The sequence below is a fragment of the Sprattus sprattus genome (genome assembly GCF_963457725.1).
Source record: "Sprattus sprattus genome assembly, chromosome: 19".
In the NCBI taxonomy this organism is placed as follows: domain Eukaryota; kingdom Metazoa; phylum Chordata; class Actinopteri; order Clupeiformes; family Clupeidae; genus Sprattus; species Sprattus sprattus.
In genome coordinates, this window is record NC_137917.1 from 15,964,338 (window position 1) to 16,095,991 (window position 131,654).

Below are 131,654 nucleotides of genomic sequence, written 5' to 3' on the forward strand. Positions count from 1 at the left end.
GTAAGACGTCTCCAACTTTCTTGGACTGAGACGGAGTGGCCACCACCATGAGCTCAGTCTTGCTGTTATTAAGCTTGAGAAGGTTAGTGGCCATCCAAGACTTTATGTCGTGAAGGCAGTTAACTAATGACAGGGGAGGGAGATGGGTAGATGGTTTCGCGGTGATGTAGATCTGGGTGTCGTCAGCATAGCAGTAGAAACTGAGTCCATGTTGACGGATGATGTGGCCGAGGGGGAGCATATAGATGGTGAACAGCAGGTGAGCTGACTGAGTGAACTTCCTTTACAGCCCGGAAACATAGCAGACTTAGAATCACTGAACGTGACTGAGTGGGTTAAGAGAGCTCTCTCCACAGCGCGAAACAGCAGACTTATAATCACTGATCCTGATTGAGTGGGTGAAGAGAGCATCCCTCCACAGGGCAAAACTGTATTATTTAAATCCCTTCACTTTTGTTCAGATTCATTAGGCTATGTTTCCAATGTAATTCCTGTAAAACAGCACTCTCATCAACTTGTGCCCTACCCTCTCCTGGGGGGAGTGGTGACGTTAAAATCAGTCTGTTTAGGGAGTAAGTCAGAAGAACTCCAGTCAGTGAATGGGTCAAACTACCCATCTCTATGGGAGAGTCTCAGTACAAGGCTTAGACAGGGAGTCTTAACACTTGTCAGATGTGTCAGAAAACAAGCCTGTTCTAACGAATATTTATGGACTCTAACTAATGTGGCATGGAAATCGGAATACCAGAGAAAGAGAAAGTGAGTGAGCAGGACATCAGTTACCAAGTGTTTCTCTCCGACTAGTTTCTGCAGGTTTTGGCCATTGTTTTTCTCTTTTTTGTCTTCCACGAGGAAGAATAATTCTTCTTAGTCGGTGGGATACTGAAAGGAAAACTTTGGAATCTTTGAACATGGGCCCTATTTTTAGTTTGAAAAACCAGCAACAGAAAACCAGAATATACAATGGAATCCTATGAGGCAAACATTTGCATCAAAGTAATCCGCTTGTTATCGTCTCAAACGGGCTCATAACTGTTATTTTAAGGGTCTGACAACATGGAAATGATCCATACACCTGTGTCTGTTTACCTCAATAACTATAAAGAAACTGTAGAAAATGACTGTTTCTGCAGTCTGTGGTTCACCCTTTATGTAGTTCTGGTCTCTGACGTAACGCCCCATTTAGTGCCTGAAGTCGATTATCGCTGTGGGGGGCTGTTTTCTAACATTTACAAAAGAAGTAGTAATCGACTGCAGGCAGTGAATATGTAATGGACATTTAAAACAAAGTTTTGAGAAACTGTTCTGTTTGAATTTATTACGTATTATCCTACAGACCAAATTGAGCTCCTTGTAATAATGACCCTTAAGCCTAGAGTTAAGCTAAAAGAGTTCAGTTAAAAGCACTAATGCTAAACAGCACCTAAGATAATTTAGATAACTGATTCAGTTTAAAGCACTAACGATAAAGAGCACCTATGACCATTTAGACAGCTCGTTAAGTTAAAAGCATGTAAAAGAGCATTTATGACTATTTATAGTATGTCAAAGTGTAAGTGATTCTACTTTGTAGGTTCACAGTTATTATGACACAATGTCAGAAACAGAATGTAAGAACAGTTTCAAATATACTCCCCTCGTAATACTACTATTATTACTATAACTTCTCACAGCGAACAAATTGCAAAAAAAATAAAAAATGGACAAGGTGTTTTTTGGTTTCCCGGACAAGGTGTCCCGGACTTTCCCATTCCTTTCAATCTATTTCCAGTGAAAACCTGCTCTCAAGTAAATAAAAAATACACTGAAGGAAAGAAAGAAAAACTCAAATGAAAAGAGAGAGGTGGATTTTTAAAAGGTAACACAATCTTATATATATAAGAAATCAAGCCGAAAACAAAAGGCAGTTCTAATCATAGAGAAGTTTGTTTCACACGGTTTTCAGTGCCAAGCCCTGGTATTAACCAAAGTGCTTTTGAAATCGAGTATTAAGCGAGTCATGTTTTATTCCCTTTGCAGATCATGTAAACTTCACTGATGTATCGAATTCTTTCTGATGGCAAGGCCTTTGTCTAATCTTTAGCATTCATATTGCCTAATATAACTCAAAATTTTCCGCTTTGCATATCATGTTCCCACCACCCAAGACAGATGGAATTGCAGAAACAAGACGTTTTAGGATAATATTTCCTAAACGTGTTGTGCTTGGCCTGCGTTGTCCAGCAATCATTCAATTCCACGTACTGCTTCCAATTGTCTTGAAGAGCTGTTCATAAAATATTGAGAGTTTTCGGTCCAGGTCTAAGACCTCGTCCAGAGACAAGGCCTGAACATTTAACAGATCTTCAGTGAACACGTTCGACTGTGAGGTTCATTAACTTCACAGTCAGTCATTGGCAAAGTTGTCACACACAATGAACCCACAATAAGAGAATATTAAAGCCCACCTTTTAGGTAAATAATATATTGTACAAATGCCTGTTATAAGCAAAACAGAACAAATATATATGATATGATCTATTTATCTATGTGAAGTGGATGCATGTTTTTACAATGTTGTTTGATCATTACAATGATGTTCAGTAAAACCTTATTAATCCCTTTTATAACCAGAAGTAACCTTCAAACCTCACCCATATGCACCTGTTCTTCAAGGTTATTGGATTTCAGGGGCACGTATATCACTGTTGCCAAGAATGTAGCCATTTATTTGACTTGATCAAGATGTGGGACAGATTTCAGTAAAGACTGCAAGCAATAAATTGCCGTTGATATTAATGACATCAGACAAAATGTTATCGTTTAGTGCTCCTAGTTAGCAGACATATTATCGATCTTTTACTCATTAAAGTAAAAGTGAACCTTCTGTCCAAACATACGTGAGCCAACCGCAGATAATTATTTCACTCACGGCATGGGAATTTGAGAATAACTATGGAGGACTTTTTTTCTCTCTCTGACAAAACTGAAGTTTGTTTGCCAAAACAGTGCAACATCCATATCATGAAGCCTACATGACCTTCCTATCTGTCCAACTTAGGTTTCTAAAGTTGTGAAAAATGAATATTTAGAATGAAATGAAAGATATTTTAATGCAGTTTTAGTGGAAAGATTAGTGATTGTGCCCCTCAACCTCTATCTTGATAGTTTCCACATGTTTGTGAGTTGAGTTTTACATATAAGTTTCTAAACAGTGCTTCCTTATCTTGCAGCTTTACAAGAAACAGCCACAAACCTTATGTCCAGTGTGGAAAAGATGGAAAAGGGGGTCATCATGAAGCCAAACTGGCGGAGGCCTACAAATCCACAAGTGGGGGGCTTGCACGAACTTACAGCAGAGAAAGCACCATACTCAAAAAGAACTGTCATGGTGTGAATGTTTGCGAGTTTTCCTCCACCCCAGCAAAAGATGATGTGCACTTTGATACAGAACCTTTACAAAAAGTGACCACAAGAAGTGATGTAACTGGAGAATAGATAGCAATGAGAATATGTACTAAACTGTATTTTGTTTATCCACCGTACACAATATTGTAATGTTAAGTACTTAAAGAACCATTTATTCCTTGGATGAACCATTTTTAGCCAAACAACCATTTAAAAAGGATTCTTTATTGAACCATTTGGGCCCACAAAGATATGTTTTTAGATAACATTTTCAAAGAAGTTCCTTGAGTTATTCGAGGAACCAAAAATTAGTAAAAAATAAAAAAGGGGGGGGGGGGGGAATGGTTATTCTACGGAATCACTCTGAGAACCATTTTCAGTTCCAGTAAGCACCTTTATCTTTGGTGTGTAGAGAATGCATGATGCGATGTCTTTCTCTGTTTCTCTGGATCTCTTTCTGTGCCAGCCTTATACCTGTACACTTGTACCTTCTTACTTCCAGCCCTGCTTGCAGAGCTTTCTTGCACAGATGGTCTGGACAAAGATGGGGCATTAATCAAATCAAATTCCTGCTTTTTCAATTTGCCCCAGACACCCTGCACACCAGGACCCATTGCTGTGGCTTTCCCATTAAGAAGAGTAATATGATCATTAATGTCTTCTTGTGTCAAACGTTTTTATTGTTCCCTGGGCAAAATTCTCTTAGAATCTCTCTTTTTTTCCCCCGCTGAAAAGAGAGTGTGAAGTCTGTAAACTTACCTCTGGCGTTCATTGTATCCATTTAGCAACAGTGCTTCAACCGCAAGTCTTTTTTTTCCCAGCATAGCAGATTAGAGTAAATTCCGGATCTCCATTGTGCTATTTAAAGTATTCACCACATCATACAATAAAATACCTGACAAAGCCTCAATTCTGCCATAACTGCCAAAGCCATAGTCTACTCCAAAAGACCAAGAGGTGTTGGTAGTCATTAAGAAAGGAAATGAACCATATGTGGCATGGAGCTCTCTAAAGGCCAAAAGGGGAATTGGTAGCAAAGGGTTTGTGTTAAAAAAAAAACATGGCCGTGCATTAAAACATCAGTCTGCATACAGCACAGCTGTATATAGCCACCTGTCATTGTCTATGTCAGGCCGAAGCAGTAACTCCTGATCGAGGACAACCCGGATGGAGGTTGAGATAAATCACTGTCTGTGTTTCCTGAGTTACACTGACTGTTATGTTTTAATTGCCATGCTGATGATGAAGGCTCAGCCACCAAATTAACTCCATATGTTAATTTTTATTGGTGCCTTTCCCATGGTCTAGTAAATCTTGGTTTCATTATAGTTTTCCACCCATTCCCTTTACCAGTCAGACAGTCTGCTCTCTTCAAAATGAGCTGAGGGTTTTTTCTTTTGTGACTGTTAATGCTACTGTTTGCATTTGGTGCTTGTGAAAGCGGCCATGATTCTAATTTTAATACTTCGATATCCCAGTTTGTTGCCGTATAAATAACCTCGTACCACAGTCTGAGAGGAAAATGAAATCACTTGCGCAATGTCTTGGAGCTTTCATGACTCGCATTTATAGAAACTGTTTCCCGCTCGCTGTTATTTTACTTCCTTTCAGCTATTTTAGTTATATTTTTATAGCATCGTGTTCTTGTAACATTATATCATTATTAATCTTTTCTAGAATTTCTTGTTCCTTATTTCGCCATTTGAATTCCTCCAGTCAGATCTGAGATGTGTACTGCTGTGATGTGTTTAAGAATATGTCATGGCCTGAAGCAGGATTACATGACTCCCGTCAAGATGATTGAATTATTCTATCATAAAAGACAGCTTTTGTCCCAGGTTCAACTGGGTTTGGACGCAGGGGCCAGGCTAGCTGAGAACGAATCCGGTGAATAGGAAAACAGGCGGGAGGCAAAAACCTTGCTCCAGAGTAGCGTCACACACACGCACACACACGCACACTCACACGTCCCAGCAGTGCTCGAATCGGGAGCACATTGCCGCTCTGCCTTGCGTGACTCTTGTAAATTGTCTTTAATTACCCCGAGTGCCGGGGTTGCTGGAAGTTGGAATGGCAACCAGAAGCCACAGGCTGACACTCGCCCGGGAGTTTTTTCCTGGAGGCTGCAGAGATGGCCTGATGCTTGTGTGCGAAACCTTTTTGGCTTTTAGGGGTTCATGTGGTCCAGGCTACAGATCAGGTTTTGGATATATAGGAAAACAACCTCAGCCTGAAGTTTGGACCGGTCCTGCTCAGTCCATCCAGATCTTAAAGGGTCCTCAGGGTGACAGAAACACAGCTCTCAAGTAACAAAAACAAAATTCTGAATCACAGTTGTTGATTTATTTATTTCCTGGGCTGCTTGTGGTTACTTCTCGGACAATTATGTAGTGTGTGTATTCTATTACTCTTTGAAAGACTAACTAACAAATAGTCAAAGTTTAATAGATTGAACTTGTATAAAATGTTTATACACTTATGATTCAGCTCTAATAGTAGTCTTTTCAAAGGTCTGATAGGGTCATTTGAATCACCTCACTGACCCACAGTACACCTTCGTGTGCCCTTGGTATCTCTGCACTTGGGGGAGTGGATAACTTGGTCTCACTGATCACTGATAATACGGATGTAAGAGAGCATCTGTTGACGGGTCGCTGTGTTATGTTGTACATCGTTGAATCTGTTACTCATCAGCAACTTTTTGGCACTGTTCATCAATGTGTCATGAAATGTCTGCTCCAGTTGATGGAGCAAGGTGCTGACAACGCCAAGGTCATGAGTTTTATTGCCTGGGCATACACATGGAAATGTATTTCTGTATGGCAAGTCACTTTGGATAAACATGTCTGCCAAATGGGTACATGTAAATGTATGTGTCTTGTCTAAACTTTGCTGGTAAAAAGTTGAGCTCGCAATAATTCTTGGTGGACATTTCTTGATCACAAGATATATTTGTACTATATATATATATTTGTACGCGCTGTTTATCCGTCTCTGGGATGGTGCTTTGAAGTCAATCTGTGCTCCATGTTGCACACATTTGCACCTATCAGCGAACCATTAAAAAGCTGTTGATACTCAAAAAGCCGTCGGGAGCTCCTCCAGTTGAGCGTGCCCTGCGGAGGTTACACAGTCCGCCCCAATCACTGCACGCCAGCACCAGAGCCAGACTTCAAACAGGCCCTAACGATGGCACCTGTTAGCAGATCCAAACACTCAGAAGCTTTGAATTCCCCTTCCCTTCCGCAATGTTTTAAACACACGAGTGCAGATGTTCCCAGTGACTTGGGCAGTGATGCAGTTCATGGCTCACGCTTGTCAAATTAGAAAGACAATCACAGTTCAGAGTTTTGCAAAGATGAGGAAGAAGAGTTTCAGTGTTCAGATTTTCTCTGACGTCCACGCACAGGTTTGTATATGTGCTCTACTTCCTAGCCTTAACTGATTGTGGCTGGAAATAGTGATCTTTTAATATGTAACACTGTTAACAAGGTTGAATGTGACAGTGAACTGTTGTGTCTTGACATGAAGGGATATGTCTTACAAACCTTACAAACACCAACAAGAGGACTGCTGGCACTGATAAAAAGGCTTGCTAGTAGGCTAACTTGTCAGTATAACTTTGGCGGTATAGTTGGGGTGGTCTGACCTGATTCACAGAACTGTATAGTGCATAGCCTAGGTGACTAGCTGGAACGAAAGGTGTGTTTGTATGACCTAAATGTGACCATAAACCATGAAAATGAATTTGAAGATCCTAACAGGTCTATTTTCCTATAAAAATATCCTACAAAAGTGGAAAATTGTTGCATTTTGTCTCTTTAAATAGAGGAAATCTTTGTAATGGTTGGGAACCTCAAGGAATTCACAAAAATGAAAATGCAAGATGACAGCGTTTCCTTGCCATATTCAGGATAGGTACACCCAGTGTAATTATGTTCATTATAGACAAGGACACTGTCATTAGATATAGAAAGTTCATGCAGGGGATTGCACTTCATCCCACATCCCACATTGAAGGGGAAAGCTTGTGCTAACTACGCACCCCGGGATATTTCTGCTGGAGGAGGCTGCATATATCTACCATTTCTCACCAAAACCCTGTCCTCGGATGACTTTAATACTTGGAGCGTGACCTTGCAACAAAAAAAAAAGTAAAAGAAAAACAACACTCTGGGAAAGTAGTGACACACCAAATATGCCCCATTTCATCCGCATCCGCTGCAGTTGGGCGATGCACAGGAACCAGAGCCTGAATCTCCAGCTCTGACATGGCTGTGTGTAAGCAGTCCCAGGAAAGGCAAGCGTGCCAGTGCTCCGGGCTCGGTCGGGGCTTGGCAGCAAAGCCGCACCGCCAGAGCACTTTACAGCTCTGAGGATTTGAAAGAATAAAGGGAGGCAAGAGCGAGAGTTTTGGAAAAAGGCTTTTGTGACTGTCTTCATCACACATTGCTTCTGAGCAAACTGTTGCACGTGAAATGTTGTTTCAGATTCACCAACATAAATAGGATTAACTGTAGGTTTAGGAGCTCAGTTATACATGTGTGGTCAGCTTAGGGTTTGGCAGTGATTAGGGTTACTGGATGGCCAAACTTGTTTACAGCTTGTTTATACTGATTGCATTATTCAGTAAGAAATACTCACCATATATCCATGAAGGAATTCTTTAAGAAATGGATGGATGTGTCATTCCACAGAGTAAAAAACTCAACTCAGTCTGTCATGCTGGTCCACACGCAGCCTATATATATGGCTGGCTGGTGCTTCACTTGTTACTGAGTCATGTGTGAGGGTGAGGTGAAGCCTATCCTCTCAGTGAGGCAGAGAGGTCACTGGTTATTTAGCTACCAAAATGCTACTGGATTCTGCTGTCATTTTCCAATCTTTCAATTCAAATGTCGCTTTTCAAAGTGCACATTGTGCACACTGATATGGCATTAGAGAGAGACTGTTTGTTACGCCATCACGGAAAGATGACATGACGCTTGTTTAAGAGTCTGGCCGGCAATGGAGCGCAGCACACTCCAAGAATCTTCCAGAATATGTGATGACAGGCCTTTGGGCTCCCTGACTTCTAGAAGAAAATGCCACAAAATGAGGGGTCTGCCATCAAGAAAGTATGCTTTTGTGGAATCCATGCATAAATGTATGAACAGTTAAAGGCCGACTTAACAAAACATGATTCGGTTTGGGTTTATAAACAACAGATCATCAGGGGTACGCCAGAGTTTTGTTTGACCTGTTGTCATCATTTCACGCTGCCTTGACAATGTTAGAAAAAAGAAAGAGTCTGTCATCGATTTGTTTTTATCTCAGTACAACACTTAAATTTCAGTCTCAGGGACTCACTCCAGAATGTTCCAGATATCTATTTGACAGGTCTATTAAGGCACCATTCAGTAACACCTTCAAGTAACATTTCAAATTACATTTGGACTCATTTTCATTTATATTTCATGTCTGGTGAAATATTACAGGCCCTTTTTTTTTAGACTTAAAGAGCATTGGATCATTCTTGTGATCACACATATGCACCGCAAATCTGCCATCAATTTTGACAGTGAAAAGCTTCATGGTTTAAGGAGACTGTCCGAATCCACCGAGAATGAACAACATGCTGTCTTCCACACGTATTCAAGATATTTCTCACACAGAACATTGAGAACTGACACACTACCTTAAAGTCCAAAAAGATCCTGGGATATACTGGAGCTGCCATGCTCTAACCTAGAACCACTCAAAGGGGGAGTCCTGCATTGTTTACCCGCTGCTAAATAATTATTTTTAGTCACTGTTAAACTAGCCGGAATCAAATAAAAGGGGTCTTGATTACACAAAACTGACTTAACACATGCAACAGGTTTAAATGAATATGACTTCAGTTTAGGTTTGTGTCTCTAAACTTTAAAGGGTAATGACTACACTAAGTGCCTGAGAGCACTTATTTAGACTTATAAAAGTTAATCTGCTTTGAGCAGGTCACAGACAGCCCTGTATAATGTACCTGGTTATTGGACATACTTGACAACTTGTTAGGATTGGAGAGGCTGTTGAAAAAGTAATCCAAAATAAACACTTTTTTTTTGCAAGTTAAACTTCTTTTTTTTTCTCCTCTGTCTGAACCAGGAACAGATGTCCAACCTGGCTGATGAATCGAAACCATCTGAAACAACTCTCTCAGTCTTAACTCTCTCCAATAAATATACCTTTCAACACTCTACTGTTTGTTAAGAAGGTGGATGAGGCAGGAGTATTGCTGTAACCTGTTGCTAATAATCCTTTATAGCTCCCTTGGACAAATAGCCATAACAAATGAAAATATTCTAGTAGGTGATAATATTTAAACCATTGATGAATTAAAAATAATTAATTAATATTTGTCATTAGCCGTATTGTGATTTTTTTTGTTTAAAAGTAGAGTTAAAGCCTAAAGAAATAACAGACCACTGAATGACTCACATGATCTGTTCGTGTTAAATATTCCACACAGTCATGTAACAGTCATGTAACAAACACACACAATTGACTGGATATTGATTGTACCAGGAAAAACCTTCAGGGGCTCCACATATTCCCTGTTACCTTGCTGACAAACTTTCCTTCTGCCAGAGGGTAGAATTGAAAAACTGAGATAATCTCTTCCTCTTGTTTTGATCCTTCATGACCCTCATTTTAAAACACTGGCATGCCTCACCCAGCCAGGCAATGCAAGAGAAATGTGCCCATGACAGAGGCGGTGGTCGCTGTGAGCAAGGCTCAGGGTGAGGAGCCGACATGTGTGCTCTTCAGTCAGGTTAAACAAGAACTGTTTGAATGGTGCTGCACCAATGTTTTCTTTGGAGTCAGAGCACACTTAGAAAAGCTGATTGTTTCTGTTTGGGGTGATTTCGCATTCACTGACTTTGTTCTTGTTTTCCATTTTTAGACTGAGAGAGTGAGAGAGAGAGTGAGAGAGAGAGAGGGAGGTAAAGAGCTTGAGACAGAGAAAGAGGGAAAAGGAAAGAGAACACGTTGATATGCAAGTGCCAAAAACATTTATTTGTGCCACTTCTCTACTTTAGGAATGTGCACACATTTCTATAGAGCTTGGCCTCACATATTCCATTCTGGTACTTTTACATGTTGTGGTAATATATGTAATTAAAGTCTGCGCTGTCACTTGCCAAGTGTAGAAGACATTGCTACTTTGTGGTAACATATTTGATGAATCATAAGAATGTGTATTTCACACATATTTAATACTGTGATGTTCCAGTGCAGTATAACTGCATTTCGAAAGTAATACAATTTTATACAATTTTGCAGCAATGTGTTTTGAAAACATTATGAGAGGGTCTTACGGCATTTGCTTTTTCTTGAGAATTTTATGCAAGTGCATCGAAGACTGCTGATTTTTTAAACCAATGGTTATGAAACTCTGTCAAGCTTAATTTCACACATGTTAAGTGTTAAGACATGTATTGAGTGCTCATGAAACTTGTGTCATTTCTTGTCCCAAACATCCATGAATATGTCATAATGGGATCCTGGGTAATGGCCATAGCCGTCTGTCTTACTGATTTTAAATGCTATCAGGTGGCTCTTTTCTTCATAAAACCATTTGTCACCACTTGAAGTGATTCGAAATTGATTGTCTTTATGCTTGAGAATAAGGAGCTTGGCGTAGCCGTCTTTCTATCTGTCTGTGCATGAGCAAGAAAGAAAAGAGAGGACAATTAGAAGATTAGTAATCACCAGCACCTTTTGCACAGGAAAACCTGTTTGCTTCTACGTGGAGTAGAAATTGAAATAGAAAGGCCTGACAATAAAGGCTTTTCTATTTCTATTCCTATTTCTACTCCACATCTGCAGAATTCCAACACATGCTCACACACACACACACACACACACATAATATGTACTGAAAATGGGAAATGTGCATGCAATTATCCTGTCACTGTACAATAAACATCATGGGTCAAACCCTCATATTTTAACATCAGCCCCCTCTGCACCATGCCTCTAAGGCTTCCTGTCACACAATTTGATTGGTTGAAAAGGGATCTAACCATGGTATGCCTGTATTATTTCATTTCTATAGGCATCTAGGTTTCAGCGTGTCTGCTTTGTCTTCACCCGCTTGTCTAAACAATGAGTCATTGGTGAGAATGACTGTTATTGAAGAGAAAATTAACAAACTACAAGCATTTGTAAAATGTTAGGATCTCTTGTGTGATTTTATCTCTTTGCTTTGAACTGTTTTTTCCCTCTTTGAATGTACTTCACGAAGAGGGTGACTCAGCAGTTTTTGTGTTTGGTGAGCAATAGTGCAGCAATGCACACACACACACACACACACACACACACACACACACACACACACACACACACACACACACAGACACACACACACACACACACACACACACACACACACACTCTCTCACTCTCTCTCTCACACACACACACACACACTCTCTCTCTCTCTCTCTGCCTCTCTCTCTCTCTCTGTCACACACACACACAGACACACACACACACGCACACACACAGTCTCTCTCTCTCTCTCTCTCACACACACACACACACACACTCATCAATGTACCCTAATCCTGACCTTAGCGAATGTAAAGAGTAAGGTCATCTTTTGGCAGGTGGCCAAGTTGAAAGTAAACACGTATCTTTACACGGTTTCAGTGGTACCTCTGGGTTCTTCTTGGCTGACATTCCCAAGTATTTCATGACTGTTTGGAATGCAGCACAAACACTGCTGGACCACTAGTGAAACAGTAGCTTCCCATTCCAAGACTACAGCTGAATCACTCCAGAGCCTCCCTGGGTAGGGGAATCAGGGGACTATGGTTGAAGACCACACCACCAACAGTGTGGAAAGCAGTGTCCTGCTGCATACGTATGGCACAACAATGACCATAATGTGCATCCTGGAAGCAGAGTCCTACTGACGGAAACTTCATGGAAAAGAAAAGGCCTTTAAAGTCCTTCTGATGTGAACTTTATGTAATCGTAAAAGGCTTTTGAAAGCCCCTTGTCACTAGATTTGGTAGATAGATTTCTCGTATATAATTCTTGAATGGTCAGAATGGTCAAACAATACTTAACTGTGAACAAGTATAAAAAGTCTTCACTGTCCATGTACTGTAGCTACATCATACAAAAAACTGCATTCCGCTCAAATATATAAGTAAGTATCTACATCGGGTTCAACAAGGACATGTGGTACATGACTGCACTCTTACCACAGCCTCATACCAGAACACATGGATTTGCATTAAATGCAACCACAAATATGCTCTTTTGGAAAGGGCGCCTAGCCCTCAATTTTAGTATAGACTCCAGGATTCAGATACATCACGGTCAAGTCCCATGCATACACTGCTGTAGGGCATGCGGGATGCTTCGCTCAGTCTCATACTCCACTGGAAGAGGTCAAATCGCACCCATGCCGGCACACACAGAGCAAAACCAAAGAGGAGGGGGGACCAAGCGTGTCACTGAAAATACAGAGTTTGCACACAACTGGCTGAACGGAGCTATGATCATGTCTTTCTCCTTAAATTCATCACAGCTGTCTGACCCTCTTCTGCTCCTAACCCATGCTGAATTCTCTATTATTTATGTGAATGTAATAGACTGCAAAGACATTATTGCATGCAAGGCCTCGCCGGGCCGTGGTGTGATGACGTGTGCGGCCACAACAAAGTGCGGTCTGTTGGTGGGCTGCCGAGGTCGCTTCAAAGAACCTGCCTCTAAACTAATTGACAGCCATAAACTTTGATTTATTGACCATTATTACTGGTGGAGATGGCCATTACTATAGAGTCTGCAGTGGACACATAAATACTAAATACTGTGTGTGTGTGTGTGTGTGTGTGTGTGTGTGTGTGTGTGTGTGTGTGTGCGTGGTTGCGTGTGCGTGTGCGTGTGCGTGTGTGTGTGTGTGTGTGTGTGTGCGTGCGCGTGCGGGTGCGTGTGCGTGTGCGCATGTGTTGACTATGTGTAGTACTTAAAACAAAAACACGAAATAACGGTAATATGAAGACAAATTAAGAAGTCTATGGCCATGAATACACACAGCAACAACAACAGTGAAACCGAAATCCTTTAAGCACATTAAGTACTGAAAACATAAACATGACAACCGCTTACTGCCATTTGGGTTAGGCAGTCTCATAAACATAATCTCTAACCTCTTCAAATGAGTGCTTTTTCGAAAACAAACAATACGACCAGAATATAAACTACACGCTCTCTAACAGAGGAAAACAAACAATACGACTAGAAAATAAACAACACACTCTCTAACAGGAAACAATACGACTAGAATGTACACTACACACTCTGTTATAGAGGAAAACAAACAATACGACCAGAATATTAACTACACACGCTATAATAGAGGAAAACAAACAATACAACCAGAATATAAACTACACCCTCTCTGACAAAGGAAAACAAACAATACGTTGACAAAATATCTTTGGTTCATGTTGTCAATTCAAACACACACTAATGCTTTCACTCCGGGTTGTAATTCTGTGACAGGTAGTCAACTAATTGTGCAACAAGGTATGGCTAACACAATCTTTATCCTACATGTATAAATGCCATTTAATGTGACATGTTACATCTCACAATCTAGGTGCACTTTTTAGGATTTAGCCAACAAAGCAGAGGAACTTAAAAAAAACACTAAGAGGAGCATAATTGGTAGGACAGGGCATATAGTGGGAGAGGACTCAAGAAAGAAATAAGAATTTGAATGAAGATGTTCTTTAGCTGTGGGCTGAACATTTTGTTGATGTGGAACCATTTTCTCACAAATTATGTGGGAATGATATACACTTCTTAAAGAAGCTAAATGAGAAGAATGTTACTGGATACAGTGACATGTAAGATTATATAGCTATCTATCCCTTGGAATTTCACCACAATAATCTAAACAAAGTAGGGACCATAATAATATCTCCCATTGATCATGCATCATGCTGCGGCATTTGTTCATATATTCAGAAGGAATATATGTAGTTCTAGTTCTGTCTGGATTTACCTAAAAAACATGTTCTTTTGGCAACTGAAAAATGTTCAAGTTCAAGTTCAAGTTCAAGTATTTATTTGTCATATACACAGAAAAACAGAGTCAGACTGGGCATTGAAATTCTTGGGAAAAGACACCGTACAACAACCTACCATAGCATAACATAAAATAACATAACATAACATAACATAACATAACATAACATAACATAACATAACATAACATAACATAACATAACATATAAGTACTCTGAACATAAATTCCACATATAATAAATATACAAAATAAATATAAATATACAATACCATCTGCTAACCATAATACACATATAGTAACCTAAACTAACCTAATATACCTATACTAACCTAAAGACAAATCAAATGTGTATCAAACTCTATCACTGTCCATTTAAAAGCCTGATGGCCCTGGGAAAGAAACTGCTCTCCAATCTACGGGTGCGAGATCGAATACTTCAGTAACGCCTACCAGATGGCAAAGGGGAAAAAAGTTTATAGGATGGATGGTAGCAGTCTTTAAGGATCCTGCCAGCTTTCCTGATGCATTGTGTATGGAAGATGTCCTGCAGGGCTAGGAGCTCCCTGCCTATGATAAACTCCGCAGACCTGACCACACTGCGTAGGGCCTTACGGTCCTTGGCTGTGCAGCTCCCGTACCACACTGTGATGCAACCAGTCAGGATGCTCTCTATAGTACACCTATAAAAGTTAGTGAGGATGACTGATTCCATACCAAACTTCTTCAGTCTCCTGAGAAAGAAAAGGCGTTTCCGGGCCGCTTTCACCACCTTGTTCGCGTGAACAGACCAGGTGAGATCATCGCTGATGTTCACCCCAAGGAACCTGAAGCAACTGACATTTTCCACTACAGATCTATTGATGCATAGGGGCGCATGCTCTTTCTCCTGCCGTCTCCTATAATCCACAATCATCTCTTTTGTTTTACTGATGTTAAGAGAGAGGTTATCAGGGTATTAACCTCCTCTCTGTAGGCTGCCTCATCGTTGTCAGTGATGAGGCCCACAATGGTTGTGTCGTCAGCAAACTTCACAATGAGATTTGAACTGTGCGTAGCCGCACAGTCATGCGTGAACAAGGAGAACAGGAGGGGGCTGAGCACACAGCCCTGGGGGGTGCCTGTGTTGGTGATTACTGTGGATGAGGTGCGGTCACCGATTCTCACCACCTGTGGCCTACCCGTCAGAAAGTCGAAGATCCACCTGCATAGGGAGGTGCTTTGTCCCAGGTCTATGAGCTTGGCGATGAGTCTGGATGGGATGATGGTGTTGAATGCGGAACTATAGTCAATGAAAAGCATTCTTACGTATGTACTCCCTTTGTCCAGGTGGGCGAGGGCGGTGTGCATAGTCAGGGCGATGGCATCGTCAGTAGACCTATTGGACTGGTATGCAAACTGCATTGGGTCCAGGGAGGGAGACAGTGAGGAGCAGATGAAGGATTTAACTAGCCGCTCGAAGCACTTCATTATGACAGAGGTCAGTGCTACAGGGCGATAGTCATTCATGCAGATGGCCTTGGTGTTCTTGGGCACAGGGATGATGGTGGTCCTTTTGAAGCAGGTGGGAAGTACAGACATGCTGAGGGAGAGGTTAAAGATGTCGCTGAAGACCCCTGCTAGCTGGTCAGCGCAACCCCTGAGGGCCCTACCTGATATGCCATCTGGGCCCGGTGCCTTGCGAGGGTTGATCTTTTTGAAGCAGTGCCTCACTTCAGCTACAGTTAATGTAGGCACACCACTGGATAGGCCTTCAGGTAACTCCACTGCAGGGGGGTCACTGTCCCTCTCAAAGCGAGCGTAAAAGGCATTCAGCTCGTCTGGGTGTAGGACAGAAGACTGGGTCTCACTGTAACTCCCCCCTTTATAGTCAGTGATGGCTCTTAGTCCACTCCACATGCGCCTGGGGTCAGAGCCATGGTAACTGGACTCCACTTTAGTTCTGTAATCCCTCTTAGCTGATTTGATGGCCTTCAAAAGATGCATGGGAAAGTGATGTAATCTGCCATCAGGGTCAGACTCAGAGCTAGGACCTTGGGAGAATCTCTGTGTTGAATCCGAAAGAACATGCTGGAAAGGCTATACTTAAACCTGCATCATAAGACTTACACAACCGTGTCATACACGGTCATAAGAGTTATGACAATCAGTGTCCAGTGAGTGAAGTAACAATGTCATGTCCACATAATCAGTACTCGTAACATTGAGATGCTCTTTAGCACATCACAAATAGCTGTTATGACATCTAAAGTTCTGAAACCTGTGATGACAATTACCCATGATGGTCACATGACACTGTTCAATCATTGCACATCAACTGTTATGATAACTGATGACCGGACAGGTCATCTCTTATGCGCTTCAAATAAAGGGTTTCAGAACAGTTTACCCTTCGTCAAGAGAATGCAGTAACTCCACACAACCTGTCAAGTAACCCTCAAAATAATCTGTCCCTGATCCTGATCCACATCCCTGAGACACTCCATTTTGTTGATTCTTTTTCTTCATCGTGGTACACTGAAATAAAGTCAGACCATCCTCTTGATAGAAAATAAGATACACAAATAAACCCGGCTGACTCAGAAGCAATCACCTCTCCACCTCTACTGTCGCTAAATGCTGGGGAGTGTGAGAGTGGGTGTGTGGGTTTGGGAGTCCAGGCCCAGGTGGCAGGTAGCTCAGGGAGGGAACTGGTTCAGCTCCATCTTGGGTGCAGTCCAGACTTGGGGAAGGTTTGTGTTGGCTGGTGTGAGGTCATGAGTGTAGCTACATAAGTGCTAATATCCAGGAGATGAAAACGCCAGTGTGTGTCTCTCTCCTCTCCAGTTCACACAGAGCCTGGGCACGCAACGAGGTGACACAAGATGACCTCAGAGACACACACACACATACACACAGGCACACACACACACAAGGAGTGAGAGAGAGAGAGAGAGAGAGAGAGAGAGAGAGAGAAAAGAGCTGGGGCCTAAATTTATGGGGGGAAGTGCAGCAAGACTTGGCGGTACCAAATGCAGCACAGATGCTGGCCCGGTTAGAAAACACCATCAGCCGGCACCGTCCATCTATCATAGGGAGGGTTGGGGGAAGCGCACTCTTAATTTACTGGTGCTTTGGCCCACAGAACAGGGGTTGTTGCGCTTGGCCAGGGATGACATTGCTGAACAGGGCTGGGGCAGCCCATAACTAAGAGGCCATTTAGTTTTGGGATTTTTTTTGTAACTTTCGGTTAACACACTCATAGACAAGGCTGTGCTGACTGCATGCAGGGCGGTCGGTAGGAAAGGTAAGACCAGGATGAATGTTGATGACAGTGACACTATTTTTGGAATACTTACAGGTGTTGCCTTTAAACTCTGTTAGGGATCACAAAAATAGATTATCGGAAAGGAGAAAACACAGACTCAGTCCCCCAGAGGAGCAATAGTAGCACTCTGTGAACTCTGTGACCTGTGACGCAACCCTCCTCCCTCTCATGGTATAAAGCATATTCCACACAGACTGCTCTCGGCACACACCTATCTCTCCTGGGGACATGGAGACTGAACATGAAGAATTCTAACGCAGTGATCTATCATGCTACACAATATCACTGTCATGACCGATACCAGGCTCGGACTGAATCAACCTCGTCATGTTTTTTTTTTAGCCCACTCTGTACCTGTCCTCCCTGGTGTGGCTGTTGATTTGCTGATTTGTCAAATAGCGTTATATAATCTGGGTTTGGGGGTGAGGTGGTGGTGGTGTGTGCATGTATGTGTGTCTGTCTGTGTGTGGGGGCGGGGGGCTGAACTCTGTGACCCCCCCACCCTGAGAACAGCCGTGTCATGATGAAATTGTTGTGAGGCTTCTTATAGCTTATCCTGTCACACTCAGGGAGGCTTGGATCACTGCTCCAGTTCTGAGGCATGAAGAATTTCCAGCCATGTTTTTATTCTCTCTCTTTTTTGTGTTTTTTTGTGGATGTATGAGGAGTTCAGGCGAGCTGTGCCAAGACAGGTTGTTTATGATGTTTTACATTACGCTCCCTGCCGTCTCAGGGAGCTCTCTACTGCAAGCTCTACAGTTGGGGCGGTGGGTGGGGGTTAGCTCAGGACCTCGCTTTGAAGCGGATAAACTGCTGCTGTCTCACGGAAGAGTCCGTTTTACACCAAAAGAAACCTAAGTCCTTAAGTAATTGCCATCGTAAAAACTGAGAATCTTCACGGAAGATGTGACAGAACGTTTCTGTCGAAATGGAGAATTCACACTTTGAAAGTGGATCTACCCTCTGTTGAAAATCTGTCTTTCCCTTGGGAAACACGACAGGTGAATTAAGAGCAGCAGCAGCAGGGTGGAAGGGTTGTGCATGCTGTATCTCCTATCTCCGACCACCTTCTGGTCCAACTGAGTTGGCGCAGAGCTACTAAGGAAATAAGAGAGGACACTGAAGGAGGGCAGTTGTAGTCTTGATTCTCTTTTTTTCCCCTATTCAATCACGGTGTGTGTGCATACCAAAGGAACACACATCTGGTCTAGAGAGCAAATGCGAGAAAAAGCAGACATCAGGAAGTGGTGCTTAAATGTCCCGTTCATTTTTTCGCTGCACGACAGACCAGGAATAACAAGCCCTGTTATAAATCTTGCTATTTGATCAGCTGGTAGCAGAAGAGACTAACCGAGTAAAGAGGGATCTTAAAATAAATCCCTCCGAAAAAATACTCAGAAGAAATGGGGGGAGGAGAGAGGAGAGGTAAACGGGTGCAAGTTGGTGCGGTATGAGAGGAAGATGTCCCTTTTTCTCTCAGCGCGTCAGCCACTGCTGCCAAGGTCATTAAAGTTATCCAGAGCAGCGGTGGTGGCGGCAGCACCTCGGTCACCTAGACGGCAACAGTGCAAGGTAAACACTACTCCAGGCGACATTTCTGCTCGAGGTCACGTCAGGTGACACATACAGACCGGTGTCTGGAGAGGTTGTATGGAAACAGAACACACTTATGCGCGCACACACACACACACGCAGGAGTGAACGCACACTCATGCACGCACACTCATGCACATCTACACACACAGTCACACACACAAAAAAAACACACACACACACACACACTCACAGCAGTCTCACATACACACACAAATACTCAACTCTTACTGGGGAATGGCTGTGTCTCCCTGTCCTTTAATGGTAAGAACGGGCTCCGTGGTGATGGGCTGTTGCTCTTCAGGCACAAGCGGTTGCGAAGGTCGCCGTTTTTGAGTTAGCATCAGTTGGGAGCAAATGACAGCGGGAGGTCTGATGTGGCAGGAGCCAGCCAGCGCAATCCAGGAAAAGGAGCCTGTGAGTCGGCAAGTTCACAGGTAGCCCACGTTAGACGGATAACAGTGACACACCACACAGCTCTCTAAGAGTCAAAAAGGCAAACAAACTCAAGTTCCAGATTAATAAACAAATTGGATTCAACTCTGCCTCTGTTTTTCTCTTCTCCAAGGCGTGCAAATATGAATGTTCGTTTGAAGAACTTGTTGCTGTGTTACTGTTTGTAATTGTAGTTTTCCTTGCAGGTGGTTAAGTAAAGACTTCATATGGCCTGTCATTTTAAACATTTGTGACATATCGTACCTTGGACAAAATTATCTGACTCAGACATTTCAATTAAGGGTAACTAAGGTCAATTAAGAGCACAATAATATATTAGTGAATTAGGAAGACAACAGAAATGAACTTAGTTGATATGCGTAGTTGATATGCATTCTTGGTATGCAAAACTTTGCCATTCGCCTGTTCCGGTTAAATTAAACTGGCTCACTTTGTTGTCTGAGTACTGGCTGCCTAAACTTTTAGAAATTGCATCATGATTTCATTTTGGATTATAATTCTATGAGGAAAACCCAAACCAACCCAAACATAAAAGATCTCACTCCATATGGGGTTTGTCTGAGATCTCAAGGGCTTTCTTAACTCCCCCCCCCCCCAAAGATATCACATCTGCCCTTTCTTTGCATGGCCATGAGAGTGTGTCTGGATGAAGGAATTCATCAGCTCTCCAGCAGTTTGCTCTCCACGACACCTCTGGACGACACTCTACTTACTAGTTTAATACAACAGACTTACTCTGTATGGTGTTATTAAGACCGTCGGCCTGGCCCCTATTGAAAGCCGTGTGAAAAGTCCTAGAATAGCATGCGTCGTAGAACAGTGCGGTCTCCACAGTTTTGTAGCTACAGTAATTTTTGAAGAGACTGTGGGAACCACAGCAGGCTAGTTCTTCATTTAATAAAGCACAGACTCTCCCAACAGAGGTCCATCAAGTAGCTTTAAGAGAGAAAGAGAGAAAGAAAGAGGCAGGGTAGAGACGGAGAGAGAGGTAGACACAGATAGATGGGCCGGCAGAGAGAAAGAGAGAGAGGGAGAGGAGAGTGAATCCCTTCTGACTGAGGTTTGACCGTCTGCTGCCCTTGCCATGATTGCCTCCCTAAGACAGATGAGATTACCACTCCCTCCAGGCTCTACAGGGCAACCGCCACAGACAGAAGAGCAGACTCATAGAAAAACACAGAAGTGAAAAGGCACAGAGAGAGAGAGAGAGAGAAATAGAGAGAAGACAGGAGCTTAAAAACAGGCTTCTCATATCTCCCCATCCCCAAACTCTCTCCCTGGCTGTAACAGATCAAATCAAAGGCTTGGCCACACCAGTGGAACTACAAAAATATCCTCCAGTCTCTTTCTCCGTCTACGGAAAGGCCCTTTGCTGCCCGCACCACCAGAGCCCTGGTGGATATTCACCCCACTCTGGCTCCTGCTGAAGCTGTAAATCGAGAAAAAGCTGGTGAACTGTTTTATGGAGGATCTTAAAATGATATGGCGTTATATCTTCGTTATTTTATAAATAAATCAGTGTGCCCCCCCCCCACCACCCGAATGTGATTTACTTGATGTGAACATGAGACTGGTGAAATAATATTTAACCAACGTTTAGAAAACACATGATGAATGATTTAAGAGAAGTGAATGGTCATGATTTTTAAGGGGCTCATTCCAAAGAGATTGCTTCACAGTGACTGTTGCAGGTGTGCTGCGACACATTTTGCCAGGACACATCAGCAAACTACAGGAAATGAGGAAACAAATGGCCCTGCCATTTCCAGCAAGCCTCGGGCCCTGCCAATGTCCATCACAGATGGTGGTCTAGCGCTTATCCTTGCCTTCATCCCAACTCCACGGTGGCTTCGTGGCTCAGAGGAAAAAGGGAAATAAATGTTAACTATGAGGTAGATTTTCTAAACGCTGTCTAATTTTCCAAAATACCCATTTCGGACATCTGCATATACTCGACAGGATAGTTCAATTAATGCCCCTTGAAGCATTTTCGACCGCAAACGCTTGCCTCGAATGGCCTCTTTGTGAGTATTTCATGCCAGACCAAGCGAGAACAGAATAAAGCGGGTATCTCCAGTCTCCTGGGCTGGGCCTCGGAGACAGGGGCTGGACCCAATTCTCTCCCTTGGCTCTTGTGTTTGGACTGAGAAGTGAGAGACGCTGGGTGGCTTCCCTTTGATTCCATCTGCAGCGGCGGAGGTAGCCCCCGTTGACGTCATCAGCACGGAGACAACAGGAGCCTGTGTGTGTGTTTGTGTCTCGAAGCATGACCTCAGAGGAAAATAGGGCCTGTTCTATCTGCCCCTATCTTATGTTAAAGGGCAACTGATAGTGGACGGCAGACGGAGTGTCCAGCTCACTCAGCCAAAACCACTGCAAAAACCCCAGGGAAATTACAGAGGCAGGTGACCTTCATTTTATGCTTCCATGCCCCGCCTCTCATTCAGACTATAGTGTGGTAGAAATGAGTTATGTTGTCTTAAAAACATGGAGATTGAGTATGCAGTCTTGAAAATAAAAGGGATGTTCTTGAGGTTCCAGGTTATTCGTCCACCATGTTAATACAGACCAGAAGAAGGCGTGCTTCCCTGACCCACCTGTGTCTGATACAGCTGCTCTGCTGTGAAGAATGGCCTGATGGTCAAAGGGAACAGAGGAGACTGAATCAAGGGAACAGCCTTGATAGCTACCCTATTTTTCTAACGGGTAATCTATAAGTCATGCTTCTCTTCTCATCTTTTCCTTCCCTCTCTCTCTCTCTGTCTCTCTCACTCCCTCTGTCTGCCTGCTCCAGCCACAGGTAGCCCTGTTTTATTTTTAGCCAAACATCCATCCGGAGTGCTTAAACATGTTCCAGTTGTTCATGCTCGATGTTTCAACCGCGTCTGTCTTCTCACGAACACCCCGTACACCCCGTGTCCATTAGCGGGCGGGTGCTGCAGACCAGATGCGTAGACGCGGTGCAGAAGGCGGTCCCAACTCCATGACAGTTCACCGTCTGCCTTCAGAGAGGGGAAAGTGTGTTTTTTTTGGACGGACTATAGACAGACCTGCATCTGCCAGCTTCTCTGAGCAAGTGCTCTGGCAGCAAAAGAATAGCTCGGGAAATCGAGATTGTGGGCAAAGAAGCGTTTTAACGTTTCACTTTAGATAAGCGCTGGGTTTCTGAGAAACCTTTTCCACGCATGTTTTTCTTATCAGAATTTAATTATTTTATTGTTACTTTAAACACCCCAGGATAGCTTGCGTTCTTGCTGTCCACAGGGCATTTGATTTGAAAAAACAGGTACCAGGGAACAGATGAGTATATTTTTGAGTCACGGTAGAAATTCCTGCCGCTAAAGAGAATTATAAAAAGAACCTTTTTTATTTAACACACCACATGAAATCTTTTCTGTTGATACCTTGTCACTATAGGAACCGTGGCAAAACTCTGGTTGTCTGTGTTCAGCTCATGATTTGAACTGATTTTTACTGTCAGAATAGGGCCACTGAAAGTGAGGTTATTTTGATTTCCCGTGCTTACCCTGGGGTAATGGTAGCCACATGTTTCATTAAAGATATCTATCTGATCAGATGAAATCCACAAAAGTGGAAAGCCTGGCCTGAGTAACATAAAAGCAGTAAATAAAAAATAAACGGCATGGGATGACAATTATTTACAATAAACCCCATTACACCAGTTTAATCTGATGAGGGCCTCGTAAATCCTCGTATCCCGTAAAAGTCATTGAAACAAGATGGGTCAAGATTGGGAAGTGAGCGTTAACGACAGGTCTACCTTACTTTTCCTCACAGGTAATTCACTCAACAATTATAATGTGTAGCTAGTCATTCATAGTTGTCATCTGGAGAGGAACAAAGACAATGATAACTAGAATGCGTTTCGTGAACGAACTGCGAGAGTGTGCTTGCTCTGTGACAGAGAGAACAAGTGCCTATGAATTAACATGTATTTACATCTACTCAATCAGTGTAGTGGGGCCTTCTTCCAATATATTTTAGCAAGCAACCAAGCTCAACCATTATATTTTGGCTCCACTGACGTTTAGACATATGAGGGTATCTCAGAGTTTCGTTATACTGGCTTACTGAGCTAAGTGAATTGTTGAAATTGCTATCTTGGTAAAAGGAAACATCTCTGCAACAATATTGGAATGAATGCGGTTACATAGCCAGCTTTACTTAAAGTTTATTGTAAGATAGGCCTATATGTTAGACTTAATGCAGTTAGAGTTAGACTGTAGGTCTAGTATCAAACGTAAGCAACACTTTTACTGTATAGCTAGAGAGCACGTGTATCACATTGGTTTATAGTCTGTCAAATTAGTTCTAGTTATTGGTGTTCGTTGGCATAAAAAGTTAGTCTTCTCTTATAAGCCTATAGTACATCTGATTAGAGCTAGCAACCATGAAAAACCTCTTCTGAAACTAAGAAGGATAACTATGACTAAATGTGACTAAAACTAATATGCATTTTTGTCTTAAGACTGAATCTAAAATAGCTGCCAAAATTAATACATCTCAGTGTTCATTTTGGCAGCTATTTTAGATTCAGCAGCTATTTTAGATTCAGTGCATATTAGTTTTAGTCACATTTAGTCATAGTTATCCTTCTTAGTTTCAGTCTAGTTTTCGAAAACTGAGCACACTACAACAGCTACATCCTCAAACGTTTTTCAGTTAACCTAATGATTCAAGGTCTCTCATGAATCATTACTCCCAGGACACGGGTTAATGTTAACTCACGCTATCGGCCACAACAAGTTAACCATTCTTTCAGTATAAGCAACCTTTGCATAGCCCCGCACAGCTAGGATAGCTAACGTTACCGTAGTAGGAATACAAGCCTTAGCTCACTTGACCACACAACTAAATTCATGAATTACTTCACAGGTTTACTTAACAACTTGAATTAAGGAAAATGATCCCCCGTTACGGCTAGCTGAAACTGCCAGTGGATACTCCCGTTACGTAGTGTTAGTTAGCCTTTAGCCCCGTACTCAGATGTTACAGTTGCTTAACACAGCTAGGATAGCTCTGCTTAACACAGCTAACGTTACCGTAGTGGGAATACAAGCCTTAGTTCACTATATCCACACAACTAAATTCATGAATTACTTCAAAGGTTTACTTCACAACTTGAATTACGGAAAATGTCGTCTCCAACGTTAACGTAACGTTAATTTATATGTTAGCTGCTACGGCTAACTATCAGTTTCCATTAAAATTTCAGTCAGTACACTGAAAATGCTTCCATTCAACTCACCTTAACGAAGTGGAAATACGGTAGCTAGGTTAGAAACTGTAGTTACTCTTATTCTTTCTCAAAGTTGAATTGAGAGGGACAGAGAAATACGGTTCCTCTTATTCTTTTTCAAAGTTGAATTGAGAGGGACAGAGAAAATGACGTTCCTTGGATTTGGCGGTGTCAGTGAGAAGCACAGCTGCAGGCCAGTTTAATGACCCTATTATGACGTCATAATGGCAGAGCTCTGCCATGCAAGTCTATGGAGAAAAAAGGGGATGAAAAAGAGGGATAAAAAAGGAGTGCCAAGGGGTACCGCCACGAAAAGTCATAGCAGCTTGCACCGGATCGAGCTGGACGTTTTGGTGTTTGAATGGCGTCTCTAGCTCAATCAGGCGAGGAGTAGTTAGCTGCAAGAAAAACGTACGGAATAAATAAATAAACTAGAATGCGTTTCGTGAACGAACTGCGAGAGTGTGCTTGCTCTGTGACAGAGAGAACAAGTGCCTATGAATTAACATGTATTTACATCTACTCAATCAGTGTAGTGGGGCCTTCTTCCAATATATTTTAGCAAGCCACCAAGCTCAACCATTATATTTTGGCTCCACTGACGTTTAGACATATGAGGGTATCTCAGAGTTTCGTTATACTGACTTACTGAGCTAAGTGAATTGTTGAAATTGCTATCTTGGTAAAAGGAAACATCTCTGTAACAATATTGGAATGAATGCGGTTACATAGCCAGCTTTACTTAAAGTTTATTGTAAGATAGGCCTATATGTTAGACTTAATGCAGTTAGAGTTAGACTGTAGGTCTAGTATCAAACGTAAGCAACACTTTTACTGTATAGCTAGAGAGCACGTGTATCACATTGGTTTATAGTCTGTCAAATTAGTTCTAGTTATTGGTGTTCGTTGGCATAAAAAGTTAGTCTTCTCTTATAAGCCTATAGTACATCTGATTAGAGCTAGCAACCATGAAAAACCTCTTCTGAAACTAAGAAGGATAACTATGACTAAATGTGACTAAAACTAATATGCATTTTTGTCTTAAGACTGAATCTAAAATAGCTGCCAAAATTAATACATCTCAGTGTTCATTTTGGCAGCTATTTTAGATTCAGCAGCTATTTTAGATTCAGTGCATATTAGTTTTAGTCACATTTAGTCATAGTTATCCTTCTTAGTTTCAGTCTAGTTTTCGAAAACTGAGCACACTACAACAGCTACATCCTCAAACGTTTTTCAGTTAACCTAATGATTCAAGGTCTCTCATGAATCATTACTCCCAGGACACGGGTTAATGTTAACTCACGCTATCGGCCACAACAAGTTAACCATTCTTTCAGTATAAGCAACCTTTGCATAGCCCCGCACAGCTAGGATATCTCACGTTACCGTAGTAGGAATACAAGCCTTAGCTCACTTGACCACACAACTAAATTCATGAATTACTTCACAGGTTTACTTAACAACTTGAATTAAGGAAAATGATCCCCCGTTACGGCTAGCTGAAACTGCCAGTGGATACTCCCGTTACGTAGTGTTAGTTAGCCTTTAGCCCCGTACTCAGATGTTACAGCTGCTTAACACAGCTAGGATAGCTCTGCTTAACACAGCTAACGTTACCGTAGTGGGAATACAAGCCTTAGGTCACTATATCCACACAACTAAATTCATGAATTACTTCAAAGGTTTACTTCACAACTTGAATTACGGAAAATGTCGTCTCCAACGTTAACGTAACGTTAATTTATATGTTAGCTGCTACGGCTAACTATCAGTTTCCATTAAAATTTCAGTCAGTACACTGAAAATGCTGCCATGCATTCAACTCACCTTAACGAAGTGGAAATACGGTAGCTAGGTTAGAAACTGTAGTTACTCTTATTCTTTCTCAAAGTTGAATTGAGAGGGACAGAGAAATACGGTTCCTCTTATTCTTTTTCAAAGTTGAATTGAGAGGGACAGAGAAAATGCGGTTCCTTGGATTTGGCGAGCGGAGGTGTCAGTGAGAAGCACAGCTGCAAGCCATTTTAATGACCCTATTATGACGTCATAATGGCAGAGACCTCTGCCATGCAAGTCTATGGAGAAAAAAGGGGATGAAAAAGAGGGATAAAAAAGGAGTGGCATGGGGTACCGCCACGAAAAGTCATAGCAGCTTGCACCGGATCGGGCCGGACGTTTTGGTGTTTGAATGGCGTCTCTAGCTCAATCGGGCGAGGAGTAGTTAGCTGCAAGAAAAACGTACGGAATAAATAAATAAACTAGAATGCGTTTCGTGAACGAACTGCGAGAGTGTGCTTGCTCTGTGACAGAGAGAACAAGTGCCTATGAATTAACATGTATTTACATCTACTCAATCAGTGTAGTGGGGCCTTCTTCCAATATATTTTAGCAAGCAACCAAGCTCAACCATTATATTTTGGCTCCACTGACGTTTAGACATATGAGGGTATCTCAGAGTTTCGTTATACTGACTTACTGAGCTAAGTGAATTGTTGAAATTGCTATCTTGGTAAAAGGAAACATCTCTGCAACAATATTAGAATGAATGCGGTTACATAGCCAGCTTTACTTAAAGTTTATTGTAAGATAGGCCTAGATGTTAGACTTAATGCAGTTAGAGTTAGTCTGTAGGTGTAGTATCAAACGTAAGCAACACTTTTACTGTATAGATAGAGAGCACGTGTATCACATTGGTTTATAGTCTGTCAAATTAGTTCTAGTTATTGGTGTTCGTTGCCATACAAAGTTAGTCTTCTCTTATAAGCCTAGGTAGTACATCTGATTAGAGCTAGCAACCATGAATTGCAGATTAAGGGGTCCCCTATCTCAGTGTTCATTTTGGCAGCTATTTTTAGATTCAGTCTTAAGACAAAAATGCATATTAGTTTTAGTCACATTTAGTCATAGTTATCCTTCTTAGTTTCAGTCTAGTTTTCGAAAACTCATTACAATTTAGTCTAGTTTTAGGCACATTTAAAATTCCATATTATAGCCACATTAAACTCATTCCCTTCCCTTCTCAGGCCCAGGGACCTCCTGTGTTGTGTCAACTGCATAGTAGTCTAGCTTGCAGTACTTACATTGTGGATGCAATTAGTCTCCAAGATACAGGTCTCATGCCTACAGCTGAATTCGAATTTGTTTGTAATAAATAATCGAATGTGATGATGAAGTACGGTACGCAGCGTCTTAACTGAAGCTCAACTCAACTTTTACAGTAGCTAGCTTGCCGCTAACGCTAACTGAAAACACATCGGAACACAGTGGCTAGCTAGGTAGCTAGCTGCTAATAAGTAACATATATAAGTAACACATCAGCAGTAATGAATCAAGTGTACTGATATTAAATGTACTACTAAATGTACTACTAACATGCCATTCTTAAATTAAAGCCAGTGACATGATGGTTAACGATTAGCGAGTTAACGAAGGATACCGACAATTAGCATACCTAGCTAGGTAGCATTACCATTGGATTTCAATGGCAGTTATGCTAGCTCTGGCTATCCAGTCAAAGGAGCCTTGTTTCTGGACACGTATCACTTGACGAGCGAGGGCAATACAGTCATCTGGAAAGTTTAAAATGATACTAAACGAAGGGAAATCTACTGTATGGAGAATTTTCTGCTCAGTAGACAATGCAGATTCTAATTAGGCTGGTGGATATGTCCAATGTAAGAAGTGTGAAGTTTTAATGAAATATGATTGATGCAACTGTCGTTCTCCATAACAACTTGGATTAACCTGGATGGCTGGATGAAGTTTCAGACCGAACGTCAAAGATCTTCAATGGTAAGACTTGTCGGTTGTGCCTCTGTTGGTGTCTCGTAAAACGTGAATTTTATTAAAGCATAGCGTGTGTATTGTGTAGCTATTTCATTCCGAGATTGCAGGGGAGTGAAATGCTCCGCTCTGCTGCTGGTATACAGACAGCCGGAAAGGTTAACAAAGGGAATGAAATAGCTACACATTACACACGCTATGCCTTAATAAAACCCACGTTACTCACATACTGGTTAACACTGTTAGAGCGGGTGTATAAACTGTACCTGAAACTGTTGCCACTACATTCGTTTTAATATTTTGCACTCTCTATCTAACCACTTCTGGCATTTAAGAGAGCTTCTCCTATGTCAACTGATCTAATGTCAGTTGGCTAGAGTGCGTGACGTCACAATGGCTCAACCTTCCCCATGTTAGTCAATGAGAGAAAAAGGGGATGAAAAAGAGGGATAAAAAAGGAGTGGCAAAGAGTATCGCCACGAAAAGTCATAGCAACCTGCACCGGATCGGGCCGGACATTTTGGTGTTTGAATGGCGTCTCTAGCTCAAACGGGCGAGGAGGAGTTAGCTGCAAGAAAAACGGGGAGAATAAATAAATAAATAAATAAAGAAAACTTGACGATAACAATACTGTGCTTCCCTTCGGGCAAGCACACTAATAAATAAACTAGAATGCGTTTCGTGAACGAACTGCGAGAGTGTGCTTGCTCTGTGACAGAGAGAACAAGTGCCTATGAATTAACATGTATTTACATCTACTCAATCAGTGTAGTGGGGCCTTCTTCCAATATATTTTAGCAAGCCACCAAGCTCAACCATTATATTTTGGCTCCACTGACGTTTAGACATATGAGGGTATCTCAGAGTTTCGTTATACTGACTTACTGAGCTAAGTGAATTGTTGAAATTGCTATCTTGGTAAAAGGAAACATCTCTGTAACAATATTGGAATGAATGCGGTTACATAGCCAGCTTTACTTAAAGTTTATTGTAAGATAGGCCTATATGTTAGACTTAATGCAGTTAGAGTTAGACTGTAGGTCTAGTATCAAACGTAAGCAACACTTTTACTGTATAGCTAGAGAGCACGTGTATCACATTGGTTTATAGTCTGTCAAATTAGTTCTAGTTATTGGTGTTCGTTGGCATAAAAAGTTAGTCTTCTCTTATAAGCCTATAGTACATCTGATTAGAGCTAGCAACCATGAAAAACCTCTTCTGAAACTAAGAAGGATAACTATGACTAAATGTGACTAAAACTAATATGCATTTTTGTCTTAAGACTGAATCTAAAATAGCTGCCAAAATTAATACATCTCAGTGTTCATTTTGGCAGCTATTTTAGATTCAGCAGCTATTTTAGATTCAGTGCATATTAGTTTTAGTCACATTTAGTCATAGTTATCCTTCTTAGTTTCAGTCTAGTTTTCGAAAACTGAGCACACTACAACAGCTACATCCTCAAACGTTTTTCAGTTAACCTAATGATTCAAGGTCTCTCATGAATCATTACTCCCAGGACACGGGTTAATGTTAACTCACGCTATCGGCCACAACAAGTTAACCATTCTTTCAGTATAAGCAACCTTTGCATAGCCCCGCACAGCTAGGATATCTCACGTTACCGTAGTAGGAATACAAGCCTTAGCTCACTTGACCACACAACTAAATTCATGAATTACTTCACAGGTTTACTTAACAACTTGAATTAAGGAAAATGATCCCCCGTTACGGCTAGCTGAAACTGCCAGTGGATACTCCCGTTACGTAGTGTTAGTTAGCCTTTAGCCCCGTACTCAGATGTTACAGCTGCTTAACACAGCTAGGATAGCTCTGCTTAACACAGCTAACGTTACCGTAGTGGGAATACAAGCCTTAGGTCACTATATCCACACAACTAAATTCATGAATTACTTCAAAGGTTTACTTCACAACTTGAATTACGGAAAATGTCGTCTCCAACGTTAACGTAACGTTAATTTATATGTTAGCTGCTACGGCTAACTATCAGTTTCCATTAAAATTTCAGTCAGTACACTGAAAATGCTGCCATGCATTCAACTCACCTTAACGAAGTGGAAATACGGTAGCTAGGTTAGAAACTGTAGTTACTCTTATTCTTTCTCAAAGTTGAATTGAGAGGGACAGAGAAATACGGTTCCTCTTATTCTTTTTCAAAGTTGAATTGAGAGGGACAGAGAAAATGCGGTTCCTTGGATTTGGCGAGCGGAGGTGTCAGTGAGAAGCACAGCTGCAAGCCATTTTAATGACCCTATTATGACGTCATAATGGCAGAGACCTCTGCCATGCAAGTCTATGGAGAAAAAAGGGGATGAAAAAGAGGGATAAAAAAGGAGTGGCATGGGGTACCGCCACGAAAAGTCATAGCAGCTTGCACCGGATCGGGCCGGACGTTTTGGTGTTTGAATGGCGTCTCTAGCTCAATCGGGCGAGGAGTAGTTAGCTGCAAGAAAAACGTACGGAATAAATAAATAAATAAAGAAAACTTGACGATAACAATACTGTGCTTCCCTTCGGGCAAGCACACTAATAAAGAAAACTTGACGATAACAATACTGTGCTTCCCTTCGGGCAAGCACACTAATAAACTAGAATGCGTTTCGTGAACGAACTGCGAGAGTGTGCTTGCTCTGTGACAGAGAGAACAAGTGCCTATGAATTAACATGTATTTACATCTACTCAATCAGTGTAGTGGGGCCTTCTTCCAATATATTTTAGCAAGCAACCAAGCTCAACCATTATATTTTGGCTCCACTGACGTTTAGACATATGAGGGTATCTCAGAGTTTCGTTATACTGACTTACTGAGCTAAGTGAATTGTTGAAATTGCTATCTTGGTAAAAGGAAACATCTCTGCAACAATATTAGAATGAATGCGGTTACATAGCCAGCTTTACTTAAAGTTTATTGTAAGATAGGCCTAGATGTTAGACTTAATGCAGTTAGAGTTAGTCTGTAGGTGTAGTATCAAACGTAAGCAACACTTTTACTGTATAGATAGAGAGCACGTGTATCACATTGGTTTATAGTCTGTCAAATTAGTTCTAGTTATTGGTGTTCGTTGCCATACAAAGTTAGTCTTCTCTTATAAGCCTAGGTAGTACATCTGATTAGAGCTAGCAACCATGAATTGCAGATTAAGGGGTCCCCTATCTCAGTGTTCATTTTGGCAGCTATTTTTAGATTCAGTCTTAAGACAAAAATGCATATTAGTTTTAGTCACATTTAGTCATAGTTATCCTTCTTAGTTTCAGTCTAGTTTTCGAAAACTCATTACAATTTAGTCTAGTTTTAGGCACATTTAAAATTCCATATTATAGCCACATTAAACTCATTCCCTTCCCTTCTCAGGCCCAGGGACCTCCTGTGTTGTGTCAACTGCATAGTAGTCTAGCTTGCAGTACTTACATTGTGGATGCAATTAGTCTCCAAGATACAGGTCTCATGCCTACAGCTGAATTCGAATTTGTTTGTAATAAATAATCGAATGTGATGATGAAGTACGGTACGCAGCGTCTTAACTGAAGCTCAACTCAACTTTTACAGTAGCTAGCTTGCCGCTAACGCTAACTGAAAACACATCGGAACACAGTGGCTAGCTAGGTAGCTAGCTGCTAATAAGTAACATATATAAGTAACACATCAGCAGTAATGAATCAAGTGTACTGATATTAAATGTACTACTAAATGTACTACTAACATGCCATTCTTAAATTAAAGCCAGTGACATGATGGTTAACGATTAGCGAGTTAACGAAGGATACCGACAATTAGCATACCTAGCTAGGTAGCATTACCATTGGATTTCAATGGCAGTTATGCTAGCTCTGGCTATCCAGTCAAAGGAGCCTTGTTTCTGGACACGTATCACTTGACGAGCGAGGGCAATACAGTCATCTGGAAAGTTTAAAATGATACTAAACGAAGGGAAATCTACTGTATGGAGAATTTTCTGCTCAGTAGACAATGCAGATTCTAATTAGGCTGGTGGATATGTCCAATGTAAGAAGTGTGAAGTTTTAATGAAATATGATTGATGCAACTGTCGTTCTCCATAACAACTTGGATTAACCTGGATGGCTGGATGAAGTTTCAGACCGAACGTCAAAGATCTTCAATGGTAAGACTTGTCGGTTGTGCCTCTGTTGGTGTCTCGTAAAACGTGAATTTTATTAAAGCATAGCGTGTGTATTGTGTAGCTATTTCATTCCGAGATTGCAGGGGAGTGAAATGCTCCGCTCTGCTGCTGGTATACAGACAGCCGGAAAGGTTAACAAAGGGAATGAAATAGCTACACATTACACACGCTATGCCTTAATAAAACCCACGTTACTCACATACTGGTTAACACTGTTAGAGCGGGTGTATAAACTGTACCTGAAACTGTTGCCACTACATTCGTTTTAATATTTTGCACTCTCTATCTAACCACTTCTGGCATTTAAGAGAGCTTCTCCTATGTCAACTGATCTAATGTCAGTTGGCTAGAGTGCGTGACGTCACAATGGCTCAACCTTCCCCATGTTAGTCAATGAGAGAAAAAGGGGATGAAAAAGAGGGATAAAAAAGGAGTGGCAAAGAGTATCGCCACGAAAAGTCATAGCAACCTGCACCGGATCGGGCCGGACATTTTGGTGTTTGAATGGCGTCTCTAGCTCAAACGGGCGAGGAGGAGTTAGCTGCAAGAAAAACGGGGAGAATAAATAAATAAATAAATAAAGAAAACTTGACGATAACAATACTGTGCTTCCCTTCGGGCAAGCACACTAATAAATAAACTAGAATGCGTTTCGTGAACGAACTGCGAGAGTGTGCTTGCTCTGTGACAGAGAGAACAAGTGCCTATGAATTAACATGTATTTACATCTACTCAATCAGTGTAGTGGGGCCTTCTTCCAATATATTTTAGCAAGCCACCAAGCTCAACCATTATATTTTGGCTCCACTGACGTTTAGACATATGAGGGTATCTCAGAGTTTCGTTATACTGACTTACTGAGCTAAGTGAATTGTTGAAATTGCTATCTTGGTAAAAGGAAACATCTCTGTAACAATATTGGAATGAATGCGGTTACATAGCCAGCTTTACTTAAAGTTTATTGTAAGATAGGCCTATATGTTAGACTTAATGCAGTTAGAGTTAGACTGTAGGTCTAGTATCAAACGTAAGCAACACTTTTACTGTATAGCTAGAGAGCACGTGTATCACATTGGTTTATAGTCTGTCAAATTAGTTCTAGTTATTGGTGTTCGTTGGCATAAAAAGTTAGTCTTCTCTTATAAGCCTATAGTACATCTGATTAGAGCTAGCAACCATGAAAAACCTCTTCTGAAACTAAGAAGGATAACTATGACTAAATGTGACTAAAACTAATATGCATTTTTGTCTTAAGACTGAATCTAAAATAGCTGCCAAAATTAATACATCTCAGTGTTCATTTTGGCAGCTATTTTAGATTCAGCAGCTATTTTAGATTCAGTGCATATTAGTTTTAGTCACATTTAGTCATAGTTATCCTTCTTAGTTTCAGTCTAGTTTTCGAAAACTGAGCACACTACAACAGCTACATCCTCAAACGTTTTTCAGTTAACCTAATGATTCAAGGTCTCTCATGAATCATTACTCCCAGGACACGGGTTAATGTTAACTCACGCTATCGGCCACAACAAGTTAACCATTCTTTCAGTATAAGCAACCTTTGCATAGCCCCGCACAGCTAGGATATCTCACGTTACCGTAGTAGGAATACAAGCCTTAGCTCACTTGACCACACAACTAAATTCATGAATTACTTCACAGGTTTACTTAACAACTTGAATTAAGGAAAATGATCCCCCGTTACGGCTAGCTGAAACTGCCAGTGGATACTCCCGTTACGTAGTGTTAGTTAGCCTTTAGCCCCGTACTCAGATGTTACAGCTGCTTAACACAGCTAGGATAGCTCTGCTTAACACAGCTAACGTTACCGTAGTGGGAATACAAGCCTTAGGTCACTATATCCACACAACTAAATTCATGAATTACTTCAAAGGTTTACTTCACAACTTGAATTACGGAAAATGTCGTCTCCAACGTTAACGTAACGTTAATTTATATGTTAGCTGCTACGGCTAACTATCAGTTTCCATTAAAATTTCAGTCAGTACACTGAAAATGCTGCCATGCATTCAACTCACCTTAACGAAGTGGAAATACGGTAGCTAGGTTAGAAACTGTAGTTACTCTTATTCTTTCTCAAAGTTGAATTGAGAGGGACAGAGAAATACGGTTCCTCTTATTCTTTTTCAAAGTTGAATTGAGAGGGACAGAGAAAATGCGGTTCCTTGGATTTGGCGAGCGGAGGTGTCAGTGAGAAGCACAGCTGCAAGCCATTTTAATGACCCTATTATGACGTCATAATGGCAGAGACCTCTGCCATGCAAGTCTATGGAGAAAAAAGGGGATGAAAAAGAGGGATAAAAAAGGAGTGGCATGGGGTACCGCCACGAAAAGTCATAGCAGCTTGCACCGGATCGGGCCGGACGTTTTGGTGTTTGAATGGCGTCTCTAGCTCAATCGGGCGAGGAGTAGTTAGCTGCAAGAAAAACGTACGGAATAAATAAATAAATAAAGAAAACTTGACGATAACAATACTGTGCTTCCCTTCGGGCAAGCACACTAACTAGAATGCGTTTCGTGAACGAACTGCGAGAGTGTGCTTGCTCTGTGACAGAGAGAACAAGTGCCTATGAATTAACATGTATTTACATCTACTCAGTCAGTATAGTGGGGCCTTCTTCCAATATATTTTAGCAAGCAACCAAGCTCAACCATTATATTTTGGCTCCACTGACGTTTAGACATATGAGGGTATCTTTGTTGTTCTGTTTTTGTTTGTTTGTTTGCTTGTTTATTGTGAAAGGGTGTTACATTTGGTCATAGCCTAATAGTTCCAGAGTTTCGTTATACTGACTTACTGAGCTAAGTGAATTGTTGAAATTGTTATCTTGGTAAAAGGAAACATCTGTGCAACAATATTGGAATGAATGCGGTTACATAGCCAGCTTTACTTAAAGTTTATTGTAAGATAGGCCTATGTTAGACTTAATGCAGTTAGAGTAAGCAACACTTTTACTGTATAGATAGAGAGCACGTGTATCACATTGGTTTATAGTCTGTCAAATTAGTTCTAGTTATTGGTGTTCGTTGGCATAAAAAGTTTGTCTTCTCTTATAAGCCTAGGTAGTACATCTGATTAGAGTTAGCAACCATGAATTGCAGATTAAGGGGTCCCCTATCTCAGTGTTCATTTTGGCAGCTATTTTTAGATTCAGTCTAAAGACAAAAATGCATATAAGTTTTAGTCACATTTAGTCATAGTTATCCTTCTTAGTTTCAGTCTAGTTTTCGAAAACTCATTACAATTTAGTCTAGTTTTAGGCACATTTAAAATTCCATATTATAGCCACATTAAACTCCTTACCTTACCTTCCCTTCTCAGGCCCAGGGACCTCCTGTGTTGGGTCAACTGTAGTCTAGCTTGCAGTACTTAAATTGCGGATGCAATTAGTCTCCAAGATACAGATCTCATGCCTACAGCTGAATTCGAATTTGTTTGTAATAAATAATCGAATGTGATGATGAAGTACGGTACGCAGCGTCTTAACTGAAGCTCAACTCAACTATTACAGCAGCTAGCTTAGCTTGCTGCTAACACTAACTGAAAACACATTGGAACTCATAGTGGCTAGCTAGGTAGCTAGCTGCTAATAAGTAACATATATAAGTAACACATCAGCAGTAATGAATCAAGTGTACTGATATTATATGTACTACTAAATGTACTACTAACATGCCATTCTTAAATTAAAGCCAGTGACATGATGGTTAACGATTAACGAGTTAACGATGGATACCGACAATTAGCATACCTAGCTAGGTAGCATTACCATTGGATTTCAATGGCAGTTATGCTAGCTATGGCTATCCAGACAAAGGGCCTTGTTTCTGGACACGTATCACTTGACGAGCAATACAGTCATCTGGAAAGTTTAAAATGATACTAAACGAAGGGAAATCTACTGTATGGAGATATTTCTGCTCAGTAGACAATGCAGATTCTAATTAGGCTGGTGGATATGTCCAATGTAATAAGTGTGAAGTTTTAATGAAATGATTGATGCAACTGTCGTTCTCCACAATAACTTGGATTAACCTGGATGGCTGGTTGTAGTTTCAGACCGAACGTCAAAGATCTTCAATGGTAAGACTTGTCGATTGTGCCTCTGTTGGTGTCTCGTAAAACGTGAGTTTTATTAAAGCATAGCGTGTGTATTGTGTAGCTATTTCATTCCGAGATGGCAGGGGAGTGAAATGCTCCGCTCTGCTGCTGGTATACAGACAGCCGGAAAGGTTAACAAACGGAATGAAATAGCTACACATTACACACGCTATGCCTTAATAAAACCCACGTTACTCACATACTGGTTAACACTGTTAGAGCGGGTGTATAAACTGTACCTGAAACTGTTGCCACTACATTCGTTTTAATATTTTGCACTCTCTATCTAACCACTCGTTCAGGTGTTTTCTTGAGTTGGTACAGCCAACTACTGCATACGTAGTTCCCGAACCACTTTTCCTCGTTAAGTTTTTCATCCTTTTTCACACTGTGTCTCTGCGTCGATATCGGAGATACCTAGCAAAATAAACCTGAGCCTGGGTGAAGGCTAAATAGCTCGCTAGCTATCATCACTCTATTCACGATAGTATCAATAGTATATCTAGGTTTTCTTTGGTGACTGTTGTCGGGCCTTTTTAACTGTCTGAGGGTTGTGAACGTAAACAACTCGCTAGCTATACCTACTACTGTATCATGATATAAAGCTTAATGGTGGTTTTAGATTTACATGATTTTTATGGCATTTAAGAGGTATAAACCTTGATGGTGGTTTTCGATTAGCATGATTGTTATGGCAGAGCTTCTCCTAGCTCAGAGTGTGTGACGTCACAATGGCTCAACCTTCCACCATGTTAGTCAATGAGAGGAAAAGGGGATGAAAAAGAGGAATAAAAAAGGGATGGCAAGTTGTACCGCCACGAAAAGTCATAGCAGCTTGCACCGGATCGGGCCGGACGTTTTGGTGTTTGAATGGCGTCTCTAGCTCAATCGGGCGAGGAGTAGTTAGCTGCAAGAAAAACGTACGGAATAAATAAATAAACTAGAATGCGTTTCGTGAACGAACTGCGAGAGTGTGCTTGCTCTGTGACAGAGAGAACAAGTGCCTATGAATTAACATGTATTTACATCTACTCAATCAGTGTAGTGGGGCCTTCTTCCAATATATTTTAGCAAGCAACCAAGCTCAACCATTATATTTTGGCTCCACTGACGTTTAGACATATGAGGGTATCTCAGAGTTTCGTTATACTGACTTACTGAGCTAAGTGAATTGTTGAAATTGCTATCTTGGTAAAAGGAAACATCTCTGCAACAATATTAGAATGAATGCGGTTACATAGCCAGCTTTACTTAAAGTTTATTGTAAGATAGGCCTAGATGTTAGACTTAATGCAGTTAGAGTTAGTCTGTAGGTGTAGTATCAAACGTAAGCAACACTTTTACTGTATAGATAGAGAGCACGTGTATCACATTGGTTTATAGTCTGTCAAATTAGTTCTAGTTATTGGTGTTCGTTGCCATACAAAGTTAGTCTTCTCTTATAAGCCTAGGTAGTACATCTGATTAGAGCTAGCAACCATGAATTGCAGATTAAGGGGTCCCCTATCTCAGTGTTCATTTTGGCAGCTATTTTTAGATTCAGTCTTAAGACAAAAATGCATATTAGTTTTAGTCACATTTAGTCATAGTTATCCTTCTTAGTTTCAGTCTAGTTTTCGAAAACTCATTACAATTTAGTCTAGTTTTAGGCACATTTAAAATTCCATATTATAGCCACATTAAACTCATTCCCTTCCCTTCTCAGGCCCAGGGACCTCCTGTGTTGTGTCAACTGCATAGTAGTCTAGCTTGCAGTACTTACATTGTGGATGCAATTAGTCTCCAAGATACAGGTCTCATGCCTACAGCTGAATTCGAATTTGTTTGTAATAAATAATCGAATGTGATGATGAAGTACGGTACGCAGCGTCTTAACTGAAGCTCAACTCAACTTTTACAGTAGCTAGCTTGCCGCTAACGCTAACTGAAAACACATCGGAACACAGTGGCTAGCTAGGTAGCTAGCTGCTAATAAGTAACATATATAAGTAACACATCAGCAGTAATGAATCAAGTGTACTGATATTAAATGTACTACTAAATGTACTACTAACATGCCATTCTTAAATTAAAGCCAGTGACATGATGGTTAACGATTAGCGAGTTAACGAAGGATACCGACAATTAGCATACCTAGCTAGGTAGCATTACCATTGGATTTCAATGGCAGTTATGCTAGCTCTGGCTATCCAGTCAAAGGAGCCTTGTTTCTGGACACGTATCACTTGACGAGCGAGGGCAATACAGTCATCTGGAAAGTTTAAAATGATACTAAACGAAGGGAAATCTACTGTATGGAGAATTTTCTGCTCAGTAGACAATGCAGATTCTAATTAGGCTGGTGGATATGTCCAATGTAAGAAGTGTGAAGTTTTAATGAAATATGATTGATGCAACTGTCGTTCTCCATAACAACTTGGATTAACCTGGATGGCTGGATGAAGTTTCAGACCGAACGTCAAAGATCTTCAATGGTAAGACTTGTCGGTTGTGCCTCTGTTGGTGTCTCGTAAAACGTGAATTTTATTAAAGCATAGCGTGTGTATTGTGTAGCTATTTCATTCCGAGATTGCAGGGGAGTGAAATGCTCCGCTCTGCTGCTGGTATACAGACAGCCGGAAAGGTTAACAAAGGGAATGAAATAGCTACACATTACACACGCTATGCCTTAATAAAACCCACGTTACTCACATACTGGTTAACACTGTTAGAGCGGGTGTATAAACTGTACCTGAAACTGTTGCCACTACATTCGTTTTAATATTTTGCACTCTCTATCTAACCACTTCTGGCATTTAAGAGAGCTTCTCCTATGTCAACTGATCTAATGTCAGTTGGCTAGAGTGCGTGACGTCACAATGGCTCAACCTTCCCCATGTTAGTCAATGAGAGAAAAAGGGGATGAAAAAGAGGGATAAAAAAGGAGTGGCAAAGAGTATCGCCACGAAAAGTCATAGCAACCTGCACCGGATCGGGCCGGACATTTTGGTGTTTGAATGGCGTCTCTAGCTCAAACGGGCGAGGAGGAGTTAGCTGCAAGAAAAACGGGGAGAATAAATAAATAAATAAATAAAGAAAACTTGACGATAACAATACTGTGCTTCCCTTCGGGCAAGCACACTAATAAATAAACTAGAATGCGTTTCGTGAACGAACTGCGAGAGTGTGCTTGCTCTGTGACAGAGAGAACAAGTGCCTATGAATTAACATGTATTTACATCTACTCAATCAGTGTAGTGGGGCCTTCTTCCAATATATTTTAGCAAGCCACCAAGCTCAACCATTATATTTTGGCTCCACTGACGTTTAGACATATGAGGGTATCTCAGAGTTTCGTTATACTGACTTACTGAGCTAAGTGAATTGTTGAAATTGCTATCTTGGTAAAAGGAAACATCTCTGTAACAATATTGGAATGAATGCGGTTACATAGCCAGCTTTACTTAAAGTTTATTGTAAGATAGGCCTATATGTTAGACTTAATGCAGTTAGAGTTAGACTGTAGGTCTAGTATCAAACGTAAGCAACACTTTTACTGTATAGCTAGAGAGCACGTGTATCACATTGGTTTATAGTCTGTCAAATTAGTTCTAGTTATTGGTGTTCGTTGGCATAAAAAGTTAGTCTTCTCTTATAAGCCTATAGTACATCTGATTAGAGCTAGCAACCATGAAAAACCTCTTCTGAAACTAAGAAGGATAACTATGACTAAATGTGACTAAAACTAATATGCATTTTTGTCTTAAGACTGAATCTAAAATAGCTGCCAAAATTAATACATCTCAGTGTTCATTTTGGCAGCTATTTTAGATTCAGCAGCTATTTTAGATTCAGTGCATATTAGTTTTAGTCACATTTAGTCATAGTTATCCTTCTTAGTTTCAGTCTAGTTTTCGAAAACTGAGCACACTACAACAGCTACATCCTCAAACGTTTTTCAGTTAACCTAATGATTCAAGGTCTCTCATGAATCATTACTCCCAGGACACGGGTTAATGTTAACTCACGCTATCGGCCACAACAAGTTAACCATTCTTTCAGTATAAGCAACCTTTGCATAGCCCCGCACAGCTAGGATATCTCACGTTACCGTAGTAGGAATACAAGCCTTAGCTCACTTGACCACACAACTAAATTCATGAATTACTTCACAGGTTTACTTAACAACTTGAATTAAGGAAAATGATCCCCCGTTACGGCTAGCTGAAACTGCCAGTGGATACTCCCGTTACGTAGTGTTAGTTAGCCTTTAGCCCCGTACTCAGATGTTACAGCTGCTTAACACAGCTAGGATAGCTCTGCTTAACACAGCTAACGTTACCGTAGTGGGAATACAAGCCTTAGGTCACTATATCCACACAACTAAATTCATGAATTACTTCAAAGGTTTACTTCACAACTTGAATTACGGAAAATGTCGTCTCCAACGTTAACGTAACGTTAATTTATATGTTAGCTGCTACGGCTAACTATCAGTTTCCATTAAAATTTCAGTCAGTACACTGAAAATGCTGCCATGCATTCAACTCACCTTAACGAAGTGGAAATACGGTAGCTAGGTTAGAAACTGTAGTTACTCTTATTCTTTCTCAAAGTTGAATTGAGAGGGACAGAGAAATACGGTTCCTCTTATTCTTTTTCAAAGTTGAATTGAGAGGGACAGAGAAAATGCGGTTCCTTGGATTTGGCGAGCGGAGGTGTCAGTGAGAAGCACAGCTGCAAGCCATTTTAATGACCCTATTATGACGTCATAATGGCAGAGACCTCTGCCATGCAAGTCTATGGAGAAAAAAGGGGATGAAAAAGAGGGATAAAAAAGGAGTGGCATGGGGTACCGCCACGAAAAGTCATAGCAGCTTGCACCGGATCGGGCCGGACGTTTTGGTGTTTGAATGGCGTCTCTAGCTCAATCGGGCGAGGAGTAGTTAGCTGCAAGAAAAACGTACGGAATAAATAAATAAATAAAGAAAACTTGACGATAACAATACTGTGCTTCCCTTCGGGCAAGCACACTAATAAAGAAAACTTGACGATAACAATACTGTGCTTCCCTTCGGGCAAGCACACTAATAAAGAAAACTTGACGATAACAATACTGTGCTTCCCTTCGGGCAAGCACACTAATAACTGTCCATCCACTCTTGATGACAGGGAGCTGACCGACAGTCTAGGGATCAACCCTAACCACAAATAAGCATGTATAGAAGAGCAGAATAATTGATGATCACAAAGGTAAGGTGACAAAAGCCATTATGTCCCCATTTCCTAAGGCTCCCTCAGAAGCCCAATGTGTAGTGAAAGTTAGCAAACCCTAAGTAAAGGTTTAAGACTCTGGGGTTTGTGGGCGTGGATTGCCATTGCTGGGGAAGGTGTTAGCTCACCTCATCTAGGTTACCATGCACATTCAGTGCTCACCTCCAGTACCCCCAGTCTGGCAGGCGAGTATGTTAGGGATGACTAGTGATACAGTCATGCTCTCTACCCCACCACAAGAATGATGAACAGTAATGACTAAGCAGGGTTGTATACAGGAACGCCTTCATTTAGCCAAATATTGATTGCATATAATAGTTCACAGAATGTTTCACAAAGTCATACTTCTGAAGATATTAATATTCGGTTTATTGTGGCTTATCTCTCAGTTGAAATGGTAGATTACATCGAACAGATTGGCCCCCATAAACACCATTCTTTATAAGAGGACTCCCAATGTGTACCCTTCCCAGCTTTTGCCAAAAAGATAATGCCGTGATTTATGTGGTGTGAAAACTGTAGCTGCGGCAAGCTGCAAACTAAACAACATGGAGAATTTTGCAAGGGTGGGTTTGAGGGGCAAAATAAACAGGGGATAAAGCACATTAGGAGAGCGCATCCCCCTGACAAAACAAGATCTATAATTTCAACACAGCCTGGGCTCCCCCTGCTTGTTTTCATTAGTTTTAGAGATTTACTGTTTGTTCTCATTTATATGCTTTTCTGCTCTCACACACACACACACACACACACACACACACACACACACACACACACACACACACATCACACATCACACATCACACACACACACACACACGACACACTCTTACACATTATTTGTCCTCATTCCATCCAGTGACTTGTACAGTCTTCCAAATCCCTTTGCCAGTAAATCGACACTATTCTCTCCTCATCTAAATGAAGTGTCAGATTTTTTTTTGTTACACACAGGAAAAGATGTTATGTTCCTTGTGCTGTTGGTTGGGGACGTCCCACAGGCGGCCAAACCACTCACAGTCACATGCAAGTACTCATACCCAATAACCAGTCCTAAGTATTATTACACAACAAGGTTCAACAACCGTCATACAGGTAGTTTATCAATACTTGATAACAACAACAAAGATGCCTTTGTGAGTATTTCACTTGGGTTTGTCAAGTTGGCACCTTCCTTCGTCAGTATTTCATTGAAGTAGGCCACCAGAAGGCTCAACAGTGGTGTCCGGTGTCCGATACCACCTTCTATACTCACGATGGCATAGGACACTTGTCAATATCTAAGACAGCAATAAATATACCTGAAGATACATCTCAAGCATTACTGAGAGACTTCCCACACCAACCATGTCTGAATAACAGCCCAACTATTCAGCTATATTTAAGCCAATTTGCTGTTGGCAATTTGCAAGTATGCCATCTTCAGCCATACTGATGCCCCTATTAGTGCCGGGTCTAGCTATGCTTTGCTTGCAAAGTATGTCAAAGTTAGACAGCTTGCCAACTTCCCAAACAACAGACTTCTTCATGTATTACAGGTCAATTCACATGTCCCCAAGTAGTCTGTGGGCGTCTCAGCCATAGCCAATGACTAGCTTTTTCAGTAGCCTAGGACAACTCCTTTAAAGCTCCTTTAAGTGATCGTCCTTCAAAACCAAAATTCAAGATAAACGTGGGTGATTTACCTACAAAGCTTCTAACACCTAGTGCAGGGGTTTTCAACTGGTTTTGTCCGAGGGACCACCATTCTGACTAGAAAGTAATTTGCGGTCCACTGATGTGTAACCACCGCCGCCACGCCCCCTCCCCCCGCACAGATATTCTGCCTACACTTAAATATGTGCAGTTATAAAAACCAAACATTTTTAAACAGAAGAAGAAACTGGGTGATCAAAGGCATCATCATTTTGACAGTCCTCCTGATCAACCAACAAAAAGGTTGAAATTAGGGGCTTGAATCAGATGATCTCATAGTCTGTCATAAGGCCAGCCAAGATGTGTGTGTGTGTGTGTGTGTGTGAGAGAGAGTTTCTGTATGAGAGAGAAAGAGAGACCACAGATCCCTTAGACCCTGTCATCACCTCAGTAGCACTGAAGCAAAGCTCCTTGAAAAGCCCTCTTCATTATGGGAGGTTGCTGGGCCCAGGGCTTCTCTTTTGCAGAACTACCAGTAGGAGAGTTCAGGTCATCCAGACAATAATCCGTCTCCACTTGTTTAGTCAGGCCAGTTGAAGTCTGTACTCCCTTACCGTACCAGAGTTCTGCTCTTGGCTCAATTCAGATCCTTGGCTAATGAGCTGCTCTGAAATATTACCCACAAACACAGTTATTGGACTAGACTCGTTCGATCAGGTGTGCCACTGCATGGTGCATACTTTTTAAACCTGTTTTGATTATCATTTTGCATGCGCTTTTAGCTCTTAGCATCCTCTGCATCTGGTGGTTCTCTTGTTATCAAGAGTTGCCCGGATGATTTTGACAAAATTAAAATGTTTATAATTCCTGTGACACTGCATTAGTGCATTAGTGGGGGTGTCTGAAGCAATTATTTATTAACCCAATTGTTTATGATAAATCGTTATACTTTTTTTCATGGTGAGCTTCTGTGGCCCACGTCTCTGGTTTTCTTGACTTTGTCGTGCAGTATGAGATTAGGCCATATGTCCTTCCTTACAAGGGAGTCACTGCTGTGTATTCTCCTTTCACAAAATTAGACTGTAGATTATATCCAAGTTACTCAATGTAACTTACTGGTAGCCTTGGGGTAGCTAAGGATGCTTACAGTCATGACAGAGGGTTGGCTGAACTCTCACCCTTTTTCACCCCTGCTGGGGCCAAATGTCCACTGAAGTTAGTCTGATCATTTAAAATCAGTTTGTTGTCAATATGGGTCCTCTGTGATCCTTGTTTGCTCTGTGGAGAACTACGTTTTTAAAGATTTCACTGGATATCATTCATTCTGTTTGACAGGAACTCTTTATCTCTTAGTTCACAGCGCACTTCATTTGTCTGCATGTTCCTGCCTCTGCCGATATGCCAGTGGGCTGTCATCTCTGTTAGGAGAACCTCATCAATCCGTTTTGACGGAAAAATAGTTTCACATTAGTAAATAAGGGGTCATTCCGTGTCATCGTTACAAACAACCACATTTTCTGTGCCATGCCAAACTCACTCCCCTGTTCATGTAAAGGCAGACACAAACACGTTGCTGAGGCACCAGTCATCATCCATTTCGGCACCTCGCAGCTGGGGAGCATTATGTAGCGACGGGAATGGATGAAGAGAATACCGATAGAGTGACCTTTGTACTACGCAAACAAACAACCCACATATCCCAACCTCACAGGAGTAAAAAACCTTGAACAGGGTTGGTCCGGGGAGTTAAAACGGGATGGAGCACGAAACAAAGTCATTAGCGAAGTTTCCTGCTCTGACAATACTGGACGGCTTTCAGGAGCACGTGGGGCTTCCATTTGTGGGAATTTGGAACATTCCAATAGGTAATCACAAGTGTAAATGCTTGAAAACCACATAAAAACTTGTTAGTCGAATAAGAAATCAATTTGCTAGATGGGGGTGGATTAACTTCCGATTCGCATAAGGAAATGGAATGGTTCAGAAACGGGTTCACATTTGCCATTAAAGTTGCCATGACAACCTTAAGTTTTGAACTCACAGCTCTTCAGGAGTATACAAAGTTGTAATACGCATAACACAGCAAATGGAAATGCACGCAGCCTCGCATTTCCCTTAGCTGAATTTTCATGAATACACTTAAAATATGCTAATGAGTTAGGTGGAAACCAACCTTATGGCTGTTTTTATATGGTTCTATAAAATGTAATAAACGCTGAATCCTTTGGTTTGGAGTAAGATTGCTTTCTAAATCTGCTATTAATTGCTACAGTTTAATTTGTCTGGGCTAGTTGCTGCCTTCCCTGTCTGCACGAGAGCAAGGTGACCTCACTCCCCTCACAGACGAGGCTAAGGGGTTGAAGTGGGATGAGATAGCCACAGTATGAGATGAGTTGTAAATATATTTTAGATGGGATAATGAGAGGATGTGTTTTCTAGAGTTGAAGGCTTTTTTGCCCATAGCGTTTTTATGTCATTCTCCATCAGTTTTACTTTGCATGACTAGCGACAGGAGAGCTGGATGCATTTTGCATTGTATTGCGTGTGATGGAGTAGCTCTGTCCACTCTACAGTCAAGTACATAGGGAGAATAATACAGTTATGAACACAGGGATGAATGTGTTTCATTGCAGGTATTGGCATGATACCAACAAGGACTATATCGTGTTTCTAGAATTAAATCAACAGCCTTCTTGATTTGGATGAAGTAGTGTGGTGTCACTCTTCAAAGGCAGGCAATTCCTTTATTTTGTTGTTAGAATTTGAATAAGGTTAATTGTGCATACAAGAAACAGAGTGACACAGCGTTTGCTTATTTTTCTCACGTCTGGAAGGGCAGTGCTGGCCCACTGGATGAACAAGCAGTGTGTACTTGTCATTTCTAGCATATGCCAAGCATTAACTTCCAATTGTGAATGAGGAGCAGAGCTTGATGGAGAAGTTTAAAATCTCTGTTCATGTTCATATGAACAAACTGCCCTTGACCCCCATCCTCACTCTTGTTCCAATGTTCAGTATAACCTGTTAAACTCAACACCTAGGTGTTTCATGAAAGCAATGGCATGCTGTTACACAGAAATCAGCCTCTGACCAATAACTAAACAAGCATTCCACGCCTGCTCTTGCTGTAATGACAAGCTGTCATTGATACTTATGAATCTATATGATCATCCACCAAAGACTTTTCTGATGCTTGAACAGGTGGATGCTGGTTAGCGGTCACCTAGGCTAAGTGACCAGGCCTCAAAGTGGCAAAGCGAAAACTCTGAAAGCACGTCTGAAAGCACGTCAGTCACCCTTGATGTAGATAACACTGGTTGGTGCCAAAGAAGCTGCCGCTACATGAGAAGGGAGGTCCAAAAGCTTTTGCCAAGGGCAGGAGGTTCTCAATGACTGTCTTTGACTAAAACCCATGGATGCTAGCATTTGTCTCTTAAGGTATCAGAGGTGAGGTTTACTTACTGCACAACACTGTACCCGCCGTCTACCATTAAACTCGCCCCCCTTAACCTCACTCCCCTTAACCTCACTCCCAATCCGGGTTACTGCACCAATGTAACCTGTGTTGTGTAGACAAGCACAGCACAGCCCTGCACTGGACTCGAACTCACAAGCGGGGGTGCTTGCGTCTGTCGCTAGCTCATCTCGGTCACCCCAACCCCCCCAATCTCATCCTTCAAGATGTAACACTGTAGACAAAGTAATATGCCAATTTGGTAGACCTCGTTCAACCCTACAGCCAGCACTACCACAAGTAACACCATATTCTAGTGATTACTAACAACCAGGGACGTGCACAGGAGGGGGCTAAGGGTGCTCGGGCAACTGCCTGTTGCCCTCCTCGAATGAAGTTGCCCCTCCGAAGGAAATATATATATATTTTTAAACAGTATTACGGCTGCAGAACTTCATGTATCCCTATATAAAATGATCGCGGAATAAGCGTCCAGGGGACGGGGTTGTGGCGGCGGCGGCGGTTAGTGAGAGTTTAAAATAATATAGGCAAAATATGCGTCCAGGGGACGGGGGCGTGGCAGCAGCGGTGACAAAAATGCACGTGTTGCCCCTTTTTCCCAGGGCAGAGCAACTGCCCTTCAAAATTCCTGTGCACGTCCCTGCTAACAACCATAACATTGCATTTTAGTGTAAAGAAAAGCTGCACGTTTTTAAGAGAGTCTTACATCGCCAGATGTTTTTTACTGTTTGCATTGCTTTGTTTCCCTGTGTTTTTCTTGACATAAGTCAACTCGGACAACACAGACAAGCCATGCTCACAGGCTTGAGAACAGCAATCATTAGAATTACAGGAAGAGTGGTGTAGGTCATTACATACAAACAAGTCAATTTTTGAGATGAAATGACTCCCACATAAATGCATATTCATTGAGAGCACTGAAGAATGAATGCAAGAACGTATTATCTCAACCAATGAAAAACTGAACATAACTGAGCTGTCCTAATGAAACAGAATTTTGTTTGGCATATCCATATATATTTCATGAGTTTAAAACAAAGCAAATGGTTCTGTAAAAGTGCAGCGATCAAGATCATCGAGATCTAAGGATTTATTTATTTATTTATGTATTCATTTGTGGTGTTTTTGCTACTGTCAGCTCCAATCCCGTCCACATGAAAATGAACAGAGGACATTCCTCGGTCTGGAATCTTTTGTTGCTGCCGCAGACTGAAGTTGAGCACAAGCAGACTCCCCCTTAGTAACTGGGTGATTACGCCACACCTTGTAGTTTGCAGCACTAGCGTTTACTGTGATGCTACACACTAGCAGGTATAGCCTATGTTAGCTAGTCCTTCAATCAGGTTATAAAGCTTCATGGGAGAACCTGCTCTATCTTTAATATTTTATCAAACCTTTCAAAATTCATGCAATGATCTATGATCTGCTGTGTACGAGTGGCAATGAGCTGATTTATGTTAGCGTGGTACTGATGGACTTGGATTCTGACATAGCCTACCATAAGGAAACATTGTTGAAAGTCATTTTCAAAAAAGTTTTAAAAAACATAAATAAAAAACTTTATTTGACTTTCAATTCTGTTTGCGTGCTGTGGGGAATTGCTTTCTTGATATCTGGCACTCCTAACAGAATGGAGAGGGCAAATATAAATGTCAGTGAAAGAGTAAATGTGTTGTCAGTGAAAAAGAAATATGGACCCTGGACCAGTGTAGGCTTATCTCTGTTTCTCATATAGTAAATGTTGTTTCTGTCAGCGTCTGTCAACAGATCCTAACTGACAGAGAACTGGTTTGAATTGAGCTCGATTCAAGCTATAGCCATACAATCAGATCATTTGGATTTCAAAGCTGAACAATTCTTGGTACCAGGGGGGGCTAAGAACTGCCTTTTGACACAGATGGAGTAATGCAATGCCTCCAAGCATATCACAGCACAATGTTTTATTCCTGCACAGCGAGAGTCTATCAAATCTTATCATATCAGCACACCAACATTCTAACCCAGTGAGATCATCCTGTCTCATGCGGTCTGGATATAAAGAGCAGTTGTAGCAATGAACACAGATAATGAGCTCAGAGACCAGACTAATGTTGGCTCTCAGCCACCACCAGACCTATAGATTCTTCACTGGAACAGCAGAAAAGGGCAGTTGGGAATGATTTGGCTAACATCAATGTTAGTACGCCCTCTTCTGGAGCAGGCAGTGTAGATCACTCAATACAGTTTCAACTGACCTCTCCTGTTTCTCCGTACCTACAGGTGAGTCTTTTTAGGTGTAAGGACCGAAGTGACTTTAAATTGTGTAGTGATCAGTAGACTTTCTATCTTTCTTTTTTGCTTGAAAAGAGTACTAGCTTCATAGATACTGGGCTGTTTTTTTTTTTCCAAATTTACAATGCATTGTAAAATGTATAAACTCAATAAGGGGTATGTAACAGATATTCGTGAAAATAAGGGAGCTGAATCAATTATTATGATTAAATTAATTATGTTACCTAAAAGAGTTTACTTGAAATTGAATGAAATGAAAATGTATTTGTTTTATGCATTGATAAAAAATGAATTTGGCCTGCAGAAAATTCTACATAATTATATTCTACTTTTATCGTCAATTATGGTGTTTTTTTTTTTTTTTGTTCTACAGTACTATAATAAGCTAGTCCGAAATATATGGCTAATGCTTTCAATACAAACATCTTTTAGTTCAGCAATCAACTACAAAAAATAAGTATGTGCTCCAGAAGGGATCCTGCATTTGCTTAGACAACATTTGCTGCTGTTCCTCCCACTATCTCATAATCTGCAGGCGTTCTACTCTTGCAATCTGCAGTGACACAACACTTCTGTCTTTCTGTGGTAAGTGGTATATTGTTAAATACCATGAGGTTATTTAAACAGTCTATTCACTAGTCTTAACAGGATTTACTGCTAATTGTCTTCTTTGGCACAGTAGAGCTGTTTTACTGAAAGTTTTGAATTAATCTAGCAAATATTTTTTAACCTGCTGCTTTTTTAACCTGCTATGTTACCGTTAAAGGTACAGTGTGTAGGATTTAGTGGCATCTAGTGGCGAATAAATAAACGCAAATGTAAAATTACAATACTAGGGAAAAATGTTAGGTGTGTTTGTCCATAGCCATGTTCTAGCTACAGCTATTAAACATCAAATTGTATTTCAATTTGGTATGCTAAATTACTTGTCCAAAGTAAAACAGGAATATGTTTTGTTTTCTGCCGTTGCCTGTCCCGATTTCGTTTTCCTTCATATTTTTCGCTTCTTTGACAACAACGATTTAACGATCTAAGCCTACCACTAATATAGCCTTTCCTTTACCATTAACACTGAAGGGAAATAAGCAGAAGGCAGTTTTTTGGTGTCTTGCTGTTAATGCACCACCACAACATTCCTTCAGATTGGACAGAATCGCTAGGGGGGTCTCATTTTTACATAACACACAAGGAACTGCAGACAGTATCACAGTACACATATCACATAGACTCATAAAGATAATAGAAATACACACTCACAATAACACAAGCAGGGGAACACGAATACAACCTAAAATGGAACATTGAAAACAGAATTGAACATTAGTCATTCTAACGGCACACACGTGCAGTGCATTATTACACACACACACACACACACACACACACACACACACACACACAACAATACAAACCTGTTTTCCCCAACCCTTTCCTATTTAACCGCCCTCAACTCTTACTCTCTCCTGTGCTCTTCCCCTACTCTGAGGAGCAGGGATAACATGTGTTTCACAACCAGATACTGCTCTGTTAGACAATTGTGCCAACTCAAAGACGATGGCAAGAAACTCCAAATCCCACTAGGATTAAAGAATTTGTTGCGGAAGTAGTACCTCAAGATGCACTTCAGGATGAGGAATTCAACAGTTTTTCAATGAGGTGGTATCAGACTGGTCAGGTATCATCTTTCCCCGCCCCTTTAAACAGCTTTTAGTCATACTGTGGCTGCTAATCAAGATCCATTCAGGTGCAAAGTCGTCTTATCTTATTCATTCATCATAATACTAGTCTAATACCGCTGTACTACTACGGTCTACTACTAGGCTACTACTTATAATGCTAATAATAATAATGCGCTTATGCAGGGAGGGAATCCAATTAATGATAATATAGCCTACTGTATACATAATAATAGTAATACTACTACTCAAATAATACAAATAATTATGTTTTTATTTATTTATGCGTTTATTTGAAAAGCAGTATACATTAAAACATTTCCCAGAAAACGTAAATGCACCGGAATTAGCTTGGTTAGCTATTTTTCATCCATTGTCCCCTGGCATGGCATGGCAGAGAGATATGGAAATAAAAGAAAGAAATAATAATACAAAATTATATAATTAAAATAAATAATAATAATATAGTGGACCCCCAGTACAAACTAATAAAGTATGATCTCTAATATTGAAATATTACTCATAAATAGTGATTCAATAATTTCTGTATTACTATTTAACACAGTTATTAATAATACATTTTTATTTTTTTACATTACCGCTCGGGGTGGCAGTTTACCACATAGACATGTCTATGGTTTACCAGCGCACCCTTTGCTCTGATGTGTGAAGTGACGTATTTCCGGGTAGTGCGCTGGGTACTACACGTGGATCGTAAGGAACTGGGACCCCCTGAGTAAACGTTGAATTTATACCCACATTTCATTTCTTTGAAAAGCTCCCGAAATACCGTCATCATGGTGAAACCCCAGTTTAAAGGGAAGATGTCGATAAATCCCTCATCGTCCAGTAGTAATCCAGGTAAGAATACCGAATTTAGCTAGCTAGCATGTCACATGTAAACAGCTAATGCTAGTTTTTAGGTAATGTTAACAAGCTAACTGAAACGAACTTCTCCAAAAAGTATCCCGTTCAGCAAACGCAAGATATTTGTTTATCGACCTTACCAAGACTTGGAGTATAAAATGTCGGTCCTTCGCCGCTTATTGCACAGAAGACAGATTGTAGCTTTGATTTGGAATGCAGTGGTGTTGACCAACAGCTGTGGAGTACTTGGCTGTTTAGATCATTCAGATCACGTGAAGATAATACCCCTGTCCTAAGTGTCAGTTTAAAGTTAGTTTATAGAAGTATGCCAAATGACGAATCAATGAATGAATTGATTTCTAATAAGGTATATTATTTAGTATTGTAAACATTGTTGACAATATCCTAAATGTTACCGTAGATTTGTCTGTAGGCAGCTCTCCAAAGTAACTTTCCCTGTATTTTTTTCCATTCCAAGACCGCGCCAAGGGGGCCGGAGGAAGCAACATGAGGGACCGTTCTACTATCAAACGCCTGAATATGTACAGGCAAAAGCAACGATGGTATGTAGCTCTTAATGAAGGGGTAGGGTGTGAGACAGCGGCAATCTTTGGGATGCCCTCAACGGTAAAAGGAAGTTGGCGTCAGACGCATTGCCATTTAAATAGGGAACATCATTAATATAAAAAACACAGAATAATACGTTTTGGGTACCCCAGGAAATGTAGGATATGAGCACCCTAAGACATTATAGGATTTCTTTCATCTTACCTTTCATTATTTGTACTTTGCATCATTTTGTAATGTGTAGCTGTAATATGCAGACCCACACACATTGTATTATACAATAGCAGGGGTGAAACGGGGGGAGATTGCCCACTAGTTAATTAAACACGTATGGCGTTTTTCTCTCAAATGAAATGCTAAAATGGGTTGCCAAACTAAAATTTGGCGCCTGTGAGTATTCCTGTGTGGCCTGCCACATTACAGTCTACAGTATGTGTGGGAAACACTGTTCAGTTACGGGCAGACAATAGCCAGGCTGAATACAGAACACCCTTAACTGTGAAGGTGCCACAGACCCTTGTTTAAACGATTTGAAGCTAGAACGGTAAAATAGTTCCTGTTAATCATGTTTTTTTGTCTTTGTCTACAGTAACAACAGAGGGAAGGTTATTAGGCCATTATCGTATCAGTCCACTGTGGCTGATGGCACAGTCGCCAGAGTGGAGCCGAACATCAAATGGTTTGGTGAGTACAGAGGTCTTCTGCTTTTTCCTCACTAAACATCCATACCAGCACACAAGTTCCTCCCCCCTGGTCTAACTTTTATACCAGTCAAAAGCACTCCCAAACAAGTTAAGACATATCAGCTGAAATAATACATAGGAATGGTTTTTAATTTTTCTAATTGTGAGGTCACTCAAAACTCCAGCTTTCCTTCTGTGTGAGTAAGAAAGGTCAGAGCGTTTTTCCTCAGGTCAGGTCTCACACCAGTGTAGACTTGTTTGTCAGAGATGACAACATTCAGATAGTCAGATTGCACACTTTCATTTGAATTGGAGGAGATTATATGACCTGGTGATGAGGCACATTTTCTTCTAGATCGCATTGGTCTCGTCAATAATTAAACATCTCCTAGATACTTGATATACCTGTATCGGACACTAGCAGGTCATGGTGAAATGGCTGCTTTTGCACAGTGTGTTTCCAATGATCCCGGCACAGTAGTTACTTAGAGTGTTCAGTGAATGAATGTTCATGTAATGATAAACTGGAAACCAAATCATTTCATTTCACAATTTTTTTTTTTACGTGCAACATTAGTAATAATAATGATAATAATTGCAGTGTTCCAACTTCCAACAGACTTGCACATGTGTACATAATTGAAACATGTCGACCTTCAGGCTCTAAGTCGCCCATCTGTGGTGATCTTCAACACTAAACTGCATCTGTCTTTCTCTCCCATCCCTTCAGCCAACACGCGGGTCATCAAGCAGTCGTCCTTGCAGAAGTTTCAGGATGAGATGGGTGCAGTGGTGAAAAACCCCTACAGGGTGGTGATGAAGCAGAGCAAAGTGCCCATGTCCCTTCTGCACGACCGCGTCAAAGCCCACGTCAGTACACACACATACAGACACGCACACACACACACGCACACACACTGCCATTTCATAGTGCATCATCTCCTCAAATTTGATGCATTCACAGATAATTACTATGTCATATATGGTGTGTTTCTGGTTCACAGCTGTAGAGCACAGTGTGGGTTTGAGGACAGACATGCTTTCGGCTTTCTTTCCTAACGGGACGGGCTGATCCGTGCTTTTTTTACTGGCTGTGAAGGCCACATTTGTTGCCTCGTATCAGACAGAGCAGGAATGATCTAAAAGCCCTCGTCTCTGCAATGCACACAACGGCAAAACAGCAGAAACCTCAGAGCGGCTAAGGTCCTGTGCTCGCCGAACATGCTGTTGATCTCAGCCTCAGAGATGTGAGCCTGTTTCCTCTTGACTCCAATACTTGCCCCCCCTTTATTTATTCATTTATTGATATACGGTAGTAATTTTTATTTATTTATTTATTTGTGGTTGGTAATTTATGTAGATATTTGTGTTTTCTTTTTGAAATCTCATCAGTCTTGCCTGACTGATGTGAAAACTGCTAATGTGCCGATGATGAACCCATAATGGCCTATCAAGCTTGTCAGGATTAATTTTTTTTGATGCCCTTGTCCCGACATCCTGTTGGTTTGGTTTTTGGGTTTGGTTTTGTTTGTTTTGCGTCTCGTTTATTGCCGCTCTGATCCCTCTCCGGCACACTCTGAAACTCCAGCTCTTTCTGCCGACGTCTGCCAAAACAGAGCTCCACCTCTTCCAGTCACCACCGATTCACAGAAGATTACCCTGCCGCTAATGGGTACCAGCAAGAAACTGCTGTGTGCCCTGGGGATTGAGGCAAGACAAATGGAGTATCGGGATGAGCGAGGAGAGGTTCAGATTAACAGCGGTCGGCACAAGAATGTGCGAATGGCCCGAATAGGCTTCTTTTTACACCAGACATCAGCAAATAATGAGTGGCAAGGCCGCACATGGCTTGGCCGGTGTCAAAAGGGCGTCCACTGGATTTAAGAATACGAGATCAAAAATCCCTGTGCAGATTCTCACAGTTTTTTCCTTAAGTCTTGAAATGAACCGACTTTGACAAGATCTGGTGAATGTTAGGCTATTTAGTTTCTTTTGTTTGTTGCGACATGACTGACTGACATCAATCCTGGAAATGCCAAATAACATTGCATTGGCTGTTTGGTGTCTAACTCTGTCTTTTGTCTTAGTTTCTCACATTCTCGCGTGAGCGAGCCCATCCAAAAAGAGTTGCTCCATCAATGAGAACTTTTTTAGATTTTTTTAGGATTGGAATATACATGTATTCCACAAGTTTCGATCACAAAAGTTGCGGGATGCATTATGATTTCCTGACTTGCTTGAAGCTTTGAATTACACGCCTGCTTTCCTCTGAGTGCCTCGGTTGGCCACTCATCAAGAACTCAGCTGGATTCCACACACACCAAACCCGAAGCCCATCTGAACCGACCATTCGGTGTTCACCTGCAGTTCCATCTCCAGCCTCCAAGCCAGCTCCAAGTGGCTGCTAATGATTTTATTTCATTTTATATTTTTGCTATAAACACCAGGTCTCTCCCCACTAATGTGAACGCTGCACGGAAGTGTTTATGTTGAACTTGACTTGCACACTCCATCGGTAATGTGAAGCAGGCGGTTGTAAAACCAGCCGGTGAGCATACAAAGCTTTGCTCTGCTGTTGTAGCTTGGCTGCTCTACTGTGATATGCTGCTTTGCTGTGCCGATCTGGCTCTACAGCACTGGTCCATCGCTACTAGTCTGCTCTGGTTCTAGCTGTCAGACTAGCTGAGACAAGTGTCAAAAAGTGTCCCTCAATGTTCGCTCTCACCACCTTCTCTGTGTCCCCCCCCCCCCCCCCCCCCCGACAGAACTCCAAGGTTCATATCCTGGACACGGAGACGTACGAAACGACATTTGGCCCCAAGTCTCAGCGTAAAAGGCCCAGTTTATGTTCGGATGACGTGCAGGACCTCTTGGAGAAAGCCCAGGCTTCTGCTGACACCTATAGTGCAGACAAGGACCGGGACCTGGTCGTAGAGGACGATGGCATCAGGTAAACATGCAGCAGGAACAAAGCAATACAGCTGAAGGTATCGTGAGGATTTAGATAGGTCTAAGCACACTCTCTGAAAAGGTAAGGTTAAACCACAGAAGCATTTTCAGACAGACCTGTCCCCTTGATGATGTCCTTCATATGTTTGGTGTTATTTAAATGTTTGACACTATTGTTCTCAGGGGGATTTCTCCATTTGCAGATGCAATCATAAGTTGTATGTTCTTTATAACTTGATTTTAGTAATGCAAACTATAGCCACAAGTCTAAATCCAGAAAGAGTTCAACTGTTTGTTCTTTTGAAGATTTGATGTTACTGAGATCCTGTTCCCCAAAACACTCAGAGTGGAGGCTTTTGAAGGGATCCTCCTCTCTACTTTTGCTTGTGTCTCATCTCAGTGTTCATTAATCAGTGCTTGGTGGTGTTTTTTAGGAATGAAGCTCGTGAGGAGATTTTCAAGAAAGGACAGTCCAAGAGGATTTGGGGTGAACTTTATAAGGTAACCAAAACCCAGCTAGCTTCCTGGCCTTCAAAACTGCTCTGACCCCTTGCTCTAAGACACATATCCACACACACTTAGACTTTTCTCTCTCTCACACACACACACACACACACACACACACACACACACCCTTTCCACCGCCTAGACAAGGTTTGCCAGCTGATACCTTCTTGAAGTGGCCACCAAACTTGACCTCCCACCCGCCTTCTCCGCAGGTTATCGACTCCTCAGACGTCATCATCCAGGTTCTGGACGCACGTGACCCTTTGGGCACGCGCTCCAAGAACATCGAGACCTACATCAAGAAGGAGAAGCCCTGGAAGCACCTCATCTTCGTGCTCAACAAGTGCGACCTCATCCCCACCTGGGTCACGGTGAGCAGCTTCTGCAGCGCGTTTTTCCCAGTCATTGATGAAAGTTTTCTGTTTTGATGTGCATGACTAGCAGCCCTTTGTTTATCTCAGACCCCCCCCCCCCACACCCACACATGCACACTCACAAACACACCTTTATTTTCACATGTACATGTGTTTGTGCTTAAAAATCAAAACTGGGGGTCACCAAACAGGAAACAGGAAGCAAATTGCCTGCTCCAAAAGATTTGTTTATCGGCTTCAAATTACTGCGGCAGTGTTTTTTTTTTTTTTGTTTTGTTTGTTTGTTGTTGTTTGGGTGTCCCGTGCCAGGTACCTTTGTGCGTTGCGTTAATGCTTTCTTTGTGTGCGCATACAGCATGTTGGAATGGAAATCTCTCATCAAGTTTCCCTCTGGTGTGCCCTCGCCAGTTCTGCTTCGTTTACCATCAGGGGTATTTATCTTAGCCTGACTTCATGGCGGAGGTGTGTGTTTGTGTGTGTGCGTCAGCGCAGTGTGTGCGTCAGCGCAGTGTGTGCGTGCCGTGGGGAGCAGAAGAGCAGAATGGATGAGGTGTCAGTAGACAGCCCTCAGATGAAAACTATTACACAGGCTTATTATGGGTAATAAGCCACTGCTTATAATGGATGCTTCATGCAGAGCCGTGAGTGGATCAGTATGGGTATGTTCTTGTGAAGGGTGATGTATGTGCTAACAGTGTGTGTGTTTGTGTTTTTTGTGCTGTAGAAACGCTGGGTGGCCACATTGTCCAGTGAGTACCCCACGCTGGCCTTCCACGCCAGTCTCACCAACTCCTTCGGCAAGGGCTCCCTCATTCAGCTCCTACGCCAGTTTGGCAAGGTACGCTTCGCTGTCCCCTTCATACGAGAACAGAAACTGCAGCAACAGCTTTGTTTTTTCTCCATTTTTTTGATTCCTCATCTGTATTTCTTCCATCCCTGCATGTCATGGTGTGTTTCGAACTGTTGGCTGAGAGTGAGAGTCAGTGATCGAGCGCACACACACACACACACACACACACATGTGTGCACCTCTTTTGTCATGCTTGCGGCCGGGTGAAAAGGTGAACTGATGATTATCCATGTGGCTCAGTCCCCTCGTCTTCCCCCGCTGTCCCAACATCACTTGGTCTCCAGGCAACGCTCCCGACTACACATTTGCTGTCAGCCCCTATTTATAGAGCCTGGGCCGTAAACAAGTAGTTGGAAGCTCTAAAAAGAGCGTGCAGGTTCCCGGACAAATAAATTAAGTTGAAAGTTATACTACTGATATACTCTTTTAGCCGAACAACAAGTCCAGGAATACCATAGTTACTATGAAAGAGTTGTAAATCCTGGGCCGTAATCACTTTGAAGAGCGTTGCGTGAAGCAAACCACTATTTTCCCCTTTGGAAACATCAAGTAGACCACCAGAACTAATGCTGTGTTGAACTTGGAGAGCTGTGCTAATAGATAATATCGTGTCCGAGTCGTATTGTGGTCTTGCGCAAGGACAGAAGAGACGCACTGTTTTTAAAACTCTGTACCAGCCAGTATGTTTTTTTTTTTTTTATTTCACTTGAAAATGTGCTGATTTTTTTATAAATAAGAAACTGGAAAACTGTGGCCTTTGCAGCTCTTATCTCCTATTGCCAATTTAACTTTGTCCTTTCTTGTTTGCATTCTAAATGTACAGAAGAGAGAATGAGTGCTTACACTGTCTATCACTGTCCGTTTGTTTTTAATTTCTTACATTTGCCATTGCAGCTCCACACAGACAAAAAGCAGATAAGTGTTGGCTTCATTGGTTACCCTAATGTTGGAAAGAGCTCCATCATCAACACCCTGCGCCACAAAAAAGTATGCAATGTGGCGCCTCTCGCTGGCGAAACCAAGGTAAGGCAGCAAAGCCCTCTGCTCACCTCGCCCTTCATTTCACCCGTAATGCAAATGCCAAACGCCTTGTACTTCTTATACAATGGGGTTTGTTGGCAAATGGCTTGTAATGTGCTCAATACTCCTTACTCCCACCATCAACCCCCTTTTGACAGGGGTAATTTACTTGTCTGGCATTTTTTTCATGTTGAAAATGACACAGAATCCTCATTCCCAAAAATCGGAATGGTAGTATATAATACATTCTTGGATAGCTTTGACATGAGTGTGTTTGGTGGAGGCCATGAACTTTCTGTAGCTTTCCAGCAGGCCATTATGGCCTTAAACACATGTATTTGTGTGTTTGTGTCAAAATTACCCCTCCGCCCCTCCCCATCCTGTCAGCCATCTCCTTTGGTTGTACAAACAGGCTGTGAGTAATGGTTCTCTTAGAGAAGACGAGAGGAGGTAAGGGAAGGCTGATGATGACTCGTTTTTTATAACCAGATTGAAAACAGCCATCTTCCACTCTTGGGTATCCGTTGCGATTCCAAAGCACCGGATAATGTGTTTTCCCCTCTAACTAGATTTATCCTGATCTGTTTTCTCCTCTAACTAGACGTCTCCTAAACAATGTCCGGCTATTGGGTGTATCCAGGTTTCAGCCTGGAATGATAGAATAGTTTCCCTGTTTCCATGTAATCCATGTATGTCATCGTCCCTTCCAGGTTTGGCAGTATATTACCCTGATGAGACGCATTTTCCTCATCGACTGTCCAGGTGTTGTGTATCCTTCCGGGGACAGCGAGACAGACATCGTTCTCAAAGGAGTGGTAAGGCCCCCCCCTACGCTACCATCAGACATGCATATCATTCAAAGCTGTCACTGTTGGAGTGGATCTCACATACATGAACTCTCCTCGGCCAGGTCCAAGTTGAGAAGATCAAGACCCCAGAGGACCACATTGGCGCGGTGCTGGAGAGGGCCAAGGCTGAGTACATCCAGAAGACCTACCGAATTCCGTCTTGGACATCTGCCGAGGATTTCCTGGAAAAGCTTGCATTCCGCATGGGAAAACTCCTTAAGGTCTGGCCGCCATTAGCACAAAAAAAAGGTGTACACCCTGAACGCACACCCTGTGTGTGTGTATGTGTGAGTGTGTTTGTTTACCTAACTTTGCAAGTAAACAGGCACGATGTGTCACGTCCGGGCCTGCTGGGTGGAGACGGGCCAGAGCGTGCCAGTGGGGGCTGGTGGAGTGAGTCAGCCACAGAAACTGTTCCCAGGCTGCTGGGTCGGGCTTGGCTCGACCCGGCCTTGCCTCTCAGCCCACAGCAGCAGCTGCAGAACTGACTCCACCGGTCACGGCTCTCAGAAACCAGCAGGCCCGTTTTAATCAGAACCATACTCCCAGAAAGCAACAAATGAACATTTCACCAAATACCTAACACTGAGAAAGTGCTCCTCAGAGAGGATGACCACATTGGGTCTTCGTCCGGTGCTGGTGATGTTTTTAGGCCTGTTCGTTAGATTGGGTCTGGTTTATGGGAATGGAATTGAAATGGAGTTGTTTTGGTTAATGAGTGAGTAAGGGTATGAGATCATACTCTGTGGCTTCTGTTTGATTAGGAAATGTGTTTTAAAATCCGCCTCTGTGTGTGTGTGATGATTGTAGGGCGGTGAGCCTGACCTTCCCACCGTGTCCAAGATGGTGCTGAATGACTGGCAGCGGGGGCGCATTCCCTTCTTTGTGAAGCCCCTTGGCATGGATGCAGATGAGCAGGTGAGGGAACAGGGCAAAAGGTTGTTAGCCACAATGTTAAAACTTCAAATGAACCTTCTGCCACCTTCTGGTAAAATGCAAGTATTCTATTCTAAATTGCATTATCAAGGTTTTATGCAATTGATGACATTCTTTCAATGTGTCAATCAACAGTTATTGTGATCCTTTGTGAAGGAATATTGAGTATGACATGACATTTTTTTATGGCATTGCAGCCTCTACATTCTGGGGGGAGTTATGGCGTACGTCCCTTTCACTGGTTTTAAGTAGAGGTACTTGTTTTAATTTGATCCCATCCTAGGAGAAAGCAGCATTGCCCTTGGAAGGCCCTGTTGTAGAGGCAGAGGAGGCCATGTGCGAGGAGCAGCTGCCAGAGGAGCAGATAGAGGCCACGGCCTCTGACAACCAGGCCCAAGAGCTGCTGAAACACAAGCAAGAGCAGGTGAAGAAGATGCTGTCCAACATCCGGCAAAACTTCGGCAAGATCAACGTAGCGCCTCAGTTCACTGATGAAGACCTGGTGCCCGTCGAGACCCCTGACCTCCTCGACCTGTCTGGCAGCGAGTGCGAGGACGAGTATGGTAGCGAGAACGAGGATGGTAGTGAGGAAGGTGACGGTGAGGATGAGGAGGGAGGAAATGAAGATGAGGAACGAGAGAAAGGGGATGAGGAGAAACCAGTCAAGGAAGGCCCCGCTCCTGATGCTGAGAGATCAAAGAGCAAGAGTACACGCGAGACGAACAAACAGCTGGATGAGAAGATTGCCAAGTTAAAGCATTTCCTGGATCGGGCAAAGTCCAAGCACTTCTCGGCTATCCGGTCAGTCTTCCATGATTATGGAATTATTTTTACCCCTTTGAAATGCGGCGTTGTTCGCCAGGAGTTCTTGAGTGAGTGAGTGAGTGAGTGAGTGAGAGGGGTGTCTTGAGGTGAACTTGTGCCCCTCTCCACATTCCTGGCCATTGGTAGAATCTGGCTTGTCTTCTCGATTTGCCTCTGGCTCATCTGCTTGATTTATGCTGCCGTCTTCTGCGTCATTGTATTGTTAATGTTTTCGTTGTTAAATTTCAGATCACGGCTTATCCAAGGCTTGGCCTGAAACACTTAAGTGGTGTATGATTTGTGGAGGTCTCCCCTCCCCAGGGCAGACCCAACCCACTAACGCCTAACCTTTGGTAGCGGGCAGTTGATATTGTGAGTAATGTGTTCTCCTTGTGTTTCTTTGACAGAATCCCAAAAGGTCTGTCTGAGAAAGTGTTTGCAGACATGAAGGAACAGAAGACCGCTGCAAATAAATCCAAACGCACTAAAGGTAACTCCACCAAATCTGAGGACTCTTTTTTTTTTTTTTTTTTTCAGCATGTCCGAACTGAAAAGGGCATGTTTGGATGGCAAGCTTATTTATGTGATACAAAGTTTTAGAAAATGTTTTGACCAAAAATAGACAGACAAAAGCCCAAGAAAGCCATGTCTCCCTTGTTTTTTTTTTTACTTCCCCCATGTTGTGAGTGGATATTTTAATCCTTGTCACAGAGAGAGCATAAGGTGCTATTCCACTGCAGGAACCCATAGGCCGCTTTAGGGGGGCCGGTACCTTTAGGTGTTTTTCCACTGCAGAAATTGCCCTTGTAGGACCTCTTTCATGCCTGTTTTGAGGGGCAAAATAAGTACCTACTCCTGGGTAGGTACTAATGTGGGGCACGATAACTGTTGGGTGGCACACTCAGTGACGGCTGACGCTTATTGGTTAAAACTATGTGAATGGAAGACAACAAACGCCCTTTTTAAAACCTGCCAGCTTTTGCTAATGTTACTCAGTGAATACAACTTAATGAACCGTAGAGTAGGGCCTCCAAATCTGTACTGACATATTTGTAGCAGCTCATTGAGGCAGAACCCCACCAGGGGATTCATTTCTTTAACCCCTGCTAAAGCTATGGAAAAGAAAGGCACAGGCTTAAACTCACTTCCTCTCAAAGGACACGCTCAGGTTACATTTTTTATTTGATTATTAAATGTCGACCCTAATTTCAGTCTGTCAATAAAGAGTTTATATCATCTGACTTGTGAATAAGTCATAATAGATCCTCCGTTTACAGTTTTTGTATGTAGCATGGATGTAAGTGTTGATGTCCGCATAAGGTAATGATAACTGTTGTGAATTTTTACGGATTCCTAAATGTGATCTTCATCATTGTCTTCGTCATCTCTTACGCAGGCACGATGCAGGCGGGCAAAAAGAGGAAGGCTGAGGATGATGAAGAGCCAGAGGAGAGAAACAAGCTCACATCTAAAGAGGTATGTCCTGGCATGTTCTCCCCGCGTGCCTCATCTGTCTGGGTTGACACCACAGATGGATGTGTTCATGATTGCCTCAAAGACGGAAAGAAAGAGTTCCTGTTGTTTCTCAAGCCGAAACACTTGCATTTGTCTTATCTCTCTGTTTTTCTTTTGCCCTGTCTGTCTCTGCAGAAACGAAGGATCGACCGTTCCCAAAAGACGAAAAAGGTTGGGGTGCGATATTATGAAACGCACAATGTGAAGAACAAGAACAAGAACAGAAAAATACCCACCACAGAGGGCAAGAAAACCAAACGAACCAAAAGATAAATATTTGGGCCGCTCAAATTATGTATCTTTCAACGGACATTTTGTGCAAGTGAACGGCTGGAGGTGGGAATTATATTGGTGTATTTAAGATTCTGATTTGTCCGTCATTAGATCGGACTGAAGAATGCTTTTTTTGATCGCCTTAATTTACCTACCATCCTGGGAGAAAGTGATGGCCTGCTTCTACTTGCTGCTGTCTTTAAAAACACATTGTTCTGTATGGAACGTTGGTATTTTTCTTAACTATACAATGCAGCCCTTCTGCTGCATGCCAAACAATGATCTGTCAGTGGCTTGTACACTGGAGTGGCATGTCTCTTTGGATCTGTTAATAAAGACGCAAAGAGGCAACTGACTTTTCAGTGTCCTTTATTGCAAAAAAAATGATTTTGGCTTGGAAAGTGTAAATTTCCTTGGAAATGCATTTATAAAGAACAGTCTTGCTGTGCAGGACTTCATCGTGCTCGGAGCACGGCAAGTCCAAAAGTAGGATGGTTATTTCTTTGGAGCAATGATGCCTTCCAGCTGGGCCTGGAAACATAAGAGAAGATTAAATGTTACGGTCTCATATTTGATGAATATCAAATGTCCTCCAATTGGTTATTAATTTACTGACTTGTAAACTTTATTTGTATCAATTCCATAAGACCCCCCTACTTTGTCATGTGTTGTGCCCTTCATAGAGGGGTGATACAACTAATAATGTATTCAGTGGGAAACTAGTTAACACTGACAATTGGATAACAGTACAACATTTTGTGCAATGGCAGCCATTTAACCCAACCAAAGGATCATTGCACTGCCCTTATACACACAGTTGTTAACAAGTGTTTGGTCAAAGTGCTCACTGTAATACAGAAGAGCTGTTAAAGTCTCATTCACAGGTAGGCTGAACGCAGAAAAAACTGAACTACTACAAGTCTCACAGTCTTTAAAAGGAAGGGCTGGATACTTATGTTCATTTGCCAAACTGTTATCAAAAGAGACTTTCAGTTCAGGTAAGTTATACATTTTAAAAGCTTAGCTGAACCCCTGGAACCAATGCCCTTGATGTTCTAGAGCCTTGCAATACTAATTGAGCTAAAGGATCATTGAACTCTTTCAGAATTGGTATATCCATGACTTCTAGCATTTGCGTCAAAACATTCCTAGAGAGAACACAGAACAAAATATGACATATTGTTGCTATAATAGGTTATGGTCAGCCTTGTATGAAGTCTAAGCATGTGTGTGTGCACCTGTTCTATGGGGAGCTTCAGAAGTGAAATTCCACTGTTTTTTAAGAGTGTGAGACCACCTTAGGCTCCTTCTTTGACTGCAGCCTACCTTGAGTTGCTGGTTGGTGCGTTTGAGAAACTGAAGCTCCTCTGTGTGCTTCTTCTCCTCCACCTGCCGCTGCTCCGTTTCTCTCTTTTCTATGGCCTCGCACTTGGCCTTCTGCTCGTTCACCTGGCGCTCCAGGTCCCGCTTCTCCATCTCAAGGTCTGAGATCTACACGACAGGTCAACATTTATTTCAGACCAATGTCCATCTTATCCCACATTGATCATCACAGGTTTTCCTATTGCAGACAGTGTCATGAGGATGCCTCTAAAGGCATAAGCTCCTCAGGTGTATTTCTTTATCTTCCCAAACACCAGATGTTATATTATTTTACATTCCTCAGACTTGGGCTGACCCACACCTACCATCTTCTCCATATCTGACTTGCCCTGCTCAGCTTGAAGGGCTTTCCTCATGCCGAAAGCCACACTGCTCTCGTACAGTGTCTGGTAAGCAGCGATGCTCATCCGGATCTCATCTCGAACCCGCAGCAGTAGCAGTCCCCTCTCAGAGCAGTTTATTGTGACCTGTCTGATCAGTTCATCTACAAGAACCAGATATGTAAGAACTCAACAAATAACAAATAAAAGTTGAAACTCCTACCACTCCCAAGTAAAACAATTTTACTTTAAGAAAAAGCTACTACCAGACACCATAGCCTGAGGTGCTGGCCTGGCCCTTGCCCCTTACCAAAGCACTGTGTGTAGAGCTCTCTGCGAACAGGACAGATACCCGTCTCCCTGGCCTGCCTCTGCTGCAGCTTCAGGCCCAGCTGTTCCTGTAGGTGCACTACATCCATGCGCGTGCAGGGTGTGCTGGCTACTTGCTGCACCCACAGCTGGTTGGTTTCCATCCATTCCCTGCAAGACACAACCCACACGGGGGCAGCAGACACAGAGAGAAGAGAGAGAAAGAGGACACAGACGTGTGCAGATATGGCCAGGGGTGAAGCGGAGATCTGTGCAGGAGCCCAGACTTAACGCTTTTAGATCACCTCCATGTAGAAGCTGACTGAAAATGTTCCAGCCCTAATCAGATCTCTAGAGTAAACTGATTTATCATGATGTTAATTCAACTACAACCACCTAAATAAAGAGCATGCATTCTTTCCCCCTTTTAGCAGGAAGAAACTTTCATCTTGTTAGGTTTGTGCAAAATATTGCACAAGCTGGGTTTCCATCTAAGTCTGAACACTTGTCGGACATTTTTAAGCAAAGCGATTTACAGAGCAGGGAAGACATGCATAGCCATGGATTAAATTTCATCTCTACCTGGGTGGAAGGATGGAGTTAAGGATTTCTTCTGTTTGTTGCTTAGTGGCATCAGCTGTAGGGGTCTTAGGTTTAGGTGGAGGAGGAACTGGACCTGTGATGGACTGCTGGGAACTGACTTTCAGGGCACGAGCCTGAATTCAACAAAATGTCAATATCAAATATCTAAACAGTTTTATTTCAGGCAGTTTGTATAGGGCTAATGTGTAAATATGTATACAATTATTTGTTTTTATAATTAAAGTTTTGATAATATAGATAATACAATTATTCAGTAATTTTCTCAAGGAACAAATAGGTTGTATATTCATACAGTATAATGAAAGGTTCAATATTTTGGCATTCAATTAATGCAAGCTGAACAGAACTTTAGTTTTAAAAAGACAGTGTCACCAGTTAACGTAAGAAACTAGCGGTATAGGTTATATAACTTTGATAACAAAAATATAAGGTCAGGTGAGCCAGTCAATTAGCTATTACGTTAGAAAAACCAAAGGCTGCTGTATAAATGTCCGGTTAGCTGGCTTAAGCTATCTGAGAAGCTAAAGGGAAGTTTACCTTTGGAGACTTCTTTTCTGTGTTCTTGCTCACTAAGACTGGGTTGTCATATTTCACTAACGAGTCGGCTGGAGGTATCATGTTGGTAAACTGAGTTGACGGTACAATAAAATGAAAAAGTTGTTTTCAACTTATAAAACAAAAAACTAAAAACATTAACACATAGCGCCAGTTAGCTTGCGTCACCCTTACTACCTGTTTATGGTTACCATGGCAACGAGGCTTTACTCAACAGCAACACAGACTAGTTTAGATCAGGAGTTTGTTAATAATATACACACCGTAGTTGTTTGGTGGAATGCATGTCTTTGGCACTTTCTGTCTTTTTCTGTCCTATTATGTTTGTGATTCAAACCTAATGCAAATCGACGACTTTTGTAGCACCACCTGCACACAAATTCCTCAGATGTTCAGCAGACTTGTTGATGCAAGACATAATGTTAAATTAACCTACATATTTTATGGGTTTTAATTGTATAAAATGTGAGCCGCAACTTATTGACAATTAAATTCAGTGACTGTACCAAGGCCAGACCAGTTTAGGACCACTGACCTGCACAACTGAGTCGTGGGGTTAAACGGGAACTCTCCACTAGGGGGCTAAATTACGTGCTGAGTTAACGTAGTAGAACGTAGGCACGAATACGTATAGAGTTTGACGCAGCACGCACTGGTGCCTGTTTTGAGTTTGTCTTCCGATTGTTTACAAATTCTTTCTTAATTTCGAATTGATAAACTATGGCAATGCATGTGAAAGCGGCCCCTCTGCAGATCCCAGACACACGCAAAGAACTGACAGAATTGTTGAAGAGAAAACAGGACCTTGCGGTAAAAGACCTTGATCCACAGACCCGCATTTTCTGGTCAACAATGACAAAAGCGTGTGTAGCTTTGTTAGCGTTAGCTAGCCAGCTAACATTGCTTTCATGTCTTGTTGTTTTGGGTTTGTTATTCACCCACAAGGCGTAATTCCACAGTGTATTTTTGTGTTAGCTATTAGTGTTAGCTATTAATGTGTAACCCAGAACACTATCTGAAAGCAGATCTTTCTTGATTTTTCGCCTGGCTTATTTTTGTCATCAAACAAAATCCAGCCTTGCTATTTAAGCGTGCTACTTTAACTGTAGGCCTACTATCCTATTTTATATGTGTAACGTTAGGCAGCGATGTTAACATGGCAATACATGATCTGTTGCTACTGCAATTTCATGAAGTTACGTAAGGCTGTCATATTTGTTCAGAATGTGCCAAGGCCCAGGCCTCGCCAAAGGCAGGTACTAGTCACCGTTGATAGTATAATTGTGTGCTGATGCTTTGGAGCGTGTCTTTTCTATGAAATAAAGTACGTCCATACTTTCAGTCAAATTTGCTGAGAAGTCATACTTGATATCCTAGCTCCAAACAGTACATTGAAAACTAGGGATGTTCCTTGAGAAGGCTAAATGATTGCTCTTTTAGGAAACATTGGTTAACCTCGAGAGGCAGATCTATGCATTTGAGGGGAGCTACTTGGAAGATACACAGATGTATGGAAACATTATCCGTGGATGGGATCGCTACCTCACCAACCAAAAGTAATGCCTTCAACTGTCTGTCAGTTAATATATACTGTCAATGGATTTGAGATGTCACTGTAAATCTGAACTGTTTGCCATTCAACCCATGCTGCTTCACAGAAACACAAACAGCAAAAATGACAGACGAAACCGAAAATTTAAAGAAGCAGAGCGGCTTTTTAGCAAATCATCAGTCACTTCCGTCGCTGTAAGTTACACTATGTTTAAGTCACTTAACTCAGTTTAGCTTTAGCTCACTGAGTTGTGGCTGTAAGTAACAGTAGCAACTTTTACAGTGTATTCTGTGGTTTCAAGCAAGTGTGTGTGTGTGTGTGTGTGTGTGTGTGTGTGTGTGTGTGTGTGTATGTATGCGTTTACTGACAGGCTGTCAGTGCAATGACCGGAGTCCAAGACCAACTTGTAGAAAAACGTAAGTACTGCCCTGATGAACCCTGCCATAAAACCCTTTTATTACATGCTTGCAGGTAAAGCCAAAACAGAAAACTGTGAAAACAGTCTATTTTGACACAGTAATATTATATGCAGGGGTTATATTGGGAATTGTAATAATGGGGGGGGGGGTGTAAGGGTTGACATGGTTGGACATACGTGTGCGCAAAAGAGAAGGGGCAAAATATGAACATATACATTATATTTGAATAAAGAGATCACACATATTCATACTTTAAAGTATAATTTCTCAACTATTTTATAATTTTTAAAAAGTAGCTTTATTGCTATCATTTGACCAAGGTCTGTTGTCTGCGCTGACAACTCTCTGCTCTGAATTTGGCAGTGCGCAAAACTAACGCAGATCACAATAAAGCCTTTATGTAAGTGTACTCTTCTGTATTTCAGTATCGAATATAGGCAATGCTCTATGTTGAATATTGCAATAAACAGATAATAATTAGTGATGTTATACCTAGGAAATGATCAAACTAGCTTGCATTACCTACCTATGACGTAATTTGCATTGCTTTTCTATTCTGCTCAAACCAAAACCAGGCTAGCTATCTTGACAGTTTTACTTAAGCTTGCCAGCCAGATTAATCTAACAGTGTAGCAAGATTTGAAGCCACCTGTCGCTAAATGTCTTGTGTTAACAAGTTAAATCAGCACATAGCCTACATTGTCTAAGAAGAATATCAGACACATTTACATCCAGTCATGAAACAAAATGAAGTCTCTGTGTCTCTTTCGGACCTATCTTTACCCCACCTTGCCATCCATATATCTCTTTTCCTTCCGTGCCATCTGACTTAGAAGAGGTTGATTTTGAGAGGTGGCTTTTGGGGAAACCCTGTGAAACTTCTGATGTTCGCAAGTTGCTACATTTGAGCCTATATGCAACTCCACAGCTAAATACCAGTAGCTGCAATTAATCTAGAGTTTTTAGACCTATTGGTAGGAGTGAAAACGTGTTTTAGTAATTGTTTTAATTCTTAAGACTGAGAGGTGTTGTATAGCATATATATGTATATATTGTTGAAGATGAGTGTGGTGAGGTTGAGCATCCTCTGATGACATTGAAGAGCAATGTGACCCCTGACTCTATGCTGCTCTATATGTGCTGGTTTTAGGGGAACCAGGCAGTGGGTCAGAGAGCGACGGGTCTCCGGACTCTCAGAACCAGGAGAACGAGCCAAGTCCAGAGGAGCCGGAGGAGGCGGAGGGAGTGGCCCACACTGGGAAGCCACAGAAGGCCCCCTCCTCATCTGCCGGAGGCCACCATGGCAGCCACAAGAAACGCAAAAACAAGAACCGCCATAGGTTGGTCCCCCACACCACACCACACCACACCATGCTACCTATACAGGATTCACACAGTCAAGAAAATGTCAAAAATCCCATTTTCAAGGGACATCAGTGAAGTCATGAAACTTTGATTTTGTTATATGGTCAATGGTCAATGGTCAATGATAAGGTTTTGTTGTCTGAATTTCTGCAGTGTGATACAGTTGAATTGACATAGATTAACTAGCCTTTTCGGAAGGCTACACAAGATCGCTAAATCCTGGAGAGACTGACTCATAATAATTGCTTAATTTGACATATGGACTGCATGAGTCCATGTCTGCTGGCTGTATATAGAGTGATCTTTTAAAGCCTAGACTCAATATCGGCCCTAACAAGGTCACGCTGTGAGTCATGAAGCTGTACAAGCACATCTTACATCCAGTTGGATGCATTTAACTCATCGGTGCTAGCTGGAGTTTCAGCATCTAATCTGTAACCCACTGTTTTCTCTCCTCCTCTGCTGCACTCAGCCCCAGTGGCATAAATGACTATGACTTTGAGTAAGTGTGTGTGTGTGTGTGTGTGTGTCTGTGTGTGTGCGCGCGTGTCTGTGCGTGTGTGTTTGTGTGTGTGCGTGTCGGCTTGCTGCATGTTGTCTTTTTATCGTTCCTTTCAACTTCTTCAGCCCCTCATTCCCTAAATGCTTGAGTTTGAATACTTTCATGTTTACTTGGTAAATTGTTTCAACAGTTTAACTGTGTGTCTGTTTATTTTTATAAACAAACAACTTTATGATAAACAATTATATAAACAAACTATCATATTATTTATCTTCTTCACCACCTAATTCCATAAATGCTTGATCTTAAATAATTTCATGTTTTTATCGGTAATTTGCTTAAGGTGTTTATTTTTATGGTAAAAATGCTCAATTCCTCAATTTCAGGACAAATGCAGGTCTTAACGTTGACTTTCAACCTACTCTATAGTTGGTTAGAGTTGGTTAATCTAACCAGCTGTTATGTCATGCTTGTAGCTGTCATCCATATTGGCAGATGCCCAGACCGTACTTCCCATTTCTCCATCCAGGCAGTTTTTTTGATAGATTGATAGATTGATTGATTGATTGATTGATTGATTGATTAAAACATGACGTAAAAAAGTCTCTCCTTGATTTGGCCCTAGGATGGACCTGAAGATAAACAAGAAACCACGAGCTGTAAGTACCACTGCTTAGTTTGAGTCCTTAATGGGATCCAGCCAGCTAGAAATAAATGTATTAAGTGCCATTAAATAATGACATGCCATGATTTCCAGTCTCCATGTTCTGTCTTGCTCCTGCTGACATGAAACGTAGTTCTGTCTGAAATGTGCTTCCTATCCTCAGCCTCAGCCGGACTTCTAGGACCCAGGAGGAAGCGCGCGCTTGCATCTGGAGAGGAAAACACATGTGAGGAGTTCAACAGGAACAGGCAGCGTGGATCCGTGCTGGAACATGTGGATGTAGTGCATGGTCTCCGTGGTGATGCAAACAGACAATAAATAAGCCTCAGCCTGAATTAGGCCTGTTTGGAGAGGGACAGGTTCGAGCAAAACGCCATTTCTTCTCTCCCCCTTTATAGGATGCGTCGGCCATGTTTGTGTCATAGCAGAGCTTCATGTGAACACCGTGTCCTGAGGGAAATTCTTGGTTCCATTGTGGCCAGCTGATCTTCTAATAGACTAAATCAGGTTCTGACTTTGGGCGTTGATGATGCATTCCGTTTTGACATGAGGGTTTTGAATTGCTGACCCTTTACCTTTTAGTACTGTTGTGCCTCAACTGTGTCGTATTGTTATTGTTTGTAGAATTCTGGTGAACGTAGGTGTGGGTTAGGTGCTTTATTAAGCCATAGAACTGGAACAGGCTACGTTCATTGAAGTTGCAGGATACTTGAGCAGACTGAAATCATTTTTTCAACACTCCAGAGAATTTCCCAGAACTTCAAGAAATAACTGAAAAGGCAAGTGTCTCATCGTCAGGCCTGTCAGATCCATTTACTTTTGAACTATGAAATTCTTTTTTTATTGTTGATAGTTGACATTTTTTCAACATGAGCTATTCTTTTTGTACCTTATACCTCTGTGAATTAAAAAAAAAAAGTTTACAGTTCATGTGAGAATAATAAAGGTTTTTATACATCTGTAGAATGTTTGTCTTTAGTGTTTGTTTCCTCGAACTTGAGTTTCTGATTACAAACTCTAAATGTTTAGTCTCATGCAGTTGCTGTATTAATGGCAAGTCCACCCTCATCACTGTCTGTCTGTTTGTTTGTTTGTTTGTTATGTTTGTAATCAACTGAAATGGACGGTCTACTCAGGGAATTGTGTATGTGGCTGCTAATGACCAAAGAACACCTGGCCAAATACTGCGTTCTCTTAATGTGGTCCAACATGATTCAGAAAGAGCACTTGTGAAAGTCAGAACTATCCACTTGAGGGCGCTACATGCCATCATATTATTACATTGCCACCGTGACAGGATATTGAACCATGGTACTTTCACAGTGTGTATTTCAATCGCTGATCTCTCTTTTTCAGAATCAGCATTGTGTTCCCTTTTTCCTCTCTTTTCAGTGCACACCTCATATAGTCTCTGCTCATCTATCCCCTGGGTTACATGAATAGCTCACCCTAAACCTTATTGGAGGGCTTATGGGATTCCCTTCGGAGTCCTTTATTTAAACAGCAGATTGGCTTGTAACATAGTGTCTTAGTCTCCATGATGGTTATGCTTCCATCAGTCATCCATCATAACCTATGACAAGTGCAATTTCAATTCATTTTTTTTAATTTAGTGCTGAATAAAAATGTCTTAAGGTGCTTTGCAGAGCGCAGGGCCTCAATGGTTGCATTTATTCTTATGACACTTTTATCTAATAGTAGTCTTATGCCACCTTACAGAACAGTATAGACTCACATTTTCATCAGTATTAATACTCCCTGGGTATCAACAATATTTACAATATGATTCTAATGTTGCTCGTAGAATATATATGTTTTGATTCAATCTACTATTAACCTCTCAGTTGCGCCTGGCCATGCCAATATGCCCAGTGTATATGTCGGGGCTTGTTGCTAGGATTCTGTGTGGTTTATGCTGCTCCTGATTAATGGGAACGGTTGAGGAGCAGCTGATAAATAATCAGCTCTGTGCGTCATATTCCTCTCCATGTGTGGAGCAGCCGTTCTGAGGCTCCATCCTATACACAGTGTGCGCTCTGGCAGGAGACCAGCAGTCTGAAGCTCGTTTCTGAGTTTGTGATGAGCTGTTTGTGTCCCGTCCGTATGTATTTACATGTTTTCAGAATTTGCGTAAGTGAGAGAGACAGACTGCTGATAAGAGGCTCCCATACACCATATTAAAACAAACAACATGTTGTGCCTTAGGATTGCTCCAGGAAGCATATTTGGAGGAAGCAAACAAATAGCTTGCTTTCCAGGGAATACATTTAGGTCAGTTTCTTGTTTTTGTGCCGTTTCACAATAGGACAAATGTTATGTGGACGATTAATGATTCTCAAAATATGCACATGTTGTGTGCATCTCACATGGAAGGGAGGTGTGTTATTTGACAACGTTTCGCGGAACCTAAACCGAATCAAAGAGTGCATCTTTAATTCGATTACAATGGAGCATGAACACAAAGCACTTGGCTCCCAAGCCTTCTTAATAAAGCCTGGCCACTAATTTAACCATGAAGCATCCTTCAATTGGGGAGGTGTGACCATGAATGCATGGCCTTGTTGATTGTGGTCCCTAAAAATGCCATTCCCATGACACAGCTGTGATGTACCTTAAAGGGGATGAGCTGCTTTGGACTTAAAGAATGTCTTGGATGTGGCTTCGCTGTGCACCACTTGAAACATTAAAAGTACTTTCAGGGCTAACTAAATAAATTGAAGTGAGTTTGATCTTAAGTCTCTCTGAACAAGTAACAGAGTGTGCGGTTCTGAGGAAAAACAGGTGTTTCGTAGAATCAAGATGTATTTAAATGTAACTCTATTGGATTTGTATGCGCACATTAGAGCACCTAGAGCAGACAGGAGCCTTGTACGCACTCACAGACATAACACAATTTGGGCACCAATTATGTCTTGTTATGTATGAGAGTTTTATAACAGGAGTTGTTTGTTTAGGTCATTTTTAAACATTCAATCCAACATCTCTCCCACAAAAGTTTGTTAGGCCTCTCACATTGGATTATGGGAAGATATTTCACATTATCCTCGGTTTGCTGTGATGGTAGAGACAGAGTACCAAAAGGATAACGTGGTACAAGAAATGAAGATCACCCCCTTCTAGAGAACTGGCTCCAACAGACCAAAAAGTAGTACTACTGAAATCAAATACTTACATACAGAATTCATGTTTTTGAACGCAATGGTCTTAGGACTTCAAGGGGAAGGTGTTGTTTTGCACTGGATTCATGTCGGGTTTAGTGCTTTGAGGGAAGTGTGGTGTTTTGCTTTGGGTACGTGTGCTTTCAGGGGGGAAGGTTGAGGCAGCAGAGAGTACGGAGCCAGAGGGCAGGCCGTGATGGATGGGGGGGAGGGGCGTTTCCTCCTCCAGCGGCAGCCCAGCTGTGTCACACAGGTGATGGCGCCCAAACGCACCTGGAGATCCCTGCTGTCTCACGACCCCTTCAATCAGGAACACAGCCAAAAATCCTCAACAAGGGATAGGCCACTGTTAAGCAAACAAGAAAAAAAAAAAAAAAGCTTATGCATGAATCATGCTCACTTGTTACTTAATGCTAGTGGAACAGCATTTGCCAGGCAGGGTTGGGTCTCGTGGTTGTGACACAAGGTGATTTATTGGTGCTTTCGTGGTTTCTGCTGCCCAGCCAACTTAAGAAAGCCGATCCCTAGCGTCTTATCCCCACAATATCAAGGCCCCATAAGGAGACCGAGAGGTTGCTTCTTGTTACAGCCCTCCGTGTCCACATAAAGTAAATCCTCCTGACCTCAGCACAGAGACAAGACAGAGAGTGGCGCGCGACGGGTTGCCAAACCACAAGCATCACCTCCAAATCTCCTCCATCAAACATCAGGGTTCCTGCGTGTCATTTTGGGTCTTAGCAAGAGTAAGTGGCGTGGAAAACTTTGCGCTGATCATACATGACTGTGTACAAGATGTTACAGACAAGATAGACGAGGGTTTGATGATCTGGTACAACCAGAGCGCTGGAGCGGTATCAGATCATTGACAAAAAAAACAGACATGTTTTCTTGAGTCTGGTCATGACAAACAGCTGCTCTCAACTAGTGTGGTGTGCTATTAGCCTTTATGCAGTGTTAAGTTATCTTTCAAGACTGGAAGCTTTAAAAATGCTTCAATAGATGTATGCTGTATAAGGCATTATATTAATAACCATTGTATTGCTATTCTAAAATGGTGACATATGCATTTATACCATCTTCATCTTCTATAAAGGAACTGTATGAGCATATTGCTATTTGTAATGGTAATTTCATGCTTTTACTAATTCACTCCAGAGAGGTGGGTTCTGGTAGCTGTAAAAGCGGAATTCTAGAATCATCTTGGGAAATCCTCTGACAGACACTTACAGTGCAGAAAACCGCACATCAAGGAAAAACTTAAGACTTCAGATTTGCTGTACTAGTTCCTCAGTGCGTTTGTGCTGAGTTAACCCCCAATGTCCCTGTTGTTTTGTACAATTAGATGCACAGCTCTCTCCACATCGTGTGGACATCTAAAGTAAACTAGATGCTACCAGAAGACCAAACCGAGACCCAGTGAAATTAGGAGTGAACCCTAGGAATGTTCCATCCCTCTCCGTTCCTCCCCACGGTACCCGCCAGTCTCCTGCCACGTTTCACTCCAGGCTTCACACAGCATTCAACATAGTCTGTTTTCGTTTTATGTTTTTTCCTCTTCCCCCATCACTCACTGGTGATTTCAGTGTACTGTTCTCTTGTGTTTTTGATTCGCTTTGAAACGTGTAATTATGTCTGAGATGTTCTCTATAGTAGCGGACCAGCACACACTCCGTCCACTGCTCTCCCTGTGACTAGATGGGGCCATTCTGAAATACTTGAAACAGTGGCTGTTTTTTTTTAATGCAAAATTGGACCATTCAAATAGGAAATCTGAGTGCAAATGCACAAATCATTCGCCTTGAATCATATTTATGGCAATTTTATCATGCGTTTCTGTAAAATTTTCCCTGGCCCCAAGTTTTGAACCCACAGCTGTTCACAACTCCTCCCTTAATTAGGAGTCTCCATGTTTAATCTGCATAATACGCCAAGACTCGCGTTTCATTTAGCCGAAATTTCATGAATGCCCCTTCAAATATGCGAATGAGTTGGGTGGAATCCCAGCTAGTCGCTGAAATTGAGAATTAGTGTGAATGACTGAAAGCGTGTTAGTGAGTCTGGTCCTTAATCCCCTAATGCTGATCTCCCTTTATCTAATAGTTCGGGTATGTGCCTATGTCTGCATTAAAAAACAGCGTGACCTCATCTCTCTTCATTGCAGTACAGTAGCAGTGGTTCTTGGCTGCTCTCCGCGGCTGTGTGTCTGACTGCTCTCCGTGTCTGTGTGTCTGACTGCCTCCTCACTTCTACCTCTGCCTTCAGTGCTGATTGAACGGTCTGGAGGAAGCAGATCCTGCCAGGTGACTCACCTGAGAGAGGTTTGGGTCATGAGTCATTTAAACACACACACAGATATGTATGCATACACACACACGCACACACGCACACAAACACACTTCCTGTAGCACTGTTCAGAAATGAGTCCTGGCTGGGAAGCGGTGCCAGGCTAGCGGCAGAGTGAGTGGTTTTTGCTCCAGCACTAACTCTTACGTACTTCCCCCTGTTGAGGCAATATGAGAGGCCTCATCATCCATCCTAATGGACACAAGCCTCCGACACAAAGGGGGCGAGCCGACAGAATTCCAGAAACCCAGTGTAATGGCAAGAGAGTGTTTACTTCCTGCGAGAAAATCGGAAAAAAGTCTGTGAAAATGCACCAACTTGTGCTGAAATCTCACATCTCAAGACCAAACCTCTTACGGAGTCACCACGACTAAACCTCCTGACTTACTCCTCTGAAGACCTGAAAAGACATTTACAGCTCAGGGCAGGGATGGTTACCTACAGAGAGCAGCTGGTGAGGCAGCAGCAACACACTTTACAGCCAAGCTGGGCAGCTGGGGGACACAGGGGGTGACAGGTGACCCGGGTCAAGTGGCATGTGGGGGTGGGGTCAGACTGCTGTTGAATGCCACACTCCAACCGCACCCAACCCTTCACCATACCACCTCCCTGGCCCCACGCACCGTGCGGTGCTGAGGCAGACTCCACGGCTTGACGTTTCATGGTTGGTTTAATGGAAGTGACACAATGTAACCGGCGCTGACTAATCTCCCCTCCTGTCTCGCCGTTCTTGTCTAGACTTCTTCCCGGGGACTGTGCTGCCACATCGTAAAAAACACCAGCTGCCAGTGAAGTGATAAGATTTCCCTCTCCGTGTCATCTGTTATTGGATATTAGACAGTGATGGTGTGGGTAACAACTCAAAATGGAAGGCTACGGTTGAACACGGTTCTTTAAGGGTCTAAAGGTTCGTCTGAAGGTCATGATGCAGTAAAAGCTTGTGACTTTACATTCAGGGTTAAACTGGGGCCTTACTGTCCAGGCGGACTGTAGGATGATGACAGATATTTTTAGGTACACTCACTGCATTATACACCTTTAACCAGGTTTGAAGGCCCACCTAATATGTTGAGGAAAAAAGGCTTCCATACATTCTAAATGGCAACGTGATCACTCTCATTTGAAGATTAGCAAACCCTGACCGACAGTCTCGCTGTCCACTGCAATCTGACAAAGACCTCCTTCTCCATGTCACCAAACAAGATTATCCACTCCAAGTGTGAAATGAAGCCTGAATCGCACCCATTATGCAAAAGCATTGAAACCAAAACATGAGGCCACATCTATTGGAGAATGCACCGAGCCTCTCTTAAGTTGATTTGATTTTCTTGTTTACTGACACGGCCTCTCTGGGCTATGCTGAGTATTTAGCACAGGGGACCTCAGGACAGTCCACTCGCACCGCCCAATTGTACAGTTCCATGGAGCTGCATTAGGCATTTGTCTTTGCACAGTCTCATTTTTACGTGTGCATTAGCACGTCTGTATATTTCGAGTTTCAAACATTATTTTGTATGCACTATGTACTGTCTGTTGTTGATTGAGAAGTAAAAAAAAGGATTCATGCATTCTACATTTACAATTAGACATTTAGCAGATACTTTTATCTAAAGTGACGTACAGAGGAGAAAACAATCAAGCTACGAGCAATAGAGACTTTGCTTTTCAGTATTGTTTTAAATGTGTCTAAAACATTTGTACAGTACTGCATATCAGAGCAGGAGATTTGAAGTTGGGGGGAAGTATCTCTCTATCTAGAGGGAATCTGTACAGTTCTCTTGTTTAGTCTCATGTGGCAGAGTGGGGGACAGGGTTGAGCTCGAGCTCCATGCTGTTCTGATGATGCGCACATCTGCTGGGACTGGGGGTGACGGGGTGGCGGAAATAATGACGGGCCTGTGATTGGCGTCCCGCATGGGAGCAGTATGGGACCAGCTTCCTGTGGACCCCGCCTGACGATCACAGCATTAACCAGCCCTGATCTGGATGCGTCCCAAGTCTCCCTCCATGTTTTATTGACTGATTCAGCTACAGGTCTTTACTGCACGAAAAATGACTTTAATGACATAGACTGAAGGAAGGGAGTGTAATTTCAGAATGTGCTGGAATATGGATTATATTTTGTACATGTGTCTTTCTTTCTCATTGATGAATGCTTTTGTCATTCTTACTCACCTGTAAATGATTGAGATTCATACAATACTGTTGACATGATGTGATGAGGGGAATATTTGCATACATTTATTGCAGATATCTGTTATTAAGCTTAAACAGTCTTGACACATCCAGTGGTGGTTCTGTAAGAGACACACTGGCAAAGCGGTTGGAGTGTGGCGTTCTGTAAGAGACACACTGGCAAAAAGACTCCGCGATTACAACCATAATCTGACAAAACAACAACCTTTGTGCCCATGACTTTCCAGGATATAGTTTGCCAAGCACTTCACAACAAGGCAGCCATGAAGAAAAAACTCAGCAAGGCAGCATCACATTTTTGCATTTTTCTTAACCCCAAATATCTTTGCTGAGGCCCTGAGCCTGGAGTGTGTGTGTGTGTGTGTGTGTGTGTGTGTGTGTGTGTGTGTGTGTGTGTGTGTGTGTGTGTGTGTGTGTGTGTGTGTGTGTGTGTGTGTGTGTGTGTGTGTGTGTGTGTGTGTGTGTGTGTGTGTGTGTGTGTGTGTGTGTGAAGTTTCCTTGTTTTCCTCAGTCTGAAGCAGGGCTCTGGCCACACTCATGTGCCATGAGGAGATGCATCTGGGTAACGTCTGCAAGTGTTTTGACTAGAGACATCTTCTCCGAGGACAATGTAACCTAGTCAGGCATTGCGTTCTGACCACATCAGCACAGTTTACATTGCAGCCTGAGACACAGGGAGAGGGTTCTGGAGTGCAGCGCCTCGCAAGAGCGAACTCAACACTATAGATCAGCCTCTTTGGCAACACGCTAGGAAAACACATCCATACATCACAGCTCAGTATCCACAGTGCATTCAGACAGTATTTCTTCAATGTCTAAGGCAATCCCAAGGGCTATGTTTTGGAGAGTGTTCAGTTTATACAGTTTGCAGTTAGCAGATATAGATCAGAAGTCGACCTTCACGGGATATGGAACAAATATGGTTGTGCATGTCATGCTAGTAGCGAGGGGGAATTTATCTGCGACCGGTTCAGTCCAATGCTGTGACACTGGAGGTTTTGTGTTACCTTCAGTGGGCTTTCAGGCTTTCATTTACTTATATTGTTCTCGCCACAAAGAGGCAATAAAGACGAATCATACCATTACGAGTAATTATAGTCCCCATCAAAACTTTTAAGGGATAAGTGGGTTGGCTGTTGTTGACAGTAGAGTATGCTCAATCAGCCTTTTCTCAAGGACCACTCAGGCTAAAGAAACAAAAAAGGCAAAAAAGTGTCACTGTGTAATGTGTTATTAATTGTCAAACTAATGTTATCACATCACACAGTGAGCACGCACAAGTGGCCAGTCCCACGTCACTGAATGGTTTTAGCGTATGGTGAAATCTGCACTGCATCTCCTTGCTTCTCTGAGGGTAGATCAGCTGGATGGTGTCAGCTCTTCCACTCCTCTGGCCCTCTGGGAACCACTGCAGAGCCACTTACACCAGGGGGTCCAACACAAAGACAGACTCTGGCTGTAGACACTCTGAATTAAGCATTCCTGGGTCCAAACAGAGTGGCCAATGGGATTTCAGCATGGCTATAGTACCCATATTTGATCAATTTGTGTTCATAAATGGCCTCCGTAAATATTGAGTTACAGTCACCTTTTTGAATAGTCCTCCATGGATAATGTTTTATGTGTTTTTTTTAAGAAGGCTGCTTCTCTGTGCAAAGATCCAAGTCCACATGCAGACACACACAGACACACACAAGCACGCACGCACACACACACACACATGTACAAATACCTCAGGTGAAACAGGATACCTCTGACAGTAATGTACTGCAGAATCAGTGGAGGTAAAGTTGAATCTGTGGGTTTGGTCTTTGTGAGCTGTTGTCAGTGCTGCACAGGAGCAGGTACATTTACCTCTGAGGTTTCAAACTACAGGCCCAGCCACGCCACTCTACTACAGATGGAGAGACAGAGGGAGGGAGAGGGAGAGGAAGGGAGGGAGAGCTCCCTCTCGCACTCACCCCTCACCAGAGGGCTGTGTGCGGAGTTGACCCCCAGCAAAAAGACTGCCTCCAGATGTTCACACACTCCTTTTCTCTCTCTCTCCCTCCCTTCCTCTTTCTGCAAATCTCTCCCACACTGTTACTATGCCTTCACTGGCTGCACCCCCACCCCCACCCCCTGAACTGCACGGAGGAGCGTTTCCATTTCCTTTTTTGGTGAAAACTCTGAAAGCGTAGACGAGGACGGGAGGAAGACCTTCACCGGCGCGGAGGGGGGAGTGGGCTTGTTAGGAGGCCCATACGCTTAGGCAGAGCAAGGAAACTGCACACTCAGCATGCCTTCTTGCACATGTACACACACACACACACACACACACACACACACACGTATCCACACACACGTATCCACTCACACACACATGCACACATACAGTACACACCCAAACACACACTAACATATTTACATGATTTCCTTCTGCCTTATTTGTTTTATATTACACACCAGCAGCCACCATGGATGCATTGGATGCATTAAAAATTAATAATTAGAGTAGAACTTGGAAGAAAAAAATAAAAAATAAATGAAAAAAGAACTATTGCAGCCAGCCCACATCAATTAGGAACTTAATATGCTCATACATTTTTTAATTAACAAATTACATCGATGACAGATAAGGTCAGGACAATCTCTCTCACCATTCTTTCGACAATTACATTATCTGTATCATTGGCATTAGCGTTAGCCCAGTCAAACCTGCCAGCATCAAGCATTAGCATCACAGCTCATTCTTTAAGTGACTTAAACTAAAATTATTTTCAGTAATGAAACATAATCATCCAGGAGAGCAACAAGAGAATTTAGAGCATGCACACCATCTTGTTGACACATTGCAGTAAACGTCACAAGGGACTAGCCCTTTTATTCAGAGCAACTGTGGCTCTCGTAGAAGTAGTAAATAAAGACAAAGAAGAAATAAACAAACACATACAAATTAACAAACAAACAAAACAGCTGATGATTCATTATGAATTTAGTATTGGAAAGTATTGAAACAAGACAAAGGGAAATACACTGTAGTTCTTAGAAGATATGAAGTGGTCTGTGTGATGCATCTATACATACAATAAAGTATACATGATTCTGTGGATTTTTTTACGTGGATATTAACCCTGGTTATGTGTGATTATTCCATCCATAGTGCAAATACATGGATGTCTGTGCCATGGATACATGTGTCAAAGACTCTTTCTGTCACAGAACATGCTTGGCAACGTAGAACATGGTTCCTTTTTGGCATGAGCGTGTGTTTTATACTAAGGCTTGTGATTTTGCTGCCAAACTATTTTATCTCATGGAGTCTTAAGTCTTAATCCCCCCCCCCCCCCCCCCCCCCCCCCATTTCAAACAATACTATAGTGATGACAGGATTTAAATAAAATACAAAATATATACAAAGAGTGTAACATGGAAATGAATGGATGTTAATACAGAACAAATGGAAAAAAACAGTATTCATTAATGTAGCTCAAAACAAACCGAAAAAAGTGCTCTGACCTTACAGCTTTTAAAGGATCTCTCACACAAACATTTCATATTTCAAACATCCTGTTCACCAAACTCTCAATTACATGACACACACTCCTAAATTCAGGCCAATGATATTTATGCATAGCTGGCATACCATTCTATGGTTTGTTGTAACAGAATATGTGCACATTGTATTCATCATAGGACCTGCATTTGAAAGAGCCCTCTTTTCACTGTTTCATACATATTTCCACTCTGGCGTGTTGTTTTTCCTGGTCTGAAGGGGAGGATGTCAGTATGTGGTGGTTATCCATTAAAGATGGAGTTTCAAAGCACACATGAAAGATCTCGCTAAGTGACAAACATAGTGAACAGGATAGCAGAGGAATACACATAACTCGTAGAGCTAACATGCTCCCACTAAATGAACAACAAGAAAATTGATTTTTTTGTTTGTAAAAATATTAAGGCCATTGTTTCCCAAATAGTCTGTCTTTGTTGTTATTACTGTTGGTGTGGAATGTTTGAAAGAGACTGCATCTGTGATTTATCAGCCAAAGAACACAGACGGCTCCTTTGTTTGGAGGGGTTGATGAGGCACCTGGGTGAGAGTTCAGGGTTTGGATAAACGTGACCTGAGGCAGGGGGGAGATGTCGTGTGTGTGCACGTGTGTGTGTGTGTGTGTGTGTGTGTGTGTGTGTGTGTGTGTGTGTGTGTGTGTGTGTGTTTGTGAGCCTGAGCGTGTGTGTATGTGAATGTGTGTGTGTGTGTGTAGGGATGTTAGCAGTGCTAAGTGGGCATAAGGCATTGAGTTTAACAGGGCTGAGAGGAGAGGAAAGGAGAGGAGGGGGGGAGGAGAGGAGGGGAGGGGAGGAGAGGGGAGGAAGGCAGAGGGGAGGAGAGAAGAGGAGAAGAGGGAAGAGAAGAAGAGAGGAGAGGAGAGGGTAGGACTGGGGGCAGGCGGTGGTATTGCAGCAGTTGCATGCAGTGGTGATGGGGGCTAATGTTTGTCTAATGTGGGCTTTGGCTCTATAGTTTGGTGTTGCAGTCACGGCAGAGGATCTCTTCTCCATCAGGGAAGAAGCCAGCTCCCACCAGCGACACGGAGCAGCGCGAGCAGGTGAAGCAGGGCTGGTGCCACTGACGCTCCTCAAAAGAGATGTACTTCCCTCCTCCAAAACCTGCATGTACACACACATACACACACACACACACACACACACACACACCACACACACACACACACACACACACACACACACACACACACACACACACACACACACACACACACACACACACACACACGCATGCATGTACACATGCACACATGCACACAGGAACAACAGCTGTTAGGGTGGCACCCTCAGAGGTGTTATTTCTGGAACGTGCTGAGATACCAACTCTGGTGTTTCGATTTTTACAGTTATGGGTGGACACTTCTTTTCAGATATTTGATCTGAGACGTTACACAACTGAAATGTTTTTCATGGAATATGTATGTGTAGTATAGTTCATATGAAACAAATGGTCAGACTCCTTAAATGTGTATGAAATGCTCATAAAATGTTAAGTAATGTTTTTGAAATATTAATCTCCGCTTTGTAACAGCATTTCTAATCACCAGTGATGAGAGACACAAAGAGTACACTATTCGACCAATAGATTCTTTGATTCTATTTTGGAACAAAGGCAGGTTACCTGTGATTGGTTTTTCACAGGCCTCACACTTCTTGGCATACAAGTTGCCGAAGCACTTCAGACAGTAGGGACTCTCGTCACGAGAGGTGAAGTGCTGACCGGCTAACTGGATCTTGCAGCCCGTGCACACGAAACACTCCTTGTGCCACGGCTCCTCTCGGTAGGTCACACCACCTTTGGACAACACCTGAAAGTAGAGTAGGCATTGATGAACAGTGGTATTATCACTGTCATTCCCATGTTAACTCAAGTGGAGTTACTGTAAGATCCCCTCTTCAAAACACATTTCACACAGGACGTATTATTTCTGTTGCTATAGCATATACAATAACATAGTTGTTCAATAATAAACAGATGCTTTTATCCAAAACGACTTTCAATATAGGGATGCATTTAATATAAATGTGTTCCCCAAGGGAATTAAATCCATGATCTCAGTGTTGTTGGCACATTGATCCCCCAGTCCAGCGACAGGAACTATGGTCCCATTGTTTCACAACACAGACATCTGTCCTCTATCATTATCGCGTCTAACACTCTAGCAGTAACACTCATCATCCATGCGTCAGCTGTGACCAAATCTGTGTGTGTGTGTGTGACCAAATCCCCAGCTGTTACCTATATGAGCAAAGTGCTAACCACGGCATTTCCAAAGTGTGATTTAAATGGTTAATGTTTCACCAGAGCAAAAGGGTGGTGTAACACTCAGCAGTCCAGGAGAGAAGCTGTGATTCAAGGGTTCAGTGAGACTAATATGGACGTCAGTTAAGGCATGACTCAGCCCTGATAAAAACGTCGGCTTTTGTATCTCTTATCTCAAACCTAAATGGCCGAGCTATGGAAAATGCCTCCCCTTGCCAGCATCACACACAGGGTGTTTCCTGGGCATACCCACTTCTTAGTCACATGAGGTGGATCCGCAGCAGATGTGCTCGTAATGCGACTGTGTTTGACTCTTAATAGGCCTGTGCCAAAAGATACCTGCTGGTTTTGACACACCTAGGGTGGCTGGCAGTGCAAGTGTATCAGTGGCACACAAAAGGGGTGGCTTCTCGTCTCATGTGTGCTTATCTCTTCCTGTGCCTGACCACATGGTCAATGTGATTGATAGAGATGCCAGGTCTTTCCCCGCCATGGTGGTTATAGGAAGGCGTTGACGAAGCCAAAGCAGTGATGCAACAGGAACATGACGCACACATGCAGGGAACACAGAGATCCCGGGCCAGTCGTGTCTAGACTGGCATGGTTGATGCAACGCTAGCAAGTTTCGTTTAGAATAATGCAATACACAAGCCCAAGGCACATAAGGAAGGAAATAACAGAAACCCTCTGACTAACGTGACGCCCATCAACCAAATGCTTCATAAAAAGAGAGATAAATCTTATATCTGTTCTGCTCAGTAGAAACCACGAGATTCTAATTCCTTAAGGATATCTTTCTGGAATTCTTTTGAACTCGCCTCATGCTAAGTGACACGTTAAACTGTATCATCAACAATCGTAAGTATCTTTCGTGTCTTGTGATGACATCTTACCCAGGATGCATCAGTGTGTGTGCAAATGCAGTGGGAGGTCAATGTTTGCATTCTTTTGGGATGTAGCATCAGCATACAACCGTCTTCACAATCTCAGTATACAATAACAATAAATGTGTTGGTGTGTGGTATGTTGTATGACTTATTTAAACCAGACCTTACCCCAGTCCTTCATTTCAGTGTGTGTGAGTATGTGAGTACGTGAGTCTGTGTGTGTGTGTGTGTGGGGGGGGGGGGGTATTTTCCACTGACCTGCTTGCAGCGTGTGCAGCGTGGTGCAAACTTGTTCTCGTAGCAGGGCACACAGTAGTGCTCGTCCTTGTCCGGGATGAAGGACTTGGAGCCGATGGGCTGCTCACAGCTGTGGCAGATGAAGCAGCTCTCATGCCACGTGGATCCGCCGTACTCCAGCTTCCTCGTGCCTGTGAGAACACCGCGGCAAAAAAACATTAACACAGCTACTTATAACACAAAAACACATTAACACAGCCACTTATAACACAATAACAGGTTTACAACAGCCACCCATACCCTATACGTGCAATAACACAATAATACACAGCCACCTGTGCCTCACTGAACCCTTTCTGACATATCATATCATATCACATATCATGTTGGAGTACTTATATGTTTATATGTTATGTTATGTTATGTCTTGTTATGTTATGTTATGGTAGTGTGGTACGTTGTCCTGTCCTAAGAATTTCAGGGCCCAGTCCGACTCTGTTGTTCTGTGTATCTGACAATAAAAGACTTGACTTGACTTGACATTGAGTCATATACATCACATCTTCTACCATCCATATATCTATACTAAGGGAAGTAGTTAGTCATAGGGGAAGAAAAAAGGGTGTTTTTTGTGTGCACCGGGCCTTAAAATTCATACGATATACATGAAGAACTGTATATGTTAAATTCAAAGTCACTTTGATGCTACATTAAGACTTTAATGGAAAAGGGGTCAGTGAGGCGTTGGGAAGGGTCAGGCTGGACCAGTGACAGTAGGGGGGAGAGATGGCTGATGATGAGAGGGGCTGACGGATGACCTCTGTAATCCACAGCACTTCACTACTTTCCACAGATCAAAAGGCTCACGCAGCGCTACACAAAGGGAGCCTATTAGCAGGATAAGTGTAGATTTACACTGAGAATGAGAAATAGGCCACGTAATCCCGCTTGTAATTGAACGACTTACTTGAAGGACAGTCCACTAAAAATTAAGGGGAATAGGTAGAAAAAAAAAAGACAGAGTGAGAGAACAAAAACAAATACATGCAGAGAGACCAAAAAGGCTCAGATACAAAAATGGTTTAAGTGGTTTCAATGTTCAAAGGCATCCATCTGATTGAACAAGAACGAATAACAATGGAAGCGATAAGCCATTGTCTTTTCCTGTGCGACTGCACTTTGTAAAATACTGAAGAGTTCTAAGAAACGTTATCCTCTAAACCCACAGGGATAATAAAACTGAGATGCTGTTGAACTTCGGATACAAGCACTTGAGATCAACCCGCGGACTGGGATGTAATATTAGAACATAGAGGGACTGACCCTTGCAAAATGCTAAAGCTTTTGCAAGGACACCAGTGAAAATAAAGACATTCACGGCTATTCTAAGCTGGTAAGACTCAATATATAAAAGTCAAATTGATGTTTTTAAAGTAATATTGAAACCCTTTTTATCAATGAGACAGGCAATTATGCTTTTTAACACCTCATCCTCTTGAATACAGGCCAACCTACAACAAGCTTACTGTGATCTGAAGCCAAAGGCCCTTCCCTATGTCGGTCTGGCGAAAGAGTTTGCACTCTGCAGGATTACTGACACGCCACAGTAACTGACGCTGTCGTCTTCTTCTTTTTTAACAGAAAAAAAGAGAAATAGCTCTACCATGAAAGAGCGAGAGACGAAAAGCACACACACTAGTAATTTTTTCCAGGAATCATTTGCTATTTTACGACTGCATTGGCTGCTACAGTCCCGCTAAACTACTTCACGGGCTAATCTCTTGTTATCATCGGAGCCATGGCAGCCATCCAGGCACAGGGATTTGGATGAGAGACAGCATGTCAGGCAAACTGGCAATTACTCAGTCACTTCCAGCCTTGACACTAACTGCTCAACACTAGGCCATCTCTCTGTTCTCTCGGTCACTCCCATTATGGCTCGGTCCTTACTCTGTCTCTCTCTCTCTCTCTCTTATCTCATCGCATCTCACATTCGCTATTTCTTTTTTCCGTTCTTTTCCCCTTTCCCTCTATTCATTCATTCATTCTCTCAGCTTAGTCATGCTACTTGCACCCCTCTTCACTGCCAGCCTGCTCCCTCCTGCTCCTCCTCGCTTCCTCCACAGCTTTAATGCTCTTCATCTTATGTTACACGCGTACCTGCGGCTTAGGGTTCATTTAGTGGCCTGTAAACCTGCGTCAGCCTCAGCATCACATCACCGGGGGTGAAAAGTGTATGTGCCATTCAAGAGCGCCAGGGGGAACGAGTGACGACGAGGGCGAGGAAGCGTGAGAGAAAGCAAAGTGTTCTTGCGGTCAGACCCACCTGGCATGACGGTCTTGTCGCAGGCCACACACTTGGAGGAGAACTCGTTGCAGTAGCAGTCGTTGCACAGCAGTGAGTCATCCTGGCTGGTGAACGGCTCGTCGGCTAGCGAGCGGTCGCAGCGAAAACAGCGGAAGCAGTGCTCGTGGTAGTGCCGCTCCTCGTAGAACAGCTCCTAGCGTAGCACAGGGGGGGCAGAGACGGGGAGAACGTTACACACTGCATCAGAGGAGATGGTGAGCTCATACCTGGTGCTTTTGCCAGATTAGTTTGCTGTTCATGTTATCATCTGATCTCTGGAATTTGTACAATCTCTACCGCTGCTGGTGGTCTGCTTTGCACAACCTGTACCTGTACCTGTGGCTGTACCTGTGGCTGTACCTGTACCTGTACCTGTACCTGTACCTGTACCTGTGGCTGTACCTCTACCTGTACCTGTACCTGTACCTGTACCTGTACCTGTACCTGTCACAGACCTCATGTCCCATACTGTCTTTACATAGCTGACTATAACATTACCATGCCAAACGTAGCATGGAGTCACACAGTATGTACACACAGCTTGGAAGCACAGTTAACACATTGCAAAGTTGAAACACAATAAACACATGATACTTTAGACTTTAAACTAGCAAGACAAATAAATGTTATGTGGAGCTTAAAACAGAAATGAAAGCCAAACCAAATGTTGACTATAAATGCAGCATGAAAGCATGTTTGACGCCCAGACATAGCTTGGATGGCTAGTTTCTGACCGAAACTCCTTACTGCTGCTTTAAAGCCCAATAAATGTCTGACCAGGGTCTCATCTCGCAGTGGATTTGTTAAATAAGCAAACCCATGATGGCAATTCACTCCCAGCATGTCAGGAAGTGAGCCAGAGTTAGAAGTGGGTCAGCTCGTCATGTAAAATATGCAAACAGATCATTACAGTGAGAAGAGGAGAGGGGGAAGCGGCCATGTTGGGACACAAACGCTGACTTTATTGTGTGCCGGAGAAATGGCCAAGACAAACACCAGAGTTCATTTACTGTTGGCTGTCTGGGCTCTGTTGTTTGTGAACACTGGTGTGGTGGCTTGAACTGGGCCAGCCCTGGAAACTGTCCCTGAATATGTACTGACAGCAGAGAAGGAGGCAGCTCCCACTCTCTCTTGTTTGTGCTTGACATTAACAACGGATTAGTGCTTCTCTCCTTTTTGGATCGCAGAAGCATTTAACCTACGGTTTCACACATGGTTGCTTAAACTGAATAGGACGGAATAGGGGCTTTATAAGTGGAGCTAACTGGCCCTATCCAGTAGTAAATTGCATCATTAAAAAGCTGACTTACGTTTCTCAACAGGCCTCCCAAACAGACACATTAAACCCAGAAGCAGAACAGTTAAGAGTTTGGTGACAGACAGTCCAATACTGTATCCCACAGCTGCAGCCATAATAGCTTCCCAGCCACATCATTATATGGTGCATGCATGTCTCTCTGCATGTCTCGTTGTCTTATTTGAGATACTCTGTAAATTCTAACATACTCCCAAAACCACATAAAGTACTATTGACTCACTTTGCTAATCATGATTTTACAGAACACAAACAAGTAAGTTCATATTCCCTGTAAAGTTAACTTAGTAGTTTCAAACATAACTGCATTTCATTGGCTTTTACCCCACTTCACATTGACACTACACTTGAATCTAATACGGTAGAATTAGCATTTTGAGATCATCATAGAGCACAGATAATCAACAGGTCAACAAGAGGATATCTCTTGGCGTGTTAGCACACATGCTAACTCTAGTCATCCTGAGAGACAGCTGGAGAGTGTGTGTGTGGTGTCGTGACACATTCAGATTCCCTGACGTCTCTCTTACCCTGGCGTCGTGGCCGATGAGCTCCTTGCACTCATCGCAGGTGTTGGCGAACAGGCTGTCGTAGCAGGGAATGCAGTAGGGGTTGTCCTCCGACTGGATGTACTTCCGTCCATACAGGGACTCCTTGCAGTGGTCACAGTCGAACTTCTCACTCATGGTCACCTCACTAGGATTTTGCTCCTGCAATGAGAGAAAACAATGTGAGTGAAAAATCCCGTCTTCATGTGAGCAAGAAAAAGAGTTGGAGAGGGTGAAAGAGACAGGGAGAGAGAGCTAGAGAGAGATGGAGAAGACAAAAAAGAGAGAGAGAGAGAGAGAGAGAGAGAGAGAGAGAGATGTCTCTACTGAGGCATAGAGAAAACAAAACAGCTATATAATTTGATGACTGTGATGACGGGGGAAACAAAGGGACAGGCTGTGCATATTTCTCTGTCTACTCCGCCAAACTGCCATGTCATCAATCCCTCTTGTGCGTCTGAAACTTCATGATTAAAGGATCGGAAAATAGCTTGGCCCAGAGTCCCTTCAGATCACCCAATGGAGAAAACTATCATTGCTTTGCTTTGGGGCACATATACATTAGCACCTGTAAATATTTATGAGGGAATATTTAAACGGTGAATCTGGAGACCACCTATGGAGATTAGGACAGCCCGAGAGAAGGATAGCACAATATATACACAAACTTTACTCTCTCTCTCCTGCCCCACACACACAGGACAACAATTACATTGCAGATGAACTTGCACAAACATAGAAGCATATACACACACACACACACACACACACACACACACACACACACACACACACACACACACACACACACAAACACACAAATCTCCCTCATTGAGTCTTAACACAGAGGTGTATGCTATGGTTCCAGCCACCATCACAATTTCAAACAATCACACAAAGTCAATTCAAAGTTGACATAGGCCTATACAATTATGTTGGTGTTCACGACTCATAATAACATTGTACCAGCACTGCAGCAACGCTATCTGGTTGCCGAAACATTTGATGAGAAAAGGAGGGAAGTCTTTGTAATACATGATACTGTACAGAACTCTGGCAGCATAAACATGGAGTATCTGTTTCAACCACTGGGTAGACTTGCATGTCTCTCCTCCACTGACCCCCCCCATCAACTCCTCCCCCCCCCAAAAAAAAACATACCCCCCTTCTATGGTGTAGACGCTTAATCACTGGCGTGAACGAAGGATGAGACAAAAGAAAGCAACCAACAAAAACATCCTCAGGTTACCTCATTTGTCATCCCCTGCAGTGAGACAAAGGCAACATGATTGAGGCCGAGCAATGGCTCAGATTAAAAGAGAGAAAAAAAAGAGAGAAAAAAAACTACAGACGGAGAAAAACCTTACACCCTGGCAGCTCCTGGCAATCATAAATATTCTGTCTGACATGCTCCGCTTAAGATGACACCACTTAGCGGCATGTAAGAGCCACTCAAGGCGCTGCTTTGAGGTGAAGGTGGAGATAAATTAGGGAACGCGAGAGTTAAAAGGCACTAGTAGCCCTCAGTCAGCCCTGGTTCCCGTCATTAGGGGCCCCGGTTCCCCTCCTAATGAGGCCATCTGATCTCCTCTCCTCCGGGGGCTGACGGGTCCCTTTACACCCAGCCAGTGTTCCTCTGGGCCATCGCAGTGAGTGTGTCTTATCACTGTAATGACTCCAAGCAGGTGCTGGATCCGGGCACTATCTCCTCTGCCCTACATTAAAAAATGACGCTGAATGTGTGGTGAACATAAATGCTGTTCTTGAAGCTGAGGAAGAAGAGAGAGGTGCTGTAAAGACTCGGGTAATGGATTTGACTCCCAGGGAGCACCCAAAATCAAAACAAAAAAACTAAAATATTATTTTACCTGTACTGTAACACCCCCTGAATAAGATTTTCAGGTAAGAGAGAAAAGGTGAATGTAAATAATCATTTATACTGAATGTAGCATTGAGTCATCAGGTGACCATGACCATACCATCTGTCTTTAGTCCAGAACACACTGAATCCTCATATCCTGAACAAGGAATAACCTTCCATTCACAACTAGACTCCAGCCCCAATTAAGTCCACAGTAAAGGTGTTCCAGTGACGTACTGTAGTACTGGTGGATATGATTTCAAATGTTTTCCACATGTGAACTTGAGTTGAATCACGTTTAACGCGCAGCAGAATCCCATCTTGGCTTCCGCTCCAAAGGCCAGCAACTCCCACTGGACTCACAGGGCCTCCACTTCCTGCCTGAGCTCCAAACCGAGCCAAACCCTGACTCATCCACACGCAGTGGGCCTTGGTCCACACATCACTGCGACGAGCTCCCAAAAATGACTGGGCTGAGAAGTTGACCTGAAGGGGTCTGGGAGGTTCATTTGTATCAATGAGTTTGTAAACTAACCGCATCGGGATGGAGGAGGTTCGCTTTGAGCTTTGATGGAGAGCGACGGGTTGCTGCGGCATGTACTCCTTAATTTGGCCTGGACGGGCTGAGTTGCACCTCATACGTTTCATCGCGGGACAAGCTGTTTATGGAGCCTGGAAAGAATCAACAGTGTTGTACAGGGAGATGCTTCCATCTACAAAGGCCAAGCTGGCGCTCAGTGCCTCTCAGTCCTCACTGCAAGTGTATCTATGGGCTCCAGAGACCCAAGGGCTTCAGTTAAAAAGACTAACCTGCTAGCCATGGCTAAATATTAGGCAGCATAGGTCTCTTCTCAGCAACGGATGGGTACATTATGCTTTCGAAGATTCCAGCCTCTGATACATAAATATACATGTTTTTTTTGCCAAGGGTGGAGGGTTTGTTTTGGCAAATCTGTGTATAGCATTTAAAACATCACATGAGCCCAGCTCAAGCAAAAAGCGGTGAGAAAAAGAAGAGAGTGAGAGAGAGAGAGCGAGCGAGAGGGATTGGACTGTTTAGACAGGCTAGGCTGACCTCAGGGCTAGTAGTCTGAGTGACCCTAGCTCTCACCACCCGGCATAATGACGTCATGCTCGACCTGAGGGCTTGAAGCACAGAAGTGATTGAACCCAGAAGCTGGGAAGAAAGACTTGTGCCAACAGTCCCTGTTTTTCCTGCACCAAAAGCCAGTGCCAGTGCCTGCTTACTTCAGAGAGAGAAGAAAACAGAGGAAAAGGAGAAGAGAGAAGAGAAGAGTAGGAGAAAAGAGCAGAGGAGAAGAAAAGAAAGAAGGGGAAGGCAAGGAAGGGAAGAGTTATGGAGCTGTGCTCGCGTCTTTCCTTGTTTTTCACAATGAACTCCACCAGTAAGGAATTCCACCTCTCAGAGCAGGGAGATTCTGTGACTAAGTGGAAAAGGTTTGTGGTAAAAAAAAAAACATGGGCAAATACCAGAAAGCTGACCGCGTCAATCTGTGTGGGGTAAGTGTGGGATACGCGCCACGGCAACACCAAGGGTTACAGGAAATCAGCCTAAGTTCTCTTCCTACCCTACGCAGGGGAACATGACCCAGAAACCAGCTCTGAGGCAATGTAATGTGTGTGTGTGTGTGTGTGTGTGTGTGTGTGTGTGTGTGTGTGTGTGTGTGTGTGTGTGTGTGTGCGTGCGCAATTTCACATAAATACCATGACTCAAATAAACCCCCCACCCTCCCACCCCAACAACGCTTCAGGTCCCAAATACGGCATTGAGGAGCATAGTTTAAGACATTCTGTCTGTCCACGTGCCAAACTCGTAAACATTTGCCTCCTCCTGTCTGTTATCTCCTCCGAGTCTTTCGCTGTCTGGAGGACATGTGCTTGGGTTGGGGAGATTCTTGGGGGGGAGTGACAGGACTGCAACGTGTGTTTTCTGGAGCACATGGGGGGGGGGGAGTAGTAACAGAGAGAGATGGTGGTGCTGGAGATAGCCAAGGAGTGATGGTGATAATATGTAATCCCCAGCTACAGCAGAAGGCGCTTTCCCCTACATTCCAAACAAGTCAACTAAACTGACAACCCCCCCCCCCCCCCCCACTTCCCACAACCTGACTATTCTGACTCCGACTCCTGGCAAGCTTACCTTCTGGTGGAGCCCAGCTGCTTTAGGCAGAGGATGGGAGCGTTAAATGGGTGTTAGAGGAACGTGAGGAACGCAAGCAATTTCAAAGTGGTCACTCGTTGAATGCTTAGAGAGAGAGAGAGCTCAAAATAGGCCCAGAGTTAAGTTAACCACCAAACGAATTCAATCCTCGAAAGAATTCAGTTCAAATAACATTTGGCCCAGTTACAATTGCATTACACTTTGTAATGAACTATCGCTGACTACGCTGAAGTACATTGACTGCTTTCACTTTCAGACAGAAAGACCAAATGAGGCGCATCAGATCAGATGTTATTGGTTGGGAGTTGTGTACTTCTGCAGGCGATAGAGCCACGACAGTCCAGAAGCTGCTTCTCTTCATCGTCACCAGAGCTTCACTTACGGGAAGCTCTTGATGCCGTTACTACAATGTGGCCTTCTGTGTGTAACACACACACACACACACACACACACACACACACACACACACACACACACACACACACACACACACAAATAACAAATACAAACATGCCTACACTGTTCCTCACACAGGAATACATGCATACACACATACACTGTTTACAGGATAACGCGATAAACCTGGAGGGACGACTCTTCAAAGGAGAAGGGCAATTGTAGCAAATCCACCCTGACAAAAGAGCCTGGTAGGAGTCTACCAGCAGAGACGAAACTATTATTTAATTTTAGTATTTGCCATAACAGTAAACACTGTTAAATGTCTTCCTTCTGATTAAAGTAAGCAGTATTGTTTCAAAATGGGGTTATGAACGTGGTCCCAGTACCACCAGTCTGTGCAACACATCAGCAAAGGAAACGTCTCAGCCTGCTACGGTCTCTCATTTGGCACCAGCTCAAACAGGATATACATCCATTGTGTCCATTTTTAGTCTTCAAAGGGGGGTTGTTCTTAACCAAAGACAGGTGTGCCTTTCTGTTTTGTCTGAGGGCTGCACTTGCCCTTTGTTTTATGTGTCTGGAGGTGTAAATATGGATATCAGTTCAATCAGGCCCACACGTGCACTTGTCTACTGTAACGCTTCTAGTCTCAGGCTTACCACCTCTGAGGTAGCACTCACTGATGTCTCTCTCTCTCCACACACACACTCAATCACACACACACACACGCACAGACACACACACAGACACACACACACACACACAGACACACACACACAAACAGACAAACACACAGACACACACACACACACACACACACACACACACACAGACACACACACACACACACACACACACACACACACACACACACACACAGTCACACAATCACACACACACACACACACACACACACACAGTCACACAAACTCAAAAATGTTTCAGCAACTAGATCAATCTTGTTCTAGCATCTAGCATTAGCAACTGCTGGGAATAGTTTTATTACAACATGTTTCTGTCAACACCTCCAAAATTACAATTACAAAGAATTACAAGGCAGTAGATACCTGACACCGCTGGCGTAATATCAAGGGGGCAATTTGTGTAACACTCCATATATATTACAAGCAGTCTCCGATAATGTGAAGACACTTGGACTAAGGCTCTTTGTATATCCTTTTTGTTATGTTGGTTCTTTAGCCAGGTGTAAAATAGCCTGGTGGTGATAAACTGTGTGCAGGGCACATCTCTGCCTCTTGGACTGGTGTTTCCAAAGCACAGTGGCACAGAGGATACAAATGTCTAAAAGGGAAATTATAAAGAGGCAGAGAAACAGAGGGAGAGAGATGTAAGCGAGGGAGAGACAAAAAGAGAGAGAGAGAGAAAGAAAGAGAGAGGAAGGACAGTTGGAGAAAGAGAGAGAGAGAGGGAGGACAGAGCGAGAACGAGAGAGAGAGAGGGAAAGAGAGAGAAATAGAAAGAGAGGACAGAGAGAGAGAAAACTAGAGGGAAAGTGACATATGGGAGAAGAGAATCTTGGCGCCTGATCTGAAACCTATGACATGTCCTAAATCAAAGCGCTTGGCCAGTGAGACACCAGCGCTTGGATAAACACACAACCACCACATCAGCATCCGTCAGCTTCCTGGAAGAAGGCCAGCCTGCATCAGGGCAGGGAAAATGCACGACTGTACTCTCCTGTGTATCATTTGAGGCCTCCACTGCCTGACCAGGCATTCTGAAGGCTAAGCCCAAATGTCAAAAGCGCGCTTGAAAAATGATAACTTGAAGTGAACTTTAAATGAAGATTTGACAGGAAGAATGAAAAGGAAATCCCTAAAGTGTGCACCCCTGCTACCATCACATGCAGGCCCAAGCTGGTGGTGCAAGTGGTGCAAACCTATTTGATTTAAGAATGTTGCTTCCAACATAAAAGCTCGTTTGTGGGTTTTTGGGGGAAAAATAAGCCTTGAATGGAGGGACAAACAGAGACAGACAAAACAAAACAGTCATCTGGACTGTATCTCGTTCAAAGGCCAGTTGGAGGGCGTGAAATGAGGTGTGAGTGTTCACATCCAGAAATGACAGATTCCAGGGACAGGACCAGGAAGCTATCTGGCTGAGAAGACACACAACTCTTGCAGGGAGGGAGGGAGGAAGAGAGAGAGAGAAAAAGGGAGGGAGAGAGAGTGAAATACCGAGATAGAGAGACACTTACCAATAGGGTAGAGAGAGAAAATGGCCCACAGGGGATCAGGGGAGAACCTAGGACCAGAATGATACCAAAGTAAAGAGGTGGGAAGAGGGGAGTGAGAGCAAGTGAGAGCAAGTGAGAGCGAGTGAGAGAGAGAGAGAGAGAGAGAGAGAGAGAGAGAGAGAGACTTAAGAAAAGATATGGTGGAGAGGAAACGGCACAGGGGACCAGGGGAGAACCCAAACCCGTCTGTGTGTCCTTTTGGCACTGCTGTGGGGTTTGGCTCTCGGGATCAGATAAGAGCCAACCAGCAGGAAAACGAGAGGAAGGCGAGCAAGAGAGAGCCTTATCGGAGGAAACGGAGGAGCTATTGCACATGAAGGCCAGATAAGAGATCCTTAATGCAAATGCACATACACACACACACTTGCACACAAACACACACACACACACACGCACACAAACACACACACACACACACACACACAAACACACACACACACTCATAACTAATTTTTCAAAACTTGTTAACCTTTTCAAAACTTCAAAACAAAATGTGTAAATGATGCAAACCATGCCAGTTCATCTCTATTTAATCCTGCACTTACGTTGTGACATTCACAATGTGCCTGCCCACAGACGGAGGACTGCTTATCGTGTAGGCCTGCGACCATGACTGTTTATTTCACGGTTGACGTGAAGCCTTGGATTGAGTGTGGCCAATAAACAAACACATTTTTTTTCACGCGAGATGACATATCCCAGAATTCCTCTTCCCAAAGGTGGGGAAGGGGGGCAGGGCTGGTGGAGGAGCCATTGCCTAAGGCCACCCGCACGTCCGCAAGCTCTCAGGAGGCCACAACTGACATGCCCTGTGAAGCCAACAGCCCTAACCAGAGGGGAGAGCGGAGCGCCGCAGGCCATAGTCAGCCTCGACCAAGGGCCAAAGGCAACAAGCAGACAACATGGATGATTCTGCTCTGGACATCCCCCTGAGCAGACGGGCACAAAGCCTGACATGAACCTTGCACATGAAAACTAACGCTAATCTCAAACGCTAGCCAACACATAATTGTAGTTGAAATGCTGACCCACACATAACGTTAGATGACACACTACCCACACAGAATAGTATTTTAAATGCTGACCCGCACACAATGTTTGATGAAATGCTAGCCTACAAAAAATGGTGTCCAATGTTGTACCCTAGAAATCAAGTGAAACACTGTGCCATGAAAAACATTTAAATGCTATAAAGGCCTATATGACATGCAGAAAAACTGTCATCAAGCACGAAGCTGTCATGTACAAAATACTGTTATAACTGAAAATGAGTGTGTGGCATCTGCCAAGACATGTTTACGTTAGTCTTACAACAGAGAGTTCAAATAGAATCTTCCAAAGAATCTTTATAGTCGGCTGTTTAAGAGGCTCAAACAGAAAAAGATACATTGTATCCAACAGGGTGGGATCACAAGGAATACTAAATACCACAGAGATCCACCAGTGTTGAACAGACACAAACACTAATGTTAAATGGTTACTTTTAGTATTACTTTTATTTAACATGCAGCAGATACGATTTGGCGACAGAATAATAGTCTACAGACTATACACTGGTTTCTAAGCACATGGAATCTGTTAAAATCCAAAACCACTTGTGACCAAAAAAAAATATCTACAAGGGAACCCTACAATAGCCTTCAAGAGTCTCACTAAACATGTCTTTAATGGAATGATCAGTCGAACTGCCAGACCTCATAACTGCTGGCCTTTTCCATTTAACTTTCCACTCCTGGCTGTCACACAAGAGATCAGCAGGTGCTGCTGCCAGGTCTGTCTCTTTGTTCCTCTGTCTGTCTGTCTGTCTGTCTGTCTGTCTGTCTGTCTCTCTGTCTGGCACTTGGGGTCTGAGTGCCTGTACAATTTCTGGCTTTGAGGGAGAAGAGAGGCACGACGGAGAAGCAGACTCTCAAGGCCTAACCTGTCATTCCTGGTGAGCCCATAACTACCGCCTGGAGGAGGGAACGGCGATAGAGGGAGCAGAGAGGGGAGAGAGAGAGAGGGAGAGGGAGAAAAAGAGGGAGTGGTAGTGGTAGTGGGGGTTGGCTCAGCTCAGCTCCTCCCAGCCCAGCCCAGCCCAGCCCAGCCCAGCAGACCTGCGTGAATGTGGAGCGTGTAAACATCAGGGACGCCAAATAAGTACCTGGCATCAGAGACCTGTGTAATCTGCACTCTTCTGGGCCTTTTAAAAGGGCACTGAGGTGTAAAAAAACTCCCCCTTTAATGCCACAGAAAGCGAGAGAGACTGAGGAAAAAGACAGAAAGAAAGAAAGAAAGAAAGAAAGAGAGAGAAAGAGAGAGTTAGAGCGCCACAAAATCCCCACCTACTCTCACCGCTGCTGCAGAAAACAGGTTGTTCTGTGAACCATTAAACAATGCCAAGGTCAACCCCATTCCTCTCTCTCTCTCTCTCTCTCTCTGTCTCTCTCTCTCTCTCTCTCTCTCTCTCTCTCGCTGTTTGATTCCTCTGCCAGCGCTCCCTCTAGATCGTCCTTCCCAGCTTTTCCAATTAAGCACAGGGGCCTCTCACCTCAGCACCGTAGTTCAGAGCATTGCTGCATGACCGAACCACAGGAGCAGGGCTAAGTGCTGGTCGTAACACCAGACTCACTCGCATGGGCCATTAGTGCTATGGGAGCTGTGTGTGCCGTGTGTGCTGGGGGAGAGGAACCAACAGGCCCTGAGGGGGAGGGGAGGCTGTGGAGCTTAACGTTTTACGGGGATTCTTGCTGTGATTTACTAGTTTTTCTAAACGAGGCAGCGCACAAAAGGAGAAGAAGAAGAAGAAGAAGATGGTGAGAGGGGGCTGCTCGTGCTTATGATTATAGCCCTGATTCTCTCCTCAAGGCGCTAATTCGTTGCAAATTAACTTAACTGCCGAATCTTTAAAGGTTTTAGATACTGGCTGAAGTTGTTTAATTTCGCCGACTGTTCTTACATCTTACAGATCTACGAGGCACAAAGGTATTGTGTGTATGAGTTAACCATAGAGTCCCACACATTTCTGAATCTCCATGATTTTGTCCAGTGATTCGACCAAAGTCAGTTGTGCTAGTGAAAATACAGGCTTTTACATCACAATGAATGGTCAGAGGAGAACTTGGCTGCATTCTTCTTTCTCCAAAAAAAGGGGAGCAAAAAAAAAAAAACTTCCATACATTACAATTTCACATCTGGTTTGCATTGAGGAAAGTATGCAGTCGAGTCCAGAGTGCCAGAGCTGGTTTTTGGAGAGTCACAGCCTGGAGAATGCAGGAAAGGACTGCCTGCTCTCCTCTCCTCTCCACTGTGGTATGTGCCGGTAAAAGCTCACAGAGAGAGAGAGAGAGAGAGAGAGAGAGAGAGAGAGCAGAGGCAGAGCAGACAGGAAGGATTGAGAGCAAATTAAAGCAACTGCCAGGATAAAAGAGAGATTGAGAGAGAGGGGAAAATGGAACAAACAATATGAAACTCAGCGACTGACCAGCTGAAAAGAAGGGCAAGATGAAAGGCACTGTTCAGTGTTCACAGGGGAGTCAACGGACAGATGGTTGACAGAGTTTGTGGGTGAGACTTTTGACAACATGAGGTCCCTGCTCTATCCAACAACACTCACCCCACGCACCCCTCTGCCCCAGCCCCCTGTGGGGGTAAACTGCAGGGGCTGGGAGGGAGCGCACAGGGTGGCGCTGGGGTTCCCGGGGTTCCGGGGAGGGCTGCTGCGTAACTGTACGAGAGGCTGGGAGTGTATTATTCCTTGCAGAACAAACAAACATGATCCTAGCCCTGCGAGGCCCCTTCCTCTTTCTCTTCTCTTCCCTTTCATATCCCACTGACCACGCAGGTCACAGGAGATTTATGACCAAACATGGCCTGTGTGGTCACCACTCTGCATCTGCACACACCCCCCCCACACACACACACACACACACACTCGACACCAACACCCCCCCACACACACACACGCCCCAATCTCACCCCAGGGTTTGGTCAGGGCTAGGGGGGTCATCTCTGTCATCTCCAGCTCGCTCCTTTGAAAGCTGAGCCTCACTGCTGACGAAGCGTGCAGGATCAGGTGAGCAGGGACTCACGGCCCGCATGGAGATAAAGGAAGGAAAAGGAAAACAGAACCAAAAAATGGGGACGTCTGAGAAGTCCAGATGGCAACTAACTCTTTTTTTTAAGTTATATTTTTGGGGGGGTTTTGCCTTTTTCTGATAGGACAGTGAAGATTGACAGGAAATGAGTGGGATCGGGAAATGGCTGCGGGTCAGAATCAAACTCAGGTCCAGTGACCAGGTCCATTTTCAGCTGCTACCTGGGTAGGCAATAGGCATCCTTGGACTAAAACATAAACTTTTACACTGGTTATCAACCTGCATTATGAATATTGCCTTTGGCACTTGGAGATGGTGATGTGTTTATTTTTTCAACAGCCAGTGTGGTCTATGTTGATCATAATAACTTCTCTTTCCGGTATCTTCCAAACTATCAATACTGCTCAGCTGTGTGTGTATGTGTATACATGAGTGTGTGTTTTGTGAATGTGAGAGGCTGTGGTTTTGAAACCTGCTGTTTCCCTTGCATGTGTGGGCTCTGTGACTTTGGATTATGTCTAGCTCAAGGCCCAGTGTGAGTGTTGCGGTATTTAGACAGTATTCCTCAATACACTGAGGTACTGAGGTATTTTCAATGATATTCGGGTCATTTGCGTGCGGTTTTAGTTCAAATTAAATTCAAGCAGGTTACTCAAATATCACCTAAAGACTAATATCAATATTTGAGTAATAATAATTTACTAAAACATCATTGGCTGAATTGCATGCTGATATTTCCACATGCGTTGTTGCCATTATACAACTATCTCATAGTTTATAACACAGGGTACTTGTTGGCTTAACGACCTTATGGCCTAGTCTCCTCCACAAATTCACAAGAGTGTTTGTGCTACGTTTGTTAGAAGTTTTACCTAGCCCAAAGAATGCATGTGCGCACATACAAAAATTAAAACAACAACAACAGAGGTAGTAGAATTAGTAGTTTGTGAATTAGTGGTTGCAGTCAGCTTGAATTGATGCATTGGGTGACTTAAGGTCGCATGTGAGTGGACCCACACAACTCTGGTAGACAAAGAATAATTCTTGTCACCTTGCATATCAGTTGCAATAGTTATTTATAAGACTTTTTACAGTCATTCACTTAGTTCAGTTAGGGATTCATTTACATTTAAACGGTTAACCATTTAACTGTGGCCACCCCTAGATGGAAACATTTTCTGGTGCTAATTCTAGTCATGCACCAATTATTGTCTTCAGTGTCTCATAAACCACATGGAGATGTCATGAGATAGATAAAGGAAAGAGACACACAGTGTGTTAGACGTGGACCTGAGTCATGTTGAATTGCACATCCCTGTCTCGGAAAGGTGACAGCGAGGACTGTCACAACTAACAGTCGCAGCAGTAAATGGGGGAGGTTCAGCCTTGCCTTCCATATGTGGATAGATTGCACTGTATAATTACTACATCCAACTATCTGGCTGGATTAGGGCTTGCGGGGGGAAAATGTCTGTCTGTTGACTTTTCCCTCCATTACTGGGTGATCTGCGTCTGTTTTCCTTTTCTCCCGACATCAGCGAAAAGCCCCAGAGTCTGGTTTTATGCAGAGCCTTGCTCTGGTGGGCAGAGAAGCATGATGGCGTTTGTACAGTATGCAGAGTTAGGTCACACTGGGCTCGCTGCCCCCCCCCCCCCCCCCCCCCCCCCCCCCCGCCTGCGCTCTACACTATTCCAGATGGACACGCTTTGGCTGGCCATGCTGGAATTCTGCTGGATCTCAGACCGTCCTTCCTGGGAGGAAATGGAGGAGTCGGGATATCTGCTCTGCTCTAGTGACACACTCATCCTGGCTGACGCTCCCCGTCGCCTACTGCCAACAAATACTTGTTGTTCAACTTTTTTGGAGCAGACATAGCAACTCCAACTGGCTCTTCTTTGTTATGTCTGTGTCCCAACGGTCCAGATATCAGCTAACTGTTCATGTCACTGCTACCGCAGTAAATAATAATGGGTAACTTGTCTCCGCACGTATCTCAAAGCTGTGCTGGCACATACACCTGCTTAGGTTTCAAGAGTTCACGTTCCCTCTTGTTCTCAGGTCCCACTGACCGCAGCTCTAGTCTCCTGCTGGCAGCCTAAAATAGATATTGGGGAATTGAAACTTTAAACTTAGCAGCTTTCTATGTATCCACTCTGGTTGCAATAAATCCCCTTTTTCTCTTAACAAATGAGCTCATCTGGATGCATTTCCATGGCATGATGGCGACAGGGAGAGAGTTGGCGATGCTAAATATAGTTCCGATCAGTGGAGTCGTGAAAATGCAGTAACCGTTTGGCCTGATGTGTGCGACTGTAGCGAACCCAAGGTAAACTCATTGCTCTTTTCCCCTTAATGTCTTTCTGGGGTTCCATGCTAAGGTTTGTCAGCCGCAGGGAAAACAAACCAAGGCCTTGGCTGACCTGCCAGCTAAAGAGAGAGATGCAGAAAGAGGAGAGAGAGAGAGAGAGAGAGAGAGAGAGAGAGAGAGAGAGAGAGAGAATGAAAGGTTATTTGAAAACGGCGGTAATTCCCAGGTGGTCTCCCTTCAGCACCCCTCAGTCCCTTCACCCTCCACCCGGTGCTGATTTCTGGTGCGTAAGCATTAATGATACGTGTGCTGGCGGGAAGGAATAGGGTTTCAGGAGCCTGCGTGGTCAGCGATTTGAGCTAGTTTTTGAGCGATTTGCCCCACTGGTGATGGCCACACGCAGTCACGCCACAACTGAAAGCAATTATCCCACGTTCCACAAACGGCTGCTCGTGGCAGCCTAGCCCTGCTGGTGCGACTGACCTTTGGGGTTACGCAGCCTTGTCTGAGGTAAAGTGAGATGTTCCTTCGCTACACTCTACAGCATTGTTGCACAGTATAACAACACTAGAAAGGTATTGTGATACCCTGTCGTTAAAAACGATACCACACCCCATTTTAATGGTATCGGTGCTTTAAGATTGAAGGTGTTTTACTAAGAGCTATATTTCCTGTGAGTTAGGTCGATGTGCAACAGCAGGGCAGCATGTGTGTGTGTTCAGCGCTCTGCCTCCACTCCCAGCAGGAATAGTGGGCATGCCAACCATTTTTAATTTCATATATGCATGCTGCAGCCTGCACGTTGACAGAACAAGAGCCCTGGCTGAAAATACCAAACGTCCATGAAATTGTCGACTGTGGACTGTCCAAAGCCCGTCTGTAAAAGATGTTTTAAAACCTACGCAGACCAAGAGAGCCTACGCATCCAACTTGGCAAAAGCACCTCACCAAAAGCAAAAGCATGCCGACCAGTTCAAAGAATTGAAAGAGCGGCAGGTTAGCAAATGTGAATATAATTACATCATGCCCATGCCCATGCCCACTGACTGTAACGGCAGTGTGGAGGAGGCCCAGATCCGACCCACACCCTTCCCCCATGGGACTGCTCTGTGGGTGCATAGGACTGCTCTGTGGGTGCATTTGACTGCTCTGTGGGTGCATTTGACTGCTCTGTGGGTGCATAGGACTGCTCTGTGGGTGCATTTGACTGCTCTGTGGTTGCATAGGACTGCTCTGTGGGTGCATAGGACTGCTCTGTGGGTGCATAGGACTGCTCTGTGGGTGCATAGGACTGCTCTGTGGGTGCATAGGACTGCTCTGTGGGTGTATAGGACTGCTCTGTGGGTGCATTACAGACCTGTGGATGAGTCACGTAAGGTGGCCTCCCTCAGTTCAGATCTCCCTGCTGTCCACCTCCTTCAGAGTAATCCAATCGTTTACGAGCAGGTGGGCTTGCAACTCAACTGCTGTATCCTTGCATTAGCTGAGATCCACACTAAGAAACACCCTCTCTTTCTCTCTCTCTCTCTCTCTCTCTCTCTCTCTCTCTCTCTTTCTCTCACTCTCCCTGTCTGATTATGTCACTCGTGTTTTTCATAGACAGTATGAGAGCACAAGGGGAAAGAGAGAAGGGAGAAAAAAATCCGATTACGCATGCCAGAGAAAAATGTCTCCAACCTGCCAAATGGGAAATGACTGGGATGAATAACCATCAGATGTCATTTCCAGTATATTTCTTTTTTTCTTCTTTTGTTCTCTTTTTTTCAAATTCTACTCCTAGGTAACCGGTAAACACTGTGCTCATTTGCTGGCATGATTAAACATTCTTCATTGACATCATACCTCACCCGCACAAAGTTCTAAATCCAATCTGCATGGCTGTTTTAAATAACCAACAACAGAGCACCGACTCAAACCATATTCATGGGAACGATGCAAACGTCACAACCATTTATGAGACTTTAACAGTTGTGATACGTGTCGAACAGTCATTACACTGGCATAATCAGGACACAGCCAGTGTGCAATTCAAATGAGCTACAGTAATTCATGTCTGTTAACATTGCCACCGGTTCAATAAAACAATAGGAACACAACACATCTCACACACGTTTCAGCAGTCAACTGTTATATCCTGCTTTCCTTGCCCGGACTGAATTGCAACTGCCTAAAATGTCTCCATACATATGTGTCCAAACCTGTGGTATTGACAAAGTGCTCAAAAGCATTTTACAAAGATTCATGTCCCACTCTCTGGATGCCAAGGTACGACCTTATAAAATGGACTTCAATAGAGACATCAAGACTGGATAATATGTCAACTAAAAACTGTTTGCATGCATTGACTGATTTGGACTTATTTAAAAAGCTGGTCAGCATGTTTATTTCTTGAACCCAGTGGCCTTTTTGTCTGAAAACTTTCTATAGTGAAAGCATAATTTATGGTGAGTGAAAGGCAACATATATGTCACACTCATAAAGGCTGGTACTCATTGGGCAAGTTCATCTCACAGTAACCAAGGGCCTCCAAGTAGTGGATTTGCCCTAAATAGCCTGGAGATGAAGAAAGCCATGGAAAACACGCAAGCTGGAGTAAAAGGACACAAGCTGGAGTAAAAGACTGAGAGGACTTCGGCACTTCCTCTTTTCTGTGGTATGTCTCGACTGCCCTTTTCTTCCACTCATAAAAGCTGGAATGGTTCCTTTTTTTGTGTGCCTTTGGCATGGCGACCACATACGTCCCGGACTTCCTGCTGGATGGTGACCTTTGGGTAAGGGGGTCACGCATATCCTGGCTGAGGTGGGGGGGCTATCAATGGGATATCCCTATAGAGACTATGCATGTTTTTACGGAAAATTAGACCCATGCAGATGCTGGGGTAGAGAGAGAGAGAGAGAGAGCTGAAGAAAGAAAGAGAAAAAGACACCAGTGTTCACAGAAACACAGGACTCAAACACACACAAATAAACAGTTCAGAGAACATTGGGTGACTTGTTTAAAACAATGTCATAATTCCCAACAGCTGCAAACACACAAACACACACACACACACACACACACACACACACACACACACACATACACACACATACACATACAAACACACACACATACACACACACACACACACACACACCTACCACACACACACACACACACACACACACACACACACACACACACACACACACACACACACACACACACACACACGCACACACACAAACACACAAACACACACACACACACACACACATACACACACACACACACACATACAAACACACACCTACCACACTACCACCAGTGGTTTGTTTTATTTAACTGTCTCTGTGGGGACTTACCATTGAGTTAAATTGCTGTGCATATTTAAAATCCATGACTGTTCCCCTTGTAGTGATGTAGTTTAGCGGCTCTCGTAGAGGACTTCATATAACGTGATACACTTAGGAAATGAATTACAAACAATGTGGTTGGTTTCGTGTGGCCATAACCTGGCAGACGGGGGCTAAAAATAAAGCAAACAGCCCCACAACTCTTCCCCCTGCCAGCGCTCTGAGACCAGAGACCCTCATAACCCGCGACCACAGAGGCCTTCGCTGCAAGCCAGGCTGCCGCTTGGCCAACGACATGCTGGTCGCTGGTTGCCCTGGCCGCCGCCGAGGCACTCACACTAATGCGCGGGATCAAACCGACCGATCAGACCGCGTGGATATGACATCACCACACCCGTTAACTTCCTCTTATATGCTGGCTGACAGAAAAAAAAAACATCCACACCCTGCCCAGCCCTTCCAATATCCCTCTGTTTCTCTCTCTCTTTCTCTCTCTGTGTCCCTCTTTCTCTCTCTCTCTCTCTTTTGCCATTTCTAGCCTTCTAACATCTCGCTCTTTCTCTCTTCTGCTCTCTTTCTCTCTCTGTGTCCCTCATCTTTTCTCTCTTTCATCCTTTCTTTCCTCCCGATATCTCTCTCACTCTTTCTATCTCTGTCTCCTTTATTCTCACTATCTCGCATGCCTTCCAATATCTCTCTCTTTCTTTCTGTCTCCCTCATTATCTCTCTCTCTTTTCCCATTTCCCTTTTCTTTGTGTCAGAGGGCAAGGAAGTGAAAAGGAGGAAAGGAAAAAAAAAGAACACAGAAGTCAAAAGCTGCGCTGCTCCTTTGGTCATTGGAAGCTGCGTCTCCCGGCCCTGTTTAACAACCCCCTTAGGACTCATCAAAGCCCCCCCGACGCCACACCCCCCAGCCCTGCTGCTGTTGCGCCTCGCTCGCCCTCCCCTTTTTCCTCTCCCACTCGCCTCTGCCACATTTTCCGTTAACCTTCAAGCTGAAATGAGGGGGTTTGGATGGGGGGGGGGGGGGGGGGGGGGGGGGCTTTGTGGGGGCTGAGTCTGGGACTAGGGGGCTGGTTGGCTGAATGTCACAGACCCGTGGAAAGTGGAGCCCCTCGGGGCAGGCCTGGGGTCGCCTGGTTACAGCCCAGAGCCAGATGCATACAGATGGGCGCAGGAAGTGCATGTATGAATGTAAAGGACCGCGGGGGTCGTCGACCCCTTAGATTGTGTGTTTGTCTTTCTTTATCGTTGCGCTTGCACCAAGAAAAAACACACACACACACGCACAAACACACACACACACACACACACACACATCCCTCCCTTCCCTGCCTCCCCCTGCGTATCCGCCCCCACATACACATGAAACACACAAACATGACCACACACACACACACACACACACACACACATACACACACTCGCACGCACACACATTAACAATTACAGACACATACACACCCATTGATAATTACAAACACATACACACAGCCATGCTTACAGAAACCCAGGCGAGCGCCCCAGCACCACAGCCACACATTCACGGTCAGGTCAGCTGGAATGAGCTCACTTCAAAGGTGGCCATAAATCAAACTGCCAGGGCCACAGCCTGCCCCCACATCTCTCCCTCTCCAACGCTGCCCCTCCATCTCTCCATCCCTCCATCTCTTTATCTCTCTTTCCCCTCCTCCACTCAGTTGTGCCATGGTCTGTGATAGTGAGCAACGCGTGCGCTGGCGAGGGAGAGACAGAGACATTACCTCATAGATACCCAGTTTAAGCTTCAGCAGTCTCTCTCTCTCTCTTTCTCTGTCTCTTTCTCTGTCTCTATCTGTCTCTCTCTTAGTCTTCCTCTCTCATGTTCCTCTCTTCCTTTTCTCCAGCATACTTTACCATCCAGATCTTGCACTGTTTTATTTTCTCCATTCTACAGCAACCTTTCAGAATTTCAATAGCAACCTTAACAGTGCAGAAACCACACCTCGCCTGGACAGATCAAATGTTTCTACTTGCAGCTGAATTCTTAATTCTAACCTAAACTAACTAACTGATGGGAACAGCGTCCCATCCTGTTCTTGATCCTCCACATCAGGTAAAGCCTTTCATCCTGCTAAGGAACCGTCTGAGGTTCTAAGCGGAGCCATTTGGGGATGAAAGGCTTCCCGGGATCAAAAGGCGCTCTTTTCCCGAGACAAATAACGAGTTTCGGGTTAAAAGAGTTAAAGGGAGGTAAGCTACCCACATGTGAGAGTGGTGCCATTTTTCTCTCTTGTCTGTGTTTAACTGTGTCTAATGTTTACATGTGCTTTTTCTCAAGACAAGGGTAAGAGAGATTCAATGTCATTTAGAAAGAAAAGACTATTTCAATGCTTATCCTCTGCAAATGCAGAGGCTGTTTGAAACCATGTCATAAGTCTTCACACAGATTGTTTTTATACTCAGACTAATGTGACCAATAATAAACCATTAATCTCTAAAAGTAAAAGAGCTGGTAAGGTAGTGGCTATTGGAGAGACCCACTTCAGATAGGCACAGTAACTTGTTGTTAAAGCTGCGTTGTCTAGTTTTTGACTTTGCCAGTGGAAAGGAACACAATCCATCACGGCCTTATCTCCACACGTCACCTGGGGCCTCTTTATCATGCAGCCATGCAAAACAACATTCATCTTCGGCTGCCTAATTCACGGCCGGTGATAAAATGCAAAGCCAGGCTCCTTTTGTGCATATGGGAAGGCTACCATGAGCTCTGGTGTGCATTTGGTGAGCAGAGATAGAAATGATAAAGACACAGAGCTGAGTAGTTTTTAATTCGAATCGAACTCTCTCAACCCTTCTCACCTACGCTCCCTACGCCCACTATCTCCTTCTCTCCAAGCCGCTTCGATGGTTTACAAGCGTCTCAGTGTCCAGACACATCTACTACACCTCTGGGTCCTTTAGTTCTTTTTCTCTGTTGATAAACACAGGCTACGCCATGAATAGGATGTGGTCAACCAACTATTCCCACGTCCCTTAAATACCTACACCCTCCACAACCCAGTCTCCGTCTCCCTCTTCTCTATTTATATGAATCTACAAGTTTGTCAGTGTCAGGACACTTTGACTACATAAATCAGTCTTTTATCATTTTTCTGTCTTCTGCCAGTGTTGATAAACATTGGTTTAACACAGTCTCTGACTTGACAAGAACATCGAGGAACAGCTATCCCCAGATCCTTTAATGTGTGTACCTCCATCTCTCTTACCAGTATGTCAGTCCATCTCTCCTCTGTTTATTTCACAATGTCTCAGTGTCAGGACATTTACACCTCTACATTTCTCAGTCTTTTGGCATGTATTTCTCTTCTGTGCCGGTGTAAAAGCAGGTTGGAGTCACACTGACTCTGGTGTGAGGAGAGGGCGTAATGGAGCAGACAGACAGCCAGCAGTCAGTCAGTCAGACACAGGGAGAGCAGACAGACAGGGTCGAGCCAGCAGTCAGTCAATCAGACACAGGGAGAGCAGACAGACAGGGTCAAGCCAGCAGGCAGTCAGTCAGACAGACACGGGCAGAGCAGACAGACAGGGCAGAGCCATCAGTCAGTCAGACAGACACAGGGAGAGCAGACAGACAGGGTCAAGCCAGCAGTCAGTCAGTCAGACACAGGGAGGGCAGACAGAGGTGGAGACAGGCACCGGCCACCCCGTAGCACCATCGGAAAGAGCACCATCATCATCCATCTCCAGAAAATCTGTATTTTTGGTCCTGCAAGGTGGGGGTTAGTGTGTGGAAAAGAGGAGACCAGGCTCAAAGGGCCCGAAGCCCTGCAGCCACCGCCAACCACCATAGGGCCACAGCTCCACGCCATGTGGGAAACAAAAACAATGCTTTGGTTTTCTCAGCCTCTCTCTCTCTCCAACACACAGACAGAGACACACACACACACACACACACACATTGACACACTTCCACAGGGAAAACAAAAGGCGTGCTGTGCCTCATACGCACACAGCCACATATTTATGGCATCATGCCTTGATTGCAGTTATCATCACTTTTAGTCATCATGCCTTTATTGTCGTTTTCCTCACTTTAAGTCATCACGCCATTATTGCTGACTATATATCATGCTGACACTTGTGTACACACACACAAACACGCACAAAGGGCAGATCTTAGCTCTCATGAGATTATGGTAGTTAGTTAAAGGATTATTTAGCACATGTATGAGGAATGAAAAACAGTCACAAATGCAGGACTACTGGAGGTGAGGGGAGTAGGATGGGGACAGAGGGGTAGGGGGGAGGGGGCAGGACGTGGAGTGGTTGCTCATAGGGGGAGGGAGAGGGAGGTGGAGAGGGTGTTAAATGCTTTGCCAGTGAGGTAATGCTTGTGCTGTCCCTGGCCCTGTTTTGCATGCGCACGGCTATCTGGCTCTTGCTTTTATTTAATCATTGATTTCATTCTCTCTCCCTCCTGCTCCCGCGCGCTAGACGACGTGGCCGCGTTTGATGTCGGAGTCTGGGCCTTGGGCGTGGGAGAATTGCTAACGTATGGCCCAGCGTTGAGAGAGAGACAGAGAGAGAGAGAGGGAGAGAGACAGAGAGAGAGAGAGAGACAGAGACGCAAACACAACAAGAGCCCACGGGGCCTGTGTAGGCAGATGTGTTGAGTCTGTGTGCAGGCGCATGTTTGTCTAGCGCTAAAGACTGCAGACTGCAGAGCTTGCGCTATGCCCATTCCTGCATCCATACAATATAGAAATGTGTGTGTGTGTGTGCAAGCCAATGTCTGTGTGTGTCTGTGTGGGAATCAATGAAGTATATTAGCATAATGTATATATAATACCTTTATATAATACAATGGACCAATACATAATGTTGATTCTCATTTAACAATAGTGCCTACCAGGATCAGGTTTATCATACAAAATATAAGGTAGCCTATATGTCAAGCCCCTACAGTCCTCTAACTGATGTTGATATAAGCCCTACACCATCTTACCAGATGTCAAAATCATGCTCTGCAAGAGTTTACGTTAAAATCTCATCTCACTGAGCCAATGCTCCTCAGAGGTCTTCATGGCAGCTGACACTGTGTTGTTGCTTTAGACAGACGGGGCCTTCAGGACTGCACACTGCTAGTGGCATTCGAGGAAAAAAAAAAGGAACAAGTTCAGAGCTAAAGGTCAAGTTTAATAGAAAGGCCACATCAGGGGTCTCACTCACTCGCTGTGGTCAAAGGTTCATGAGCTCACGCGGTCAAGGCGACCACATCAAGCCACCAGTCTTGTTTGTTTCTGGAGGTCCGCTAATAAGCTATAATGTCTTTACTCCCGAATAGAGAACCCGTTCATTTCTTTTGCCAAAAACCAATGAAAGTAGAAGGAAGAACTGCTCTGCCATTTCCTTTTTGAAAACATGACTGGTATTTGCATCCTCTGAGCTCTTTACACTCGTCTAGACCAAGAGGGTGAAACATGACTTTGGCAGCCCGATGACGGATGCGCGCGAACAGGGTCATCCGTGCTGGCACCTGGGAATAGATTAGTCCAATCGCATTACCCATAATCCCACTCTCTGTTGCTGCCGCTGCTGTAGCCACAACCTAGCGTAGCTGATGGAGCCAGGAAGACCATTTGGGAAGGAAGGAAAAAAAGGGGGCCACTCATCTGAGTGCCGTGCAGTAAATCACCACTGCCTTCCGAATTCACAGATCCGCCCCTCCTTTTATAGACACACGGAGGACACTTTCTCCCATTTATGGGCTGAGACGAAACACAAGGCACAGGGTCGGGCCCGACAAAGGCCCACAAAGGTGCTCCGACAGCGGAGGTGACAACAATCTGAGCAGCCTGGCATCACTTCAGGGCAACTGCATGGAAAATATTTCACAAATACACACACACACAATCAATCAAATAAACATCACATCACATCAACACACACATTTGTCACCCAAAAGGCCCACTTAGTCTGCTGAACGCCTGCCAACCTGTGCTCAAAGAGTGCCAATACACTACTACATTACTGTTAGTGATACACCACTCCAAGGGCCAAAGGGCACGCGCACACACACACACACACAGACACACACTCACACACACTCACACACACACACATTTCTCATTCCTTGTAACAACTGTTGAAACCTGCCATGTGTGAGCAGAGCTCTGCGTCTTGACAGACACAGCCTCTGGAAGGAGAGGGATAGAGAGAAATGGCAGAAGGAAAGAGAAAAAGAGAGTAAGCAAGTATCGGCAATGTCAGAATGTCCTGATAAGGAATCGCATTCTTGATGGTTCACTTATTTCGTCAGTCTGTGAGGGGATTTGCCAGTGTTTACTTTTATGAAAACAGCTTTTCACTTGCAGCTGTGCTCCAAGTAAACATGGACAAGTTTTTTTTATTGGAATGATTATAAAAGGCTAAAGCCTAAATTCAATTCTGTATGAGTAAGGACATTTAGTGCATTCCTGTGTTAGTGTCCTGTGGGTTCATGCGAGGTGACGTGATCGTGGTGCACAGTGGCCTGTAAAAATTAATGACGGCACGCCAACCACTGAAGGATTATGCTCTTATGCGGCGCCAGCAATAACATTGTAAAACACACACACACACAAACACACACGCGCGCATGCACGTAAACACAAATACACGCCTATGCCTATGCACACACACATACACACACACACTCACACACAAGCTCGTAAACACAAATGCACGCCTATACCTATGCCTATGCACACATAGATAAACACACACACACTCACATGCACGTAAACACAAATACATGCCATTGCACAGACAGAACACACACACACATTTGCATGTAAACACAAATACACAGCTATGCACACACAGAGAAACAAACACATACGCACATACACACACACACACACACACACACACACACACACACAGACACACACACACAAATCCTACAGCCACACACATGGAAACATGTGCAACACTCCACCAATTAACCTTCATCAACCATGATGTCACAGTCATTCGCTCTCATTCCTTGCAGATGTGGAGCCTAATTAAGCCTTAGGAAGTAATCAGGGCTAATACCTCTTTCTTGGCATTTCTCTCCGCCAGTGCATATGTGTGTGTGTGTGTGTGTGTGTGCACGTCTGTGAGTGCACGTGTGCGTGAGTGAAAGGGTGGCAGAGAGATTACTGTAAGAGAGAGAGGAAGAGAGGCTGTATGATTGTGAATGACCTAGCCTGGCTGAGCTCAGTGTGAATGTATAATGAGTAATATGAGAATTGATACTGGACTGGTGAACAAAACCAAACAACAAAGGTTAGTGGGCTGTATCTCTGTGTGTGTGTGTGCGTGCGTGCGTGCGCGCGCGTGTGTGTGTGTGTGTGTGTGCAAAGGAGTGCATGTGTGTTTTTATGCATGATGTGTTTATGCAAGCATACAGTTGTGTTTTCTCCATAGTCATCACCACTGCATCATCTCACATGAGTCTTTCAGCCTGGTCTGCAGAGTGTCAGCCTCACTGCATGCCTGACACTCACCACCAAACTAGGCCCTATTTACCATCCATACACGCGCACACACACACACAAACACACACACACACACACACACACACACACACACACACACACACACCACAACTTAACTATTCCCCATTCCTAGAAACACACACACACACACACAAACACACCCACACACACACACACACACACAAACGAACGCTAACGTTCCAACCGACCAGACTGACCCATGCTTTCCAGTCTCCAGGCCAGGTAAAGCTCGTTGCCTTGGCGTGGTGCATGTGGGAACCATCAATCCACACCGCCACAGCAGGACCTGACCTCGGCACAGTGGAGACAGCATGAGCTACACTGGTTTTCTTTACTGTCCGTGAGAATTGAAGATGTTCAGGTGAGCCCCTCTGCCGGGCAGATGTTCTGTTCAGGTCTTTCACACTGGAGCCAGACAGACAGACCCGCTGGTTGGAGTTTCGCTGCCGGAGGCCCACAGCGGCGGGTGAAATGTCTCGGCTGTCGTGCCAAGAGAAAGGATCTATATTTCTACTTTAGCCTCGAGTTTTATTGTATTATGTTATGCATACTGACACAGGCATGGTCAAAAATAAGGGCAACACTATGCCAAGGGGCCTAAGGCTAAGGGGCCTCCCATTGTGTGTGTGTGTGTGTGTAAGTGGATGAAGGTTTGTATGTGTATGTGCATATATGTGTGTGTGTGTGTGTGTGTGTGTGTGTGTGTGTGTGTGTGTGTGTGTGTGTGTGTGTGACATTACAGTATGAAATTACATACCCTGCGCAGTAAATAGTTGGACTGTCTGACATACTTTCCCTCCCTGAGGCATCTGTGCTAATGCTGTTGTCCTGTCACAGACACATTAGTGCCATGAAAGCAACATAACAATTACTGGACACATCACCCAACCACAAGCCCATGAACTCACTCTTCCTCTCAGTAATTAAGCCTCAGCTTTCCCAGTTCTCTTCACGCTCCGCAGGCGTATGCATTCAGATACAATTGTGCAGCTCCACAATGCCGACACTTTTATTTATTATCTTATTTATTCAGCTCTGGTATGTGTGAGTGAGCGTCTGTAGTTGGCTTGACAGGCCGTCATTGTGAGCGCGGCAGCCAAGCGGATTCTTCTCGCAGCGTTACAAGTCAGGGCCGGCTGAGGCAATCACGCCCTAACGCGGCACGTCCTCAAAGCACCGCAGATCCCACTAAACTACGAGGCTACGGCTGGACACACACACACACACATTGACACCTACACACTGACACACTCAGCATACCAATTAGTCAGGAGCAGAGAGGTGTGGACCTGACAGAAGCATGACTAGGTGTCTTAATGGTACCTCACAAGGTGCAGCATTTATATTAGATGAGGAGTTGTGAAGTTAGATCTGCTTTCACACACACACACTCATATACACACAAACACAGACACACAGACACACAGACACACAGTCACAGACACAGACACACACACACAGAGACACACAGTCACACAGAACCACACACACACACACACACACACATACGCAGTTTAGACTGTGAGAAAGAGAGAGTGTGGCTTCTGACATGGGGGAGGACGAATGGACGAAACAGGATAAACTCAGCAGTCAGTACAGCTGAGGGGAGGGAGATTTTTTTGCCAGACGCTCACTCAACAGTTACTGTATCAGGATCACCCCACATGACACACACACACACACACACACACACACACATACCTCACATTACAAGCCACAGGGGGCTGTGTGCACATGTTTTCACAGACGACTGAAATGACTGGAGTCTCTGGGTGATAGGGGTGCTGAAGTCATCAGTGCAAGCAGAGAGTTCTTGTGTGATGACGAAGATGACAACAAGGATAGAGCCCTATGAAATCCGTTTTGTTTTTTGGCAAATTCCGTTTTATTTTTTCTGTGATATCCGTGAAATAAATTCTAGATTTGTTTTTTTATCATTTCCTTTATCATTAAATCTAATGTGCAAAAGGCTCTTAGGACTTAGGCTATTGAGCGTTCACACACATTTCTGTACTGGTCAATAGGGTAGGTTAGCAATGCTAGTATAACCCTATAGACTACAGATACTATTTCATTTAGCTACCTTAGTTTTCAATAAAGTGGAAATAACCTTCCAGTTTGAGTCAGTAAGTCACTTGTGTTATGATAGTCTATATGTACATTCTAAAGCTATTCTAAGAATTATCAGATCCTTCCCCATTGGCTAGTTTTAGTCTCCTGTGTAAGTCGACAATGACTGACCGCATTTCCTGTTTGGTTCACGACGCACAGGGATACACCAGTTGGTGATCGCTGTGGCAGGCTCTGTGTTCATTTTAAACTACTGAACGCGAGAGGTTGATATAAGGACATTTAACTAGTTGTTGTTTGCCTGTGTCATTCATGAAGGCAAAAATGTTGCCTATAATGCTATCCAATATATTTCTCTCCTGACGTTTCGGAAATGATAAATTCCATTGCAGAAATCCTATGGCCCTACAGGAAGAACCATGAGTAGTAGAAGAAGAGGCGGAAGAAGAAGACAAGAAGAAGGAAGAGAGGAAGAACCAAAGGAAGAAGATGAAGGAGGCATAGAAAAAGTGACGGAAGAAGAAGGAGGAGGTGGAAGAGGAAGAGGAGGAGGAAGAGGAGGAGAGAAATCAAAGCAGTGTACCAGAGACGGGTGACCACATCATTTCACCCAAGGGGCACAGAGGAGGTCACATTTCGTCTCCTCCCCAGCACAGCAACAGGGGAGGAAACGCACACAGACACACACACACACACACACACACACACACACACACACACACACACACACACACACACACAGACACACAGAGACACACACGCACACACAGACACCCAAACCCCCAGGCAGATCATTTCCCACATTTCAGTGCAAACAGCAGCCCATCAGTCGAAATGCCCCCCTCACTCTATACATACAGAGGAGAGAGACCGTCCCAAACTAGAGAGAATAGCTGCCCGTTTCAGACAGTGAACTTATGACCGTCCTTCTCCACATGCCTGGCTATCAGGCAAGCCTTTCCCCCCGCATGCTAAACCAACAAGCCCATGGGAACCCCCGGCCGCTACACTAACCTCCAGGAAGTCCACCACTCGTGGCGCTCAGAACCCCTCGTCAGTATTATACCCCTGGCATCCGCTTCACACAGCATTGCTGCCCTACATTACATCGCTGCTCTTTCTCTCCTCACTAACCTTTCAGGAAAATATGCTTTTTTCCATGCTTTTTCATGGTTATTTTTAGAGCCATCCCTGAAAAGCCCACTCAGGCACTCACAGTCACCCTGTCTCCTGTTGTTATCTTACTCAATACGACACCGCAGTATCCACAATCTGTGTTTGAATCTGAGGCATTATGGATGTATTATTAAACATTAATTAGGATTAATTACTAGTTATCGCGATTTAAATAAAACACAATGAGCTGACATGGAAAGTGTATCTCTGGAGAGATTTGGGAAATATGTGTTGAATTTCACTTCTCCAAGCTGAATCATTCCTGAGTCCAACCTCTACACCCTCGCACACACATGCACAAGGGGCAAGGAGACTGCAAACACACTCCCTCTCTGCAATAGCCGTGTTAACAGATTTCACTGTTTGCCTAGAACAGAGAGAGAGAGGGAGAATGGGAGGGGAGATGGAGAGAGAGGGGGGTGAAGAGAGGGAGGAATGGCTCCCTCCAGGAAAAGATAGACATTGAGAGAGTCAGTGAGAAAGAAAGAGACAGAGAAAAGAGAGGAGGAGAGACACTGAGAGGGAACAATGGTGACAGAGAGAAATAGACAGAAAGAGAAATAGAGAGAGCATAGCAAACCCAGAAATAGAAAGGTAAAGAGAATAAGATAGTGAGAGACAGAGAGAGAGAGCGAGAGAGAATAGAAAAGCCAGAAACAGAGTGAGGTAGAGTAGAAGGCTGCAGGCTGTCAATCGTGTGAAACCCTACTCTTCACCGCACACCAAGAGCTCACAGCTCATAGGAAGCACCACACACCCCAGCCTCCAGCCTCCAGCCCCCAGCCTCCAGCCTTTAGCCTCCAGCCTCCTACCTCCTTCCTCTAGCACCAGCACCTCCTCCAGGGCCCTTTCCACTCCTCTCTTTCCTCCTCCGCTCACCCTCGAGCTCTCGCTGGACCTGCTGCCTGCGAGCCGCCTGCCGTTGGCGGCAGTAACCTTCTGAAAAAAACACAGACCTCTCGAAAGAATGCGGCCATGGTCAAGGCTCGCTGGAGGACTGCCATTTTCACGCTGAGAGGTGGAGAGAGAGGGAGAGAGAGAGAGAGAGAGAGAAAGAGAAACAGGAAGAAAAAGATAGAAATACAGACAAAAGAAGAGAAAAGTAGAGAGAGGGGGGAGGGAGGGAGGGAGGGAGAGAGAGCCAGAGAGAGGGAGAAAAGAAGAGAGAGAGCAAGCAGAAACCAACCTGACACATCTTCAGTCAATCCCCATCTCTAACAGTGGCAAAATTCCAGACAGTGTAAGTGTCCATTAAAACAACTGGTGGAGTTCTGGTGTTGCCCTCTTACCCTCATTATCCCAGGACACAGACACACTTAAAAAAAGCTCCTTGTTGAAATAACAGACTAGCTTTGTTGGCACAGTCAGGCTCCACGGGCACCCAGCTCCTCCGTGGGGGAAGGCGGCTGTTGTGTCAGAGAGGGACAGGCTATTTCCGTGGGGCTCTGGGAACAACCGGGCCAAAACTGCACCACTCCAGGCTATCCCAGAAAGAAAGAAAAAACAGCCAAAGGCCCATTTTCATCTGACCACAAGCAGGAGTTCAGTAAAAGGGGCTAGCTGCTTCTGTCACACTACTAAGGTTTTATATCATCCAGTTGGCATCATCTGTATAATGTGTCTTGTTGAGGTGATGAAGTATTCCTCTGTATATTGTGTCCTAATGAGGTGCCTCGTGGCAGTTTTACCTAAGTGACCCAAGCAGTTGACGGTTTCAATAGAACTTTCTGGTGCAGACTTACCTTACCTCTGAACTCACGCTAAGTGGGCAGTCTGGGCACTAACATGGGGCAGATTTCCAAAGAGCTGGCATGTTCCTAGACTGAGCCCATTCCACGTGGAGTTTCCACAGTCGTACACATGGGCAAAGCAAGGGATGGTGGCGATGTGAAGTGGATACACGCTCACCAGGCAAAACTGCGCACACATGCAGCCTCACCCGAAAAGCTTTCAAGCTTTTCATTCAAGACTGATTTCAGAGCTTAAATCCAATCAGGCAACATATGAGTGTGTGTGTGTGTGTGTGTGTGTGTGTGTGTGTGTGTGTGTGTGTGTGTGTGAAAGTGTGTGTGAATGGGAGCAGTGGGCCCACAAAAGTCAGCCGACCACCTGCTGGGGAGCCAGGATACCGCAGAGGGTTTAGTCACGAGAGCTGGGCTTGAGGTTTGAAAGAAGGGGAAACTAGGCAAGGAAATAGAGCAAGAAAGAGAGGGGGAGAGAGAGAGAGCAGAGAAGAAAGACAGAAGAAAGAAAGAAACACAGACACTGAGTCTCCGTCAACAGCCAGCCAGACGTTATGGCTTCACCAGTGGCAGAGGCAGCCCTGGCTCTTTAGATGTCCCCCTGGTCTCCCTCTTCCTTGCGCTCTCTGCCCTCAGTCCCCTTCACTCAGACTCATGCTCCACGTGTTGGGGGTCACCAAAGCCTCACACTTCTAGCCCACCACTGGGACTGTGGAGCAGTAGCACCTCTGGCACTGCCACTGACAGCACTGACACCGACAGTACTGACACTGCAACGTCTCTGTTAGTTTCAGTTGCCAACTCACCTTTTCCAAACATTGATGATGAATCACCTCTGACTTCTCAAACACCATAAAAGAACATGCTAGAGAACTAGCCCTAGACTACTGTTTAACCTGCATAGTCCAAATTAGTCATTTACACCCAATGACTCCTCAAGTGCATGCTGAGAAGATTCAGCTACTTCAGCATTTTGGAAACTAGTCTGACCTATACTCTATATCTGACAATAAAATGATAAACTGTACATTCTATAAGCAAGGCACTATATATTCAGATCTCAAACTATCCTCACATTTGCTGTGATCATGACTTCACCCATTGCAAGGCTAGAGGCATCCAGCGTGGCTTTGCTGAGGAGATTAACAGGCAGCAGGCAGCCTACTGTGTCCTCTCATATGATGAGTCAGCGTTTAAGGCGGCCTACACATCCATTGGACTCAGCGACCCACCAAGCAGCCCATCCTGTCACAGTGGCAGGAAGCTCCGAACAAGTTCCTGCTAAGAGCCGTCTGATGACAAGGTATATAGATATTCTGCAGCCTACCACTCACATGCCCTTCAAAGCACACACCTTACAGAAGAACGCAACACTATGTGAGGAACACCACTTTACACTTTACTGTATAACAGAGACTGAAACCCTGTAAGTTATATGACAAAGGAATAATCACAGTGACAGCTCAGCTTGGCACTTCTAGACAAGCATCCTGACCCCTCAAGACGAATGATTTTCTTTTCAGTCAAATTATTAATTTGAAACGTTATTGTCCCCTTTCACGTGGCTTCCGTTTTTATAGCGATTTCAAATTATTGCTGATATGCCAAATTACTTTCCAGAAGGTGGAATTGCATAGCCTTTAGTCACGGTAATGGAAAGCTCATTCAGAAGTCATTCGGTGCTCTTTATATAGTTTGAACCCAACTATGTTGTGCCTTTCATTCATACTTTAGGTAGATATACATTGCAAAGGTTATGGCAACTAAACTGCATAATTATAGCAGACTATTCTCAGTGGTGAAAAACATACTATAAGAACATCTTTGAAGGATGTGCAGGGTCCGTGACTGCCACTGAAAATTTGAAGTCAAAGAAACTTTAAAGTGTAGATAATTAAGGGGATTAAATTATATTAATCTTACCTGGCGTTCTTTCAAGAAATCTGCTGCGCTCTGTTTCAGCAAGAAAATGCTGCCGTCCCCCCTGTAGCGCTCTTTCCCTGGGCACTCTAACGCAATGGGTTGCAGTCTGGTAACTATTCCCGTAGCAGTCAACTTGGTCTCTTTCTTTTCCTCTATACGACGAAGAGTGATAGAACCGACAGTCCCACGCGCTTCTAAACCACCGAGGAAGTTCGTGAGTCACAAGATCCCGCCCCGTTAAGGGAAAAAAAGCATTCCCTCCCTCTCCCGAACTCTAAAGTTAGTAAATGGAATGTCCACGAAACGAATCTAAACGTCCTTAGTAGTTTTCTGAAAAAGTTTTGGCATGGAGCCTGTGGTTTAGAACTCTTTTTAAAACTAATAAATGTCTACACCATACTCACCTGCTGAGAGCGAGTTGGAAAAGAGAATAATATGGAATCTTAATTCACTAGACCTGATTGAGCCAAAGGATAAATATTGTGCGGCCTACTTTCATAATGATGAAGGACACGTTTATGTATTTAAAGTTAAACATGAGATGTTGTATCCTATGATAACACACGTTGATGGTCGTAGTTGCCCAGAATGAGGTCATTTGAGACAGCTTGGTTTAAAATGTAGGCTAGCTGCATGTGACATATTGTTTAAGTTGTCAAAGCCAGATTAGTTTTATTTCACCCAAGGTTGTGTAAACCAAAATGACCTTCACTCTTTGTTTTCAGTCATTTTAATTGGAGGCAGCATATTTCTTTGGATGGGTGGAAGGCGATTTCAGTGATCTCCCGCGTTCTTTCTTTCCTATTCAGATTGTGTTTATCTGTAGTGACAGATAGGACATTGATCCAGGTGTTCCTATCTCACTCCTCTCTGTCCTAATCCGTCAAAACCCAATACAAAAATACCTCTTTTCATTTGTTACTTTCCATGTTGTAACACACTGTCTGTCATGTCTAAAACCTGTAGTATAGCCTTTTCCACTCTTTACCTGGCTCATCGCTATGGCAGTATACTCTCAGGCCAGTGTTGGCAAAGGCATAACAGGAGATGGGAACTATTTATTGGCATCATATAAGTGAGTGTGAATTTAAAATAATACCACTGCTGTAGAAAATAGCACATTATGTGAGAAGATACACAGTGGGGATGGATTTGTGGGAAACGTCATCCTTGTGAGGCTTATTGGAAGACTGAATAAAACTCTAAAAGCCCAAAGCCCAAACATCCTTTAGTAAGTGAATCTCTCTGTGTCACATCCATTTCCATCTCCTTTGGGTCTGTCTGGTTGTGTAGGATCCAAAGACGGGGGTGAGCTATGCACGTCCACTTCAATGCCCTTGAGTTCTAAAGAATCCTATTAAAGGGGGACTGAAAACATGGATTCCACACATATTTCCATAAACACGTGAAATTCTACTTAGGTAAAAGGCAAGACAATTGGAAAAGCATGGTTTCTGATGCTGTCCCATAAACATCCCCTTCCATCTCTCTCTCTCTCTCTCTCTCTTGCCCCAAATTATAAACTCTAATTTAACACTCTGAGGCGTAGACCTTTGAGGCACACATGACAAATTAAAGGACAGGAACAGCTCTATTCATCAAGGCAACATAATGTGATGAGCCTTCAATCTGTCTTATCTGTAGGCTTAGTGTTTACACTGATACTCTACCATGATCCATGCATTACAGCAATGACTAAGCAATGGAATAAGAATCACACTGACATTGTTCAGGTGCCCTGTCCTGACCTGCACATATCAGGCACAGCTGCTTGCACAGTCCAGACCCATTCCTACTCCTTAGTGGTATGAGTGTGGTTATATATACACAGGTTGTGTGCTACCTTAAAATTACACCACGTGGAGTAATGACTTAAGCTGATGTGGTTAAGGAGGACAGACAGCACTCATTGTAGCCAATGTCTGATTCTTTGTCTTTGATCTGAAGGCCTTTTAAAAGAACATTAGTAGTGGTGTTTGTGGAAGGACGAAGACAAGATAGCAGATGTCTCTTGAATGAGATTGAGCCCGAATCAGGCCAGGTGTGGTCCAGAGTCTGTTGCTGTTTTTTGAAGCTAGGCTTTGAACGTGAAGCAAACTGAAGCACACCGGCCTAGCCATGTCGTCTGAGGTGAGATAGGATATGACTGTCACTGCAAATGAGATGTCCTTGTCTCTGGCCATTAAGCTGTTGTGGTATCTACAGCACATGGTTGCATTTAATGAGAGTCATGGGTTGTCCTAGTATGATGTTAAAATGGTAAAGGCATTTTAAACAGGGGTTTGCTATTACGCCCATGAAGCCTATTATGTACTGTAAGTTAACATAATTATCGAAAAAATGTCCTCAGCAAGATACCAATTTGTTTTTATATTAAATTTTTTTTACTATCATGTTCACACTTGTCTCAATGCAGTTAACCTTTCATGCAAAATGCATTGAACCCACCAAAGCACTTCATACTTCACCCTAAAGTGACTATGACTATATTAAATGCTGTCACTCAGCAAGACCACTGTGGCACTCAAAATACAATGAACTAAAAAACACAAACATGTTACAGCACTAATAAATGCATATATTATGCTTTGCCGTATCCTATTTTGCATGATTTAGTGTTGCATTGCAAAAAGTAAGTGAAACAACAACAGAACACGCTACCATTAGATGTCTACTGAAGCCATAATTCTGATCCATGGTTCGTTCACATTTACTGAAATATTCTCCCTTGATTTACAGTAAATCTTAAGAAAAACATATTAAGCATATCTTATTCATCCCTACAATCCAGCTTTTTGATCTGTTTTGGTTTACCTAATACAATACTGAAGATACCACTATTGAGTGTTCAAAGTGCATCAAGAGGAGTGTGATAATGATTATAAAAAACTGTAAATGTATGATTGTAATGTGTGTTCTTTAATATTACAATAACACAGTGTAAACTTGTCTGGGAAGTCCCGCCCCTCTTCTTCCGGCCAATTTGATTTTGCCTTCAGAAGTCGGTCTGGCAAACTTCCTATACAAGTTTAGTTCAGCATTGTAAGGATCCTTGGAGCCAATCACAAACTGGCTATTGGCTACCTGGCGCGCCATTGGCGGATTTAAACTAACCACGGCTACGTAACAAAAGCTACGGCAAAGAGAGTTTTTAAACATTGGACATGGTGGCCGCCGAAGCACCGCAAAACTTCGATAAGGCAAGTTTTCTTTGAAAACAGAACAGAAACTTGCCCTGGAACAATTCATACAGAAAAAAATATGTGTTTGCTTTATTACCGATTGTTGTATTGTTGTATAGTGTCGTTGGTCTGATTGGTTAAAGGCGTGTCCAATTACGTGACTGAAGTGGACAGCTGTTGAGTAGTTCGCCAGACCAACTGAGCAAATGAAATTCAGTGAAGGGGCGGGGAATTCCCAGACAAAGTGTAAACGTAAATTACGTTTTGAATCCCTTCAACAATGCTCCATATTCTCTGTGATAACAATCTTTGAGGTTCACAAGTGATGATATTAGTATAGTTCATCTTTTCTTCTGAACGCTTCCTCATTCTGTGCTCAAAGGCGTTTCCTTTTTGTGTTCATCATGTTTCATGTTCTAAAAGGATTGCATGATTATTCATTGGTTCTATGTCAGAGTTGGGATGACACACTGCAAGAACGCTGGAGGGTACATGTTGTGTTGATGTAATGCATAACTTATCCAGTGTGTAAAACATCACATATTAATAAACCTCTGTTTCTTTCCCTACAGCTGAAACAGCTGCATTTTTTTGTGTCCTCACCCTAAAGTTCCTCATCATCCGTTTTACTCTGCCAACTCCGACTGGGTAAATAAGCACTGGGCCTGCTGTTAATGGTCATATATACTCTTTATTGGGATTTTTGCGGTGAGACGTGGAGGTGTGGGCATTTGGGAACTATATAGTAGAGAGGCCATACAAATCCAATTAAAGAGATGCGAAACAAACAAAACTGTCAAGACTCGTCAGATTATGGCTAACAGTGTTGGCTAGGTATGGCTTCTGGAACAGAGTGACAATGATGCGGGCAACATTTTTGTTCAGAATTAGTTTAGTATAAGAATGTGAAACTGCGGGAATATCACCACTATCACATTAAGGGAGGTGCTTCCAGTGTCCAAGGAACTGGCACGATAGATATGTGTGTGTGTTTGTGTGAACATGTCGTGTTTGTGTGTGTGTATGCACGCTGGGGTTCTATGTGTGTATGTATGTTTTCCATTGTTCAGGATATGCATCTCACTTGGTCAGTGCAGGTCTTGCCTCTGGTTAGGAAGCATCATCCTGAGCTCAACCCCCTCCAGGAGCATTCTGTCAGCAGGGTTATTTTTACAGGCATGCATTAAATACCAAACAGCAATATATCTTCACAAGACCCTGATCCCCGTGACCTTTTGACCCCAACCAGGTTGCTATGGTGCATCACTAGCTTTTCGCCTGTTAGATTCGCAAGACTTTCCAGAACATCAAATATCATGTGAAATAACATACAGGCTGATGCAGTCAAATTGCCAGCTATCTCAATTTTTTACAAGGACAAATTATGATGTGGTATGTTGTTCGATATTTCAAGGGTTCTGGCAAACAGGAGGAGCACAAATAACCGCCATAACCAGAAGTCGATCAACAAAGAAGTTGGTGACATAATATGGAAACAGTGATCCCATTCAGGGAGTCATAGCCCACAACACATTCTGCATGCTGAGCAAAACTCACACATATAAAACAAATTCTTTGTGGTTGTGAGAAATGGTTGGTAAAGAGAAGGGAAAAAAAAAAACCCCGAAGGACAGTTCCACACCACGCTCATTTTTTCCACCGATCTCCTAATGTTTCGGAGCTTGGTTGAGATAAGGGACCTCTTCTGCTGTTTCCTCTCTCAAACGCTTCAACAGGAAGTGTGGATAACGGATGAGATATTGCTCAACTTGTTTGTTACTCCTTACCCTTTTTCATTGCCGTTACCCCAGGCCAACTTACAGAGAGAGAATCACACGGGCCCTAGATCCATGCGTTTGCGCATGTACTGTGTGCGCAGGAGTTACATGACTCGGATATGTCAGTCACACCACATGTGTTTAGATGTGCGACAGACACAGGCATTGGGTGAAGCATGTGTGTTATTGCTGATGGGGCCCTGTTCATGTTCCTGGCCTGGTTTGTTTTGACAGTAAATGGCCCTGTTTCCCTATTCCCTGTTTCGTCCAAGCACATACAGTCTAATATAAAACAAGACGTTCTCAGTCCTACTGAGATACACCCAGGTGTCACACACAAGGGGAATCCATCTCTAATGTTTGTCAGGGTAAAAGCACGGGGGCTGCAGGGCCTGGAGTAGTTCAGGACAGGGATCTGGATCTCAGCAAGGCAAATGAAGAAGGGTCCACGTTGGAAAAACACAAGTTATATAATATCTGTGAGTGTTCACCAGTTTTTCTGGCAAACACCCACACTCATTACCTTGGCCAGAGTAATTTGCTGTGTTAACACTGTCTCTAAGACATAAAAACGGGGCAGCCAAATAGGCCTATGCTTTTGTAGGTTTTGTTACAAACCTGCTCCTTCTTTGCCTATAGGCTACCTAAGGTTATGTCCCATACACAGACAGGTTTACCCTTAGTGAATGTCTCTTATTAAAAGGTATACATTTAAAATCGAGACAGTGCCTTGGCCTTAGTTTGTCTATACTGGCTTTTGTTTTTGGAAGAGACTTCAGTATCACAAGTCAGTTCAATCGTTCCCGTATCCCTCAAACCAAAACATATGTGGCACTGCCCTCTGTTGGTGGTAATATTACATCACCATCACAGGTTATGCCGGTTCTTCGTCAACACATGTAATTACGCTAGTTTATCCTTACTCACTATCGATCAAGGGACATATCTACAAACAAGTTTAGAAAATATTTGGTACGCCTCAAGCATAGACTATGGAACTTGAATTCATAAGGCCTTAACCACAATGTCTGCATAATGGATATCATTTAACAGTCTGGTCTATCCGTCTTTCAATGACGCAGAACAAATTCTGTATGGTGACAACCAAATTTAATTTGGTTTCAAGTAGTATTTCAATTTTATTTTTTTAAACTCGGACACCAAAATTACCACACATTTTGTAGGCTCGTCTTAAGAACGGCGACGATATCCCAGACGCGAATCTGCTAATCTCAAACCCACGCGACATTTACTAGTGACTCATCTGACCCACGTGAAGAAGAGCTGAAGGATAGTTGTGATCCCAAAGTGAAGATTTGGGAGTGGGTAAACCGAAGTCTGTAGTGTCAGATTTTTCTAAACAGCCACCATGTCTTCGTTTAGAAAAGCCTTGAAATCGAAACAGCGAGATCACAAAGAGAGATCTCAGGTAAGTTTACATTTGGACAAAAAATGACTACATCAGCTAGCAAGGAACCGCTAAAGTAACGTTAAGCTAGCTCTGTTGTGACTGTCTACAATCGTATTGCTAGCTATCCTGCAAGCATTTGAAATGTCGCATATAGCATGCAGTCTTTAATATTTCTCTAAGTAATAAAAGTTATGTTTACTCCCTGGGCATCAAGACAACACCCATGGGTCGCACTTTGAATGTGCCTAGGAACGACGACCTTATTCGTATTCAGCATGGAACAATCTAGCCTAATATTGTAGATTTACTAACATTCTGATCAGGTCTATACTATTGAATGAGCAGTAAACATGAACTCTATCATTTACTTATTTGTTTTTATCTCAGCTTAATTTTAGGAAACATTTGGGACTCTTGGAAAAGAAAAAGGACTACAAACTTCGGGCAGAGTAAGTCACTTAACGTTCCTTCACCACCGGAAGCCTAGTTCTTTATTGACTGTTCTCCATGGCGATGTCATTGTTAAAAATAAAGTTATTGTTACCTTTTGTTACTAATGTTAATGTTTATTTGATACACAGTGACTACCATAAGAAACAAAACACGCTCAATGCCATGCGTAAGAGGGCCATGGACAAGAACCCAGATGAATTCTACTTCAAAATGATAAACTCACAGTTGAAGGTGAGTGGCTACAATGTGAATAGTATATCCAGCCATCCTGTGTTCTGAGACAGACCAAAACTGCAGGAAGCTGTGGTTATACATAACACACAAGATACACCTGACTTTAGTGTGTGTGCTCACTGCTCCTTCTATAGGTTAGGTCAATTGCAGAGGTGGAATTTGCTCCACTGCTCCTAGTGACAAATAAATACCATGACTTAAGGGAACCTTTTTGTGTCCACATTTTTACTAGGGGCAAAAACGATCGAAATCGGTCCTGCATTGAGTTAGAACGCTAAAACCGGCAACCACCAAACAGTGTCAAAGTAAACTGCTTGTTTTAGCCACTGACAGGGTCGTAAATGTTATTATAACGGTCTAATAACATGGAAAGGACCGCTACAGTGATACATCTGCGGCTGTTTACCCTAGTTAATGTCTGTGGGAACAGTCTGTGACTTACCTGTCACTTTTTCTGGCCTCTGATGTAGCACCCTATTCAGTGCCCGTAGTCGATTGGCCAACCATGTGGTGCTGGAGTGGACACTCAAAGGCACTGAATGGAGTACTACGTGAGAGACTGGAAGAAGACACCGGTAGAACACTAACTGTACAAGCAGTGATTTTCTACTGTCTCTTTACAGTTATTAAGTTAAACAGAAGCGGGTGTATCTCTTACGTTCACATACTTGCTTGCTCCATAAGACTTAATTTAATAACTGGTTCGCGGTTGCTGGTTTTAGCGCTCTAACTTGATATTGGATCGATTTCATTAGTTTTTGTCCCTGGTAAAAGTTCTGACACGAAATATCTAAAAAGAATCTCCAAGTTTCCCTTTGGGAACCAAGTCATACATTATGCTACATGTCGATTGATCAAGTTTTCAATCCTGCCTTCTGGTGTTTTTGTGAGGCAGGAAGGGGTGCATGTGGACAAAAAAAAAGAAGAAGAGGAGGTGACGGACGAACAGAAGAAAGTGATGAGGACACAGGACATTAAGTACGTGGAGATGAAGAGGGTCTCCGAGGCCAGGGTGAGCTGCTGTTGCTGCTGTTGTGTGTGTGTGTGTGTGTCTGTGTGTCTGGGTGTCTATGAGCATGAGCGAGAGATTTGAAGATGCATTCGCAGATCACAGCAAATTATCATCAGTGTAGGTTTTCTCTCTCACATTTATTTCCTGCAGAAAATTGAACGGTTAAAGTCCGAACTTCATCTTCTGGATGCAGAGGGGAAGCAGAACAACCAACAGACGTTTTTCGTCGATACCAAAAAAGAAGGTAAATAGTTTTGAAGAAAGAAAGAAGATATGATTCTTATGAAGAAACAATTGCATGATCTCAATATAAAATATTTTAATAAGACTTAAAATATGCACCATATAGATCCTTCAAGTATTTTTCTCTTGCCTATAGTTTTTTCGGAAACATAGTATGGTATAGTATGGAAATGATACAGGCTTATTCATCGCTTACTCGTGTGTGTGTGTGTGTGTGTGTGTGTGTGTGTGTGTGTGTGTGTGTGTGTGTGTGTGTGTGTGTGTGTGTGTGTGTGTGTGTGTGTGTGTGTGTGTGTGTGTGTGTGTGTGTGTGTGTGTGTGTGTGTGTGTGTGTGTGTGTCTTGGTGTTTTACAGTGGAGGCGTTTGACCTGGCTGCACACCTGAACACAGTGCCAGAGTTGGTGAAGCGGACCTTTAACAGACCAATGGTGGAAACCCTGGAGAAGAAAAGCATTGTGGGAACAGCGGAGACATGGAACATAGAGGTTTGAGCTTAGCCCTTCTTACTCAATATGAACGCTGCTTTAAAATGCAACAAAACAAGCTTTGTTATAGAACATTTAAAATCTGAAATCTAAAATATGACCGTATTTATTTGATGTTGGTGACTTAAAATGGGTGTTGGCATCTCGATTCATCCTTTTTTGTATTCTCCCACTTAGAAACTAGCCAAGCAGAGGAGGCATCAGTATGAGATTCTCTCTCAGCGCATTGAGAGAGAGAAGAAAATGTTTGTCATCAGCCAGAAGATTCAGACACGCAAAGAGCTTGCAGTAAGTGACACGCCACAATACTGTTGTCGAATGCAACGCCATTTTGGAAATGCATCATACAAAAAAGCGTTCCTTGCTAAAGTTATAGTTTTACTCATCCAACCATTTTTTTGTATTACCTTACCGGATCCTCCAATCACAGAATTAGGTTGCATAACCTTTTTAGTATAATTTTAGTTTGAAACTAAATGTCTCGGGAGTTACTTGCATATATTTTGTAGCAGCGTCCTTGTTGATAATAAACTGTATGCTTCAGTCTCTCATCTGCCTTTCCCCATTACCCTTGGCTCTGCGCAGGACAAGACCAGGAAAGTGAAGGTGAAAAAGGAGACTGCCAACTCTGCGGCCATCTACAAATTTGAAGCCAAGAGGAAGCGCTGATGAACTCTGCTCTGGCCTGGGAACAGGATCACACACTCACAGGAACGGCCCATACAGACTGGCTCAAGTGTTTGCCCCTATTTGCCACTACACTTCCAACTGGGCTTTCTCTGCCAACTTGAGTAACTGCAGAAGTCGAAGGAGCTCTGGAGGATTTTCTTTTTCAAATGTATTTCTGAATTGATATGTTTAAAGCAATATTTTCAAGACCTCAACTAAAATTGTGTACTGAAATAAAGAAAAAAAGTGTTTCTTTTTTGAAGGAAAGATTTAAAGCGTGCATGTGATTTTTCGCACCGAGATTGTTTGCGTATGAGACTGCAAGGTCAAACATGACCATTTGAGACATCAGCTACCTTGTACCACTAGATGGCAGTAGTATATATCATCCCAGCCACATGTGTCGGGTGTGCTGCAAGTCGCTTTTAGTGAAACTAAGTGAAGCTCATAACATACTTAAAAAACTAAATGCTGTTAAAAGTTAGTTGAAACAGAATGTAGGAGGCAACATTAGGTAATGTTTACTTCACCATTTAAAGAGGTTGTGAACCAGCTGGAGTAAGTCATATGTGATGGGAGCTCTTGACATGTGGATGGCTTCAGTAATGATTGCTGCCACTGTAATGAAGCCTAATAGGCTTAGCATTGCTAATCAAACACTGCTCATTATGGCCACACTCTCCTCTTGTTACATCTGCCACCTACTTCATCTTTTAGGTTGGAAGGGGTAGCGATGTTTGCATTGTCGTATTGCATCTGTTATTCAGATCTCAGTGTATTGTTTTTTGGGGACCAAACACTTTGACAGCTCTATGTCATAATATGCTTATATCACTTAAGGTTTATTTATGGCTTTTTAAAATGTCACACTTCCATTGCTCTTAGCCTGAGTACCATTTGGTATCCAAATGGCTTAGGAGTAGAAGGCACTGCTGGAGATTAGTATAACCATCAAGTTACACAAACAAGTACATAGTCTTAATCCCAGGAGGGTGAGTAGGTGTGTGTGTGATTTCTCAGATGTTAGGACTACGATACAGTGCTCGGGATTGGACAGGATTTTGAGCAGCTTTTTGAAAGGAGCAACAGTAAGTGTTATGGGAATCTGACACGTGATTACAAAAGTATAATATTACATTATCAGCTCCAATTATTTGAATTGTGTAT

At 43.2% G+C, this 131,654-nt stretch overlaps 5 protein-coding genes across 6 annotated transcripts; 3 read left to right on the forward strand and 2 right to left on the reverse strand.

Moving 5' to 3' along the window:
- The first annotated feature begins 52,141 nt into the window (after positions 1-52,141).
- On the forward strand, positions 52,142-63,995 carry gnl2 (G protein nucleolar 2). The gene is made up of 16 exons (XM_080857610.1): positions 52,142-52,312; positions 52,797-52,881; positions 53,475-53,569; positions 54,299-54,438; positions 56,334-56,518; positions 56,952-57,018; positions 57,237-57,395; positions 58,123-58,236; positions 59,143-59,271; positions 59,979-60,083; positions 60,179-60,337; positions 60,927-61,034; positions 61,336-61,853; positions 62,264-62,346; positions 63,253-63,332; positions 63,507-63,995. Exons 1-16 carry the CDS (start codon positions 52,249-52,251, stop codon positions 63,642-63,644), a joined length of 2,229 nt encoding a protein of 742 aa, XP_080713736.1. The 5' UTR covers positions 52,142-52,248; the 3' UTR covers positions 63,645-63,995.
- Positions 63,996-64,139: 144 nt separating this feature from the next.
- dnali1 (dynein, axonemal, light intermediate chain 1) lies at positions 64,140-66,877 on the reverse strand (the record flags this gene model as incomplete). Its single annotated transcript, XM_080858314.1, has 6 exons — positions 64,140-64,175; positions 64,971-65,135; positions 65,333-65,511; positions 65,658-65,827; positions 66,239-66,372; positions 66,797-66,877. The coding sequence occupies 6 exons, from the start codon at positions 66,875-66,877 to the stop codon at positions 64,140-64,142; spliced, it is 765 nt and encodes a 254-aa protein (XP_080714440.1).
- A 597-nt stretch (positions 66,878-67,474) lies between these two features.
- LOC308380209 (chromatin modification-related protein MEAF6-like) lies at positions 67,475-72,206 on the forward strand. 2 transcript variants are annotated; one of them, XM_080857486.1, is made up of 8 exons: positions 67,475-67,624; positions 68,255-68,370; positions 68,473-68,560; positions 68,737-68,782; positions 69,936-70,125; positions 70,623-70,652; positions 71,278-71,311; positions 71,480-72,206. In XM_080857486.1, exons 1-8 carry the CDS (start codon positions 67,535-67,537, stop codon positions 71,495-71,497), a joined length of 612 nt encoding a protein of 203 aa, XP_080713612.1. In that variant the 5' UTR covers positions 67,475-67,534; the 3' UTR covers positions 71,498-72,206. The 2 variants fall into 2 exon arrangements, with proteins under 2 accessions (XP_080713612.1, XP_080713613.1); XM_080857487.1 differs by lacking the exon at positions 70,623-70,652.
- Positions 72,207-83,514: 11,308 nt separating this feature from the next.
- fhl3a (four and a half LIM domains 3a) lies at positions 83,515-121,149 on the reverse strand (the record flags this gene model as incomplete). Its single annotated transcript, XM_080858537.1, has 6 exons — positions 121,020-121,149; positions 90,145-90,324; positions 88,279-88,453; positions 85,974-86,143; positions 84,187-84,373; positions 83,515-83,666 (listed from the first exon to the last, which is right to left on the reverse strand). The coding sequence occupies exons 2-6, from the start codon at positions 90,298-90,300 to the stop codon at positions 83,515-83,517; spliced, it is 840 nt and encodes a 279-aa protein (XP_080714663.1). The 5' UTR covers positions 90,301-90,324; positions 121,020-121,149.
- Positions 121,150-127,258: 6,109 nt separating this feature from the next.
- On the forward strand, positions 127,259-130,756 carry utp11 (UTP11 small subunit processome component). The gene is made up of 8 exons (XM_080857620.1): positions 127,259-127,408; positions 127,778-127,839; positions 127,972-128,074; positions 128,973-129,089; positions 129,240-129,333; positions 129,688-129,818; positions 129,996-130,106; positions 130,404-130,756. Exons 1-8 carry the CDS (start codon positions 127,349-127,351, stop codon positions 130,485-130,487), a joined length of 762 nt encoding a protein of 253 aa, XP_080713746.1. The 5' UTR covers positions 127,259-127,348; the 3' UTR covers positions 130,488-130,756.
- Positions 130,757-131,654: the final 898 nt, after the last annotated feature.

Excerpts from the sequence above, each read along its gene's own strand:
- gnl2 (XM_080857610.1), top strand. The coding sequence starts at position 52,249 with ATGGTGAAACCCCAGTTTAAAGGGAAGATGTCGATAAATCCCTCATCG. Across the intron at positions 52,313-52,796 it reads ATCGTCCAGTAGTAATCCAG|ACCGCGCCAAGGGGGCCGGA; the intron begins GTAAGAATACCG and ends TTCCATTCCAAG. Across the intron at positions 60,338-60,926 it reads GCATGGGAAAACTCCTTAAG|GGCGGTGAGCCTGACCTTCC; the intron begins GTCTGGCCGCCA and ends TGATGATTGTAG.
- LOC308380209 (XM_080857486.1), top strand. The coding sequence starts at position 67,535 with ATGGCAATGCATGTGAAAGCGGCCCCTCTGCAGATCCCAGACACACGC. Across the intron at positions 70,126-70,622 it reads AAAAACAAGAACCGCCATAG|CCCCAGTGGCATAAATGACT; the intron begins GTTGGTCCCCCA and ends TGCTGCACTCAG. Across the intron at positions 70,653-71,277 it reads ATAAATGACTATGACTTTGA|GATGGACCTGAAGATAAACA; the intron begins GTAAGTGTGTGT and ends ATTTGGCCCTAG.
- utp11 (XM_080857620.1), top strand. The coding sequence starts at position 127,349 with ATGTCTTCGTTTAGAAAAGCCTTGAAATCGAAACAGCGAGATCACAAA. Across the intron at positions 129,334-129,687 it reads CGTCGATACCAAAAAAGAAG|TGGAGGCGTTTGACCTGGCT; the intron begins GTAAATAGTTTT and ends GGTGTTTTACAG. Across the intron at positions 129,819-129,995 it reads CGGAGACATGGAACATAGAG|AAACTAGCCAAGCAGAGGAG; the intron begins GTTTGAGCTTAG and ends TCTCCCACTTAG.